This window comes from Myxocyprinus asiaticus, chromosome 27 (assembly GCF_019703515.2).
Source record: "Myxocyprinus asiaticus isolate MX2 ecotype Aquarium Trade chromosome 27, UBuf_Myxa_2, whole genome shotgun sequence".
NCBI classification, from domain to species: Eukaryota; Metazoa; Chordata; class Actinopteri; order Cypriniformes; family Catostomidae; genus Myxocyprinus; species Myxocyprinus asiaticus.
In genome coordinates this window covers 32,926,521-33,070,699 of record NC_059370.1, presented here as the reverse complement: position 1 = coordinate 33,070,699, position 144,179 = coordinate 32,926,521, and the positions used below count along the sequence as shown (strand labels likewise).

The 144,179-nt window shown below is 38.9% G+C and overlaps 3 protein-coding genes and 1 long non-coding RNA gene across 54 annotated transcripts; 3 read left to right on the top strand and 1 right to left on the bottom strand.

The window, feature by feature from the left end:
* The first annotated feature begins 13 nt into the window (after positions 1 to 13).
* LOC127417873 (elongation factor 1-gamma-like) lies at positions 14 to 11,246 on the top strand. Its single transcript, XM_051658111.1, has 10 exons — positions 14 to 79; positions 922 to 1,080; positions 1,169 to 1,232; positions 1,333 to 1,475; positions 1,586 to 1,729; positions 3,274 to 3,403; positions 4,416 to 4,638; positions 9,143 to 9,315; positions 9,496 to 9,620; positions 10,947 to 11,246. Exons 1-10 carry the CDS (start codon positions 68 to 70, stop codon positions 11,103 to 11,105), a joined length of 1,332 nt encoding a protein of 443 aa, XP_051514071.1. The 5' UTR covers positions 14 to 67; the 3' UTR covers positions 11,106 to 11,246.
* A 21,175-nt stretch (positions 11,247 to 32,421) lies between these two features.
* Positions 32,422 to 71,738, top strand: LOC127417665 (neuroblast differentiation-associated protein AHNAK-like). Of its 50 annotated transcripts, none has more exons than XM_051657770.1 (8): positions 32,422 to 32,676; positions 50,358 to 50,419; positions 50,669 to 50,825; positions 51,011 to 51,216; positions 55,894 to 63,232; positions 63,416 to 63,636; positions 63,988 to 64,086; positions 65,842 to 71,738. In XM_051657770.1, exons 3-8 carry the CDS (start codon positions 50,669 to 50,671, stop codon positions 71,554 to 71,556), a joined length of 13,737 nt encoding a protein of 4,578 aa, XP_051513730.1. In that variant the 5' UTR covers positions 32,422 to 32,676; positions 50,358 to 50,419; the 3' UTR covers positions 71,557 to 71,738. The 50 variants fall into 50 exon arrangements, with proteins under 50 accessions (XP_051513730.1, XP_051513721.1, XP_051513757.1 ...); XM_051657761.1 differs by having other exon boundaries at positions 65,491 to 71,738; XM_051657797.1 differs by lacking the exons at positions 63,416 to 63,636; positions 63,988 to 64,086 and adding an exon at positions 64,286 to 64,338 and having other exon boundaries at positions 55,894 to 61,126; positions 64,690 to 71,738.
* On the bottom strand, positions 58,779 to 66,198 carry LOC127417669 (uncharacterized). Its single transcript, XR_007893305.1, has 3 exons — positions 66,115 to 66,198; positions 64,181 to 64,359; positions 58,779 to 58,915 (listed from the first exon to the last, which is right to left on the bottom strand). It is a non-coding gene; the product is annotated as an uncharacterized LOC127417669 (long non-coding RNA).
* Positions 71,739 to 72,813: 1,075 nt separating the features above from the next.
* Positions 72,814 to 130,214, top strand: LOC127417668 (kelch-like protein 4). 2 transcript variants are annotated; one of them, XM_051657803.1, is made up of 11 exons: positions 72,814 to 73,356; positions 90,827 to 90,994; positions 94,059 to 94,195; positions 94,514 to 94,710; positions 101,378 to 101,590; positions 101,756 to 101,942; positions 102,174 to 102,398; positions 105,286 to 105,448; positions 114,737 to 114,949; positions 120,199 to 120,370; positions 129,004 to 130,214. In XM_051657803.1, exons 2-11 carry the CDS (start codon positions 90,852 to 90,854, stop codon positions 129,061 to 129,063), a joined length of 1,710 nt encoding a protein of 569 aa, XP_051513763.1. In that variant the 5' UTR covers positions 72,814 to 73,356; positions 90,827 to 90,851; the 3' UTR covers positions 129,064 to 130,214. The 2 variants fall into 2 exon arrangements, with proteins under 2 accessions (XP_051513763.1, XP_051513762.1); XM_051657802.1 differs by lacking the exon at positions 72,814 to 73,356 and adding an exon at positions 75,994 to 76,796.
* Positions 130,215 to 144,179: the final 13,965 nt, after the last annotated feature.

Below are 144,179 nucleotides of genomic sequence, written 5' to 3'. Positions count from 1 at the left end.
TCTGCGACATAATTGGCCTATACGTCAGTGCTGCGCAGCTTTGTTCCTCCTTTCTCTCGTCCTGAAGATGGCGGCAGGGGTGAGTTAGAAAACCATTACACCCCTTATTTTTGTACATCTCCATCCTCAATCGTGCTTAAATCACTCCAATCCTTATATCTTTAAACCTTCTTGCCATACCGCTATGTTTTACAAGCTCTTTTAAAGTTTTTAAAGTGGTTATTTATTTTGTAAATACTCCCCACACCCCTTTAAAAGGTGGTTGGAGTGCGGAAAGGCTGGAGCACAGCGTAGCGCTCCGTTGTGCCACGTTTCTCAATTCGATTTGCATGGTTATTTCCTTTTCGTTCTTCTTTTTTATTTTTTTTTATCATTTTGCAGATGCCATAATGACATGATAAGCTTAGCTGTACTTTTATTTAATGAAAGTGAAGTGCAGTTGTTGGCCGATAGGTTGATGTGGCAATAAAAGGTGGGACAGAAACATACAGAGTTGGGTAGATGCAGTCATTGGAATTGTCAGTAAGATAAAGTAATAAAATATTCTCCGTTTTGGTTGACTGGCGTAATTTCAAACATTTAGATAACATCAAGAGGATTAAAAAAAAAAAAAGCGTAACAGCACATTGTGCTCCAAATACATACATGTGGTATGGCAACCTCAACCAGCCTTTTGATTCTGCTAAATCTGCCTTTATTGAAATACATTTCCAACGTTGTCAGTCTGTGAGCTTATTTAGTGATTGGAATTCTCTGTCAGCGGTGTCTACCACTGGGAAAGTGCTGTGTATTATACTTTGTGTTAAACGTAACACTACTCCCTATGACTGTGTTAGCACAGAGTTTCTGCTCTGGTGAGAGGAGAAAGGCAAAACAAGCAGCATCAGTTACAGTGACATGAAATGATATCTCTTTCTGCAGACTCTCTACACATACCCAGAGAACTGGAGGGCCTTTAAGGCTCAGATTGCTGCCCAGTACAGTGGGGCTCGACTGAAGATTGCGAGCACCCCCCCTGCCTTCAGCTTTGGGCAGACGAACCGATCCCCTGCTTTCCTGAACAACTTTCCATTGGGCAAGGTCAGATTTATCAAGTTCCATTCTCTGCATATATTCTTTACGTTCTTCATGTAGAATAAAGTCGTAAATGGTGGTCTTGTCTCTTTAGGTTCCTGCTTACCAGGGTGATGATGGCTTCTGTCTGTTTGAGAGCAATGCCATTGCTCACTATTGTAAGCAAGGACTGTTTTGGGTTTATTTTGTTGTGATATTGCTGATGTGTTTGACTTTACATAGAAAGTAATTATTAACACCAGTGTATTCTTCTGACAGTGAGCAATGACGCCCTTCGTGGCAGCACTCCCCAGGCCAGTGCCCAGGTGCTGCAGTGGGTCAGTTTTGCTGACTCTGAGATCGTCCCTCCAGCAAGTGCCTGGGTGTTCCCCACCTTGGGTATCATGCAGTTCAACAAACAGGTTAGTTTAGCACTGTTCATTTAAATATGTCAATTGAATGGTTTTTAATGTATCAATGGGTAGTGCCTCTTCATTGTGTTCTTTAAAACGGTATCGTGTCTTGGATATAGGCAACAGAACAGGCGAAGGAAGAGGTGAAACGAGTCCTTGCTGTCCTGAATCAGCACTTAAACACTCACACTTTCCTGGTTGGGGAGAGGGTCAGTCTGGCTGACATAACTGTTGTCTGCTCTTTGCTCTGGCTGTACAAACAGGTGAGTCTGCACTGTATCTCTTGAAAAGCTGTGCTGTAATCAAGTCAAAGGAAGGCAGACGCATACTACTCTGATTTTCAGGTGTGAGCTTCATTAACATAATCGCCAGCCAGACAAAGGGAGACGAAGCATGCTTTAGTGTCTGCTAGCTGGAGGTATTAATCACTTCTCCATCGGGTCTCCCTGCTGAGTTAATGGTTCAGCAATGGAAAAGCACATCAAAACTGCTAGAAAAAAAATTTCTGTCACTGAGGTGGGGTCTTGTGTTCTCTTCGTCATCAATAAGCTTCTTTCTCTGAAGAACTGACAAGATGTCAAGCTGATCTGAACGTTTCCTCTGCATTCACACTGCGCTACATTTCATCACAAATGCTGATTGAAATCCATAGTGATTCTATCACCAAGCATTTTTCCATGATGAAATGAAATCAAAGTGGACAGTCTGTTTTTATAGAATGCAAGTTCTTTACTCCCTGAAAGCTGTATATGGATGTACTCTACGGCAAGCTTCGAGGGGATAAATACACAATTGCACACTTTCACAAGGTAAAACTACTCCCTGAATCCCATCCTAAATAACTTTGGTTTTTTGGGGGGATTCCCCCCCCCCCCGCTTTTCACCCACTTTGGAATGCCCAATTCCCAGTGCGCTTTTAAGTCCTCGTGGTCGCGTAGTGTTTCGCCTCAATCCGGGTGGCGGAGGATGAATCCCAGTTGTCTCCACATCTGAGACCATCAACCCGCGCATCTTATCACGTGGCTTGAGTAGCGTTGCCACGGAGACATAGCGCGTGTGGAGGCTTCACGCCATCCACCGCGGCATCCGCGCTCAACTCACCACATGCCCCACCGAGAACAAACCACATTATAGTGACCACGAGGAGGTTACCCCATGTGACTCTACCCTCCCTAGCAACCGGGCCAGTTTGGTTGCTTAGGAGACCTGGCTGGAGTCACTCAGCACGCCCTGGGATTCGAACTAGCGAACTCCAGGGGTGGTAGCCAGCGTCTTCCTAAATCACTCTTTTACAATTGTTTATACTCATGCGGTGCTCATGTTATTTCGACAAGCTTCATGTGGCAAAGAATCAGAGAGAAAGAGTTACAGTGAGTTGATATGTCTGTCACCACTCCACCATTTTGTATCAGCACGTATATGTCATACCTCCGCCTGAATAGAGTGAGATCTCAGCAAAACATTTGTCAATTGTGACGCCCTCCCCTGCCAAAATAGTTGTTTGGAGTCTGCTAGTGTGATACTGGCTTTACAGAACCACTCTAATCAGACCTTTAAACCCATGGAATTGAAATATTTTTGTAATTAGAAGGGCTGTTTTAAAATTAATTTGAATGGAAAGGCAGCAGCATTTCAACATGTTAATTACAAGCACCAGTAAATAGTTAAATTGGTTATACATTTCTTTTTTCATTTCCAGTTTTCAGATGCTTGGTGGGTGTTTTATGCAACTTAAGCAAGTTGCTTGTTATCCTTGCCAGCTGAATTTTTGTTATGGTTGTTAAAATCATAATTTTAATATTTTTAGGTTCTTGAGCCTTCTTTCCGTCAGCCGTACCCCAATGTCACGCGATGGTTTGTGACCTGTGTCAACCAACCTCAGTTCAAGACTGTTTTGGGAGAGGTCAAGCTCTGTGAGAAAATGGCCCAGTTTGATGGTAAGAATAATTGCTGTATTTTCACTACTCTACTCTTTAACCAAGCATGGTCAAATTAAGGGGTGTGATGAAACAGAGGCGATACAACCAGAACAGATGTGAACCTCATCCGTATCTGTATATCAATGTTTAGGGAACAAAATCAGCTCTGTGATCTGACTGACAGATCAACATAAAAAGAAGTGGTAAATGTCAGACAAAATATTATTACTTTTTTGGTAAAAATACTGAAAGGGACCTCACAGTAGGGGATTTGGAGGAGCTTTTATTGAAATTGAGACAAGTAATTGGAATTTTAGGCAAATATTTGACAGAGGGAACCTGGTTTTTTACGTTCCAGAAAAGATATGTTTGGTTGAGAAACCAATTCTAAATCTAAATGCCTTATTTGAAAAACTGAGGCTGTTCTTGTTAACTTGGTAAACCTTAAAAACAGATAGTTAAATTGCCTGTGCAAAGTGTGTTTTTGGATTGCTTTTATGGCCTCAGGGACTTTTCCTATTGTCTCATTTCAACAATGAGGCTGCCGAAGCCTGTATGGGTCACAAGCGAAATGGACCTGAGCCATTGCATTGTTGTGCATTTCTAAACTGGCACTCATTCATATCCTGGAGTTATTTTAAAGGGTGATGATCCAAACATTAAGATCAGGTGCATAGTAATGGAATCAAGTTCTTTGGGTTAGAGATCGGAGAGCATATAAACAACCTCAATGCCAAAGGCAAAACACAGTAAATATGCCAACAATGGAAGGCAGTATAGTAATGCTCAGATAATATGTCCTATACTTCTGCAAAAAACTGTTCAAAATGTTCAGTTGGAGTGCAGCTCTGAACAGTTCTTGGCATTTGAAAATAATTATAAAATATTAAGAGTTTTACTGGTTCTCAGAATTATTCAGTCTGTTTTTACATTGTGCTAGTGTTTATTTTTGCCATCTAAGCTTTACAGTGAATCTCACTTTCATAAAGTACAAGTCAGTTTGCTTTACCTAAGATTGTCATTTGTCTAGCTAAGAAGTTTTCCGAGATGCAGCCCAAGAAGGAGACTCCTGCCAAAAAGGAGAAGGGAGGTAAGGAAGGAGGCAAGCAGCAGCAACCGCAGCAGCAGGAGAAAAAAGAAAAGAAAAAGGAAGAAAAGAAAGCCACCCCTGCTGAAGAGGAGATGGACGAATGTGAGGCTGCATTGGCGGCTGAGCCAAAAGCCAAGGACCCATTTGCTAACCTTCCAAAGAGGTACTTAAAGCACCTCCACTAATGTGATCGGCCGATACAGATCTGATTGCTGATATTTATTTTTAAAGTGCCCCCTGCCACACGTGTACAAGTTGGATGCCCCACACTGTAAATTGACATACAATTTACATTGTAAAATGCTAATATTTATTTGAATTGAAAACTGTCATGACTAGTTCTGTTCTCACTATCCAAAGATCACTGTGACATACTGGAAACCAGTCAACACCATGAGAGCGTAACACACAGTATAATTATATATATTAGGGATGTGCGCTACGACTAATTTGACTGTCGTTTAAATGGAAGTTTTGTAACCGATTAGTCTAAAGAGAAACCAACCTTCAAAAAAACAGTAAAATAAAAATATTTTTATGCGACCCATTTAAAATACTTAATCTATTCCAAATCCAATGCTAAATTCTACTGAAAAGGGGCATTTATCCGTGACGCGCTCACCTTGAATTATGATCATTGTACATTAAATATAGAACATGACACGCATTCACTGAATCAACATTAGCGAATATTTAACAGACATATTTATTGAAAACAATTGAATGAATAGTGCAGGATCAATGGAACAACCCTAATAGCCTGTTCAAAATGGGTATGACCAAGTTACTTAACATATTAAAACAGTCAGGACATTGTTGAAAATAATTAACAGGTAGGCTAAGCCAAATCTATGAGAGAGAAAAAAATGCGCTTAAAAGTTGCGCCATTGATCTAATATGACAGCTGTTCGGTAAAGAACGTCAACCAATAACAGTTACGATTAAAAAAAAAAAAAAAAAAAAGTAGCCATAGGATAGAAAAAATAGGCCTGTGATGTAGTTTACAATAAACCTAATGTATTCTAAACATGACGTGCACACAGAATAAAATATAGTTTGACATGTTAAGCAGTCGGCACCTTGTTGAATATAGCCTTCTTAATCAGCAGATTAAAAAAATTGCATACCTAGTCTAAAACAGTTATTTTCTAGACTGCTTACTCAAAAGCATACATTTTTTTGATGAGTAAAATTAACACGTCGACATGGTCCGTTGAAAGACGGGACTTGACTCACCTGAGGCAATTATCCTGCACTTGAAAAAGCCTGCTCAGCGGAAAAATAACGTACAAGCATGCACAGATGTAAAGAAGACTCAAATATGAAAACATCCTTAGGGACTTTCAAACATTTGGAAAGCCGTTTCCCACACCACCGAAGTGATTTCATAACTCCTATGCTGAGTTTGCTCTCACTGGAGAGGACATTTTCCTGCGCGCGCCACAAGAGAGAGGGAAGCACGCGTAGCCTGAGGTGAAATTAAACTCTGTATCTGCTCCAGATATCCTTTTTTTTTTATTTTTTTTATTTTTTTTTTATAACATTTGTTTTATTAATTCTATTTAAAATGTGACATTAATATGACTAATTTAAGTGCAGCCTCTGTTAAAAAAAATAAAATATATAAAGCCAAACGTAAATGTGTAAAAATGATCAGTTTAATGGGGGGAAATATTAACCGACTAGTAATTCCAGTGTCGACTAGCAGCATCAGAACCATTTAGTCGACTAGTCTCACACATCCCTTATATATATACACACACACACACACACACACACACACACACACACACACACACACTACAAGCTCCAAAACTGCTGTTTTGAGAAATCATTAGTATCTATGATTTGTTTACCATCTTTGGAGTTTTGTTGCAACACAAATCATGAATTTTTCATGATCAAAGCTGCTGTGCTATTATTGAAGGTTAAAATGTTATTGCTGTTATTAGTGGTATTGTGACAAACAGATATCGCTGTAATTGGGGTTTTCAAAAAGTGAGTCATAAGAGATTGAGGGCTCACATGTTGGAGAGAGTGAGCAGTTTACATGCACACCTGATACTCTAAGTCCCAACAATTAGCCTATTAAGAAAAATCTGACAAAGCAAGGAAACTTTTAACATGAAATTTAAAATAAGTTATTCTCTGCTTTTGGCGTCAAACCGGCAAGAGGCACAACACTTGTGAAAATTGAATAAGCTGGTAAGAATTCCGGGAAAGGTGTTTACATGCAACATGCAAAAATATTAAAGTGTCGATTGTAGGGCTGTCAACTGGGCAGATAAACTAAGTTGGAATTTTCACCTTAAATATTTTCTAAATTTGAATAATAGAATTTTAAAGTCAGCAGATTTTTTTTAAATTGACGTTGTTTCTTTAGTCCACAAGAGGGCGCATTAAATACATAAACCATACAGCACCGTTATATTGCTGCAAATAACATATAAAAAAAAAAATTAAAAGGATTCCATTTTCAACTAATGTGCATTAAATAAAGTTTTAGCCGGTCCATATTTTCAAATGTTAAGTCAAAAGAAAAATGGGGGGGGCGCTTCAATAGACAGTTCACATGGTGTTACACTTAATGATGCCACAGTATACTACCCCTGACTCAAACTTCATAACTGTGAAATACCACATTGTTTTTTATTCATTACAGTGTATGTAGAGTAGCAATATTCCCAGATAGCAGTGGTATTTAGCTGAACTCGGTGGTGAAGTGGCTCAGACTATGAGCCCAGGCAAGGGGCTGTTCAAACAGACGAAACAACAGAATGGAACAGAACACGAGGATCTCGAGACACTTTTCCAAGTTGAACTCCTTTCCTGACAGAGCGTTTAAACAATTTATTGCTTAATATGAGAAATGCTAATTAAGAGCAAGACGCAAAGGCCAAAGACCTCCAACTGTAAGGGGCTGTTCACACCAAACGCTTTTGCAACCATTTGTTTTTGTATGTAAACGCATGCTAGATGAATGTCTTTGTTTCGCTTTGTTTTTGTTCAGTGTCTTGTGCAGGAGCGCTGTTTTTTTAGATGCTGTCTAATTAAAAAAATTTAAACATCTCGAGACACCTGATTTCTGTTAAACTGTATTTGTTGCACTGTATAGCCTTTTTTAGCGCAAGAATGCAAATAGGATATTCAAATTTTAAATTGACAGCCCTAGTCGATTGGTTTGTTCTTGGGCCGTTTATGACCTTACACTGATTAAAAAAAAGCTGTTTAATGCGTTTACATGACCACACACATCGGTTTATTAAGAATAATCAGTGTAGTAAACGTTCACTTAAATGCACTCCTTGACACTAAGATTGTGCACAATTGCATCTCTGTGACTCCACACACTGTCTGACCGTAACTTATACTCAAAATTGTATTCACATATTTCTTTGTTTAATTTGTTTTTACATCCATTTGCAGTATCTTTGTCCTCTCCATCTCTAACTGAACATCAAGTGACTTATTCTTCTGAATTACAACATGTCCGAAAGTGCAAATTTGTGAATGCACAGAATTGCCAATAATTCACCCTCCACTACCTGCACTGTCATGCTTCGAGGGCTGAATAAGTGCTTATTCATTAGAGTAGCAGTATGTGATTTTGTGCCTGTTGCAATTAAAAGAATGGCCCTGAATCCTAGGCATGCACAGATTGCAGAGCACAGATTTTAGACGAAGATCGGCCGCTCGATCTGTGCATCCCTAAATGTTAGCAAGACTACCCGTAAAGAGATGGTGTGGCAGGACGGAGGGTGGGGCCGGGACGTGATGCTGCCGGCTCCGGTCACTTTATCCCTCTCGGGCTTGATCAGCCTGATTAGGGGCCGGGTGTGCAGCATCATGGCTGGTCTCGCCCTCCTCCCTGCCTCATTCCTCCCTCGTTCTTTCAGGCTGGGGACCCCCCGGCATGACGTACATCCTCCCACAATAATACAATACTAATATTTAAAAAGAGACGGAAAGGCCAACACGGAGCGACAGCGGGAGAGAGAGAGAGAGAGAAAAAAAAAAATGTACACGCCGGTTCTCTGATACACCATAGCTTGGTCCTTGGCCACATCTCCACCTTCTAGTGGATGACAGCTGCACCTCCCCTGGCGGATCGGAGGCAGTCCTCCGGCCCCTGGTGGACGGAACGCCTCGTCGCGTTTTAGTGGCCGGTTGGGGTCACCTTCGCCCCTGGCAGTGGCCCTGACCGCTCCAGGCAGTCGGCTAGGAGCCCCTCCCCTCGTGGTCGGCGGCCATTCCTCTGCTTTCAGGCGGCCAGGCTCCTCTGTCCCCCAGCAGATGGCCGCAGCTGCTCCGATTTCAGTGGATGGTAGTGGCGAGGACTCTACTACGGCGCATCCCTCCTCCCTCCCGGGTTTCGGCACCAGTGTAACAAAGTTCAATGGAAAGGAGGCAGCGAGAACCAGCTTAACAATATAAATAATATTTAATGGTTAACTTAAAACAAAAAGACACAAACACATACAGGGCAGCTACCTGTAGTTGTCTCTCTCTTGAACTGCCGCCTTCGGTTGCCTTTATCCCTCTTGGGCTTGATCAGCCTGATTAGGGGCCGGATGTCACCATCACGGCCCGGCCCGCCCTCCGCCCTGCCACAGACGGATTCTGTTCAGAACACTCATCATAGTGTTTCTCTGTCCTCTTACCTCCAGTTCCTTTGTCATGGATGAGTTTAAGAGGAAGTACTCTAACGAGGACACCCTGACCGTGGCATTGCCTTACTTCTGGGAGCACTTTGATCGTGAGGGATTCTCAATCTGGTATGCAGAGTACCGCTTCCCTGAAGAGCTGACCATGGCCTTCATGAGCTGTAATCTTATCACAGGTACGGTCAGGTCATACTGTCATTAGTCTCTTGTTTGAAGTTTCAAAAGTATTAATCATTAAATGCCTGTAATGTTATATTACTTGGTATTCTTGGTTTATTCAGTTTAATGCAACAACTCGCAAGAGTTGAACAGCTCCTAGTTTGTGGCTTCTACAAGTACTCTCATGCTCTTCTCAGGAATGTTCCAGCGACTCGACAAGCTGCGTAAGAATGCATTTGCCAGCGTCATCCTCTTCGGTGCAAACAACGACAGTTCCATCTCTGGTATCTGGGTCTTCAGAGGCCAGGACCTTGCTTTTACTGTGAGTGATTTACATGTTCCCCCAACCTGTTATGTTCCCTGTTGAAAGTGTATTTTATAGTTTGGCTTTGTGTTAAGCACCTTTATGATGGAACACAAATGCCTTCTTGCTTAAGAAGTTTGTTCCCAAACAGGTAAAATTGTATAGTTTGTTGCTGTAATCGGATAGAGATTTTTTTTCTTCCGATCTGTTGCAGAGTGGTTGAGGTTGAAATTAAACATCAATGAAAAAAATAGTGCAGTGAAGTGCATTTCTCCAAAATGTCATCTGCACTTACAGCTTTTTTAATGGCATTTATAGCTTTATCCATGTTTGCTAGGTCATCTATTTTCTGATACTTGCTGTTCTTCATAGTGTTGGTGTGCTCATCAGTTCTATATCCAGCTAGTTAGTTTAAAATAGTCTGATATGGCTTTTGTTTTAAGAACATTGTAAACTGCATTGACTTGTCTAGATTAACCTTTAAAAACCACCAGACAATTAGGTGTTTTCATTTCAAGGCACATGGAAAAGTTACTGTAAACCACAGTTCCTTAATTCATACAGTATATTGGCACCAAGCATTGAATAAAAGGAACATTATCAACATTGAATTTTAGCCAATTCAGACCAGTAACCAAACATCCATTCCATTTCAACACCGCTGTAATGATCAAACTGAAAATAATGATAATGATAAACGGAGGAGGGTTCCAGTACTCAAAAAAAAAAAAAAAAAAAAAAAAGATGTGAATGTCAAAAGTCTGGGACAGGAGTTGTTTCTACTGGTGAATCAGAACCAGCCTATCACAGAGGCATGTCTTCTATACAAACTTGTAACAAGTTTACATCAAGGATTCATCTAGGATGCACCATACACCAAATTTGATTAGTTTCTTTTGATTTGCTTGATGTTGTCCATTCATAAGTAAAATTGCTTTTTCGCTACCCATTTAAATCAGATACCACTGTTTATAAAAACAGTGTCAAAGCAGGTGTGCTATATATATTTTGATACAGGTAGTTGACGATTCTTGATATAAAGTTGACTATGCAAATAGTTTTTGTTTATACTTACCAGCATGGTGTATCAAAATGTGATTTCATTAGCAACACTTGAACGGGTGTGAAATTATTTGGTGTGGTATAACCAACCCGCCCTAAAATTTGAAGTGAAAGAGAATTGGATGGTACCTAATATTCTGACCCAGTATTACCGGTGTGGAGGTCCGTAAATTAAATTAGATTTAGTTTATTTAAATGCGAAAATGTAAATTGTAAATATTTAAATGCACTTTTTTGTCCCTGTAAAAGCTGAAATTGTATGTTTTTCTAATTTCTCCTTAGTTGAGTGAGGATTGGCAGATCGACTATGAGTCATACGCTTGGCGCAAGTTGGACGTGGACAGCGAGGAGTGCAAAACCATGGTGAAGGAATACTTTGCATGGGAGGGTGATTTCAAACATGTAGGCAAACCTTTGAACCAGGGCAAGATTTTCAAGTGAAAACAGATCTGATCCCCAGTATTTATCAACGTCAATCAATGGACATGAAACCTGTTTGAGAATTCCATGTACAAGTTTGTATGCTGTGGTGGAAGGAAGATTTAAGTTGAGAAAAAATAAAATCTTTTTTTCACAATCCCACTTTGGATGTGTTCTTCTGTTTAAAGGGGTTTTTAAAGGACATTTATCAATTAAGTGATGCTCCTAAATGCATCTTGGCCGTTAGTTCTGGAAGGCTAATGGAAGTTTGCGTCAGTGGGGAAAACCCCCTGCAAGTTTTAGGTGTGGCCTGCTTTTAGGTATAGCTGAAAAGAATGGGTTTCAAATTCATTAATATGTTGTAAATTGTTAACAGTTTGTGATGTTCTGGGAAGCTATCGAGCTTTGGATGAGGTAGAAAGTATAAAATTGGCTTTTCATTAGGTGGTGCTGGCTTTAATTTTCCCACAAGTATTTCACCAAAAAAAAAAAAGTATTTGCTCAAGGATATCCTGGGATCTGAGATTGACAAAGCAATAATGATCAATTTGTCCTTAAATCTGGAAATCATTGCAACTCCAGGATCAAAATGGCGGCTCAGCCATTTAATTAAGGGAATGTTTGATTATTTTAACATATGAAAAAATTTCAAATGTCCACCAGGGGGAGGCAAAGGTCACATCTAATGACTGAAGTTTGCTTTAAGATGTGCCCTAATGTCTTTGAAATGAAGCCTATAGGAAGTGTGTTGTTCATAGATTTATACATTTAAACATTTGATGGCTTTTGTGTGTGTGTGTGTGGTGTCTTGAATGTTTACTTTTCAGGCTGTGTATCAGAAACTAACTTCTGACCCACCCTTAAATTTTCCTGCAAACTACTTAATTTTAACTTTTCATTTAAAGGGCACATGCTAGTCATTCCATTTTGTATTGTAGGAAACAATAGTTAGTAAAAATTAGGGTTGCAGTTATGGTCTTGAAACCATATTAAATTTTTTCCCCCCTGTACCCAGTCCTGGACATTTCGTATAAGAAAGGTAAACAATGAATGTCATTTTTGATACGATCCCATTCTGAACTTCTGCTACCCTTTTTTTTTTAAATCTCAATGTGTGAATTGCATCCTGGCCTGTTACAGTTTTCAGTTGCAGCCTGTTGTGCGCATAGAAGTAACAGGCCTGTTTGACTACATAAGTGTCTATTGCCATAAGGCAGGCTTGATGTTACAAAATTGTCAAATTATTTCAAACAAGTTAACTGCTGGTCTTCAAACCACTTGTGCACAATTATGTTTGAAAAGGAATACTAGCATAGTATAGAAAGAAAATATACTATATATGAACTGTGTATATTTTCTATACACTGTACTGCATGCAATTTGTAAAAAGACATTAGGCATTATTCCATGATAATAGTTTTAAACACTGATACTTTGCCAGAAGACCCCATCATCTTGGATGGACATTTTGCATTTTTTATTTACACTTAAATCCAAGTTTGTGTACAAATGTCTTAACATTTGGCAGTCTAGTCAAATATGAGTCAAGAAAGAGATGGTAAAAATGGTGGCAAATATTACCGGTACTTCCCTGTTCTTTCACCATACTGGAAATGTAAGGTCAAATCAGGCACAATATATGGTATATACATATTCCAAGCAGAAAGCTTAGTTGTATACTGCTCATTTTGTAGTAGGTCATCCTGGTATTCTATACAAAGGGAAAGTTTGTATATTGAGCACAGCATACAAATTATGTACTGCAGCAATAATTAGGGTAGTATGCCATTCTGAATTTATCCACTGTCTTCATCTCATAGGCTCTTTGTTCAAGCATGTTTATCTATTCTTAGTTGCACAGTGATATTGTAGGTTGTCTTGAGCAGTGATGGGAACTTATACATGCTCATCTGCTAATGTCCAAGCACACACTTCTGGTTGCACAGATTATGCCAGGCTGTCATGTCGGTTGACACACCTGAGATAAGACTGTGTAAACGGGAAAATAAGAGCCACACCTTGCCTGGGGGTTAACTGGTAACTTTTTCATTTATTTTGTTTCCAAAAATGAATTGATGTAATATGCTTGAATCTGGTTACTAATCCCCTGCATTTCATATATGAAAGAAGAAAAGAAAACGACTGATCATTATGGGAGAACTAAACTGCTGGTTGGGCTTAGAGTTGATGAATGTACAGAAAATACATTCGGGGAGCAATGCTAAAAACAAGAACTGAAGACTCTACAAATGAATGAATGGTATTAAGTAAAACACTTGGCAAATACCCCTACATTGACAGAGTTGTGCAAAAGATGTGATGTCTGTAGTGCTAAAGAGTTACTTTGATCAAATTCCTTGTGAAAAGTTCTATTGCTCAATGGTGAGCACAGGGTGTGGTCTGGGTTTTGACACTCTTTGAAAGGGATCCACTGACACAACCTTATAACTTCTTTGTGTGAGTGTTATCAGGAATTTGTCACACAGCAATAGCTGATCCAACTGCAGAGCATATTGATTTTACTCACGTGATCTCTCAGACAGAAGCTGCTTTTTGGACCCTCACTGGAATTTTCACATGACATGAAGGCTGCCTGATTTGATCAGTCCCTGGATTTTGACAGTCACAGTTACATCTGTCGCTTTGTTTTAAAGTTAAATATGAACAAGTTGAGTTTTTCTGTAATTTTTTTCTTCAGTATGATGATCAGAGAAACTCACTGATCTTAAAGTTAAGTGTATCATTCAATGCACTACTAAAACAAAACAGAATTGCAAAAATTAATGTTACAGATTTTCAGAACACTTCCCCCCATGCCCCAGATAGTCCTGCCACAATCTTACATCATTGGTTTGGCCAGTGTTGCTTAGTCAGGCCAGTTGGGATGCTCACATAAACTAAATGTTTTGATAGTGGCACAGTATTTACAAGTTTCAGGAAAAAAAAAACAAAAAAAAACAAAAAAAAAAAACCTACAAATGGCTTACTTATACTGCCCTGTAAGTTATAATGCAGTAACTTAAATTGTGTCAAATTTAAGTATGCTCAGAGTCAAGGAAAACAATGCAACATTGTCATGCAGTTCTCACCACAGTTTGGATAATTCTGTCATGTCAGGCTTGACAATGTTTAGATGTTTTGTTTAACAATGTTTCATTCTCTCTCTCTCTCTCTCGCGCTCTCTCCTCACCTATTGATATTTTAGATCCCATAACCCAACCCCACTCCTAAACTTTACCACTTATAAACAACAGAAAACATGTAACAGCCAGGTAAATGTAGTCACAATAATTATATTTACATCACACTATAAAATAGAAATTTGTGAATACCTACCCCTATGCCTAAATCTAACCAATAATATAACCATCCAACAAAATAAGACAAACCAGGCAGATGCAAGTACAGTCACAATCATTTATTTCAACAAATGGAAAAAAAAAAAAAAAAGTCACAATGAAAGTAATCCAAATGACTTGTGCTGCATTCGAAGTCCTCTGAAACAGTCACAAGACATGCGAGAACTAATGACACTGTCCATCACTGACATGAAAGCTATCATAATGCTTGTTAAGGTGCCAATTTTTGAGATTGGGATGTAAGTGTTACTGCAGATGGGCACTTCAGAAACTTCAGGCACCCCCTAGCTCCGATGAAGAGACAACCACATGCCCACCCTAAAGATCAAAATGCTCCCCCAAAGATTGCATCTTAGAACAGGACCTGATGCTAGTTGCTGCATAAAGGCCTACATTTAAAACTGTTTCTCACATAAAGACATCACATACCATCTGAAGATACGGAATACAGCGCACAAACAGCATGGATTATTTTTATGATCATTTTTACAATGCTTTTCTCATTTGTTGCGCTGCAACTCTGACATTCTGAAAAGTCCCTTTTTATCCTTTGACAAACACATCAATGAGCAAATAACCAATAACTAAAGCAATTAAGAAATGATGGCAGAACATCAAAAAAAACCTTCACCTCACACTTCACCTTTAATTTTATTCTGTGTTTACAATCAGTAAATTCAGGGTTTTCAATGCGTTAAGAATGAGTAGAGCAAGAAGGTGGGTGAAAATATTACCTGAGTTGGATAAACAGAGTGTGGAGCTGGAATGTTTGCTAGAAAACTTCTTCCTTTGTATTGGTTCAGATTTTGGAGTTTAAAAGGGTCAAACTAAACCAGCTTCAAGAACAATACTTGTTGTAATGCCAACAGCAACACTCTGCTAGCACTGCCAGCTCCCCCTGAAGTTCCCCTGTGCTTCTTAGCTCTCTTGCTGTTTTTCCCACCCCAACTCTTCCCTTAGCTCCCATCACACAACTCCTTCTGGACTGATTTTATTAGGCTACACTAAGTACATGTGACAGAATGTTATAGTGACTAAAAGGCACCCAGGGTCTGTATTGTACATTCAGTTGAGGTCTGTTCCAAGAGAAGAAAAAAGCTTGGTATGGCTCTGTTAGGTGTCTGCTCCTCACATCTGGAAAGGGTGAATGGTGGCAGCGGTCAGGAAAGCAATGCGCTTTAGAGAGATAGATTGAGCATCAAAACAGAATTACGTGGGTTTATAACATACAGTGGGGTCCAAAAGTTTGAGGCCGCTGGTGAAAATCCTTTTATTTAGCATTCTTTGGTAATTTAGTATAGTACTCATTTTAAATTATATTATCAGCATGACAATTTGATTGAAAAATATAACAAATATTATATTATATACACATACATACATACATACACACACACACACACACACACACACACACAGTGGATATAAAAAGTCTACACACCCCTGTTAAAACAGCAGGTTTTTGTGATGTAAAAAATGAAAAAGATAAATCATATCAGACTTTTTGCACATTTAATGTAAAAATTACAACCTATGCAATGTCACTGAAAACCAAAGTGACACATTTCAGAGAGAGAGAGAGAGAAAAACAAAACAGAATACCTTAACTGCATAAGTGTGCACACCCTTTTATAATAGGGTATGTAGCTGTGTTCAGAATCAACCAATCATCAAGCTCATGTGAAACAGTACACACCTGTCTTCACCTGAAGTGACTCTGATTAACTCCAAATAAATCTCAGCTGTTCTTGTAAGATTTTTCTGACATCTTCTTGGTTGTATGCTACTACAAGAGTCATGGACCAAAAAGAGCTTACAAAGCATCAACGGGATCTCATCGTTGAAAGGTATCGCTCAGGTGAGGGCTACAGAAAAATTTCCAAGGCATTAGATTTACCATGGAACACAGTGAAGACAGTCATCAACAAGTGGAGAAAATATGGCACAACAGTGACATTATCAAGAACAGGACGTCCCTCCAAAATTGATTAGATGACAAAGAGAAAACTGGTCAGGGAGGCTATCAAGAGGCCTACAGCAACATTGTAGGAGTTACAGCTCTTTCTGGCAAGTACTGGTTGCTCCTACATGTGACAACTATTTCCTGTATTCTTCATCTGTCTGGGCTATGGGGCAGGGTGGCAAGACGCAAGCCTTTTCTGACGAAAAAACATCCAAGCCTGGCTAAACTTCACAAAAACCTATATCTAGTCTCCCAAAACCATGTGGAAAGATGTGTTATGGTCTGATGAGACCAAGATTGAACTTTTTGCCCAAAATTATGAAAGGTATGTTTGGCGCAAAAACACAGCACATCAGCAAAAGAACACGATACTCGCGGTGAAGCATGGTGGTGGCAGTATCAAGCTTTGGGGCTGCTTCAGCTGGAACTGGGGCTTTAGTGAAGGTGGAGGGAATCGTGAATAGCTCCACGTACCAGTCAATTTTGGCACAGAACGTTCTGGCGTCTGCTTGAAAGCTGAAAATGAAGAGATCTTTCAGCATGACAGTGATCCAAAGCACGCATCCAAATCAACAAAATAATGTCTTCAGCAAAAAAAGATGGCTGTTTTAGAATGGCCCAGCCAGAGCCCAGACCTGAATCCTATAGAAAATCTGTGGGGGGACCTGAAGAGGGCTGTACACAGGAGATGCCCTTGCAGTTTTACAGATCTGGAACATTTCTGCAAAAAAGAGTGGGAAAATATTCCCAAGTCAAGAGGTGCCAAGCTAATAGACTCTTATCCAAACAGACTGAGTGCTGTAATAAAATCAAAGGGTGCTTCAACTAAGTATTAGTTCAGGGATGTGCACACTTATGCAGTTAGAATAACCTTTTTTTTTTTTTTCCTTTCTCTGAACTGTGTCACTTTGGTTTTCAGTGGCATTGCATAGGTTGTAATTTTTACATTAAAGGTGCAAAGATTCTGATATGATTTGTTTAATTTTTTACATCACAAAAACCTGCTGTTTTAACAAGGGGGTGTAAACTTTTTATATCCACTGTATAAACAGTATGTGCAAACATTTTAGGCACATAAGATGTTTCAAAAAACATTTGTCTTAATATGTTTATCTATATCTTCAGCTTTAGTGTTAATAGGAAATATACATTTTAGACTCCTAAACATTCCATTTGCAAATAGAATAGACTACAATAGGATATAATAAAATAGAAAAACAAGGAGCAGTCTGGGACTACATGAAGAGACAGAAGCAATTGAGACAGCCTAAATACATAGAAGAAATGTGGCAATTCTCCAAGAAGCTTGGAACAACCTTTCTGCCAACAACCAAGAAAAACTGTGTCCAGGTGTACTTACGAGAATTGCTGCCGTTTTGAAGGCAAAGGTGGTCACACCAAATATTAATTTAGCTTTTTTTATGTTTACTTGGCTTTGTATGATGTAAACTGATAAATAAAAACTATTTATGGCATTATTTTTGAAGACATTCTCACTATGCAACCTTTATCACAAGCGCTTAAAACTTTTGCACAGTACTGTGTGTGTGTGTGTATGTATATATATTATATAATTTCAGAATTTCATTTAGTATGTTTGCTAAAATGACAGCATGAATTTGAGCTGGCTTGGACTCCTCAATGCATAATGGGATGATCTGATTTATACCAGCATGATCTCAGAATGTTCTAAAGAGCATCTTGTGTGCTTCAATGGAAGCAAGGAAATCCAACCTTTTGTACAAGAGAGTTAATATGGTCAATGTCACAAATTTGCTTATATTTGATTAATGACTTACATATAGTGCAGATTCTTAAATTTGTTCTGCATAGCATTTTTTGTTTGAAATTTTCCAAAGCCCTGAAGCTGTTTATTTACAGGTCTAAATGAAATATACTTTTGGTCCTTACTGCATTTAATATTCGGTAACTTTAGAACATTACATTATATGACATTGCAGGGCTGTGCGCCAAAATGTTACCTTATATAGGACAGGTTTCATGGAAACAATGAGTCAGTAATGAAACCCCAAATTCAGATGAGGAACACAAGAATAGAAACCAAGCTGTGAAAGTATATCTTTTATGAAAGTGGTTTGTTCTATGTTGTGCTGATACGGAATTTTCCCCTGGAGTCAGTCACCATGCTCTTCTGCCAGGAAAAAATAACCACGCTAGTGTGCAGTTAGGCTCAACAGAATCCAGCATAGATTTCTTCACCAATTATACTCTTGCACTTTGATTTTAAACAACACTATCTTGTAAAATGTATATGAGGATGACACTCCATGCGTTTTAACCAAGATTATGATGGTTCTCATTGAATCAGTGAGGACAAGTACTCTGATGCATTTGGTTGCTGATGATGGCCTGCAAATTTCTTCCTGTAGCAGAAGTCCAAGAAAAATTTCTTGCATTCCAGTGCAGAGGTTGAAGGTCAGGGTGCCAAAGGGAAGAATGTGGATGGTGCTGTCAATCACTGGGCACCATCTTAAAAGGTTCATCAATACAGCATCTGTTGATTAAAACTTCTAGCATCCCCTTCTTCGCTTTCAAAAGTTTGAAACTCTACCAGAGCCTACCATGTTTTTTTCATTGTGTTTGCATGAGAAGCTAACTGGATGATTTTCATGCAAAGCATCACAGAAATCAGTGGGGAGAACAAAAACAGACAGCCCCTGCATTATTGGTCATGAGACACCATACATTACTCTGCAGGCTCAGATTACCATTGGGGGAGGTGGAGCAAATACAGTGGTTTCATCCAGAGCTCTACAACAATGCTTAGAAATGTCAGGCAAAAGAAAAATTATGCTATACTCTAGAGACTGTTGTGCGTGAAAATCCCAGGAGATCAGCAGTTACAGAAATAATTAAACCAGCCCATTTGGGACCAACAGTCATGCCACGGTCAAAATCATTGAGATCACATTTTTCCCCCATTCTGATGGTTAATGTGAACATTAACTGAAGCTCCTAACCCATATCTGCATGATTGTATGCATTGCCGCACTACTGGAAGATTAGATAAATCACAAGAAAAACAGGTGTACAGGTGTACCTAATAAAGTGCGCGGTAAGTGTATATTTAATGTGTTAAGTGTAATATGTATAAATCTTAAATACGCTTAAAAATTGCCTAATTTTAAGATTTACACATTTCAGTTTCATAACAAAATTTCCATCTAATTGAATTGAGTAATCTCAAATAAAATTAGATTAGTACTACTTGAATATACAGTATTTCAATTTTATCATTTATTTTTGTTAAAGATTACAAATTTACACCAAATTTCCATCAAATTTAACTAAAGTAATGCGTAAATCCTAAAAATAGGCCATTCTGTTTTAGATTAGTCTTAAATAGTATCTATATAGTAAACCATATAATCTACATAAAAGTCTGATGCAATCTTCTCAATTGTCAGAGCTAGCAATAATGTACAGATTGTTCTGTTTGTAAAAGATTGACTGTCATTCCTGTATTAACTTGTGTTTGAGGTTTTAAACCCACCCTTAAAAGATTGCAGTTGAAACACTTAACTATGGGAGGAATGTAATGATAGGTGGCCTATTGCATCTAAAAACAAGACAAAATGGACATTGAAAGTGAACATAAATACCGCTGCCTTTTTCTTTACTGTGGGTCCGAAGTAAAGGAATGAACTCTGTACTTCAATAATTTTTATCATCTGTCTAAAATAACAAAATCATGTCTGAATGTATGTAGCTGATTGATTGTATGTCTGTAAATCCATTAAGTACACTGTACTAAGAGTCTAATAAAATCTTATTGTAGATTTATTACATCTCACAATATTGACTATCATATCCTTCACTGTATTTGTTTAGTTCAAATATCAGAACTGTATGAAGAAGTTCTAGTTTAAGCTGCTCTAAAAAGCACTAATGTACCATTTTAACCAGTGTATTTTTGGCAGAGTGGCATGATTGGAGATGTGAATGGTCTTAGTGAAGTGAAACAAAATAGATTTAAATGCTAAACCAGCATCTGAGTTACAGATGCCTTAAGGCACATTTTGCAGAAATAAGTGTAACACTGCTGTCAAAACTCAGTCTCCGTATACGCACATCACTTTGACATTGCTTACTGCACATTAACTGGATATGTTACTACTTTTCAAAGAACATTTTGACATTCCATATTCACACACACGAGATCGCTGTGGAAACATCACTGCTATAACCTTCCCCCTAGCTTATTATGATGCCATGGCAGCCATCCCAGAATAGTCCTTTTCAGTTTGTCCCTCCCTCATGTTTATGACTCACAACCTGCAGGGGAAACCACAATTCAGCCTGTATCTCATGATGTTCCTTCCCTACATTTTAACTAGAATATTAGAACTGGATCTCGAAATGGGGAACTCCATGAAAATAAAAAAAATATGGCTATGAAGACCACAGGGATCAAATACATTTAATGGGGTAGGGATGGGCCAAGATTTTCCATTTACAAGAGTTTCTTGTATCACACACACAAAAAAAAAAAAGTTATACAAATCAGTAAATAAAACAAATAATAATAAAAAAAAAGAATACATTTTAGGTGTAGGATCTGTCATTTCCCTCCCTTTTTAACCCATGAGATAAATTATGTGGCAAAAATCTCTGTACTCACACAATACTCATGCACTGAGTGTACTCGTGTACATACTCCCGTGTTCTATACTGAGGAGGAAAACCAGATGTGCCAACTGTTATAATTATTGCTGTCAGAGGTAACCCACATACACAGGTAGCCCATGCCCTTGTTCCATGCAAATAGCCCTCCCCCAAAAGACAGGATGAAGATATTGAAAGAGTGAAAACCTTGTCTTTGTTTTGTGGGTTTCAGTCGATACAATAACCTAGATGTTTGTTACGCTTGAGTGGTGTTAGAGAACACCTGCTACTAATGTGTGGATTTAATCTATATTTTCTAAATAAATAGGCACACCTATCTGTTGGGTGATATAATTATGTATAAAATACATTATATGTAGTTGGATATACTTTAATCAAATTGAATTTTCTGCCCATTTTTTTTACATGTGAATGTCCCAATATTATCTTGAATTGGACATGGTTTTATGTCACTGCATTTTTTTTTTAATAATATCAAGATGACACGAAGTAATCCAGAAGCATTTTGTTTTCAAAAAGGTCTGCCTCTAACTGGCCAAATTGCTAAATTTACAAAAGCGGTTGGTTTGAACCTCACAAAAATCCTTGTAACCGAGGATACCTAGAACTGATATAGTTGCAGTAACAACCAAGTACACTATTTGTAGGTTTATTTCCCATGGCGTAGAAAGTACACATTCCAGCTTTACCAGTAAACTGATTTGTTGTGAAAAAAAGTAGCTGTTAGTTGTGGCTCTCTCTTAACTACACTGCTTAAACATTACTTGTGTTGTTGAACAGGACAAAAATTAGATTTGTGCCAATTGTGTGTCTGTAGTGAGCAGCACCAATGGAATCTTTCAAGTTTAACATAGACAGTAAAAGAGTATACAGACTCCCTGCAGTAAAACTAGCTGTTCTCAGATTTACATGTAAAAATAACTAGTACACATTTTAGAGCACTTTGTTCCCTGCTGTTTTGTTTAAACTTCAGATGAAGTGGCTCCTCTTATCCTACGAGGTTGATCCCAGGACACACCAAATTAATTCATACTCCTCTGCCCCTCCTTGTTCTTTTCCCTTCTGTAACTTCTTGCTATAGCGCTGTGTGCATGGTAGCCATGTGGGATGACTCAGCCTGACTCGCCAAAATTCACTGGTGTTATTCGCACCAGTTCATACAGGCATAAACACCTGTGAGCCACTCACAAGGAAACACCCGTTCCCACATATCCTAATATTGAACTGGTAAGGTATTTTTCACTACCACTCCAACATCACTGGATTCAATTTATACAGATTAAAAGCATGGGATCTTGTTTAGATTACAGTGACTAATCTCTCAAATATGCATTTGTATCAAAGTAGAGCGTTGTTGCATTTGATATGGCCATTTCATGTCTCTTTTCCCCACATGGTTTCAGAACTCTGCAGATAAGCATGAGTGTTTTGTTCCTTGACATTCTTTGCTTGTTTGTAATCCACAACATCTATTGCATTGGGGAGACAAAACTCCTACACCAAGAAAGCAACAAATGAGAACATTGGAACATGTGTACACTGTTCCAATTGTTTCCCCGAGTAGGAAAGGTTTTATGTACCAAATACTTCTTGAATATTTGCAAAGCAATGCATTTACTCAAAGTAACTTGCCACTCCCTATGTCTCTTTACAAGGCAGACCGTACAACTCCTTTTTCGTTTGGAGAATTTGTTTTCTGCTTACCATTACACAGCCCTGAAAATGGGTGTGACATGTGGATTTGCTCACCAAGCAACTCAGGGTTCTCACTCTCTCTCTACCTGCCCTTCTTTTGTTGTTCGGTCTATCGGTTTGCCTCACACCCACACACCCTAGAACCATGTACACACACACCTACATTATTTACCTGCATTTTTGGGCAGGTAAATTAAAGGCAGGTTAAAACAAAGCAAAAAGGAGACAGTGTTAAAAACAGCGGGGAGGAAAATGTGAGGCGCTTCAGGGAAAGGCAGTGTTGACAGGGATGAATGATTGATCTAGTTGCTGCAGGGAAAAACCTACAGCTATAGAAGTTCAGTACCTGCAGTACATAGACAGGAAGAATCTAAAATGTGTAAATGTCGATGGAGATTCCCAGTAGCGTTCCAGTTCTTTCAGATAGCTCATCAGCAATGTAAATCTTATCAAAATTCAATTTTTGCTTCAGGTTACGTTTTACTTTTTATTTAACTTTTCCTCTTAGGCTTACTTTTCTCACACACACACGACATTTAAATTTAGCATTTGAGTAACTCAAGGGAAAGACTACCATCATATTTACAATTTTTGTAAATATGTTGAAAGAACACAATGGACACAAAATGTCCAATGTCAAGGGCAATTGTGGAATTGCCTTCAGTACACTAATTTAATACAGTTTTTCCCCCCATTACATTTTAAGGGTAACAATTTAAGTAAAAAGCTGAACTGACAAAACGCAAAATTTGTTATGTTCCTCTTTTGCTTTAATGATGGCATGTATCAGAGCTGGTATGGACTCCACAAGTTTGTAGAAAACCTGATAATCCAGATTATCCCAGCATGATTTGTGTACTTCCCAAGTGTAACGAATGAGGCTGGTATCCATTCAGCCGACTGCCAGAGTCGTTGAACCGTTTCTTCTACGTTTACTTCCTGTTAGCACTATATAAATAACCATGCCTTACTATAGATACTTTGTGAAGTATTACCAGTCATTTCACTGCCTTAGAGCGTTTTTCCATTGCCTGTTTCATTGCCATCTTGTCATGACCATTGTGCCCGTTTTACCAGACTACTGATTGTTGGATTACCGTTTTTGCTTTGTTTGCCTGGTTGGACGGATTACTTGTCACGGTTTACTTTGCCTGCCTCATCAACTACGTCTCTGCCTTGTGTTTTGGATTTGTTTGCCACATTTATTAGAATCCAAATGCAGGAAGTTTATCAGAATACTTCGCCACCAATGAATCCAGCGGACGTTTCTCAGTTCCAGGATGCCTTCGCTTACCAGAGTGAACTCAAGGGTTACCAAGAGCAACCTAAGAGCTACAAATGAGAGCCTCACCCATTACATCCGCTCGCTTCCATCCACTCAAGCTACACCGGTAAGATTCACTCTGATAAGTTTGATGGCTCAGAGAAATGCAAGGGATTTCTACATCAATGTAGAATATATTTCAGTCATTCAGCCAGGATTCAAAAGAATTGTGCATTTATGACGACATTTCTTACCAGAAAAGCTTTAGACTGGGCCTCTGCTGTTTGGGAGAATGATATGCAACTACAAACATCATTCGATTACTTTGCTTCACAGATCCATGAAGTGTTTGAATATCCAGAGGGAGGCAAGGATGTATATGTTCAGCTGCTTCATTTACGCCAGGGTTCACGTTCTGCAGCCGATTATGCCATACACTTCAGGAAAGAATTAGGATTAGCAGCTCAAAGTGGATGGAACGATATCACTCAAGACTGTTTTCAGAGAGGGACTGAACCACAATCTGCAGGCCAAACTCACATGCAAGGGTGAGGATTCCATTCTCTCAGAATTCATTTCGTTGGCTGTAAAGATTTACGCAGTAAATTGTCATTCACCACACTCAAAGATTAGCCCCAAGTCACAACCATCAGTCCATAGTCAAGTCCAGGCATGCCCCGAAGCCCCTGAAACTATGCAGATGAAGCTGAAGAAAGTGATCGTCGTCATAATGAGGGACTGTGTTACTACTGTGGTGAAAGGGGTCATCAAAATTATGCATGCCTTAAAAGGCAAGAGATATCAAAGCTCAAGAGCAAAAGTGAGTACCAAGAATATTTCATCCCCCATACACCAGTTTTTCTCTTCCCATCAAACTCTTTTGATAACTTCAAGTGTGTTTCAGCATTAGTCAACGGTCTTGTGCATGAACTCCATATCCCAACAGTACCTTGTATACCCACCATTAACATCACTGCTGTGGATAATGTACCCATTGGCACAGGCATCACTCACCAAACCGTTCCAGTGACACTATAAATTGGATTGAGATTATTTCACACAGAAACACTTATCAACTCACTCAAGCATACTCTCATCCTAGGTCATCCATGGCTGGCTGTCCACGATCCCATCATCTCCTGGAACGGGGGTTAGCTAACACAATGGTCAGATTACTGCATTTCAAATTGTCTTCATGTCACAGTATCCATGCCATTTTTAACCACTAGCATCAAAAGTACAGAGGTTAAAGCTCAAACCAAGATTACTCAAGAGTTTTCTGAAGTATTCAGCAAAATCAAGGCAACTCAACTACCCCCTCATCGTTCATGGGACTGCGCTATTGAGTGACTGCCCCACATGGCACCGCCCAGGAGCAAAGCCTACCCATTGTCAAGACCTGAAACCATGGCCATGGAAACCTACAATTGAGGAGGCTCTAGCTTCAGGTTTCATTCAGGCTGCTGCTTCATTGAGAAGATGGAGGGCTCCGTCCATGTATTGATTTCCGAGGTCTGAACACAGTAACCGTCAAATACAGGTATCCACTCCCTCTTGTTCCATCTGCTCTAGAACAACTAAGTGAAGCACGCATCTATACTAAGCTTGATTTGAGAAGTGCTTACAATCTCATCCGTATTAGAGACGAGTGGAAAACCGCATTCATCACCACTATGGGGCACTAATAGTACCAGGTCATGCCCTATGGTCTTGCCAACGCACCAGCTGTGTTCCAATCATTTATCAATGATATTTTCTCAAGTGCGTCATAGCCTACATCGACACTCATTTACTCCCAAGATAAAGCCCAACATATCAAAGATGTCAAGATGGTCCTCTCACACCTTTAGAAACACCAACTCTATGTGAAAGCAGAGAAATGGGAGTTCCATACTACCCATATAACATTCTTGGGATATATCAGTCATAAAGGTGTCGAGATGGATGATTCCAAGATCCAGGCAGAGACATTCACAGAATGGCCAAGACCCAATACAGTTAAGGAATTACAAAGTTTTCTGGGCTTTGTGAACTTTTACAGAAGGTTTGTCCGCAACTACAATTTCATCTCTGCCCCTTTAACTTCACTGCTCAAAGGCAAACCATCCAAATTAACATGGAGTGACTCTTCTCAAAAGTCCTTCGAAGCCCTCAAGACAAGTTTCATGACTGCCCCCATTCTCAAGCATCCCGATCCTAACCAACCTTTTGTAATGGAAGTTGATGCATCAGACTGTGGCATCAGGGCTGTCCTCTCAACGCCACAGTAACCCTGGAAAACTTTATCCATGCGCTCTCACGTAAACTGAGCTCTGCTGAAAGGAACTATGATGTTGGAAACAAAGAATTACTCTCCATGAAGGCTGCGTTAGAAGAGTAGCGCCACTGGCTTGAAGGTTCTGTCCATCCGTTTCAAGTAATCACAGACCATAAAAACCTTTAATACATCAAGGGGGCAAAGCGACTCAATCCAAGACAAGCCCGATGGTCACTCTTCACAAGGTTCCAATTCAGTCACCTACCGCCCTGGCAGTAAGAACAGCAAAGCTGATCCTCCTCACATCATACCCCAAAATGAGTCCATATTACCGCCTTCCATCGTCGCACCCATAAGCTGGGACATCATGGAAGAAATTCAAAGAGCACAACAAACAGACCCTGCACCACCAGAATGCCCCCACACAAAACATTATGTACCACGCACTCTACGCCAAAGAACGATCCAATGGATCCATACCTCCCTCAGCACTCGACACCCTGGCATCTAAAGGACTACATCCTTGGTACATAACTCATTCTGGTGGACATCGCTCAATGATGTCACTGCATATGATAAAAGGCATGTCAAGTTTGTGCACACAGTCTAAAACAGAGAACTGCTAGCCAGCCTTCTACAACCACTGCCTATCCCTCAGAGAGCCTGGACCCACCTGTCCATTGACTTCACCGATCTGCCAAACTCCACTGGGTATACCACCGTATTGGTTATCATTGATCGATTCTCAATGTCATGCAGATTAATACCATGAAAGGTCTATCTACTGCTATGGAGACCACAACACTCTTTTTCCACCAAATTTTCAGGATCTATGGCCTGCCAGAAGACATTGTTTCTGAAAGGAAACCCCAGTTCACCTCCATAGTCTGACAGGACTTCTGCAAGCAGCTAGATATCAACGTCAGCCTCACGTCTGGATATCAGCCAAGCAAACGGACAGGTGGAGAGGCTGAACCAAGAGATATGATCCGAGATATCGGCCTACTGCAGTTGTGAGCAATAGAAGTGGAGCGACTTCCTCCCGTGGGTGGAATATGCCCAGAACTCCCACGCTCACTCCTCTTCCAATGTGTGCTAGGCTACCAACCTCCAATGTTTCCTTGTTCAGGTGAACCCTCTACGGTGCCAGCGGTAGATGACTGGATCAGGCGGAGCGAGCGGGAGTAGGACAGCGCGCACATCAGACTGCAGCCGGCCATCCGGGCCCAATGGATCCAAGCTGAGGCGTCACCACCCCAACTATCAGCCTGGTCAGAGGGTCTGGTTATTCACACGGGACCTCAAGCTGCAGCTACGCTGTTCAGAATTATTAGACAGATCAATCCTGTAACATACTGGTTGAAGCTTCCTGCCAACTACCGCATCTCTCCCTCCTTTCATGTGTCCTTGCTGAAACCGGTCCACCCAGCATCTGGCCCTGGAACCACGGATCCTGAGCCTCCTCGAGATCGACGGATCACCCGCTTGCATGGTCAAAGAAATCATGGACTCTCATCGTCGAGGGGGCCAGATGCAGTACCTGGTGGACTGGGAAGGTTATGGACCGGAGGAGAGATCGTGGGTAGCCGCCAATGACATACTGGATCCATACTTGACCCATGACTTCCATCAAGGGCACCCAAATTGTCCTGTACCACGACCAAGGGGATGACCCAGAAATAGAACACCAGGAGTTGTTCGTAGGGGGGGGTTCTGTAACGAATGAGGCTGGTATCCATTCAGCCGACCGCCAGAGGGAGCCCTCTCCCGAATACTAGCCATGAACGGTTTCTACATTTACTTCCTGTTAGCACTGTATAAATGCCTTACCATAGATACTTTGCAACATATTGCCAGTCATTTCACTGCCCTACCGAGCGTTTTTCCATTGCCATGTCATGACCATTGTGCCTGTCTTACTGGATTACCGATTGTTGGATTACTGTTTTTGCTTTGTTTGCCTGGTTGGACTGATTACTTGTCACCGTTTACTTTGCCTGCATCGACTACGTCTCTGCCTTGCGTTTTGGATTTGTTTGCTAAATTTATTAAACTTCCTGCATTTGGATTCTATCGTCGCCTCCATGTCAAGTCCTTCACACCAAGAGTGCTTCTTTTGGAACTAATATGGTCAATATCAAAAATGTGCTTGTGATTAGTTACATATAGAAATAGTGGAGAATCTTAATCTCTTATTCCTTTTGTCATAACACTTCACTGCTTAACATTTTGTCTAAAATAAGGATATAGATGAAGGTATCTAAATTTGTGTTCAACAGAGAAGCAAACAAAGATTACATCTTTTTTTTACTGCAGTTTTTCAAACAGTCCTCTAGATGCAGGGAATCCATCTTCAGTGGTCTGCACTGACTAGCTCATTAATTACCTCAGTGCACGCAGCCGCAAAGATGTTGCCTAATTAAATTTTACCCTTATGTTGTGTTCTGGTTATTTTGAACCAGACAACTTTTTTACATTACTTTTTACCTTATCCAACTGGAATAAAATTCATTGACTTTGTTCACATATGGTATCTGCGAACAAAAAAAGAAAATGGTCCAATTTTTTGTTTTTATATTTCACTTTGTTACACTTGTGATCCCGGTCAAAAATAACCAGCCCTTGGAAATAAATGGATTAGAACACAAAATACAGAAATGTGTTCAGGAGCATCCCAATCCTTTAGATGAGCACATATGTGGATGTAAGTTTACACACAGAGTGCACAAAATGAACACAAAAGGTTAATTAAATACAGAATGAATACATGTTCACAGCATTTATTATTTAAGATCATCAAGTTTATTCTATTTTCATGTTTTAATATCATTTGTGGCTTCTTGCAAGTTTTGCCTATTTTCTTACTAATGGCTTTTAGTCATTAACGGATACCATTAACTATGCCAACTGTATAAAAAAAGGAGCAGCCGTGAACAAACAGGAATAACAACCTGTACATTTCAACTTTAGGACTGCGGTTTAAAAAAAAAAAAAAAGTAGCCATTGTTCTAACTGACTCTCGAGAGCAGAGTTCTGACTCATGTTTATATAGCAATTCTATAAAAACAAAGATTATACAGTATGTAATTGTGACAGCTTGTGTTACTTTGGGATTTAAACCTACTTTGTTGGCTTCAGTTCCTTTTTCCAAACTGGAAACTGAAAAAACAATTAGTATTGTAGTTAATTAATATGGGGCCTTTTTTAACAGGCTTTTGAGTTTTTTTACAAAGACAAATATTCTGGGAATATACATTTAGTTTCTGAAAATTTCTCTTTTTCTGTTAAAAGTTCTATACAAGTCAAAAAATGGTTTCAATTTAAAATGCTCAATACCATGTTGAACACCAATGCCATTAACAAATACTTTACATGCTTTGCAAGCATCTTTATCATATTTCTGCATTTTACACAAGCATTTATTAGCAGTTTGTAAGTTTAGAAAGATGTAATATACAGGTTTTGTGGTTTTGGAAGGAAATTGGTACTTTAATTCACCAAAGTGGCATTTAACTGATCACAAAGTATAGTCAGGACATTACTGATGTAAAAAACAGCACCATCACTATTTGAAAAGTCATTTGATCAAATCTAGACAGGCCCCATTTCCAGCAGCCATCACTCCAACACCTTATCCTTAAGTAATCATGCTAAATTGGTACTAGAAAAATCACTTGCCATTATATCAAACACAGTTGAAAGCTATTTGGTTCGTTAAATGAAGCTTAACATTGTCTTTGTGTTTGTTTTTGAGTTGCCACAGTATGCAATAGACTGGCATGTCTTAAGGTCAATATTAGGCCCAAAATGGCAAAAAAGCAGCTCTCTAGAAACTCGTCAGTCAATAATTGTTTTGAGGAATGAAGGCTATACAATGCTTGAAATTGCCAAAAAAAAAAAAAAAAAAAAAAACCTGAAGATTATACAAAGTTGTACACTACAGTCTTCAAAGACAAATGACAACTGGCTCTAACAAGGACAAAAAGACGTGAAAGGCCAGATGTACAATAAAACAAGAGGATAAGTAGAGTCTCTAGTTTGAGAAATAGATGCCTCACATGTCCTCAGCTGACAGCTTCATTGAATTCTACCCGTTCAACACCAGTTTCATGTACAACAGTAAAGAGGAGACTCAGAGGTGCAGAGGCCTTATGGGAAGAATTACAATGAAAAAGCCACTTTTGAAACAGAAAAGCAAAGAGAAAAGGTTAGTGGGCAAAGAAACACAGACATTGGACAACAGATCACTGGAAAAGAGTGTTATGGATCTTTTACCCCACTGAGCTTTTGTGGGATCAGCTAGACTGTAAGGTGCATGAAAAGTGCCAACAAGACAGCCAACATCTATGGCAAGTGCTACAGGAAGTATGGGGTGAAATGTCACCCGAGTATCTGGACAAACTGACAGCTAGAATGCCAAGGATCTGCAAAGCTCTCAGAAAAATAGTTTAAGAAAAAAAAATTCAAATTGTAATAATTTTTCACGTTATTAATATCCTGACTATACATTGTGATCAGTTGAATGCCACTTCACAAAAGAACCAATTTCTTTCCATAGGAGCAAAATCTGTACATTATTCCAAACTTTTGGCCACCAGTTTATATAATTCAATAATTAAACTGCAGTGATATTTGCTCAATCGACTGGTCACAAAATGAGAATCAAATTCTCCTCAGAGATGCATAGGATTTTCTAGTATGAAAATGGTATGAAAATGATGTAGGCCTAGCTCAAAGGCACTGTCTATGCTTACTGGCACTATGGACACATTATGAAAGATGAAGCAGTTCTTCAAATGACAAATCAAGAAAACCAACACCATTCAAGTTTTAAATCACAATTTTGCAGCATTTGTGCATGGTGCTGTGAAATGACAAGTTAATTTGCAAATTGCTGTTAAATATATTAAGATGGAGCATATCATGCCACACCGCTGGACATGTCAACTTTCCAAAATTGTTAAATGTCAACCATTCACACACACAGTGTTTTCAGTTCACACATAACCGTAAGAACAAGAATAATATACAGCACAACAGACATAATACAATACTTGACAGTATACACAGCAAACACAGGGCATTGAGGGACACCTGTGGCAATTTCTAGAGCCCTTCTACCAAAGAACCCTACAAGGTTAGCAACAAAATGCATAACGCGGCGATCCCATAGACATTCTATGGGCGGTACACTAGCGAGGAGACCAGTGGCCGTACTCTTTGAATGAATGTATATGGAGGAGATGCTTTTGCGAGGAAACAGCTCATCACTTAATGAACTGACCACTGTCCGCTAATCTCAAACAGTTTTTACTAAACAATCCTTTTGGAGTGAACTATGTGTGGAGTTTACTACGATAAAATAGCTGTTTTATAAGATAGGTCACGGACAATTTTGTGACAGGCAGGTGTCAGTTTACGGCTCTCCCCTATTAACTTGTAGCCTATGGTATCTGCTCTGTGTGACTTACTGTCGTGACATGCTAGATGACCTTAAAACAGAGGACTAAACGATCTCTGACGATTTCTTTAAGATTGCACAGGAAAGACGGCTTCCTCTAAAATTGAATCAAAGTGATAAATGACTTAATATATGTTCAGAACATCTATATTATTTAAAATTTAGCAGAGAAATAAAAATAAAGTGTATAAGTGAATAAAGTAGAAGTCAATGCCCATTGGACAAAAACGTCTTTTTGAGCATCTTATTGTTTATTGGATATTAGGCTTACAATCAATGGATTTTTGTCCTACCTGGACGCCTTCGCCTATACGATGATTGGTCGAGCTTTCATTGAATAGGTGAGATACGTGATTGACAGCGTTTGCACTATAAAAGCGTCGTGCTGTCACCGAACGCCGAGTGCTGAGCTTGGTCAGTGAGTGTTGTTTGTCAACTTCACTGTATGATTCAGTAGTTTATTTGGAAAGATGGGATTATATATAGTCTACGAAAGGACATACATCTGTTTCCAATCAACATATTAATATTCTATCACTGTTTCGAACTAGCATGTCGCTCAAACAGTGGGTGGATGGGCTGGGCTAAAATTATGAACGACCACTCCCTGCTACACCGTTAACTCCGCCCACTTCTCAAGTGAAGAACACTACAGCTCAAGCCCAAACGCCCCCATTCTCCATAGCCCAGAGCTACAAAGACGCACCAAACGAGCAGCACGGACGTGAAAAGGTGAGCGAGCAAGCAAGTGACATAAAGTAATAAATAAAAACCATAAAAATAAAAACTCAAGTAAGCTTTCACGCCTCGAGTAAGAGAAAGAGAGAGAAAGTACACGAAAAAGTTTAGAAGTCGTCTAAAAGGTTTGGGAGGAAAACTTTTCTGGGCTGTGTCAGAAAGAAGTGGATCGCGGAGGATGCCTTGGCAAAGGTGTTGAAGTTTGTAGGTAAGTTTGTGTATTTGTTGAGGCTTAATTAGTGTGCTATGCAACTATAATAATGCATAACCATCATTCCAGGCTTGTTAATTTTTTTTCTCCCTCCCCAGAACTTTATTAGAGGTTTGAAATATGTCTTAATAATACGATATATTTGTTTATTTGGTTGTAAGAAAGTCTTATTACATCTGACAAACTTTAAAATACCAGCAGCTATAAGTGCGAACATATTTAGAGTGGGCGTGTATCTGCACAATAATTGTATCTGTTGCGCACATTTCTCCACAACAATACTAAATGTTTGCAGTTGTTCAGATTTCAGTGTTTAGTTTCTTAATCTTGACCTGCTAAAATATGACATTAAAGAAACAGGGTTCGTTTTTGTCATTAAGGTAAATTTCCTGAAACTTTGCATGTCATGCAAAAGATACACCCAATAGTTCAGACCCCCACCCCCTTCACAATGTATGTGTATACCGTGACATTTAGGAGTGCCACACTTGGATTCATCATAACTCTCCCCTTGAAAGGAATATTACCCTGCCCTACCAAATCTGGTCATATCTCAAGATTTTTGGACTATGTCACACGTCAGCACATTCTGCACTGTGGTTGAACTACTGAAAATAATTGTTTTCTGATATTCTGTCCTTATGTGTTTTGAAATTGAGGTTTAATTTGGTTCAGACTTTCTCATTATCCCAAGAAAATGTACGTGTATGTATTTAATTTGGAAATCCTCTCCAAGTTTGGCTTGATTTTCTTAACCTGGAGCTCTGGCCAGGGCGTGGAGAGTAAGATGGTGAAGGGAGGAGGGGGTAATGGAATGTAGTGGTTTTGAAAGACTTACTAATTGAAACCAGGTTTGAAGCACATAGGGGCAAAGTAAGACTTTGCTGTGGAGGTGAAAAATGAGGTGTTTTATTCATGCCGAACTGATGCATGACTTTGGTCATGGAGCCGTTTTGCAATATAACTACTGCAAGTTTACTATATAATTGAGTAATAAAATAAATATATTAAAGGGGAACGTTGCAGGTAAACGCTGAGGTTTGGACATGTGTATGAGATGTTGACATTTAAGAACTTGTTTTGGACTTTACCTGATATAAGGTAGCTTTTATAAATGTGCATGTTCATGAGCAGTGTTTTCAAGAGGAATATTTGGAGCCCATCCCCCTTCTGCTGCCACACCCAAAGCTCTCTTCTGTTTTGTCAGAAGAGATGACTCCATGGCAAACTAAAGAAGTTAGTATTAGTTTCCCAGTACTGTATGAGTACAACTATACAAGGGCAACGTTTTAAAATGAAAATTTTAGTAATATTTAGTGCTGAACTTTACAGTGCCAGAGGTGGTTAAGTTTGACAATGACTGGGGTTGCCTCAAGTTCAGCACTGTCTTGTATTTCAACCTTGGTTTTATCTGAAGGTTGCAAAGTGTTTGGTCGAAAAGAGAGCAGGAAGCATCTTTCTTATCTTGAATTATATAGGATTTGGATGTTTAGTAGCAACAATGTTTAGACTTAGAAATGGGGTCTGTGTATCATTATCTTATGCATCATTGTCCTGGAGGTTTACAGTGCATGCACAACTTTCTTCTGCTCTGTGTTTATGGGTCAAATAAGGTCGTGCTTCTTAGGACTTGCTATTCCAGTGTGAAACGGAAAGAGTCTGGACTTGTGCACACTTCCTCTGTCATTTCCTTAAAGGCTTGTCGTGGATTTCCATCCACACCACGCCAAAAGAGGAGCGACAGGCTTCCTAACTGTGGGTTACATTTGCTGTTTGTTTTCTCACATCTTGATCTTCCTGTTTTCAATTAGTTTAAAAGACTATTGATTGAAAGGGCTAAAATATCTGTGAAATTTCCATTTCGAAATTTTGATTAACTATCACAGATAAGTTGCTGTCGTGGTTGGTTTAAGAGATAATAGCTTATAGCAGTGTTTCCCAACCACTGTGCTGTGAAAGATTGTCAGGTGTGCCGTGGAAAATTATCAAATTCCACAAAATAAACAAATGCATGAAAAAAATAAAAAATAATTCGGGGATCCAAACTCCTCACCTTTCGGAGAAATTTGCCGTTTTGAAACCATAATCAGTCACTTTTGTGATTGTGAAGAGCAATGATTAATGTGCAAAAGTGACTATTTATACACGTTAAGGGTCTTTCACATGACTCGCATCAGCGCTGCAGAATACATTGAAGTTTATGAAGTGATGCCACTTTACAGCAAGGTGTTTTTGCTTCACCAATAATGTCTTTGAGAGTACTAAGCAACAAGAAATATTTAAAAACTGTCCAAATTTGTGAAGAGACATTGAATGTCTCATAATTTCTTTTAATTAAATATTACCTTATCTTTTACGAATATCAGAGACCCCAGTTATTGAACTAATTTAAATTCACCAAGAAAACGTTTAGACCTAAACATAAACGAGTCCTTTTATTACTTTCTGCTATCAAAGCAACTGCAAGCTTTTTTTCTCTCTTCCAAATACATGTTTTCAATGTATTGTGCACACCTCCTGCTTTTTTACGTGGCAAACTCGTAAAATCGCCCCTCTGTGACGCTTTCTGCAACTCGTCATGTGGAGGGCAGTGCGGCGCTTGACGCTGGCGTTGAACGGAGCATTGACGCCTCGACTCAACTCATGTGAAATGTGCTTTACAATGACGAAAGAACATTATTGAAACTCAAAATTATTATTATTATTTGTCTATTATTGTGGTCTTTTCTGATAAAAGCCATGCTCAGCAGTTTAAATAGTCTACTGTAGGAAAATGATACCGTAGATCTGCTTTGTGTTTATAATTCTTATACTGAAGTCAGTAGATTTGTAGCCATGCAAGTTTTAATAAAGGAGAAGGTAAGGACGTTATTGAAACTCACTATTATTGTTGTCTTTTTTTGGATGGAAAAATAATGCTCAGACTGAAGGAAGACTATAGATCTGCTTTGTTCTTTTAATGCTTAAACACTATAAAGTCTCTTGGTAGATTTCGGTCATGAACGACTCAAAATGATTCACTGACTCACTCATAGCACATAAGACTCATTTGTCGCCACCTAGTGACATTTCCAGAAGGGGTCACTGAACTAATCAGTTAATAAAATTGAACAAATTTGTGAAACAGAAGCAAGCCTCACCAAAATACTCTTTATTTTGCTGCTAATTCTGCACAGTTGTAAACTTGAATAAACTTGAATCACTAAAATAGCTGGAATTGGTGCTTTTAGCTTATTCTTTAAAAAACACTATCCCGTATTTTTCGTGGACCAGTGATTGTCTTACCTTTTTCGCCCCTCATGAGTTTGTATCCTTGTAATTTGTTGTGGCATTGCAAGAACAAATCTACAAATTAAAAAAGATGCAAATTTGTTGTTTTCTCATTGCCCATTTAGTGCTCTTGCCACCTGTGACCTCACACAGCGTAGCCTACCTATGTGACTATTTTTTTTTTTTTTTTTGCATAGCCGAATTTCAAACATTACAAGTAAACACGCTACTAAGATGGACAGAAAACATGGACAAGTTCTTGAAAAGGAAAAATATTGATGATGGTTAGCCATTGTGGGATAGTGGTGTGCCGTAGAATGTCTTAGTCGTAAAAAGTGTGCCGTGGCAGAAAATGTTGGGAAACACTGGCTTATAGGATGTTGGGATCATTAAAGAGATTTGAAATACTATGTTTGGGCTGCGACTTTATTGCATTATCTTTGTACACGTCATGTTCAGACGAGAAATACTGGCTTGAAGCTAAAAAATTGGCGAAATATCAAGTCTCTGCCAATATTGCTCTTGAGTCAGAGTCATACATTCATATTAAATAATTTTCTATTTGGGCAGAGTCATGTTGTAAGACATAGTCAGGCATACGCATGTCTTAATAGAAGGGCAGATTCTTAGGTTTTTGGTAAAGGATAGCTAACCGTTGATCGCTTGCATAGTTTTTAGAATTTTTTTTTTTTTTTTAATGAAATGTGAAAATTCAACTTGTTGCATACAAACAGATATGCATTTATTCCAAATTGGTCTGTTTAACTGCATTTGATTTTTAAAATAATGTATTTTTTAATAGTATGTATTATGTTCTGTGAATTGTTTTACACACAAGTTGAAATTAATATTAGGTTCATTGTATTGCAATAATAATTTTGTGCCATGTCATCTATCTACTTCATCTCAACGTCTGCTTGCTAGTATGGCCGCAGTAGAAATAGTTTCTATTTTTATTAATTGGTGGACTGCTGTGATAGACCTTCCAACATTACTAGATTACATCTTTTCTCTGTGTGTGAAATAAAGGATATAGACTGCATTTGATAACAGGATCACATCAGATGTCAGTAGTTATCCTGTTTATAGATTTTAAATTGGCTTCAAGATCTGTTAAGACTGTCCATGGTTTGGGTTTGTTGCTTCAATTATGTATTAGACCTCTTGTCTTCAAAAACAGTTAACTTTTGAAAGTAACAGGTTTTAAATGCAGAAACTGTAATTTAATGGTACAGTACAGTAAGTAATAGGCTAATTAGTGGCCAAGGTGAAACACACATGGGCTGACTTGCATGACGTAACAGAGAAATTATTTCCAGGTAGCCACACCTGTCTGTGCCGCATAACATACTGGGTTACATGTTACATTTAATATTTATGCAATAAAGTAAAATGAACACATACAGTACAATGCAAAAGTGTTTACTGCTAATTATGTATGTAGTTCAAGTGGTCTATGGTTCTTTTGTTAGAGTAGGGTGCCAATATAGTACATTACACGTAGCTGTGCTGTAATCTGAAATTACCAAACAATATTCCATATCAATGAGCAACAGCAAATATACGTAGCAATACATTTTCATGGTTCCCAGAAGTAGATATGTTACATTGTTGCAAAGTTGCATGCATGCCTGTGTTAAAAGGAACTTTTTACCTGACAATTAACCTAAATAGTTATAGAGATCTAATTTTAATGGTACCAATGCTTTTGAAAGTGTGCTTTAAGAGGATTCAATGATCAGCATTTCTTGACGCAGTTAAACATTTGACTATGGCTCGTACTACATCACACTATTCCTGTTATGCAGTGATGCATATCATCTTGTGTGCAGCAGCATGATAATATGGACTGCAAGCATTCGTCTTTGTGCATTTTTACAAAGTTTACATGAGTTTGTTGAAGAGTTTTGAAGCAAATTATTCGGATGTTTTAAACCACATGCCATTTCACTTCTACAGAATGATTGTCAGTGGCATTATAGACCTACCTATAAAATCAACTGATAATGATTGAAATATATTTCAGCCTGTAAGAGAACCACCTTGCCACAACAATCATTACTGTGTTTGATCGCTGACTCATACCCTTTGACTCAGTTTGAAAAGCCGTATTAACGGCATAAATAAACAAGTCAAGATAGACAAAAGAAGTGACTCATTGCAAGTCTCAATAGCTCATAGCTAATACACGCACTCACTTAAATTTTCCTGTAACGTTGAATTCATCAACATGCTATTAGTGCAACTCACTATAGCACCTTTTGAAAGTCTAAGATCATAATGGTTCAAAGGTACTTCCTAAAAATCCTCTTTTTGAATGATTTTAGTTTACACATTGTCTCTTACACATTGTTCCTCTAAATAGAATTTATATTCACAATAAGATGAAAGTGCTCGTCTTTGCCCAGGAGGGTGGTCATATGTGGGTTTTGAATTGAGTCCACATGGAAGTAAATGTGGAACATTGAACCAAATGGTAGTTATCCTGATTTTCCATGAATGCATCAGCTCTTGCTTTTACATCAGAAATTGCCTGCTTCCAGCAAGACAAATATTTGATGAAGAAAAATGACTTAACACATGTCACCTCAAAATTTGTGTCCTGCAATTTTTGTGTTGCTGCATTGTCTAATTGCTTACTGTATGTGCGTGTGCCTCTTATTAAATATTACAACATTTTAATGGAAACATAGTGGCATTAAGGCACTAGCATTGGCTTTTTTTTATAATTAGTGGTCTGGTTATCTGCCCAACAATTCTACGATCATTTATCTAACGGCCTGTGGCTTTGGTGAGCATTTATAAATTAAGATTTATAGTTGGGATACCCCACGTTTGTACTGGAGAACTAAGAATCTTTTTAAACCATGCAAATAATAATTTTTATACCTCTTTTGCTCTGCATTAATCAGTGTCATGAGGGGCTTCTGTTTGACTATGGAAGTGAGCTTCCTGCAGTTAAACAGTAATAATGATCAAATGGTATTGCTCTTTTTAGTGTTAGTCAGTGGAAAGCATGAAAATGAGTACTCTGTTTTTGTACCCAGCTCAGACCCACTTGGTGAGTTGAGTGATTGGGTAGAGAGTAAGACATTGCTTTGGAGTTAGTCATTGCAGGAGAGGCTGGGCTCTCTTCCAGCTGGCCTGACGGCTCTATCAAGGAATGTGTGTGACTGGAGGCCTGGGTGGGGCTCGCGGCTCACTGTTTTATGTGTGCAGACTGTGTGAGAGATGGTGTGCATGTAGTTTCTCTCTTATTGTATGAAGGGCATGTCCTCGACTTCGGATGCAACATTTGCAGACTGTGTTATGCCATAAACTCTGCTCTTTTTTAGATTTGTGGCGTGGTTGCCAAATGTCTTCTGCCAGAAGCAGAATTGTGGTGTCGTTTGACATATCTCAGACCTTTTATCATTGCCGTATTCTGTTCTAGTACCAATATTTCTTATATACAAAGCATATAAAAGTATAATTTATGGTATGAAATTAAGCCATTTTATCCATGCTGTGCATGCGTTTACAGCTCATGCTTTAACATAAAACTACAAAACTTTGTAGTCATCATTATTATTAAGCCTGTTTGTTACCAGCAGTTTTGTTCTGCATGCTCCACCTTTAGTGAGGTGACGGCAAACTTGATACAACTAAGTAGAGGGCTCCTAGATGTCACCCCTGAGTGTACACAGCTGCTCTGCCAAATGTTGTTCTTTGCAAACAGTGTGACAGCCTCGTCCAGACTGGCCTTTATCACAACGAGCCCAAGACTATTTCATTCACAGTTCAGAAATAACTGTCCCTTAATGAAACAACAGTGTAGTGAGAGGTTCTAGCAATGCTTCCAAATAAAAGACAATGAAGTTTGAGCTAGCAGCTAAGAGGAGAAAAAAAAAGACATGGTGTATTCTTTCCTACCAATGCAACACCACGGACCTGTGAGGAGCTCTTCCCCATGGAATAGCAGGTCATTTTCATAACTTATCGTGCACAGGGGTTGCAAACTCCTTATGGCTTTGTAAACGTTTAGAGCAGGTTTATCCGTCCTTTTTTACTGGGACTAAGAGGTACGTTGATTATATGTGTAAAAATACAGCTCTCTTGGGGCAGTGCTAAATGATCACTTTTAATTTTAACAGTTGTTTTTTTGCTGTGTTAAGAGTCAAAAACAGTGGAATAGTACTGGGGAGAAAAAAATATCAGGGCAGGTCCCCACAAGCACCTGTCTGTGCTGATTCCAGTGTAGGTTAAATGAGAAGTCTCTTTTTGATTTACTGCTGTAGGGAGAACCTCTCAATTTCAAATAACCACAGCTATGATCAGACCTCAGTCATGTGCCTTATATAAAATGATTTTATCACAGTTGAACTATCATTTAATTGATCTTTAATTGTTGTTCACAGAAATTTCTCATGCATCTGGTCTTGTCATGCATCATTGCTTCAATGGCCTCAAAGGCATATCTGTGAAACTGACAAACTCCCAACATTTCTGTAGCCCAGGCCGACAGGCTTAAAACAGATATCTCTTTGTGCTCAGCCTCCTCCGTTTCATTTTTTAACAAATGGGCGCATGCAAGTACATCACATGGGAACACTAAATTAGAATGAAAGCCATGGGGCAAATTCTAAGGTCAAAGTTTTACAATTTAAAGTTTTCTTTAAAGCATTTGTAGGTTATTCCTCTAAAGAACATATACACAGAAGCTCTGTGGCGCTTTTGGAAATATCTCTCTGTTTGTTTGAGCATCCCAGTCAGCCGAAAGTTTGGGTCAGGAGTCAGGACTGTCTGTTTCGGCAACCAATTGTTTAAATTCATATTTTTGCAATTCTGTTTGGTGATGCTAGTGGCACAGAAATTACACACTTCCACTTTTATGTACCAGCATTGAGGTAGAATATTATTTATTAATTGGTGAAAAGTCACTTGATATACATCCTATAGCATTTGAACAATGGACACTTATCTAGTTTGCTTAATGAGCACATATTATGCAAATTTACAGGTTCATGATTTTATTTGGGGGGTCTACTAGAATTGGTTTACATGCTTTTGTTAAAAAAAAAAATTTTTTTTCATACTGTACATTTCTGCTAAACCTATTTTCATCCTCTGGCTCAAATGCTCTGATTTAGGTTCTGTCTCTTTAAAGCCCCCTTTGCTCTGACTGGTCAGTTGGCCTTGTCTTTTGTGATTGGTCAACCGCGTAAAGCGTGTGTCGGAAATGTAACGGCCCTTATCATAACTGAGTTTCAGGCTTCCATAACAGCTGTAAACACTATTGTAACTATGGTAACAATGGCGTCGGTTTTTGCCGTACCAGTTTGAGTTTGAGTCCGATAATGAAAGTTTGGAAGAACAAGCTGATCTCGCAAGCGCGACTTGAGCAGAACGTATCACAGTGGTAAGTTTTAATTTTGTAGCTTTCTTACAAGTACACTGTTGATTATTGTGACCCTAACAAAGCTTCAAGTAAAAGACACATAGTGCATCTAAGTTAGTCATCTTTTGCTGGAATGGGTGTAGCTGAGCTTTTTTCATCAGAGCTATGAACAGAGAACAGAGGCTTACTCCCGGTTAGACTTTACCGCCGGTATTAGAGAGTTAGTGAGCAAGTTAGCCGTGGACTACCGTGGATAGGGGCCATAACATTACAGCTTGTAATTATATAATTATATAAGACTCTCGAGATCGACCATTTTGTTGGACAGTTTTAAGTAAATGCCGGCCCACAGCAGAATAGTAAACCCTTACCAAAACAATAACATTACATAGCAAGTAGGGCTGGGTGATAAAACGATATCGATATCGCGATAAAAAAAAATCCACAATATTGATGATAAGCTTTTGAGGAATTTTCAATATTTAGTGCGTGTCACTAAAAACACAAGCAGTTCGGCTTTCTCAGGCTGCGTTTCCACTGGCGTGGAAGAAATCCACTCATAGATGCTCACAACACTACGAAAGAGCTTGCTTTGCACCGCTGTCAATCCTACAATCCACCTTGCGAGCGTGGTGTTTGGCTTTCATTGGAATGAATTGAAAACGCTCTCTCAGCTTCGCTCGCTCGAAACGAAGGGTCAGATTGGATAAACTTGCTAATGTTAGCCTAATAGTTAGCAAGGCAGCTATGTCGGACACCGGATTGATTCCATCTGCACTGCGAGACTTCATGACAATGGTTGCGCCCTCTCATCGTCTCTAGTGGAAAGCGTGACAGAACTACGGTGCTGTGTACACCAGCTCTGATCTTTCTGTGCTTTAGTCTTAAACATTTTACTCCAGCAACGAACACGCATCGTTTATGCCCTGTCCCGCTCCACACGCGTTGCCCCTTTTCCCTACATGTGTGTAGACATGAGGCGCCGCATAAGTTATTAATTTTAGACCATAAAATGTTTCCCTAAATTTAGCTTCATTAATCAGCATGTTAGAACAATCGATTTCTGTTCTAATTTTGTGAAAATTAATCAGATGTCTTCATCTCTGGGATGGATGACAAGGAAAGACAATAAAATTACTAGTTGGTAGCCTAGTCTTTCTCACTTTAATGAAAATATAAAAATGTTCCATTCAGACTTTTTCTAAATTTTCTCTTGGGGGATACCCCTGAACCCCCATACAGCATCATTCCACAGTCACAAGAGCTTTTATACTCCCATACTTGGGTATCTGAATCTAAAGAAATATAAAAATATTTCATTTTTATGTAAAAGTATTCAAACAAATACTGAACTGCTGTCATTATGCTTCAAAATGAACAGATGATCTTTTAACATTCATTTTCAAATGCACTCAATTGATAAACTACAAAAAAAAAAAAAAAATATATATTTTGGTAAAAGATCCCTCAGACCCCACTGCTTTGGCTGTCTCTGGACCCCCAGTGACTATTTTGACTGTTTGGAATTTATTTTTTCTTCTTTTCTTCTGCCAACTTTGCCAAAAAAAAAAAAATTGCAATGTGTAAATGTGAATGTATATCGTGATGAATATCGATATCAAACAATATGAAAAAGAATATCGTGATAAAAATGTTGGTCATATCGCACAGCCCTAATGGCAAGTTAGCTGAGCACTACTGTGGATTGCAGACATTAAAATTACCGTTTGTAAAAATAAATCCATCTCCACATTTGATCACTATTCATGATAGTAAGAACGACATACAATCTGCATAATTCTACACAATTGTAGGTAAAAGTGGGCCCGCAACTGATTAGCAAATCTATTTCAGCACAATTACATTAGCTAGCAGGTTAGCAGAGGCCTACAACCGTGCACTGGTTGTACACCGTTGCTACAACACAAAACTCCACATTTGAACTCTCGGTAGCAGGTAAATCCACAAATAATCAAGCATACTTACAGGTTGTGATCTTGAAGCGCCAGATTGTCCCAAAAAAGTGGGAACTGCATCATCTTTCCATCATGAAAATCCGGCATTGGTTGTGGTTGTACTGCTAAATAAATTTTAACCACTGATTCTTCCAATTCGTCTGACTTTAGAGGTCCAAACATAGAGGTTATGCATTTGCAGTGAAGAAAACGGCGTCTTCGCGACATGGCGACAACACTAACTCAACTCATCCTGGCGGGTGGGTCAAAGTAGCCCTTTGGTGGGCATTATGCAAATGTTTTACATAGTGATGTAGATACTTTACGGAAGAAATGGCTGGACTACAGACAGCCTGTTTCTTGTAGTTCGTGAGCAGTGTTGTCTGTGGGAGAGAATAACTCCCTTTTGTGTGGACTTTGTGCATTGTAACTTTGCAGACCTTTTACATGCACAAACAGCTATATTACACTAAAGGAAAGGTAAAATGCCAAAAAGCATAATAGTATAGTTAGTATATCAAAAATTACTGAGTTGAAATTGAGCAAATATTTGACTGCTTGAAGCATGTTTGCCCTCGTGAATTAGTCATCTAATCCTTTTCATTGAGAAAAATGTGTTGATTCAGTGCCTTTTTCTGTTTTGCATGCTTAAGATAAGGTGGGTAGATAAAGATGCTTGATAGTCCACCTTGTGTGAAGTGAAATATGTGACTCGTGAAGTTTTTAGGTTTAAGGTTTAAGTTGTGGTTTTTGAAAGTATGATTTTGTAACACAGGAAAATCTTGCTTCTTGAAGAATTTAGAGTTGAAGTTTCAGAAGTTTACATACACTTAGGTTGAAGTCATTAACTCATTTTTTAACCATATCACATATTTTATATTAGCAAACAAACACAGTTTGCAAGTGCACATGGGGACAAAGATCTTACTTTTTGGAGAAATGCCCTCTGGTCTGATGAAACAAAAATTGAACTGTTTGGCCATAATGACCATCGTTACATTTGGAGGAAAAAGGGTGAGGCTTGCTAGCCAAAGAACACCATCCCAACCGTGAAGCATGGGGGTGGCAGCATCATGTTGTGGGGGTGCTTTGCTGCTGGAGGGACGGGTGCACTTCACAAAATAGATGGCATCGTGAGGAAGGGAAATTATGTGGATGTATTGAAATTAAAAGCTTTTAATTTCAGCCAGGAAATTAAAGCTTTGTCACAAATCGGTCTTCCAAATGTTCAGTGACCCCAAGCATACCTCCAAAGTTGTGGCAAAATGGCTTAAGGACATCAAAGTCAAGGTATTGGAGTGGCCATCACAAAGCCCTGAACTCAGTCCGCTAGAAAATTTATGGGCAGAACTGAAAAAGCATGTACGAGCAAGGAGGCCTACAAACCTGACTCAGTTACACCTGTTCTGTCTGGAGGAATGGGCCAAAATTCCAGCAACTTATTGTGAGAAGCTTGTGGGAGGCTACCCAAATTAAACAATTTAAAGGCAATGCTACCAAATACTAACAAAATGTATGTAAACTTCTGACCCACTGGAAATGTGTGAAAGAAATAAAAGTTGAAATAAATCATTCTCTCTACTATTATTCTGACATTTCACATTCTTCAAATAAAGTAGAGATCCTAACTAACCTAAGATAGGGAATGTTTTCTACGATTAAATGTCAGGAATTGTGAAAAACTGAGTTTAAATGTATTTGGCTAAGGTGTGTGTAAACTTCTGACTTCAACTGTATTTTCAGTAGCAGGCCACTTGATTTCCACCCTGGGAGCACAGTGTGGATTGGTGGCCATATGAGGTTGAGTTTATTTTGAGGGAGTGATGTTTGTAATTGTATTTGACAATTACAGTGTTCACACTTGCTACTTATTAAAGTGACCTATCATACTTGAGGATTAAACACAAACAAAGCCCTAATTGTGTTTCAGCATAGTGAAAACTAGACTGATAATTATTCATGTTTAAGCTTGTGCTGACATGTAATCTCTTGGCATAGGTTCATCCAAAGAAAAACTCCCTGATTTGTGTTCATATTGTAACTGTTTCAGTCACTGTCGCCCTCTTAGGGCAAAACAGAGAAAAGTAAAAAACCAACAAGGGTGGGGCAGCATTTCTGAAGGAGAAAGGGAAATAAAATTTGCCTTATCCACTGGGTTAAAATACTGAAACCATGTAAACAATGACCAAAACTGTTTTCATTAAGAGCTTTTCATATGAAAATAAGTTTGTTTTTTTAGTTTAATTCATTTACCAATAAATGTATGTTATGTGAAATGAAGATTGAAAACAAGTTTTGTTATTTGACTGATGCATTTGAAACATTGACAAGGATAGATATTACATCTGATTTCAAAGTTTTAAATTAGAAAATGCAAAATAGAAGCACTTTTACAAGTGGACTTTTAAAACTCACTGCATGGATTCATTGTAGGTGCATTTTAAATTAGGTGGATAATAACTAAAGCAGAATGACTTCTTGATGAATAAAATTACAAAAGAAATGACATAAACCCATACATCTTATCCAAGCACAAAATCTGACTTGCTTTTAATGTTAATCGTAAAATCCACTTTGAGGTTACACAACCCTGCCTACAGTGAAAAGTCAGCATTGAGTAACATGACACTCCTAGTCCACCGCATTTGCCTTCTCTCACGGTTGCCAGACCTTGCGTTAAGAGCTGCTGAGTGAGTCCCAATGCCGGAGTCTAGCTTGCCAAGTCAGACTAACTCATAAAGAGCTGCAGAAGTGTGCCAAATCATCACAATAAATGAGGAATATGTGTCGTGATGATTATAAGGCCTAATGAACATGTTTTCTAAGAGGGTGCCAGTGTTTTACCAGCATCTCTATTTATCAGTATAAATAGCCATGGCTATTTCTTTTTTGCTTCTGTTTCATTTGTTGTGCACACTCCGTTGCCCTTCATTGCTAGACCTCACAGCTTGGCCTGCTTCAAGGTAAAGTGTGTAATTTCCGTGCCACTAATGTCACCAAAAGAAATAGCACAAATGTTTTCAAATAGACTTCTAAACACTCCCTCCATCTGCCATTGGTGGGCAAAAGATAGTCCCCATCCCGAACTCAAACAAAAAGAACAGTGTTTTGATAAGTGTAAAAACACTGTGGCACATTCAGTGAAATCGGTCTGTGAATGGCTTACTTACAGTTGTCTCTGCATATTAAGCTGGGATAGGAGAAAGTATTTTAACATCAAAAAATTACACTCACCACTTTTAAAGGTTCTCGTTATAACTCGACAGCTGTGTTCTAGTTCATTGCTGAAGTAGTGGGGTGTTCAAGTAGTGTCTTATGATTGCACAAACACTGGAGGTATTGTGAAGTGTCTTCTTACACTTGGATCATAACAGATCATATGATTCTGAGTAAAAGCCAACTGCTCTAAACAAATACCCTCTGATAATGCTCTGGTTACCAGTGACACTGTTTGTTTTTACCCTTGTGAAAGCCAGAGACACTCAGTTTTCCATTGAAAGGGAATCTGTACTGCACTTGAAGGTGCCTGATTCATTCAGGTCTCTAAAACTTGAAATATCTCTGGTTAAGAGAAAAGTAAAACCTGCTTGTGTAATGAAATTCTATTAGTGCCTTGGGATTTTCAACTGGGGGATGTTTGTGGAATCATCTGTGGAATTATTTTTAATACATGTAAGTAAGGAATTTCTTAAGAATATAAAAATATATTCTATTCAATGCAAAATGCACTTCCAAATGCGATTAATGTGATCTGTAGCTATTTTATATTTCTGGTTGATAGATTGTTAATGTTATAAATGAAGGTATTATACCTGTTATAGTGTTACTGATCACATCTATTGGAGGGGTCCCTGTGTCAGAAAAGGTTAATTACCCCTGGTTTAGTGGCTTGTTTTTTGCCTCTTCTGCACCTATTTTTTTACACTCTCATGGACGTGCAGATCTGCCCCATTCCATTGGAACCATAATCGGAGTTTCCCCCCTTTTTTTTAAATCATGTTTCCCTCTTCTCGTACCCTCCCACTCAGATTATTTGCTCCTTTCAAGGCACACTGCCAGGAATCTGTCAGAGCTGTGAGAACAAGGACTGCCCAAATAGTTCTGCAGATCCTATAGCATTAAAGGGGCTAAAGGATGTGGAACATATATGCAGTGGCGGTAGAGTGTGTAGGGTGTGGCAGCATGTTAAGAGACAACATGTGGCATGCAGGGAGTGAAATAATAAACGATTGCACTGCTTGCGAGGGAGTTGTTGAGTACATAGTACTGTTGGTTCCCCCTTCTCCTTTTGTAAATACCTGATCCAGCCAACAACAATAAGAAGGCTTGGATCGCACAGCTTCCATGGGGTCTCTCATATCCTGTATTTTGCTCACTGTTAAGGGCTTCGAAAGAGTTTGAGGAATAACATATAAATAATCTGATATGTCTCTATGAATGCACAATATTGTGTAGTATGCCGTTATTGCGTGCTTGATACGTGGTAATAATCAAGATTGCAGACCATTGTCAATGCTGTCTTGCCACCTGATATTATAATTTTACTTATGATTCTCTGTGATGTTTTTGTTGCAAAATGTCATTTGAATAATTAATAAATATTTTAAATGACTTTAATCAGGTTTCTCTGCACTTTGTTTAAAGTATACTGTGTATTCACCAAACACTTTTCTCAATACCTTGATCTCAGTGCCAAAATAATACTAAATAGTCAGTACAAATTACCGGTAGATAGAAATTTGTTTTATTTCTTTATCACTGGTTAGGTCTAGGAATAGTAGGGAGTTGCACACCAGCAGTTACAATTCTAATCCTGCCTGAGCGATAGTAATATCCTCTGTTTTGCAGCATTTTATTCACATATTTTGTTTCGAGTCTCTGCATTCTTTCTGCAATCCACTAAGGTCAGGGTCAGGCTTTTTTCAGAAGTGTGTATACTTTCTATTTTGAATCAAGGGATGATTCAAATTACTGAAATGTCTTGCATACAATCCCTTGAAATTCATGATCACATGATACAAAGCTTTTTCCATTTCTGTTGACACATTTTAATTGCTCCAATAGTGGTCATGTTTCACCTGGCCAGAATTTTTGTTCAGGTCTCTTTTGCAATTCAAGAGATTAGTGAATAGTAGAATGAGTATTGGTTATCTTTTTACTTAGGGATAGTTCACCCCAAAAATATAAGATAATTCTCTCATTATTTACTCACTCTTCTGCTGTCTCAGGCTTGCATGGCTCTCGTTTTTTCTATGTTCAATGGGCCCAAGACATTAAAGCAGCATAAAATGAATCCATATGGTTTAATCCATGTCTTCTGAAGCGATACGATCACTTTGGGTGAGAAACGGCCCTAAATTTTAGTCCATATTCATTATAAATCTTGAGAAAAGCTTGTTCACATGCTTGCCGCATGCTCAGAGTACTGCACACGTACCAGACACAGTGTTGCCAGGTTCGCAGTTTTCACGCTCAGATGAGCTATATAAAAAAATACTATTGAAAGTTAAAATGTTTTGGGTCACTTTTAAAATGTACCATAGTTGCCTAAAGATTTATGATCATCACTGGAAATTGGAAATGCAACATCTCATTGATCTATAATGAGTCCAGGATTTAGTACCTGGCAACCACATGCAACGTCAAAGAATCACTGTCTTGAAGCCTGCACTGTGTTTCGATAGACCGGATGCCAAGGTTTACATAAAAAAAAAAAAAAGAAAAAAAAAGGAGTTGCATTTTGGTCTTGTTTCTTACCCAAAACCGATGTATTGCTTCAGAAGACATGGATTAATCAACTCCAATTGTATGGATTAGTTTTATGCTGCCTTTATGTCCGTTCTCTGCGGTCAATAAACAAGTGGCATCGGGTGGTTTTATTGCAACAGGGCACAGAGAGTTTTTTCTAGCTCCTAAATTTTGGCAGGACAATACTGCTGATATTGCTGGCCTTTGTATAACAAATTGCTAATGTTCTTAATTTCTAAGTTTTGGATTAAAGCGTCTGCTAAATTATTAAATATAAATGTCTGCTAAATGACAAAAAATAGAGCAAAAAATTGATTGAAATGTGCTGAGATTGTGGCTTAGCAAGTACCCTTTCCTTTTTCTGTTTTGATTTGCCTGATAATGGTGTATGCTGATATTCTCAATAAATTTGAACCCTACAAACAATGTTATATTTCTCATATCCAACTACTTGTTGCTGTTGTTTCACTGTTGTAGAAATTACATTGTTTATTCTAAAACATTTAACAAAGAACAGTTAGGCATACTCTGGGATACTACATGAAAATACATGATAACATTTATGTGAAGTCAGTGTATCACATTTTACATGTCAGAAATAATGTTTGTTTGGGAGGAGCAGAGTTTATTTTTGTTTGCTTTGTTTACATTAGTAAATTAACTAGAACTTCTCATGGAAACCAGTAAAAAATGCATATAGGTGTTTTCATATCCAAGAGGTCCTGTGTAATTGCAGGATGGATGGTTGTGATGGGGTAATATATCTGTAACAATGAGCTTTCTGTGTTGGAATGGCAGGCCCACGTTTCAGCTAAATAACTCTGAGTTAAGTAATGTTTATCAAACAGAGACCTACCAGCTCTGCAATCTATTGTTTGATATGCATTTGAAGGACTTAAGGACATATCTTTTGGATTATTTTCAATAGAGGGAAAGATGATTGGATGGATATTTTAATAATCCCAGAGGAGACATTTTATGCATCAAAAAAACTCTTCCGTGCAGTTTCATTCCAAATACTGGGGAAAGTATGAGAATAAGATTAGGCTGTTCTTACTTGAACTTGGCTTAAACTATAACTTCACCTTGCAGAATGCATTCCAAGAGGAATTCATTATTGTTCATGTTTACTTTTTGTCAGAGAGGTTATTGCCATCTAGTGGTAGACAGTTTGATCTTCATCTAAAGGCTGATAGGTGTTCAAAAAGATTGAACTTAACTGGTTTGCATTGTATAAACATGTATGCATAGCATCTCATATAAACATTTCTGTAAAAGCTTAATTTGATTTACAGTCACTAATATTCTATTTTCTGTGCATTTCTAAGGAAAGAACGAGAGATGACACGGTGCACAATAGGGGACAAGTAAATAAGAAACACATTTAGAGGTATGCAGAATTGCTTGGTTATAATATAATAATATACAGTTAATATTTGTGTGGATTAGATTTATGCATTGAAAACATTGCAAGTGTTCTGCAATTACCATCTGCTTATTGTAACTCATAATTAAAATGGTCGGAAACATACTGTATACCTACTGTTTGATATTGTATTATAACAGGTATTGTGTATTATGATTCATGCATTAATGAAATCAAATTTATGTTTTTATTTATTTATTTATTTATTTAAAGATGGCTGACGAGCAGGACACAAGGGAAGTGCTTTTCCCACAATGGATGGGCCCTGATAAACATGGGCTAACCATAGAGCAAAAAAATCAAGGACAGATTTTTGTCAAAGAGGTGAAAGAAGAGTTCCCTGCTGCTCATACCGGAAAAGTACATGAAGGTATAAAGGGAAAATAACCCTGTAAATTGCAATGTTATGATCTGAAAATGTTGAAAATATACAGTATATTTTTGTGCCTAGTTTTATTTGTACAGGTATTGAATAATTTTAGATTTTGATAAACTGAAAAAAAAAAAAAGTTCTCAGTCTCTAGTGAAATTTTCATTTACTGCCCTCTGTCACAGGTGACCAAATTGTGGGGGCCACCATTTACTTTGACAACATGAGCTCAGAGGAAACAGCTGAGCTACTGAAGAATTTGAACCGACATAAAGTTGGGTTGAAATTACAAAACAAGCCTGGAGACAAGTCACCTTGCCGCTCTCCAATGGGGACACTGTCATGGGAAGGACGTGGAGGTTTAGGAGGCTCAAGTTCTGACATTCTCCTGGTAAGATGATCTCAGCATTAGTCCTTGTGATATAAAGACCAGGTCCGTCACCATGTGAACCATAAATCTTAATATTGTTTTCATTGTTTTCATTCAGCATCCATACTCGGAGCAAAAATGGTCAAACATAGATTTTAGTGGCAAACAGATATGGAATTTATGGGCTGATTACCAGTTATACACAGATTATGGCCCATAACGAGATCTAATCATTTTACATGTGCATTTGAATCTTTCTTCACTTTTCACTTATAGTGTGGAAAGTAAACACTGTGAATACTTTTGAAAAATTAACCTTGTATGATCACGTAAGAAAGTCTTATGGGCTTGTAGAACATTAGGGTAATTAAATGATGACAGAATTTTTTTTTGGGGGGGGGGGGGGGGTTGTTTAACTATCCCTTAAGGAATAGTTCAGCAAAATATGAAATTTGTGTATGATTTTCTTTCTTCAGCAGAACACAAACAAAGATTTTTAGAAGAATAGCTCTTTAGGTCCATACAATGCAAGTGAATGGTGATTAAACCTTTGTAGCTCCAAAGATCACACAAAGGAAACATAGAAGTAATCCATAAGACCCCTGTGGTTAAATCCATATCTTCAGAAGTGATATAATAGGTGTGTGTGAAAAACAGGTCAAAATTTAAGTCCTTTTTTTTTTTTACTCTAAATCTCAACTTTCTCTTTTATATCTGAAAGTCACATGTGGTGCCTGTTTAGTTTCACATTCACATGTGAAATTGGAAGTTGAAGTGTAGATTTAGAGTAAAAAAAAAGAAGGAAAGAAATATTGTTCTGTTTCTCACACACACCTATTATATTGCTTCTGAAGATATGGATTTAAACACTGGAGTCATATGTTTTACTTTTATGTTTCCTTTGTGATTTTTGGAGCTACAAGTGTCTGATCACCATTCACTTGCATTGTATGGACCTACAGAATTGAGATATTTTTCTAAAATCTTTGTGTTCTACTGAAGAAAGTCAGACACATCTAGGATGTCATGAGGGTAAGTAAATGAGAGAATGTTCATTTTTGGGTGAGCTATCCCTTTAAAGGTAGGAATGCATTGATACAAATTTTTGAAGACTGAAACAAATACAATTATCAAGTCCTAGTCTTAAGCCATCTTTACACTGCAAAGGTGGCACAGAAGCTGCATCTGAAGTGGCATGTACAGTTGAATTCAGAAGATTGCATACACCTTAGTCAAATACATTTAAACTCATTTTTTCACAATTCCTGACATTTAATAATAGAAAACATTCCCTGTCTAAGGTCAGTTAGGATCACTACTTTATTTTAAGAATGTGAAATGTCAGAATAATAGTAGAGAGAATGATTTATTTCAGCTTTTATTTCTCTCATCACATTCCCAGTGGGTCAGAAGTTTACATACACTTTATTAGTATTTGGTAGCATTGCCTTTAAATTCAAATGTTCAGATGTTTTGGGTAGCCTTCCACAAGCTTCTCACAATAAGTTACTGGAATTTTGGCCCATTCCTCCAGACAGAACTGGTGTAACTGATTCAGGCTTGTAGGCCCCCTTGCTCGCACACCTTTTTCATTTCTGCCCAGAAATTATCAGATTGAGCTCAGGGCTTTGTTATGGCCACTCCAATACCTTGACTTTGTCCTTAAGCCATTTTGCCACAGCTTTGGAGGTATGCTTGGGGTCATTGTCCATTTGGAAGACCCATTTGCGACCGAGCTTTAACTTCCTGGCTGATGTCTTGAGATGTTTCTTCAATATATCCACATCATTTTCCTTCCTCATGATGCCATCTATTTTGTGAAGTGCACCAGTTCCTCCTGGAGCAAAGCACCCCCACAGCATGATGCTGCCACCCCCATGCTTCACGTTTGGGATGGTGTTCTTTTGCTTGCAAGCCTCACCCTTTTTCCTCCAAACATAATGATAGTCATTATGTCCAAACAGTTCCATTTTTGTTTCATTAGACCAGTTTTGTTTCATTTCTCCAAAAAGTAAGATCTTCGTCCCCATGTGCACTTGCAAACTGTAGTCTGGCTTTTTTATGGTGGTATTGGAGCAGTGGCTTCTTCCTTGCTAAGCAGCCTTTCAGGTTATGTCGATATAGGACTTGTTTTACTGTGGATATAGATACTTGTCTACCTGTTTCCTCCAGCATCTTCACAAGGTCCTTTGCTGTTGTTCTGGGATTGATTTTGCACTTTTCACACCAAACTACGTTCATCTCTAGGAGACAGAATGTGTCTCCTTCCTGAGCGGTATGATGGCTGCGTGGTCTCATGGTGTTTATACTTGCGTACTATTTTTTTGTACAGATGAACGTGGTACCTTCAGGTGTTTGGAAATTGCTCTCAAGGATGAACCAGATTTGTGGAGTTCAACAATTTTTGGATGATTTCTTTTGATTTTCGCATGATGTCAAGCAAAGAGGCACTGAGTTTGCAGGTAGGCCTTAAAATGCATCCATAGGTACACCTCCAATTGACTCCAATTAGCCAATCAGAAGCTAATTGGCTAATTGCCTAAAGGCTTGACATCATTTTCTGGAATTTTCCGAACTGCTTAAAGGCACAGTTAACTTAGTGTTTGTAAACTTCTGACCCACTGGAATTGTGATTAGTCAATTAAAAGTGAAACAGTCTGTCTGTAAACAATTGTTGGAAAAATTACTCAAGTCATGCACAAAGTAGATGTCCTAAATGACTTGCCAAAACTATGGATTGCTAATATGATATCTGTAGCGTGGTTAAACAAATTAGTTTTATTGACTTCAACCTAAGTGTATGTAAAGTTCTGACTTCAAATGTAAATATCAAGGATATAAATACCAACTGTTTAATGCTGCTAAGAGGTGGCATAAATGCACTGACACTGCAATTACAATTGCTTAAATATTGTTATGAGATTAATATTTTAAATATAAAATTATGAACATAGAAATATGAAATGAATAAAAATATGAAATTATACCTTAAAATATGAAACTAAATTATAAAATCTATGCTCTGTCATTCTCATTTACCCATCCCAGATATGTCTTACTTTCTTCAGCAGAATACAAAGATTTTTAGAAAAATATCTCAACTCTGTAGGTCCATGCAATACAAGTGAATGGTAATCAGACACTTGTAGCTCCAAAAAGCACATAAAGGAAACATAAAAGTAAACCATATGACTCCAGTGTTTAAATCCATATCTTCAGAAGCAATATAATAGGTGTGTATCTCCTTTTTTACTCTAAATCTACACTTTAACTTCCACTTTCACATGTGAAAGTGAAACTAATCAGGCACCACATGTGACTTTCAGATATAAATGTATGCAATTTCTGTGACACTAGTGCCACCGAATGGAATGGCAAAAATAAACAACGTTTTCAAAACAGCTTTCTGAATACTCCCCTCATCAGCTGTTGTTTAAACCATCAAAGTCTCACCCCCAACTTTTTAGTAATTAAAAACGACAATTCATGACCGTTTTACCAGGGTGAAGGTTACTTTTAAATGTCAACATGTATGATAGTTATTCATGCTTTAATGGCGTTACTTTATGCATTTTGTTGTCCACTCACAGAGTGGGCAATGTGGCATTAGTGTTGATTGATTACTCTGGGTTTATGTTGCACTTGACATTGTTCGATGTTTCCTTTATCCTGTGTTGTTTTTGGTCTTACAGACTGTAACTGCTATCACCTCTTCCATGGTCATCTTTATACATAACACATAGGGCTGCGTGTAAATGGGCAATTATTTTGCGCAAAATTGCAATTATGATTGTTAATCACAATTATTTTTTTATTTGAGATTTGTGTATGTGTGTATGTGTGTGTGTGTGTGTGTGTGTGTGTGTGTGTGTATAATATATATAATATAATATAATAAGTGAGTGTTTGTGGGTGTATGTGTATGTGTGGGTGCATTCAGATGTGTGTGTGTGTGTATATATATATATATATATATATATATATATATATATATATATATATATATATAATTTTGTGTTTGCTAGTGGGATGATCTAAGATTAATAGTAGGGAGATAGAGCCAACAGAGCCTTTATTACAAGCCTTTGAAACAAAAAAGGGTCAATATGACTTTCAGTAGCTTTGTGTATAAATACATGAAATTTAAAAAATGACATTGCCAGGTTCAGATCACCTCAGTGGAGGAAGTCATGAAGTTTCAGGCCTAAACCTTAAAGTTAAGTTGATGTAAATCATTGTTAAAAATTCAAAAGGGTCAAATTGACCCATAAGACCAAGGAAGGGTTAAATGATGATACCAAGTACCAGTATTTAATCCCAGGATTGGCCTGATACATGTACTAGTATCTGTGAGTTCCTCTTTAAGATCACGCTTGCACGCTGTGTGTGCATATGCATACTGACACATGATACTGGTTAGGTCTTCTTTGTGCATTGCAGAAAAAAAAAATGGCACAAGCAAATATACAGTACTGCATTATTGGTTAAAATTAATGACTCTAATTCCACTTTTGACATTGGTAATGTAATTTTCCTAGTTTTTGGCTACTGATATAACATGCTTGTTGAGGTCAGTATGGTATTTCCATATTTAACATGTTTTAAATGTTTTAATAATTCCCTCTTGAATACATTTTGCACATGCATGCTATATTATAATTTGGGTCATCTTGTTACCCATTATTTCTCTCCCTATAGAGTGGGGATGATGAAGACTACAAGAGAATATACACAAAGAAAATTAAGCCCAGACTGAAGTCAGAGGATCTTGCTGAGGGTGTTGATGTGCGCACAGAACGCCACAGCAGCACAAGCAGTGATGGTTGCACCATTACAACAATCACTCGCCGAATAACTACCTACACTCTGGACATGCCGGAGGGGACTGGCCAGCAAATTGATTACTCAAGTCCTGAGTTCAAAATTCAGGTCTCGCAGCCTGAGCAGTCGAAGGGGGATTCTGCTCAAATCAGATTACCACATGGCAGCCTTATTAGCAGTGCACATGGAGATATAAAAATGGGGGACATATCTCTTGGAGGACCCTATGTCACTGGCTCCTCTGTAAAGCACTGCAGTACTGGCTCTGTCAAGACAACCAGCGAATTAGATAGTAGTGAGAAAGAAATTAGAATTAATGTGTCAGACACTGGACTATCAGAGAGAAAAGAACAGGGTGTGATAGAACATTCTGGAAGGACCAGAACTGCTACCGGCAGTGGTTGTCTCTCTGGCAAAGTAACCATGGGATTAGACAAAGGAGTGGGGAATACTTCTGTTTCTCCAGTGGAAATAGATGCTAGATTGAAAGATTCAAGTATGATTGGAGGAACTGAGTTTGCTACAGTGCAGGGCCCTGTTTTAGACACTCGTTTTTCAGGTTTTTCAATTAGTGGATGTACAGAGGACAGTAACATATCGGGTATCAGCAGAGAATCTGTTGCGCTTAAGGATGGGTCTGATGATAAAACCAAATTGTCTAAATTTAGCGTAGATGTTCAAGGATCCAATATTAAACACCCTGAAGGTAAAGTTACTCGGGGTTCAGATTTTGCCATCATAGATATGGAAGATAAAGTCAAATTACCAAAGATTGAAGCAAGTGGATCAGTTGTCAACACTCTGGAAAGTGGTAGTGGATTCAAGAGACCTCATGCAATAGTGCCAACAATTGGGATGAAAAAATATACCCTAGAAGAATCTAATCTATCAGTAAATGTTAAAAACAAAAATCTTAAAGGTGTTGGTCAAAGTGGTTTGGATATAACTGGGAATCAGGATGTGTCTGTTCCAAAGATTAAGGTACTCACAGAATCAGAATCAGCATCAGCTGGAATAAAAGGTTCTAATATGGACACAGAAAGCCAGGGGGGTGGAATAGAAATGCCAAAAATAAAACTACCCACATTTGAACTCAGAGGGCAACAAGTTCAGGGTCCTGATATTGCAGTAAATTGTCCCAAAGCTAATGTTGAAATTACCCCACGAGATATGGACATCAAGGGTCCAGAAATTAACATTGGCATTGAACAAGATATTAAAGGCTCAAAATTCAAGGTTCCATCCATCTCTGGTGTTGATGTATCAGTTCCAAAGGTTGAAGCAGGTATTAAAGCAGCAGAAATTGAAAATAAAAGCCTGGACATTGAGGGTCCTGCAGATGGATTCAAGATACCAAAGATCAAAATGCCCTCATTTGGATTCAAAGGTCCAAAGGTTGAGGGTCCTGAAGTTGATTTGAAAATCTCCAAAGCTGATATTGAGATGAAGGCACCAGATATTGATATTAAAGCTCCAGAGCTTGACATAGACAGACCTGAAGGAAAAAACAAGGGCCCCAAATTCAAGATGCCATCAATCTCTGGTCCAAAGATCTCCGTACAAGATGTGGACTTTAATGTGAAAGGGTCAAAACTAAAAGGTGATATTGATGTGTCAGTTCCAAAAGTTGAAGGAGATATTAAAGCACCAAAGGTTGAAATTGAAGGCCCAGACCTTGAGGGTCCTGAGGGTGGTTTTAAGATGCCAAAGATGAAAATTCCTTCATTTGGCTTCAAGGGTCCAAAAGTTGAGGGTCCTGATGTTGACGTGAAAATGCCTAAAGCTGATGTTGATGTGAAGGCACCAGATGTGAATATCAAAGGTCCAGAACTTGACACTGAAGGACCTGAAGGCAAAATCAAGTGCCCCAAATACAAGATGCATTCAATCTCTGGTCCAAAGGTTTCTATGCCAGATGTGGATTTCAACCTGAAAGGTCCTAAACTGAAAGGTGATGTTGATGTGTCAGTTCCAAAAATTGAAGGGGATTTTAAAGCTCCAAAGGTTGATATTGAAGGCCCAGAACTAGAAGGTAATGAGGGTGGTTTTAAGATGCCAAAGATGAAAATGCCCTCTTTTGGCCTAAAGGGTCCAAAAGTTGAGGTTTCTGATATTGACGTGAAACTCCCTAAAGCTGATGTTGATGTGAAAGCACCAGATATGGATATCAAAGGTCCAGAGCTTGACATTGAAGGACCTGAAGGAAAAATCAAGGGCCCCAAATTCAAGATGCCTTCAATCTCTGGTCCAAAGATTTCTATGCCAGATGTGGATTTCAACCTGAAAGGTCCTAAACTGAAAGGTGATGTTGATGTGTCAGTTCCAAAAATTGAAGGGGATTTTAAAGGTCCAAAGGTTGATATTGAAGGCCCAGACCTAGAAGGTCCTGAGGGTGGTTTTAAGATGCCAAAGATGAAAATGCCTTCATTTGGCCTAAAGGGTCCAAAAGTTGAGGTTCCTGATATTGACGTGAAACTCCCTAAAGCTGATGTTGATGTGAAGGCACCAGATGTAGATATCAAAGGTCCAGAGCTTGACATTGAAGGACCTGAAGGCAAAATCAAGGGCCCCAAATTCAAGATGCCTTCAATCTCTGGTCCAAAGATTTCTATGCCAGATGTGGATTTCAACCTGAAAGGTCCTAAACTGAAAGGTGATGTTGATGTTTCAGTTCCAAAAATTGAAGGGGATTTTAAAGATCCAAAGGTTCATATTGAAGGCCCAGACCTAGAAGGTCCTGAGGGTGGTTTTAAGATGCCAAAGATGAAAATGCCCTCTTTTGGCCTAAAGGGTCCAAAAGTTGAGGTTCCTGATATTGACGTGAAACTCCCTAAAGCTGATGTTGATGTGAAGGCACCAGATGTGAATATCAAAGGTCCAGAGCTTGACATTGAAGGACCTGAAGGCAAAATCAAGGGCCCCAAATTCAAGATGCCTTCCTTCTCTGGTCCAAAGATCTCCATGCCAGATGTGGACTTCAATTTGAAAGGCCCGAAACTGAAAGGTGATGTTGATGTGTCAGTTCCAAAAATTGAAGGAGATATTAAAGCTCCAAAGGTTGATATTGAAGGCCCAGACCTAGAAGGTCCTGAGGGTGGTTTTAAGATGCCAAAGATGAAAATGCCCTCTTTTGGCCTAAAGGGTCCAAAAGTTGAGGTTCCTGATATTGACGTGAAACTCCCTAAAGCTGATGTTGATGTGAAGGCACCAGATGTGAATATCAAAGGTCCAGAGCTTGACATTGAAGGACCTGAAGGAAAAATCAAGGGCCCCAAATTCAAGATGCCTTCCTTCTCTGGTCCAAAGATCTCCATGCCAGATGTGGACTTCAATTTGAAAGGCCCGAAACTGAAAGGTGATGTTGATGTGTCAGTTCCAAAAATTGAAGGAGATATTAAAGCTCCAAAGGTTGATATTGAAGGCCCAGACCTAGAAGGTCCTGAGGGTGGTTTTAAGATGCCAAAGATGAAAATGCCCTCTTTTGGCCTAAAGGGTCCAAAAGTTGAGGTTCCTGATATTGACGTGAAACTCCCTAAAGCTGATGTTGATGTGAAGGCACCAGATGTGAATATCAAAGGTCCAGAGCTTGACATTGAAGGACCTGAAGGAAAAATCAAGGGCCCCAAATTCAAGATGCCTTCAATCTCTGGTCCAAAGATCTCCATGCCAGATGTGGACTTCAATTTGAAAGGCCCGAAACTGAAAGGTGATGTTGATGTGTCAGTTCCAAAAATTGAAGGAGATATTAAAGCTCCAAAGGTTGAAATTGAAGGCCCAGACCTTGAGGGTCCTGAGGGTGGTTTTAAGATGCCAAAGATGAAAGTGCCCTCATTTGGCTTCAAGGGTCCAAAAGTTGAGGGTCCTGATGTTGACGTGAAAATGCCTAAAGCTGATGTTGATGTGAAGGCACCAGATGTAGATATCAAAGGTCCAGAGCTTGACATTGAAGGACCTGAAGGAAAAATCAAGGGCCCCAAATTCAAGATGCCTTCAATCTCTGGTCCAAAGATTTCTATGCCAGATGTGGATTTCAACCTGAAAGGTCCTAAACTGAAAGGTGATGTTGATGTTTCAGTTCCAAAAATTGAAGGGGATTTTAAAGGTCCAAAGGTTGATATTGAAGGCCCAGACCTAGAAGGTCCTGAGGGTGGTTTTAAGATGCCAAAGATGAAAATGCCCTCTTTTGGCCTAAAGGGTCCAAAAGTTGAGGTTCCTGATATTGATGTGAAACTCCCTAAAGCTGATGTTGATGTGAAGGCACCAGATGTGAATATCAAAGGTCCAGAGCTTGACATTGAAGGACCTGAAGGAAAAATCAAGGGCCCCAAATTCAAGATGCCTTCCTTCTCTGGTCCAAAGATCTCCATGCCAGATGTGGACTTCAATTTGAAAGGCCCGAAACTGAAAGGTGATGTTGATGTGTCAGTTCCAAAAATTGAAGGAGATATTAAAGCTCCAAAGGTTGATATTGAAGGCCCAGACCTAGAAGGTCCTGAGGGTGGTTTTAAGATGCCAAAGATGAAAATGCCCTCTTTTGGCCTAAAGGGTCCAAAAGTTGAGGTTCCTGATATTGACGTGAAACTCCCTAAAGCTGATGTTGATGTGAAGGCACCAGATGTGAATATCAAAGGTCCAGAGCTTGACATTGAAGGACCTGAAGGAAAAATCAAGGGCCCCAAATTCAAGATGCCTTCAATCTCTGGTCCAAAGATCTCCATGCCAGATGTGGACTTCAATTTGAAAGGCCCGAAACTGAAAGGTGATGTTGATGTGTCAGTTCCAAAAATTGAAGGAGATATTAAAGCTCCAAAGGTTGAAATTGAAGGCCCAGACCTTGAGGGTCCTGAGGGTGGTTTTAAGATGCCAAAGATGAAAGTGCCCTCATTTGGCTTCAAGGGTCCAAAAGTTGAGGGTCCTGATGTTGACGTGAAAATGCCTAAAGCTGATGTTGATGTGAAGGCACCAGATGTAGATATCAAAGGTCCAGAGCTTGACATTGAAGGACCTGAAGGAAAAATCAAGGGCCCCAAATTCAAGATGCCTTCAATCTCTGGTCCAAAGATTTCTATGCCAGATGTGGATTTCAACCTGAAAGGTCCTAAACTGAAAGGTGATGTTGATGTTTCAGTTCCAAAAATTGAAGGGGATTTTAAAGGTCCAAAGGTTGATATTGAAGGCCCAGACCTAGAAGGTCCTGAGGGTGGTTTTAAGATGCCAAAGATGAAAATGCCCTCTTTTGGCCTAAAGGGTCCAAAAGTTGAGGTTCCTGATATTGATGTGAAACTCCCTAAAGCTGATGTTGATGTGAAGGCACCAGATGTGAATATCAAAGGTCCAGAGCTTGACATTGAAGGACCTGAAGGAAAAATCAAGGGCCCCAAATTCAAGATGCCTTCCATCTCTGGTCCAAAGATCTCCATGCCAGATGTGGACTTCAATTTGAAAGGCCCGAAACTGAAAGGTGATGTTGATGTGTCAGTTCCAAAAATTGAAGGAGATATTAAAGCTCCAAAGGTTGAAATTGAAGGCCCAGACCTTGAGGGTCCTGAGGGTGGTTTTAAGATGCCAAAGATGAAAGTGCCCTCATTTGGCTTCAAGGGTCCAAAAGTTGAGGGTCCTGATGTTGACGTGAAAATGCCTAAAGCTGATGTTGATGTGAAGGCACCAGATGTAGATATCAAAGGTCCAGAGCTTGACATTGAAGGACCTGAAGGAAAAATCAAGGGCCCCAAATTCAAGATGCCTTCAATCTCTGGTCCAAAGATTTCTATGCCAGATGTGGATTTCAACCTGAAAGGTCCTAAACTGAAAGGTGATGTTGATGTTTCAGTTCCAAAAATTGAAGGGGATTTTAAAGGTCCAAAGGTTGATATTGAAGGCCCAGACCTAGAAGGTCCTGAGGGTGGTTTTAAGATGCCAAAGATGAAAATGCCCTCTTTTGGCCTAAAGGGTCCAAAAGTTGAGGTTCCTGATATTGATGTGAAACTCCCTAAAGCTGATGTTGATGTGAAGGCACCAGATGTGAATATCAAAGGTCCAGAGCTTGACATTGAAGGACCTGAAGGAAAAATCAAGGGCCCCAAGTTCAAGATGCCTTCCTTCTCTGGTCCAAAGATCTCCATGCCAGATGTGGACTTCAATTTGAAAGGCCCGAAACTGAAAGGTGATGTTGATGTGTCAGTTCCAAAAATTGAAGGAGATATTAAAGCTCCAAAGGTTGAAATTGAAGGCCCAGACCTTGAGGGTCCTGAGGGTGGTTTTAAGATGCCAAAGATGAAAATGCCCTCATTTGGCTTCAAGGGTCCAAAAGTTGAGGGTCCTGATGTTGACGTGAAAATGCCTAAAGCTGATGTTGATGTGAAGGCACCAGATGTAGATATCAAAGGTCCAGAGCTTGACATTGAAGGACCTGAAGGAAAAATCAAGGGCCCCAAATTCAAGATGCCTTCAATCTCTGGTCCAAAGATTTCTATGCCAGATGTGGATTTCAACCTGAAAGGTCCTAAACTGAAAGGTGATGTTGATGTGTCAGTTCCAAAAATTGAAGGGGATTTTAAAGGTCCAAAGGTTGATATTGAAGGCCCAGACCTAGAAGGTCCTGAGGGTGGTTTTAAGATGCCAAAGATGAAAATGCCCTCTTTTGGCCTAAAGGGTCCAAAAGTTGAGGTTCCTGATATTGATGTGAAACTCCCTAAAGCTGATGTTGATGTGAAGGCACCAGATGTGAATATCAAAGGTCCAGAGCTTGACATTGAAGGACCTGAAGGAAAAATCAAGGGCCCCAAGTTCAAGATGCCTTCCTTCTCTGGTCCAAAGATCTCCATGCCAGATGTGGACTTCAATTTGAAAGGCCCGAAACTGAAAGGTGATGTTGATGTGTCAGTTCCAAAAATTGAAGGAGATATTAAAGCTCCAAAGGTTGAAATTGAAGGCCCAGACCTTGAGGGTCCTGAGGGTGGTTTTAAGATGCCAAAGATGAAAATGCCCTCATTTGGCTTCAAGGGTCCAAAAGTTGAGGGTCCTGATGTTGACGTGAAAATGCCTAAAGCTGATGTTGATGTGAAGGCACCAGATGTAGATATCAAAGGTCCAGAGCTTGACTTTGAAGGACCTGAAGGAAAAATTAAGGGCCCCAAATTCAAGATGCCTTCAATCTCTGGTCCAAAGATTTCTATGCCAGATGTGGATTTCAACCTGAAAGGTCCTAAACTGAAAGGTGATGTTGATGTGTCAGTTCCAAAAATTGAAGGGGATTTTAAAGCTCCAAAGATTGATATTGAAGGCCCAGACCTAGAAGGTCCTGAGGGTGGTTTTAAGATGCCAAAGATGAAAATGCCCTCTTTTGGCCTAAAGGGTCCAAAAGTTGAGGTTCCTGATATTGATGTGAAACTCCCTAAAGCTGATGTTGATGTGAAGGCACCAGATGTAGATATCAAAGGTCCAGAGCTTGACATTGAAGGACCTGAAGGCAAAATCAAGGGCCCCAAATTCAAGATGCCTTCCTTCTCTGGTCCAAAGATCTCCATGCCAGATGTGGACTTCAATTTGAAAGGCCCGAAACTGAAAGGTGATGTTGATGTGTCAGTTCCAAAAATTGAAGGAGATATTAAAGCTCCAAAGGTTGAAATTGAAGGCCCAGACCTTGAGGGTCCTGAGGGTGGTTTTAAGATGCCAAAGATGAAAATGCCCTCATTTGGCTTCAAGGGTCCAAAAGTTGAGGGTCCTGATATTGACGTGAAACTCCCTAAAGCTGATGTTGATGTGAAGGCACCAGATGTAGATATCAAAGGTCCAGAGCTTGACATTGAAGGACCTGAAGGCAAAATCAAGGGCCCCAAATTCAAGATGCCTTCAATCTCTGGTCCAAAGATTTCTATGCCAGATGTGGATTTCAACCTGAAAGGTCCTAAACTGAAAGGTGATGTTGATGTTTCAGTTCCAAAAATTGAAGGGGATTTTAAAGGTCCAAAGGTTGATATTGAAGGCCCAGACCTAGAAGGTCCTGAGGGTGGTTTTAAGATGCCAAAGATGAAAATGCCCTCTTTTGGCCTAAAGGGTCCAAAAGTTGAGGTTCCTGATATTGATGTGAAACTCCCTAAAGCTGATGTTGATGTGAAGGCACCAGATGTGAATATCAAAGGTTCAGAGCTTGACATTGAAGGACCTGAAGGAAAAATCAAGGGCCCCAAATTCAAGATGCCTTCCTTCTCTGGTCCAAAGATCTCCATGCCAGATGTGGACTTCAATTTGAAAGGCCCGAAACTGAAAGGTGATGTTGATGTGTCAGTTCCAAAAATTGAAGGAGATATTAAAGCTCCAAAGGTTGAAATTGAAGGCCCAGACCTTGAGGGTCCTGATGGTGGTTTTAAGATGCCAAAGATGAAAATGCCCTCATTTGGCTTCAAGGGTCCAAAAGTTGAGGGTCCTGATGTTGACGTGAAAATGCCTAAAGCTGATGTTGATGCGAAGGCACCAGATGTAGATATCAAAGGTCCAGAGCTTGACATTGAAGGACCTGAAGGCAAAATCAAGGGCCCCAAATTCAAGATGCCTTCAATCTCTGGTCCAAAGATTTCTATGCCAGATGTGGATTTCAACCTGAAAGGTCCTAAACTGAAAGGTGATGTTGATGTGTCAGTTCCAAAAATTGAAGGGGATTTTAAAGCTCCAAAGGTTGATATTGAAGGCCCAGACCTAGAAGGTCCTGAGGGTGGTTTTAAGATGCCAAAGATGAAAATGCCCTCTTTTGGCCTAAAGGGTCCAAAAGTTGAGGTTCCTGATATTGACGTGAAACTCCCTAAAGCTGATGTTGATGTGAAGGCACCAGATGTGAATATCAAAGGTCCAGAGCTTGACATTGAAGGACCTGAAGGAAAAATCAAGGGCCCCAAATTCAAGATGCCTTCCTTCTCTGGTCCAAAGATCTCCATGCCAGATGTGGACTTCAATTTGAAAGGCCCGAAACTGAAAGGTGATGTTGATGTGTCAGTTCCAAAAATTGAAGGGGATATTAAAGCTCCAAAGGTTGAAATTGAAGGCCCAGACTTTGAGGGTCCTGAGGGTGGTTTTAAGATGCCAAAGATGAAAATGCCCTCATTTGGCTTCAAGGGTCCAAAAGTTGAGGGTCCTGATATTGACGTGAAACTCCCTAAAGCTGATGTTGATGTGAAGGCACCAGATGTAGATATCAAAGGTCCAGAGCTTGACATTGAAGGACCTGAAGGAAAAATCAAGGGCCCCAAATTCAAGATGCCTTCAATCTCTGGTCCAAAGATTTCTATGCCAGATGTGGATTTCAACCTGAAAGGTCCTAAACTGAAAGGTGATGTTGATGTGTCAGTTCCAAAAATTGAAGGGGATTTTAAAGCTCCAAAGGTTGATATTGAAAGCCCAGACCTAGAAGGTCCTGAGGGTGGTTTTAAGATGCCAAAGATGAAAATGCCCTCTTTTGGCCTAAAGGGTCCAAAAGTTGAGGTTCCTGATATTGACGTGAAACTCCCTAAAGCTGATGTTGATGTGAAGGCACCAGATGTGAATATCAAAGGTCCAGAGCTTGACATTGAAGGACCTGAAGGAAAAATCAAGGGCCCCAAATTCAAGATGCCTTCAATCTCTGGTCCAAAGATTTCTATGCCAGATGTGGATTTCAACCTGAAAGGTCCTAAACTGAAAGGTGATGTTGATGTGTCAGTTCCAAAAATTGAAGGGGATTTTAAAGCTCCAAAGGTTGATATTGAAGGCCCAGACCTAGAAGGTCCTGAGGGTGGTTTTAAGATGCCAAAGATGAAAATGCCTTCATTTGGCCTAAAGGGTCCAAAAGTTGAGGTTCCTGATATTGACGTGAAACTCCCTAAAGCTGATGTTGATGTGAAGGCACCAGATGTAGATATCAAAGGTCCAGAGCTTGACATTGAAGGACCTGAAGGCAAAATCAAGGGCCCCAAATTCAAGATGCCTTCAATCTCTGGTCCAAAGATTTCTATGCCAGATGTGGATTTCAACCTGAAAGGTCCTAAACTGAAAGGTGATGTTGATGTGTCGGTTCCAAAAATTAAAGGAGATATTAAAGCTCCAAAAGTTGAAATTGAAGGTCCAGACCTTGAGGGTCCTGAGGGTGGTTTTAAGATGCCAAAGATGAAAATGCCCTCATTTGGCTTCAAGGGTCCAAAAGTTGAGGGTCCTGATGATGATTTAAGTCTCCCCAAAGCTGAAATGAAAATTAGTGCACCGGATGTAGATGTCAAAGCTCCAGACCTTGACGTCGAGGGATGTGAAGGAAAAATCAAGGGCCCCAAATTCAAGATGCCATCAATTTCTGGTCCAAAGATTTCAATGCCAGATGTAGACTTTAACCTAAAAGGGCCAAAATTAAAAGGTGATATTGATTTGTCTGTTCCAAATGCTGAAGGAGATATTAAAGCACCAAAGGTTGAAATTGAAGGTCCAGACCTTGAGGGTCCTGAGGGTGGTTTTAAGATGCCAAAGATGAAAATGCCTTCATTTGGCTTCAAAGGTCCAAAAGTTGAGGGTCCTGATGTTGACATAAAAATCCCTGAAACTGGTTTCCAGGTAAAAGCACCAGATGTGGATATTAAGGGCCCAGAGCTTGACATTGATGGTCCTGAGGGAAAAATCAAGGGCCCCAAATTAAAGATGCCATCAGTCTCTGGTCCAAAGATTTCAATGCCAGATGTGGACTTCAACCTGAAAGGGCCGAACTTGAAAAGTGACGTGGATGTATCGGCTCCCAAAGTTGAAGGAGATATTAAAGCACCAAAGGTTGAAATTGAAGGCCTGGACCTTGAGGATCTTGAGGGTGGTTTTAAGATGCCAAAGATCAAAATGCCCTCATTTGGCTTCAAGGGTCCAAAAGTTGAGGGTCCTGATATTGATGCGAAACTCCCCAAAGCTGAAATGAAAATTAGTGCACCGGATGTAGATGTCAAAGCTCCAGACCTTGACATTGAGGGACGTGAAGGAAAAATTAAGGGCCCCAAATTCAAGATTCCTTCAATCTCTGGTCCAAAAGTTTCTATGCCAGATGTGGACATCAACCTTAAAGGACCTAAACTCAAAGGAGACGTTCATCCAGATTTTGAAGGTGTTGATATTGAAGCTTACAAGATAAACGTTGATGGACCAAATGCCGAATTAGATGTTCCGGAAGCAAGTGTGAAAAAATCTAAGTTCAAAATGCCCAAGTTTGGATTTAAAGGGCCAAAGATGGAAGCCCCTGATTTTGATGTCAAACTTCCCAAAGGAAGCTTAAAAGGCAATGTTCAAAGCTCAGATGTTGATGTTTCAGCACCTAATATCAAAGCAAAAGGATCCAAGTTTAAAATGGCATCAGTTGCCGGTCCAAAGGTTCCCTTACCTGATGTGGACCTCAACTTAAAGGGAACAAAAATGAAAAGTCAAGCTGGAGTCAATATGGAGGGCGATATCAATGTACCAAAATTAGAAGTTGAAGGGAAAAGTCCAGAGGGAGGGTTTAAGATGCCAAAATTTAAAATGCCAAAATTTGGATTTAAGTCACCCAAAGGAAATATGCCTAGCATTGATTTAAGTGTACCTGGTAGTGATGTCAGTATAAAATCACCAGACATAGATGTCAGCTCTCCCGATCTTGACATTGAGGGCCCTGAGGATAAAATCAAGGGTCCCAAGTACAAAATGCCTTCCCTATCTGGTCCAAAGATCTCTATGCCAGATGTAGACTTTAACCTAAAAAGCCCCAAATTCAAATGTGATATGGATGTTTCTGGACTGAAGTTTGAAGGGGACATAGAGACTCCAAAAGTTGGCATTGAAGGTCCTGATGTTAATCTCGACGGCCCAGAAGGTGGTTTGAAGATGCCTAAAATCAAAATGCCATCATTAGGACTGAAGGGTCCTAAATTGGAGGGCCCAGACATTGACGTAAACCTGCCGAAAGCTGATGTTGACATCAAAGGACCTGAATTTGATATCAAAACACCTGATCTTGACATTGAGGGACCAGAAGGAAAAATCAAAGGTCCCAAGTTTAAAATGCCTTCCATATCTGGTCCAAAGATCTCTATGCCAGATGTAAACCTAAATCTTAAAGGCTCCAAAGTCAAGGGTGACATGGATGTTTCTGTGCCAAAGATAGAAGGGGACATTAAGGCTCCAAAGGTAGACATTGAAGGTCCTGATATTAATATGGAGGGTCCTGAAGGTGGCTTCAAGATGCCTAAAATCAAAATGCCATCTTTTGGACTCAAAGGTCCTAAAGTGGAGGGCCCAGACTTTGACGTAAACCTGCCGAAAGCTGATGTTGACATCAAAGGACCTGAATTTGATATCAAAACACCTGATCTTGACATTGAGGGACCAGAAGGAAAAATCAAAGGTCCCAAGTTTAAAATGCCTTCCATATCTGGTCCAAAGATCTCTATGCCAGATGTAGACTTTAACCTAAAAAGCCCTAAAATTAAGAGTGATATGGATGTTTCTGGTCCGAATATTGCAGGAGACATTAAGGCTCCAAAAGTCGACATTGAAGGTCCTGAATTTAACATTGAGGGCCCAGAAGCTGGCTTGAAAATGCCCAAAATCAAAATGCCATCTTTTGGACTCAAGGGTCCCAAAGTGGAGGCCCAAGATGTTAACGTAAACCTGCCAAAAGCTGAAGTTGACATCAAAGGACCTGAATTTGACATCAAAACGCCTGATCTTGACACTGAGGGACCAGAAGGAAAAATTAAGGGTCCCAAGTTTAAAATGCCTTCCATATCTGGTCCAAAGATCTCTATGCCAGATGTAGACTTTAACCTGAAAAGCCCTAAAATTAAGAGTGATTTGGATGTTTCTGGTCCGAATATTGCAGGAGACATTAAGGCTCCAAAAGTAGACATTGAAGGTCCTGAATTTAACATTGAGGGTCCTGAAGGCAGTTTGAAGATTCCTAAAATGAAAATGCCATCATTTGGAGTCAAGGGGCATAAGTTGGAGGGCCCAGACATTGATGCTAACCTGCCGAAAACTGATGTTGCAATTAAAGGACCTGAATTTGACATCAGAAAGCCTGGTCTTGATATTGAGGGACCAGAAGGAAAAATCAAGGGTCCCAAGTTCAAAATGCCTTCCATATCTGGTCCAAAGATTTCTATGCCAGATGTAAACCTAAATCTTAAAGGCTCCAAAGTCAAGGGTGATATGGATGTTTCTGTACCAAAGATAGAAGGGGACATTAAAGCTCCAACAGTAGACATTGAGGGTCCTGATGTTAATATAGAGGGTCCTGAAGGTGGCTTCAAGATGCCTAAAATGAAAATGCCATCATTTGGAGTCAAGGGGCATAAGTTGGAAGGCCCAGACATTGACGTAAACCTACCGAAAACTGATGTTGACATCAAAGGACCTGAATTTGATATCAAAACACCTGATCTTGACATTGAGGGACCAGAGGGAAAAATTAAGGGTCCCAAGTTCAAAATGCCTTCCATATCTGGTCCAAAGATCTCTATGCCAGATGTAGACTTTAACCTAAAAAGCCCTAAAATTAAGGGTGATATGGATGTTTCTGGTCCGAAGATTGCAGGAGACATTAAGGCTCCAAAAGTAGACATTGAAGGTCCTGATTTTAACATTGAGGGCCCAGAAGCTGGCTTGAAAATGCCTAAAATCACAATACCATCATTTGGACTCAAGGGTCCCAAGGTGGAGGGCCCAGAAGTTGATGTAAACGTACCTAAAGCTGATGTTGACATCAAAGGAACTAAAATTGACATCAAGACTTCTGATCTTGACATTGAGAGACCAGAGGGCGGTTTAAAACCTGTTAAGTTCCCAAAATTCAAAGGTCCCAGCTTTGGAATAAAGCCTTCAGGTGGCAGTCTTTCAATACCTGAAAAAGATATGGAGGGAACCTTTAATGTCAAAAGCCCTGATGTCAGTACAAGTGGACTAGAAACAAATGTCAAAGTGCAAAAAACGAAAAAATCTAAATTTACTTTTGGAGGAAAGAGCCCAAAAATAGATATTCCTGATGCTAGTGGTAGCTTAGATGGACCTGATGTGAGCATAGACGTAAAAGGAAAGAAGGGTAAATTCAAATTGGCTGAAGTAAAGGGGAAGTCGAAAACTTTTGATGTTGGTATGAAAACCGAAAATGTTAAGTTGGAGACAAATGAACCTGACTTGCAATTGAAGTCAACCAAAGTAAAGAAACATCGTTTTGGAAAGCTATATTTCCCTGATGTGGAATTGGACATCAAATCTCCAAAAGTTAAAGGTAGTTCTTCAGTGTCTGGAACTATTAAATCATCAAATGTTGATTTGCCATCTGCAAGCCTTAAAACTGATACACAAAGAGTTGACATTCAGACCCCAGTTACTAGTTTGGAGAGTCCCGATATCAGAGCAAAAGGGGGGAAAATCAAAATGCCAAAATTCAGCATCTCAGGATCTAAATCAAAAACTCCTGATCTGGAAGTTAGCAGCGCATTGTTAGATACACCAGAAAAGAGTGTCAACTTGAATGCCCCAGATATCAGTGTGGGGGGATCCGGCATTAATGGAAAGGGTAGTACTAAAATTGATGTTGAAGGAAGAACACAGGATGTTGAGTTGACAATGCCATCTGTCCATGGAGGTGCCTTAGATGCTGATTTAAATCTCATTAAAGAAAAGGCTGTAAAAGGGAGCATTGCAATGTCACACTTAAATGTAGTAGGACAACAGGGAGAGATTACAGGTGGGTTAGGAATAAGATCAGATGAATCAGTGTCTGGTGTGATGGAGTATCAAGAAGGTAATGTAACGTTTCCTAAAATCAAAGTACCAAAGTTTGGTGTTGCATTGCCTAAAGTGGAAGGAAGAGAGATGAGAGTAGATGTAGGTTCAGGAGAATTGGCTGCTAGTGGTAAAGCTAGTTCTAAGAGTCTGGAAATGCACAATATAGATGTGAAAAACAGTGCTGGAAAAGTGAAAGTCAAGATGCCAAAGCTGTTTGTCAAATCTAAATCGAAAGGTGGAAGTGAAGCTGATCTTGCTGTTCAAGGAGAAGACACTGATGTTACCACTAAAGGTTGTGCAAAGGTGTCTAAAGAATTGAGTCTTAGTTATGGGGAATTGACAAGTGGCAAGATGGAACTACAGGGAAGCTCTGGATTAAAAGTTTCACCAAAAAGTAAATCTGCCTCCCTTGATTTCTTCAAAAAATCACGTCATCGCTCATCCTCAATGAGTGATGAAGGAGGTTTAGCTTCTCCTGTTTCTACTGAAGGGTACTTACAAGCAGAGGGTGGTAACATTTCAGCAGATGTTGGAGAAACAAAGGTTAAAGCCAAAAAAGGAAAGATGAAATTTGCCACAGTTGGAGGTTTTGGTTCAAAAAGTAAGGGTTCATATGAAGTGACACTTGGAGAGGAAAGTGAGACTAGGATTGCGGGCGCTGGTGGAGTTGTTCAGCCTTCAAAGAAGTCCAGAATGTCATCATCCTCTAGCAGTGATAGTGGTTCAAAAGGTAGTTTTCGATTACCGCAGCTCGAAATTGCAGTTTCACCTAAGAAATAATTATTTGTCACACCAGTATCTATGCACAGTTCATTCAATTAAATTTAAACTTATTTTTTAATTTAGACAGCCATGTGTAAATCTGTCCTGCATTTAAACAGTAGTGCACAGTCATACGGACTTCTGTGTTTAATTTCCCCAAGTGTTCTTTACAGGCATTGGTGTCAATTTTTTTTTTTTTTTTAAATCACAATTTACCTGTAAATAAAATAAATCTATATTGTAATTTTAGTTGTTACTTTTTGTAGATAGAAAAAAATCCAATCCAACAATGTATGTTGTTAAAATTTAATCAAAACAAACAAAAGTCTGCATCTAGCTTTGATGCATTTTCATCTGATGGCTCGTTATATTTTTATACCTTTTGAAAGTTTTTGGGAAACGGTTAAGTGTTTTAAATATTCTAAAAATTGTCTGGACACATTTACACTCAGCAAGACTGTTTTTAGTTCTATTTGAATGGATGTTATGACTTTAAAGCTTCAGTTATATAATCATTGCTGTTATCATATTTACTCATCACAGTTGAATAACTAATTTCAATAGTGATAGACCAGATACCATTAATAAGCACAATTAAGTTTAAGAGCTGTACAAATTGTAAATAAATTGATTTAATTTAGATACATATTGGGACTTTGTGTCCCAAATAATGCCACAGTTCAAATAGTCTATTGTAATGGATTTTACACAGAGATTATAATCTTCTAAAGTATTTATATCTAAAACTGTCTTTTTCAATTGAATGATTAAATGAGAATCTCTTAAAAATGCACAGTCAACACCAGGGAGCAGCTGGCAAAGCTGTGACTTGGTATGATTTAAATGTTATCTAAGGCATTTTTTCTTTCTTTTTTAGTTATGTCTTCCATATCTCTTCCTCTCACTAAATTTCAGTGTATGAAATCTTGTGCTGCAATGTGGTGATCTGACTACAGGAATGCAATGCCAGTAGTTAAAAACATTAATATTTGGAAAAACAAAATGTGCATTGCCATGTAAATAATGGGACATTTAGACTGCAAAGTTTCTGACTTTTTAATGTTTTTTTTTTCTTTTCTTTTTTTTTCTCTTGTGTCAGTTGTAAAACAATTAATAAAGTGTTCAGTTATCAGTACAATTGTGTATTGAATTTAATGTCTTTACATTATAACAGTGTACATTTGCTTAAATACTCAATATAGTTAAACTAACTTAAAATGACAGAACAGTTTCTTCAAACAAAATCAATTTCTTCAAAAAATCAATTTCTATCTTAAATGGCTGAAGACACCTCTTCTGGGAGCACTAACTTTTTTGTTTACTTTTTGTAAACAAAACAATCACACTTCTCTCTTGTACTTGGAAAATTTGGTGTGGTATCACTACATGTATTGTTTTCTCCTTTGCTTGTATATATGCTAAATGGACAAATGTAAATGTTTCTTTTAAACTTTAATTTTAACTTTAATATAACTGAACAAATAGTAATATGATTGCATTTGTTACTTAAGTCAATCTATCATTATCCTTTTTAGCTATCTATGAATGTTTTTAAAGGAGCCAAACACCAAAAAAAAAAAAAAAAAAAAAAACACACACAGGAAACTGGCTTTCCTGTCCTGGCTGTTCATAACAAACCAGTGCTGAGAAAGGAAATGATCAGGAAATTCCTTTGAGGGAGAAAACTGTGGTTAGTGTTGTATGCAAATATTTGTTAGCAGAACTGGGATGAGAAGCGAAAAGAACGGAAGCATACTGTAGCACTTGTTAACAATTTAGAGGAATAAAGACCCATTTTTTTTTTTATTCATTTGAAAGGTAAGACATATACATTTGTCTCTTACTATGGAGTGCTATTGACATTACAGACAATTTAGTGGGTATGTTGGATTTCTTTGCTCTTTAAACACCTTTAATTCTGAGTGATGTTTTATACAGTTTTGTCCATTAATTTGAATTTTCCAAAACTGAATTTCAGTGTGTAGCTTTACAGTATATTCTGGTGAAATTTTTGTATTATTATTTATTTTTAGGAGAGATAAAATTATTTAATAGAAATTAATTGGTTTTGAAATCGTGTTTTACGAATATGCTGAATAAAGTAGGTGTCACCGTCTGATGTAGCATACCAAGGTTTTAAGTAAATGTAAACATTTTGTACAGTGTATGGATAATCTGTCAAATATGGATGAATAGCGCCATTGAGAATTTTTGCTCAGACTCCATGAATCTTAGCCATGAAAAGAAGACACTGTCAGAACACACACTCACAGATTACATTTGTCATTTTCTATAAATGTAGTAATGACTTGTGTTACATAAAAAATCTATAGTAATGCATAGACTACAAAAGGGGGCCAGTGGTGCTTCTTCATCAAATGCTCATCATTGGATGTATGATTAAAATGTTATGAGGTATGCAGGTGAGAAGAATCAGATATCTCTTAGATATCAGATAATAAAATATAAAATTTGGTTTTCCCATTTTATCAAAATAATAGATAAAAATATGTCTCTCTCACTCTGTCTTCCACCCCTGTTTTACAGAAGAACTAAAGATGTATAATGTAATGTAATTAGGACACCTGGGACATCGATTATTGACTTGTAGAGATTTAAAGCAGACTTAAAATTTAAACAGCAACTTAACTGAGCTAAATAATATGAACATAAGTTCAACTATGACTTATAGATGAAAAAAAATAAAATAAACAGGCTGGTATGACCTTTCGATTGGACCTTGTCTGCTTAAAGACTCTCAACTGATGTGTTAGATATAAAGTACTGGGAAAAATGTATGCTTAAAAGACATGCATTTTTCAACATGCACATGCTGATTATCATTTGCAATTGCTTTTCTGTCCATGCTTTTATCATATTGACATATATTTACATTAAAAAATATAGGTAAAATCTAGAATTAGATTTTTATTATATATACCGCAGTGGTTTTATTGTCAGAGAAGGGTAAAGCTGCATTTTTTTTTTTTTTCCATTGTCATAATAATAGATAGTTTTACTCAGACATAGCTGTTTGTTCAAAACCAAGGCAAATGAGATTGGTTAGTGTATCCAAAGGAGATCCACCCATACATATGTGCCCTTTACCCCCTGCTGTTCACTGCTTACATAATGCATCAAGTTACAGGCATTACTAAAATGTGTAGGGTGTCTGTAATTAGACAGTTTCACACAGCCACTGTGAGAGACCAGCACAGCTTGATGACAGGCTTCTCACCAAATATACATACTATACATAGTACTATATATAACGTACTATATATTTCTATGCTAGAACACAGATGCACAAAAATTTTTGGTCTATAAAATATGGGGTGGGGAATTAAGATATATAGTAGGCCATCTAAAGGCTAAAATCTGATATTAGATTCTATTATACATAAAACAAAAGTTCTGAAACAATAAGCAAGATGGATGTCTAAATTAACAGCAAAAATTTCAATTGAAATGATGGGCAAAACATGAGTAATAAATATCTGCCTTGAAGACTTAATGCATATCATTTTAAAACAAGATTGATCTCATCTTTAGAAAATGATAAAAATATTAATTCCCCTGTCAAGGGAATTAAGCAAAGGGAACCAACTCACCATAATGGATAGGCCTACTATAAAAGATGACTGCATCCTTATTTTAAACATGACAATAGAACATTCAACTGAAGTTGCAATGTGATAAAATTGGTTATGCCTTGTATTCACATTGCAAGAAGGAAAGCAGAAGAAGGATCTTCCTCTAACTGGTAGAGCACAGTCATTCTATCTTTTATCATCTGTGCAGTACCAAGCAAAATAGTTTTAATCAATAAAAATTGTAATATGCATTTTATTGATTTTACTTAAACATTGGTTTGTGAGCTAATAAGTGTTCAAAAGGCATGGAATTAAAACACAGCAAATTGCCAACATTCAATTCATCAGTATTTTTCTGTATTTACAACTGAAAGACATATATTGGTTTCTAAATTTACAGCAGTCTCATTGCTGTCGTATGTAAAATAATTCTTAGAACAGTGCCAAACCAGTATCCTCTCTCAAAGAGAGGTCACATTGTTACAGAGACAGACATTTACCTGAGATAAAACCATGAGTGGGGGGCATGAAAAAGAAAGTTGCTTGGCCATCACTAAGGCTTGAGACTGACTGGTGAGAGAATAATTTTTCTGATTGGTTTCCTTCATTGAGTAGCTGAGACTGTCTCACTTGGGATCCCATAAGATGGGGGGACTATGCAGTGCATGTAAGAAGACAAGTCTATGTGCATACGTGAGAGAGAGGGAGAGAGAGAGCTAGAGTGAGGGAAAGAGCATGTGTGCACACATAAAGAAAAGGGGGAGAGTGTGAGCATGAGCACAGATGATGCTGCTCGTGAATGGAGATGTTTCTGGTTTTGGCTTTCCTTTTTGTGCATCAAGAATTCCCTCACTAAGGTTTGACCTCTGCGTCCTGTCACTTTTGTGCCTCACTTCCTCTGGTAAGAGCTGTTCATTATTTGCTGCTGGAGACTGAGCAGGTTACTGTAAGCGATCCTCATTTTGGCTTATTTTCTGTGTGCCGTGTGTGCAGAGAGACACAGAACGACAAAGGGAAGGGAGGAGTGTGGTACAGGCAGAGGATATCATGTGTGTGCTATAACTGAGGACATGGTGTAGACAGAGTTGAAGAAGAGACAGAAGCTGCAGACATCGTTTCTTTATTGGTCAGAACCGTCAACAAAGACAAAAGAGGCAAAGCCTCTGAAGCTGAGACTCAGGTGTTCTGTCTTGATATTCCTTGGATTCCATGTGTCACTGGCATCACGTCGAGGGCGACTAGGATGTCAGTGTCAGGAAAAAAGGAATTTGATGTAAAGCAGATCCTCAGGCTCCGTTGGCGCTGGTTCAGTCATAGCACCCAGACCCCAGGTGGGAATGGGGGCTACATCCAACAGGAAGGTTTTGACCACCGGGGAACGCCAGTTCGGTTAAAGAGTCACTCCCGGGACAGAGGAGGACTCCGCAAGAGCAACAGCCCTGTGCACAGCATTCTGGCTCCGAATCCTGGATCCACACCTGTTTATGTCAGGCCAGGCAATCAATCATGGCACCAGCAGCAAAACATCATCCAGAACCTCCATTCCAGTGAGGAGCTTCCTAAGAGCAATTCACCTTGCAGTGCCAGGAAAGAGGAGGCAAAGAACAGCCATGAGGATCTAAAGATCAATCTAGAGGATCCCTCTGAGGAGGAAGCCACAGAAAGGTAAAAAGCTTTGTGCAGAAATAGAACCTTAGAACAACATGTGTGAAGCACAAGAGGTGCTTGAAGCTGTCAGCTAACATGTTCAGGGTGGAAGTGGCCAAGTTATGCCTGTAGACATGAAAGATACATGAAGTTTTTAAGATGAAAATCAAATTTTTTCACTCCATCTAGTAATGAAAAAAGACATTACTCTGTTGGGAGAGCTGAAAGAGGTGTTATTTAGGCACAGAGTGGATTTACAGTAAGCCCCAGGGAGTGTCTGGATTGTGTACAAGCAAAGTCTTTCTAGCATGTCAGTCCACTGTCGGCCATTTTTGGAATGCTCTCGGGAGGCTATTTCCAGTCATGCAAGTGCAGCTCCTTTCTACTTGAATGGAGAAAGACAAAAAACTCAAAAATGGTTGGTCAAGATTACGATCAAAGAACATATTTCAAATCAGCAATAAAATATGACAATACTGGAATCATAAATTGTGATTCTTTACCCTATATTATGCTAAAAAAAAAAAAAAAAAAAAAATTTCCAGCTTGTATAGCTAATGCGCATGTGTGTTCCAAAGTTTATTGACAGTTAATGTCTGTATCTAAAAGAAAATTGGCTCTATTTTATATTATTTTTTTATTCAGTTTATTATCATTTTTCAATAGTTATTTTAATGTCCATTACAATGGATGTTTGTTTTGAACAGTTGCAACCTCCAGATAATGGACAGGGATTTGTATTTTATTTCAAGAAAACTTTAACTGAAGATTGGCTCTTTTAACTGTATGGCAGGACTTCCTTTCTACATCCGTTGAACATTGGGCATTCAGAGCTCCTTGGTTGAGCATTCCAGTTTCTCCCATTGAATTTAATAGAAGTGGCCCATCTCTGCTAAGTTACATTTTTAACTGTCACTTAATTCAAGCTGATTACACAGGTGAAATTCTCTTAGAATCAACAGTGTTTTATTTTAATTTCCTGTGTTGACTGTACTTATGACGGCTGCTTACACATTGGTTTGGTCCACAGAGAATATAATTTTTCAATCAAATTCACCATAGCAGCTGCCACGACTGCTCAGCTGGGGATAGTTCATTCACATGGCATACGGGTTGTAGAAGCTCAGTTCTCTGAAATATCCCCAGATAAATTATTCATCAAGCAGACATCTAGCAAACACAGAGGAAAACATAGAGGTGTCTGGATCGCAATATAATACATTCTCTAAGCCGTGAGGTGGTTCACAGAGAAATTTCCTTACATTTTAACCGTCTGCATTTTCATAACCTGAAGCAGAAATATTTCATAGCATGTTAATGCATGCATCCTCCGTGTTATAAATGTTACAGAGAGAGCACCATTACATCAGAGACCATTGGCGTAAGGGCTATAAATTTAGGAAGGGCAACAGGATGAATTGTTTTTAGTGGGGATATTTACACATCAGTGCAGCCTAGAGAAAGAGAACATTTAATTTGCTTGACCGGATCGATAGAAATTTATGAGATTATAAAGCCCTGCTTCCACAAATGCTTTCTATGCACATCGTAAGTGCTGCATCTTTAAGAGACCCCCCACCCCCAACCCCCACTGAGTGGCTCTGTCTAGCATAATGTCACTGCAGAGTAAGGCAGGAAGTAAACATTTTCTCAGATAAGGAAGTGCTATGACTGACCCACACTTCAAGATGATATCACAGGAGATAAAAACAGAACTGCCCTCCTCTGTAAGGAAATGTGCCCATACAGAGTGCATCACAAATCAATGTGCTATAAACTTGTACAAACATGTTAAGCAGTTGAGAAATTAAAATAACACAAATGAGACATTTCCTGGCCAACAGTAAGAGTATAGAGCTGTACAATTAATTACATTAATGTGGAACGCATAGCTCAGATAATTTAGTTATCTAATGATTAATCAGATCAGCAAGTTCCCCATATCCCAGTTTTTTCCAAAAGGCAAAAATAATAACTCGCTAAAGGTAGATATAGTAAGTAGGCAGTCAAATGAATTTTATTGCCCTGCATGGCATTAGTCAATGGAGGGGAAAGCTAATTGAAGAGGAGGCGGTAGTGCATTGATAGAGTGATATCAGAAAGCAGAAATGGTGAATACCCTGCTGAAAAGACCTTATACCAGGATACATTCCTTTGCTGGTCCAGGCTGGTTAATGATGATTAGCGCTGGCTTGACCAAAGAAGTCTTGCTGGTCTAAGCTATGTTTGAGGCCTGGGGGACACCAGCATTCAAAATTGGAGTACCTGTACTTTTCCTTTACAAATCATACGAATTATGGATGGTAAAGGTATATTTTATTCCATTAATCAGCACATCATTTAGAAACAAAACCAGCCTATATTTGTCATTGCCATGGGGTAGCGGTTAGGAGTCTGGCTCATGTCAGGCAAAGAAAGGGTCCATATTCACATGTTGCATGTTATTATCAAAAAAGAAAAAATATGTCAATGCTTGAATTATTAATTCAATTTAAACCTATTACTACGAGACCTGCCAAACACATCATGTTTAAAAAGAAACTGCCATCTGAAATGTAAGCTACAGTATATTTACCTGATATACAGTAACACCTTAAGTAGGTTTGATTACCAGCTAGCAGTTGAACATCAAAATCTTCAGAGGAAGCTAAGGCAGTAATGAATAACATATTTTTGTGAAGAAAGTAATCTGGATTCAGCCTAGAAGCTTTATCATTTTGGAAATGGATGAAAACTGCTGAATACTATGTTTATAATGCTCCGTTCGATCACTGTGAGGGTGCACGCATACCTGCTCATCATAAATTATTCAGAGAGACCGATGAAATATTCTTCCTTTTTAATATTATCTTTTCAAACAGAAAGATAGATGAAGAAGAGGCATGTAGATGCTGAAACCACAGAGGTCATGGTGATTTTTTTATGATAAACACTGGAAATCTAGTTCAGTAACTAAAAGCAACCAGTAAGCATCATGTTTGTGGAAAGCATGCTGGCAACCCAAACAGAAAAAAAAAGTGAAAAACTGTTCTCATATTATAAACATTATCATTAGGAGTAAACGAGACTAAATGTAAAACAATTAGGAGAAGCTAAAAACCATTGGCTAACTTATACAATAAAAATGCTTAATGCATTTTCAATGCCATTCGCTTGGAACACATCTGTTGTATATTAATTGCACAGCTGTGCATATTAATTGATGACAAATGAGTAACTGAGATACACTTACTATAAGATACAACAGCGTAAAGTAGCAGTTCTCATGTTTTTACATGATAAGATATTGACAATTTTGATTTCAAAATGTGTATTTTTAAATATCAATTCAGTACTTTCATGCTCTCCACAGCAAATAATTCACGACACCAAACATACTGTTATAGTCATGAGAAACAATGTTTATCCTCACTGAAAGCGAACCCATATATAATATATTCTAGGTCTTTATTTTAACCTAGCACAGTTTTGTTCATGGCATTCGATGATGAGGGGATGTCCATATTGTCATGTGCCTAATTTAGCTAGCATCTACTAAGTGACAGATTAATTTGTGCCAAAGTATTGTTTGATTTTTTGTGTTGCTTTTGGTGTCAGCAACAAAAGCTATGGAAGGATTTTCTTCCCCCTTGTTGATAAGTCTATATATTTTGCTATCCTAACCATGCATTATTATATGGTTAATTAAATTTTATTATTTGGATTTAGCATTGTTTTTCCCTGCTGTCCGTGACACTATCCTTACTGATCTGTGAACTGTTTTTTTGCTCGCAACCCACCAGTTGAGAACCAATGGTTTACAGATTATTATTTATTTGCTGTTTTAGCAGTGAACTGGCAAGACATTGGCAAGCAGCTCGAGCATTTTTTTTCTCAAGTTTTGCAAATATAAATAGGTTTTTAAAGTCAGCCTTTTTACCCTGAAATACCCAATTTTTTTTATGAGATTTCATATTTCTATGAAGATCTTTTCAAAAAGCCAAGCAGAGTGAGAAATATCTGGTGATATAAATTTCCCTGCAGGCATAAAGGGCTTAGGGCAGTGTCTGTGGTCTGTTTTATCATTTCTTCGACTGGTCTGACAAGCTGACACCATGCTGTCTTGCAAAGGTTCACGGACTGTACAACTACAACGTATTGTTCTGTGCACATAAACACAAAGCAATTAAAAATGTTACAATTGGTTAGTGCTTCTAATATGAAAACAGCAGAAAATCATCTATAAAGATCAGCTTTTAAAACACAATTCTGTATACAAGTAGATGAACTTTAAACAGCAGACATAATAACAGTTTTGATAACAACTGATAACCATTGCTAAAGATTTAAATATACAGTAAAGTGTGATTTGAATACATACTTCACAAATGCAGAAGAATTTGATGAAAGGTAGTCAGATGTTGTCAAAGAGACATACTCCCTGGGAGGAATACTTAGTGAAAGTTCAAAACCCTAAGTCATTTTGGAGAAGGTTTTTTGTGATTTCATAGCAACACACAGAGCAGCATTTTGTAGCCTTTTTACTGAACTATCAAATACACATTAAAGTACACATTAGTATCACAACAGTGGATTTTTGCTGTTTGTTTAGTTTACTTAATTAAAATTAACTAAAGCAACACAATTCTAGAAAAAAAAATTACATTTTGATTTAATTGTGTTCTATCTATTTACTTAATCCAATTGAGTTGGGACTACATGAAGACTTTTTGTGGTGTTAATGTAGCATTGATAAAACTGGGTGGGATTTCCATTTCCTAGCATGTTGAAATTAAGGGTTATTTTATGCATTTTTGAGCAAGATGAGCATTGGAGGAGATTGGTTAATGTTTAATTAATTGAATGTCTGAGTGTCTGTTATACTGGTGAAGAATGGTGTTTGTGCTTAGGCTGAGAATGGACTTCCATTTTGAAGTGATACTTGAATTAAGTGCTGCTTTGCTCAGTTGCTATTAAATTGTCAGTGCAACAGTGTCACTGTCCTTGCACGTTCTCACCTGGCATATTCAGATGCTTAATAAAATAAAATAAACTGAACCACATAAGAAAAAATAATTAAATAAACCTAAGTAAATTGAGTTTGACGAATCTAATGAAGTTGAGTTAAAACTACTATAGTGCATTCATTTGACCAAATCCAACTAAATTATGTTGGCTAAATGAAACCAGCTTACAGAAACCAGCTTGGCCAGGCTTGGAGACCAGCAAACCATCTTTCAATGGTTTAAAGTGTGGTTTAAACAGGGTATATGACATTTTAACACATTTTAAAGCTCCTGAGATTTGTCTTTTATTAGAAAGATGGTATGGACAATAAATTCAGTGTATCACCAGCTGAGCAGTCTTTGTATAAAAGACCATCTCTTGCTTTTGATGAAATGCTGTCTATGAGAGAAATTTTTAACCCTGACCCTTTAATAAGGAAACAGCCAAGACTTGAGTCAGCAGCTGTAACATTGAATGATATCTCAATTCCCTCTCAGTTGCCTTGGAAAATAATGATACCATCTTGTCCTAGCCAGAGTAGAGCTTCATTTCATGCAGAGATTTATAGTATCTTCATAAAGCATTGACAGGTCAAAAGACATTGTACAGGTAGAGAACTGAAATGCAGAATGAGAGAGAGAGAGAGAGAGAGAGAGAGAGAGAAACCACTGTTGTACATTAAATGATTGCACAGCTTAACAATTAGTTGGTTAAACGCATCAAAACCACTGAAGATTAAATAGATGGAGCAAGTAAAATATGAAAATAACTAAATGAACAATATTTCAATCAAAAATTGTATTAAGAGCTCCAAGATGTGAAATTGTTGTACAGGCTTTTTTATCAGACTTTGGCTTGAAGATTTATTTTTGTAGATTATTGATTAGTCAGGGTATTAGATTTTATGAGTCCAAATTAAAACATCACACAACAGCCCTGGAAATATCCAAACTTCAAAAGGGCTTTTTTATAAACGCTTTAATAAATGGCAGCTGCAGAATCTTTTTTCAAAGGGTGCCAGCATGTTTGGATAATTAATTAATCTGTGTATGGTTCAAGACTGCAAACTGTTATTTCATTTGGGAAATCTCTATAGACTTTTTTGAATTATTTTCACATACATTTTTTATTTTATTTTATTTTATTTATTTTTTTGCATCCACACGAATATCTATAAGAGACATACACTCTCTTGTCTTAAATTTCGATATAAATTCTATAATCATGGAGGCTATACTCTGTTACTGCAATACATGCAATATATTTGTATGTATTTGTTTTTTGTTTAAAACATACATAATATAAACAATATATTCACCACAGTCAAGACATATTTTTCTGCATTTCTCACAAAAAGAACTCATCTTTTTTTTGCTGTAGTAGAATGCTCTCTGTCTTCTGAAATGCAGCTATTGACATAATTATTGATAAACCAGGATTTGTTGTCATTTGAGGTCAATATGTTAAAGCCAGGCAATAAATGATCTTAACATTGCTGAGTGTTCCACATTCAATCAAATTATAATTTTGGTTGTCAACATGTCTATTAGCCTCAGCATAATAGGGGATACTGGAAAAAAGCACACTTAGCAAACATCTGGCTTCATTTTTATTATCTAGGGGGAGAATCAGAGCAGTTTTACATGTTAGTAACAGATTCATGCATAGTGTATATTTCAACAATTTCACCACCCTGCTTACATTGTAATCACCCAATTTAGCCATAGTATACAGACTCCAATTGTATATAATATTTTGTTAACAATTATATAATTATATAAATGCAAAAAGACATAATATGATGAAAACCCAACTTGTATATCAATTGATCTTTTGATAAATTTTTTCTCACTTGAGACTGGAGCAAAGTGGTACTGTGTCCTCGAATATACATACCATAACTTTGGGGGAATTAATCAATTTCTGACCAGCCAAACCTTTCATTTATTCAATATAGGTTGAAATTATGTTGACAGTTCTACAGTTTTTGTCAAGTGGAATTCATAAATAGCTAGGAAGGCATGTTGAGGCAATAACTTATTTTGATTGGTCCAGCAGTAGCAATTTTTATGCACTCACAGTCACAAAGGGCCAAACTGTTCAATGCCTACACAGCTTTCCTTGTTAAAGAGGTTTCTATGGCTAATAACCCCAAATTTGTCATTGTGCTTAAATTAAAGCTCATTAGAGCTCAAAGCAAACAATAAGAAGCCCATATAGACTCTAGCTAACAGAGTGTTATTTTTTATATTATTTTGGGTGCCTATTTTAAAAATATGATTGCACACAAAGCTAGATTTGCATTTCATTAAGGAAATACCAGTGCTTGCAAGGCAGTAAAAATACTGTTAAAGTTGTTTGTAAAATAATAGATTAAGAAAGACCTCTACATCTGTCATTATGCACTATTTCATATTCATATGCATACTTTGTACATACAGTATATATTTCTTCTTTCTCCTATTTTATTGTGTATTTTATTGTGTTGTAAATTGTGTTTTTAATTGTGTTTTTACTTCTATTTCTACTCCTTATCTACATATACATATAGATATATATATATATATATATATATATATATATATATATTATTTTTTTAAATTTTTTTATTTATCGTACACTGTGGGGAGAAAAGTCGTACCAAGAATTTCACTACATGTTGTACTGTGTATGGTTATGTGTGTGACCAATAAAACTTGAAACTTGAAACTTGAAACTTGAAAGTGAGATTGATAGTTATATGCAATGTAGATGAATAAATAGATGTAAGAAAACATTTCAGTATGAAAATATTACAATCAGGTCATCGCTGTCAGTAAGATGTTGATTAAAGAACATTCTATCAATGTAATCCAGTGGAAGATCTTTTACAATTTTAATCTTTAATTTCTTAAAACAGATATATATAGTTTATTTAAAAATAAATAAATAGCAGAACTAAGGCTCAAATTATCTAAAAAAGTTTGAATGGAGTCTGCTTTTTAAATCGTTTTGGCTTATTTTAATTGCAGAAATGTGTAAAATATAGAATATTTTAGGGAACAGTGTTGTGCTGCTTTGCAAGCACTGTAATAATCAATGCAAATTTCATTTAAAATATTGCTTGTAGAGGGGGGTAATTTTATTGAAATGATTATTAAGGCAATATGTCATTCATTGCCATCAAGAAATGCTCAATCTGTTTATTCATGCCCATTCTGACAAATGGACATATGATAAAAGACCCCAGGAATACAGAGCACTCTGTGAATGCTGATGGTTGGATATTTATCTCTAAACAGACATGTTCTTTGACTTCTGGAACAGAGCAATTGAACTGCATAAAAACAGTTCCTTCAGCACAAATCCTTGGGTTTACATGAATACAAATCCATCTTAAAAATAAGGTAGAGCCCCCACTGTACTCAGTACATCAGATGTATAAGACAGTGGGTGAGAATGCTGAATGAAGCCTCAGTTAAGCTGTTGGGTGATAAAGTTGATTTCTGCTCACGCCTTTGAGGAAACACAGATAGCTGTAATCCTCTTTTAGAGTTTGTTATAATGGAATTGTCTGTTAGACGCGTAAAGCTTTTTATTCTACTTTTCAATCTCGAACTTAAGAATGACAGATACTGTGTGTTGGACAAAACCGGCTGCTTAAAAGATATGCATGGCATGTAAGGACAGAAAATTCACTAAAATTAAACTGCACTATCACAAGCATTGGCCTAATTAAGCATTTATGTGCTGCAATGAAGATGTTTTGAAATTACTCAGTATTTTGTCTATTTTGTCTTATTGTGTTGAAAAGACCATCACTGCTGGTCACCAGCATTTGTTGTTTTGGAATTTGGATGCTGGTCCCCAGCATGAGGTGCTGGTATGCTGGTGTCTCTAGCAGGCTTTTTAAACTAACATACCCTGCAAGCCTCACTTGCTCGGCCGGTTTCATTAGAAAGACCATACTGGTTGACAATGCATTTTTTTTTTTTTTTTTTGCTGGTTGCTAGACCACCACTAAACCAGCATAAACCAGTTTGGACCAGCATGGAAGCTGAAGCTTGTCTTAGCTGGTCTTTTCAGAAGGCTATTGGGATGCTGCTGTGCTTATTCTTTTAATATATACCTGTATATATATATATATATAAATGGCCAGAATGAGATAAGATTCATAATCAGAATTAGACTAAATAAACATTGTTTACACTGACAATGAAAAAAGTACTTCCTGTTCAATAACAAAAGGAAAGCAACTGGCTAAATGTTTATACACATATACAGGGTTAGGAGGGTTACTTTTGAAATGTATTCCACTACATATTACAGAATACATGCTGTAAAATGTAATTTGTAATGTATTCCGTTAGATTACTCAAGGTCAGTAACGTATTCTAAATACTTTGGATTACTTCTTCAGCACTGGTAGATTTTTTTCACTTGTTTTGACTATAAAAACTCTGCCAGTACAGTAAGACAAAATACACTTGTTAAAAATACATTCTCTGAAAAATCTAAATATCTTATGCAGTGTTGTTTCTAAAACAAGATAAATCAAATTGATCTTGTTTTAAGGATTTGTAGATATTTTTACAGGAAAACAATACAAAAATTATTATCAAGAATATGATTTTTGCCTTAATATCAAAGGTCTTACTAGAAATTATGATCGAACGTGAATTTTCTTGATGAAAAAATATGATCGTACCTGGTAACATGTGAATGTAAATGGCTAGAAATAGCATTTTAGCTTAGTGTAATGCTGACAATTTACACAAGGTTTATTTCTATTTCTTCTGCTCCAAACTTACTTCAAACTTACTTCTCTGTCTGCTCGTATGAATGTGGCACATCATAAGAACGTTTCACCACTGTTCAAATGCACTTTGGATCACATCATTTATATGTTTAAATGTTTTCCATCTGAAAGGACAAAATATTAAATGAAACAAATGACAATAAAATGCAAAGTAATCTCTTCAGTAATCAAAATACTTTTTGAATGTAACTGTATTCTAATTACCAATGATTTAAATTGTAACTGTAGTGGAATACAGTTACTTATATTTTGTATTTTAAATACATAATCCCGTTACATGTATTCCGTTATTCCGCAACCCTGCACATATACTATCTGAAGAGGTGTTCACTGTGCATAACTGAATAGCAACCTTCAAAAACTGGGAAAGATGCATTGATTTACTATTCTATGAGGAACAGGATTCTGCCAAATAAAATCACTTAGAGCAGCTTCAGTATGTTTGCAACCAGCCAGCAGCTATTTCTTGAAAGGCCAACCATATACATGCACAGAGTAAACATGGGCAGAGATGCTGAAAAATATTTTAATATAAGATCCTTGAAAAATAATTTAGACCTGACTCCTAGTGAGATTCTGATTGGATCAAAACCACTTCGAGCTTCACTCTGTGAAACAAAATTTTATTTTTATTTTTATTTTTTTACGATTATTGACATGGACTACATTATTAATGAAGCACAAAAAAAAAAAAAAAAAACAATGTCACACCGTTGTCTGTTTTAAACATTTTTGTTAATAGTATTGATCAGTTAAGTAAATATACTGTAAGATATACAGTGCAAGTGCACTTAAACAAATGGCTGCTTTTAAGAAAAAAGAGCCTCAGAGCTGCTATATTTAATATATGCATCTTCTTTTGAGAGAATGGAACTAATGTTTTTAAAATCTGGTGAAGCATTTGATTAGCTCTACACAATATATGTTCTTGAAATAGCATTTGAATCTGTTAGTAGGCTGTTCTGTACGCTCAGGTAACTGTAACAACTGCCCACTTGTGATTGATCTGGTTGAATGGAGTCCCACAGTTCAAGTCCAATAAGTGCTCACAACACTGTATTGATATGGATATTTAATGAGTTGTGTAATGCACCACAACACAACAAATAGATCCATCCTGCAACCAACAGAGATGTGAGTAAATAGTGTTAAAAATATAACAATAGTTTCAACTATTGAGTTGATCATTCCTCCTGGTCTTAGTGCATAATTATACACAGATTTATTAAGCCACAAGTAGTGTTCTGATGTAATTGTATTATCATCAACAACAAAGAGATTAAATCAAAGAAACAAAAGCAACAACGATATACAGATAAAAATGAGTAATAATTAAACATAATAAATGTGTAGCATTTATTCAATAAACTTTGTTATATGTTATAATATACATTTAAAAATGTAGGCAAGTCAGACACTTATTCATGGGTTTAAAAAATGTTTGCATTTACTTGCTATACATCATTTTTCAGGTGCACTGTGGCTTGTAATGACATACCTTACCCTTTATATAAAAAGCCAATTTCACAGGCAGAAAGAAAAATTTTCAGTAAATTTACAGCCTTTCAGGTTCTCTGGTATTGGTAGACATAAAAAGTCCTCTCAGAATTCCTTTGAGCAAAAATAATGTATCTAGGTTTTACTACCCCTTATATGTTGGCTTATTTTTTATTCAGTACAACCAGCGCTGTGCCAAAATGTCAGGGAGATAAATTACCCATCTATTTACCATTAAAAACAACCCAATAATGACCAGAATGAGTCTAAGTCTGGTAGCCTTTGCCATCCACACAACATAAACACTGTTATAAATGTCTAAATGACTTACAGCTGCAAATGCACACCTTTTAAATCACAAGAACATGTTGGCATAATGTAAAGAATCTAATGTAGTTTTAATGTCTTCTTTAACACTTGATTGCCTTGTGTAACATCAGCAGCTATCAGCCTTAAAAACCAATAACCAAAGCACCACACAGAAGCAAAAATGAAACATTTAATGAGTACATAAATTGTTTCTCTAGTGGCTTATTCAACCATTCACTTTTTGTGTGGATTGTAATAACAGAACAGAATAAAAGGAAGCATGCAAACATACAGGATTTAGAATAACCCATGTGTCTGCATGGCCTAAACTCTATGTGAAATATAGGACTATTTTATATGATCCTTCAGCCAGACAGCCTAGATTAGAGCAACCCAGGACCATTTTAAAGGTTTAGAAGGCAACCCCCCTCAGCTTGTAAATATCAGTGTGATCACCTACCACTGACAGCTCAACAGAGAGATAAATAAATGTATTCCATATAAGAGTCACCTTGCTCATCAAACCAACACACGGCAAGCCAGCTCCATATTTACAAATGGGCCAATAGACAATTTTTCACAGGTACATTTCGCTCTGCTTTGCTATAAATAGAGAGTGAATTAAGATGATTTGTGCTGCTGTATTGTCGAAAACTAGCTCCTATAATGCAGTACATCTGCCCTCCAAGTCGAGGACATGGGAGAAATTCTGCTTTATGCGTTTACTCTAAGGACAGAGTCACAGTTCACAAATCCATTGATCCAATGACCACAGGTTTCACTGGGATTTACTCACTAATTAAAACTTTAATGAGATCATACCATTTTAGCAGGTGCTTAATTTTCACTCCCATCTTTGGGCTTTGGGACTGTTGTTAAAAGATAAAGTGGACAATAGAACGTGCTGTTATGAAAATAATTTTTACAGTTCATTCCAGTGCTGTAATTTGATTGGACAAGCAGCATTCAGTGGTGCTAATATACAACTCTGCTACATAATGCATAATTGGTAGTTTTTGAAAATGTCCTTCTCTATGACGTATATTACAGAAAAGTAATCAAAATGTACTGCTCTTCTGTACTTCACTCAGCTAGACTCTTTGAACAGTATTATGGGCTGGTTAAATGCCAGATGATGATTTGTTCCATGGAGGACAGCAAAATAAAGGGTTTAGATTGTTTGCCGTGAGTCAGGAGGATTATTCAGATGCAGCACAATGGCTTATAATCTACCGGTCTGCAGGGAAAGCAGCTCAGAATTTACATTACCAAAGCTTTATGAAGAGACCAGATCCCCATAAAGTCCCAGGCATCTAAATAAATAAAACATTAAAGTTTGTGCAAATGGTAATCTGCCCCTTTGGAAAACTCTGGATTTCAGTCCATTTATATGGAGTTTGGCTCTAATGGTTTCAGTTATAGCTCTGACAAGTGTGAAGGAAGATATGCAGAGAATCACTAATGTCCAACTGGTATGCATGAAAAAAAAAAAAAAAAAAAATAAAATAAAGAATGTTTTATGACTTTTGCACAGTGTAGAATTCATGCATACACAAAACTTCATCAAACAACATGGTGACAGTCAAATAGTCCATTGCTTCTGCATGTCCAAATAATACAAAAAGTGGGTTTGAAAAGTCCACATTCATCCAAACCTGGGATTCAAAATCTAATTTAAACTTGTAAATAAATAGAAACCTAAAAAGAAATGTAAAACAAAGATCATTATAACAAAATGAATGAGAAATATTTAAGATTCTGCAGTATTTCTAGGTCACTAACCAAATAAACGCATATGTGACATTGACTGTTAAATTCTTTGTACGAAAGGTCAGATTTCCATGCTTCCTATGAAGCATACTAGAAGCTCTTTGGAACATTATCAAATCATGCTGGGATAATAGGGATCATCAGGTATTGGACAAATTTGTGAAGTCCATGCCAAATCAAGTGCATAAAAAGCAAGACATTCAAACTACTAAGAAATTCTGAAAATGTAATTTTTTATTTTGTTTATTTAACTTTGCACTCAGTTTTAACATTGATAATATAATTTGTCAAACAAATTCATAAGTCATAAGTGGTCTCTGACTTTACGACTCCACTGTACCTATATAATACACATTTTGAGGCATATGTACACAAATGATGGAAATGTGAAACTATTAAAGTGTTCTCTAAACTCCACAGCTTGAATAGCACATGTATATTACTCAAGGTCCTCCACAATGTAAGCACATTTCTCCAACATGACCCATAGCTCAGTGGAAGTCTGAGGACCCCCTGAATTGAGGGGTCAATCGAGGTGAAAATAAAATGTCACAGGTGGACACAGCAGCTTTTGCAGGTGTTAGTTAAGTTCTCCTTGACACTCATCTGGATCAAATAGCCACATCAAACTGACAGAAGTGCACATTGCTCAGTCCCAACTTAATTCCGGTCTTCCTCTTTCCCACAGGTTGGCTGTGAGCAGTTTCTCTAGGATGAGCTCCAATTGTTCAGATGAGTTTTTCCAGGCCACAAACCATGCGGAACAGACCTTTCGAAAGATGGAGACCTATCTTCAGCACAAGCAGCTGTGTGATGTACTTTTGATAGCAGGAGATCAAAAGATCCCCGCCCACAGGTGAGTCTCCACTGGATCAAATCATCTTACTTTAAAATCTTCTTTCAGTTCTGCAAAAATAGACAGATGAACAGTACAAAATGGAATACTGTTTAAAATTCAGTGCATGCACTTTACAGAATCATTAGATCATCAAAAGAGACGTCTTTATAATATTCCTCATTAAGTTTTGCAGATTGAACTTTTAGCATACTAACTTAATGTTAGAATTAACCCCCAGTGACCCACAGTAGCAAAACTGCAACACGTTTAAACCAATTAAATAATACTCCAATTAAATAATTATTATTTTTCACTAAATATGGGTTAAAACTACATCCACACAACAACATGCAGCTCAGACTACAATTTGAATCGTTCAGCATGCCAAAGTCACACAATATGGTCTCCTGCCGACTAAAACGATTTCTGTTTCAATTCCAACATGTTTAGTTCTATTTGCAAAAGCATCTATATACATATACTATATAGTATCTACTGTATATATATATAGACTAATTTAAGTGTCAGAGGAGTCTAAGTTAAACATGTTCAAGTTTCAGCTGTCTAGTTTACTGGAAAGGCTCTTTTTAAAGGTTGGACCAACTTAATAGCGGGCCTGTAAATATGCATTTTATGTACTTTACTGGGGGTCAGTGATGTGCAATCTGTAGAAGTGTCAGAGGTCTGCTCTGAGATGTACATATAAAAATGTAAGCATACCAGCTTACTGCCATTTTTGCAAAGGTCAAAACAACTGCTGGAGGCCTATGAGTAAACATGCATATTCATGAACTAAACAAGGGTGTCAGTGAGATGTAGGAATACCCTTGGATCATTAAATTTTATTGGGCTGCTCTGACACAAATATAAACATTTCATCCTTCTAGCTTGCTGGTAAGCTGGAGAGGTCAAAAAGCATGTTACTTATATGCATACAGTGCATCCGGAATGTATTCACAGCGCTTCACTTTTTCCACATTTTGTTATGTTACATCCTTATTCCAAAATGGATTAAATTAATTATTTTCCTCAAAATTCTACAAACAATACCCCAAAATGACAACGTGAAAGAAGTTTGTTTGAAATATTTGCAAATTTATTAAAAATAAAAAACGAAAAAAATCACATGTACATAAGGATTCACAGCCTTTGCTCAATACTTTGTTGAAGCACCTTTGGCACCAATTACAGCCTCAAGTCTTTTTGAGTATGATGCTACAAGCTTGGCACACCTATTTTTGGGCAGTTTCTCCCATTCTTCTTTGCAGGACCTCTCAAGCTACATCAGGTTGGATGGGGAGCGTCGGTGCACAGCCATTTTCAGATCTCTCCAGAGATGTTCAATCGGGTTCAAGTCTGGGCTCTGGCTGGGCCACTCAGGGACATTCACAGAGTTGTCCCGTAGCCACTCTTTTGTTATCATGGCTGTGTGCTTAGGGTCATTGTCCTGTTGGAAGATGAACCTTGGCCCCAGTCTGAGGTCCAGAGCGCTCTGGAGCAGGTTTTCATCAAGGATGTCTCTGTACATTGCTGCATTCATCTTTCCCTTGATCCTGACTAGTCTCCCAGTTCCTGCCGCAGAAAAACATCCCCACAGCATGATGCTGCCACCACCATGCTTCACTGTAGGGATGGTATTGGCCAGGTGATGAGCGGTGCCTGGTTTCCTCCAGACATGACGCTTGCCATTCAGGCCAAAGAGTTCAATCTTTGTTTCTCATGGTCTGAGAGTCCTTCAGGTGCCTTTTGGCAAACTCCAGGCGGGCTGTCATGTGCCATTTACAGAGGAGTGGCTTCCGTCTGGCCACTCTACCATATAGGCCTGATTGGTGGAGTGCTGCAGAGATGGTTGTTCTTCTGGAAGTTTCTCCTCTCTCCACAAAGAAATGCTGGAGCTCTGTCAGAGTGACCATCGGGTTCTTGGTCACCTCCCTGACTAAGGCCCTTCTCCACCGATTGCTCAGTTTGGCCGGGCGATCAGCTCTAGGAAGAGTCCTGGTGGTTCCAAACTTCTTCCATTTACAGATGATGGAGGCCACTGTGCTCATTGGGAACTTCAATGTTGCAGAAATTTTTCTGTACCCTTCCCCAGATCTGTGCCTCGATACAATCCTGTCTCGGAGGTCTACAAACAATTCCTTGCACTTCATGGCTTGGTTTGTGCTCTGACATGCACTGTTAACTGTGGGACCTTATATAGACAGGTGTGTGCCTTTCCAAATCATGTCCAATCAACTGAATTTACCACAGGTGGACTCCAATCAAGTTGTAGAAACATCTCAAGGATGATCAGTGGAAACAGGATGCACCTGAGCTCAATTTTGAGTGTCATGGCAAAGACTGTGAATACTTATGTACATGTGATTTTTTTCGTTTTTTGTTTTTAATAAATTTGCAAAGATTTCAAACAAACTTCTTTTACGTTGTCATTATGGGGTATTGTTTGTAGAATTTTGAGGAAAATAATGAATTTAATCCATTTTGGAATAAGGCTGTAACATAACAAAATGTGGAAAAAGTGAAGCGCTGTGAATACTTTCCGGATGCACTGTAATTAGGACTGTGGTGAAATTTTTGCAAAGATGCAATTTTTTCAAAGTTTTCCCAATTTTATACCCACATATTTCAGTGGCTTTCTAAAAACACTTTAAAAAGAAAAGAACAAAAACATAATCAATATCAATGCTTTGGGTCTCTAAGGGTTAAAGCTTTAATTATACCTCTCTGTTAACTTTAAGGATGGATATTCAAATTTCAAAATGTTTCAAAACTGTCCTACATGAAGCAATGTATTTCAAACTATTGAGAGTGTGAACTCTCTCAACCACTGAATGTTTTGATGCTAATCTGCCAGAAAATTCTCCGTAGCCACAGTCTACTGCGCATCCCAGTTCGACACTGAGCTCAATCAACATCAACCCAGAGCTGCATGAAACAACCTGGTGAAAATAGCTAATACTGCGCTGAATTGAATGTTTTTGTAGCGGAGGAATTTTCCACGTACGCAACTCTTAAGAAGTTGTTCAGGTTTACAGTGAAGTATGCAGTTACATATATAAACGATTCGCACAATTATTTGCAGACTTGTCCTGAGTGCAGTGTCAGACTACTTTGCTGCCATGTTCACCAATGATGTGAGGGAGGCGAAACAAGAGGAAATTAAAATGGAGGGTGTTGATCCTGAGGCACTGAGAGCACTAGTTCAATTTGCATATACCGGTAAGAATCTACATTTCACTTGGGGGCCATTTACTTGTGCATTAGTAGTATACAGTGTAATACATAGAGCATTATAATGCCTATGTTCAGTTAACTGTTCGACTATGCAGAATCATTACCAGCAATCATTAGTGCCTTTTAGAATTTTCTGTTCTTTATTTCATTCTTTCTTTGTCACCTAATTATTTAACAATCAACAGTCTACACACTTCAAACATGAAATCAACACACATTGTATTTCTGGAATAATTCTGATGACCCTCTGTTTGTTTATCGAAAGGCTTCTTGCATATTCTATTCTTTTCTCCGAATGCACAGGAGTACTGGAGCTAAAAGAGGAGACAATTGAAAGTCTTTTAGCTGCTGCTTGTCTCCTCCAGCTCTCACAAGTCATTCAAGTTTGCTGCAGTTTTCTGATGAAACAACTGCACCCGTCCAACTGCCTGGGGATCCGTTCGTTTGCTGATGCTCATGGATGCATGGACCTTCTGAACGTTGCTCACAACTACACTATGGTAGGAACTAGCATATAAAGTAGCTCATAAAGCAATAATTAAAAGGACTGTCCGGTTTTCAATTTGTTTGATCCAGGATAAAACTATTTTCCTGCATATTAAAGACCCTATGAAGTCAGTATTGGAGTTCAACATCCCTTCCCCAGTATCACCTGCCTCTGACCAGCAATAGCAAGTAGCAAATCATGGTTCATGGCTGTGAAGTTAACTAAAGGCTATCAATATTTTTTTTTAAAAGGGACATGCTTTCAATATGCCTGCCCCAACTTCCTCTTTCAATAGCAAATACATCAACACAGCAAAGAAATTGGAACTCAGGAAGCCTTTTATTGGGTTTTTAAGAAAAGGAAATCCACACCACGGTTTGTCACCTCATCACTGACACAGAAAATTCCAATTTAATCCAATTCAAATGTACAAGATGTGACATTTTATCTCTCTGCATGTGACCAGGGTGTCCAAATGTCTTTGATGTGTGAGAAATGCAGCAAAAGCAGCTTTGGTTAAACCATGCCAATACATTAAGTATTCTCATGAGCCCAGGATCCACACAGTGCATTTGCTTAATGGGCATTTCTCTGTCCAAGTGCGGAAACAACTTAGGAAGATAGCTGTTATCTCCAAAAGGACATCTGTACAGGCTGTTTACACAGGGCTTTCCAGAGCAGATATGTTAATCTAATCTAAGGAACACAAGCAGGAGAATTTCCTGTTCAATCACTTCGATAATAAACATGCCGCTAACAAAGCTTCCTGCTTTGCTCTCCATAGTGTTCACATTAAAAACTTCAGTAGCACTTTATTTTTCAGTACTGTTCTACATTTACTTACTATATAGTTACAACAACTACAGTAATTACTAGGTACTAACCCTAAACCTAACCCCAAACCTAACCTTAACCCATATTAAGTAATTGTAGTTACTTAATATTGCTCAGTACTTCCCTGGGAAAGTACACAGCAAGTATGCTGAAAGTACTGTAAAATAAAGTGCAACCAAAACATCTATTTTGATAAACTTGTCTCATCATGACATGCTCTCCTTTTATGAAAGCTCACATTTACACTGGTTAGCTATTGATAGTTTTAGCAGCCCTGATGAAAAAAAGCAGCTTAAATTAGCTAAAGCTGGTTTTCTGGTATTAGTTGGTCTCCAAGGGTGTTTAGGCTGGTCTGGTTTGCTGGTTTTAGAGGGAGTTTGGGCACCTGCCACTTGGTCAGGCTGGGAGACCAGCTGGCTGATCAGCTAAACCAGCAGAATGCCAGCTTGGTCGTTGGGAGACCAGCTAGTCCAGCTCAAGACCAGCAATGACCAGTTTTTTTTCCAAGCAGGGAGACTAGAAGTCGATGCATTTTATTTTGAATTTAAAAGGCAGATGTTAAGTCTAAAGTCATAAGCAGCAAAGCCTTAGTAGAAGAAGAAACAAAGAGATAAATGCTAAGGAAAATGACATGTTTCATGAAGACAACACAAACACTGCTTTAGGTCATTTTCTCACCTCATGAATACATTACATTTGGAACAATCCATTATTTTCTCACATCTCCCTTTCCAATTTAATCCATTTAGATCAAATGGAGCCTTTTGCTCACACTAATGTTGCTGCAGGACGTGTTAGTCACTGTTCAGTTTAACACCCTCCCCTGAAATATATGCCCACAAGAGGCTTTTAAATTAAAGTTTGCAGTGAAACAGAATTAATGTATTCAATTAATTGCCAAGGTGCTTGTGATGGTAATTGCGAATAATTAATCTATATCAGTGTCACCAGAAGAAGTAGAGTTTAAAATCTATATTGAGGAGGGGCTTAAAATCATTTAATTATGTGTCTGAGCTAAGCTCCTAGTGCCCAAGCATGGCCTTAGCAGAGACTTTGCTATTTAGATCTGATTAATGATCAATAGGATGTTTACTACCCTTATTTGCACCAGAATCAATGGGGATTACTTCTGATGCACAAAGGAAACGCTGGAAGTGCCATACGTAATGAACAAGCTTGTTAAGAGAGATTTGTAGAACCCTGCAAAACGGTTTTATCAGAGGGCAACTATAAATGTCCTTGTGGATGCGGTGGAGCAGATCATTATATTGCTGAGATGAATTGCAAAGAAGACATATGTGAAATGCCAATTTTTTTTATTCTCCCTAATGCATCTTTACAGTTATGCTCAAAAGTTTGCATACCCTTGGAGAATTGGTAATATATGTACCATTTTTAAAGAAAACATGAGTGAGCAGGCAAAACACATTTCTTTTATTTCTTATGGGATTCATATTCAACTGTAGGTTATAACAGAATGGCACAGTCATAAAACAAAACATGGCAACAAAGAAAAAAATGAAATGACCCCTGTTCAAAAGTCTGCATACCCTTAGTTCTTAATACTGTGTATTGCCCCCTTTAGCATCAATGACAGAGTGCAGTCTTTTGTAATAGTTGTCTATGAGGCCCCAAATTCTTGCAGGTGGTATAGCTGCCCATTCATCTTGGCAAAATGCCTCCAGGTCAAGCAAAGTCTTTGGTCGTCTTGCATGAACTGCACGTTTGAGATCTCCCCAGAGTGGCTCGATGATATTAAGGTCAGGAGACTGTGATGGCCACTCCAGAACCTTCACCTTTTTCTGCTGTAACCACTGGAGGGTCAACTTGGCCTTGTACTTAGGGTCATTGTCGTACTGGAAAGTCCAAGAGTGTACCATGCGCAGCTTTCCTGCAGAAGAATGCAAATTGTCTGCCAGTATTTTCTGACAACAAGCTGCATTCATCTTGCCATCAATTTTCGCAAGATTCCCCATGCCTTTAGAACTGACACACCCCCAAAACACCAGTGAGCCACCACCATGCTTCACAGTGGGGATGGTATTCTTTTCACTATAGACCTTGTTGACACCTCTCCAAACAAAGCTCTATTTTGGTCTTGTCACTCCAAATGACAGTGTGCCAGAAGCTGTGAGGCGTGTCAAGGTGTTATCAGGGATTCTTTTTATGGCATTGGAGCAGTAAAGGCTTCTTTCTGGCAACTCGACTATGCAGCTAATTTTTGTTCAAGTATCATCGTATTGTGCTTCTTGAAACAACCACACCGTCTTTTTCCAGAGCAGCCTGTATTTCTCCTGAGGTTACCTGTGGGATTTTCTTTGTATCCCGAACAGTTCTTCTGGCAGTTGTGGCTGAATTCTTTCTTGGTCTACTTGACCTTGGCTTGGTATCAAGAGATCCCCGAATTTTCCACTTCTTAATAAGTGATTGATCAGTAATGACTGCCATTTTCAAGGCTTTGGATATCTTTAGTATCCTTTTCCATCTTTATAAAGTTCCATTACCTTGTTATGCAAGTAACTATTTATACACAGACACTAACTGCAATTTAAAAAGCCATAGGTGTGGGGAAATTAAACTTTAATTGCCATTTAAACCTGTGTGTGTCACCTTATGTGTCTGTAACAAGGCCAAATATTCAAGGGTATGTAAACTTTTGATCAGGGCCATTTGGGTGATTTCTGTTATCATTATGATTTAAAAAGGAGCCAGACAACTATATGATAATAAATGGCTTCATATAATCACTATCCTTAAATAAAAGACAGTTTTTTTGCATGATAAGTCATATTTTCAAAATCAATGCCAAAATTTCACAATTTCTGCCAGGGTACGCAAACTTTTGAGCACAACTGTATATATATATATATATATATATACGGGGGGATCAACACCGATCAGCCACAACATTAAAACCACCTGCCTTATATTGTGTAGGTCCCCCTCGTGCTGCCAAAACAGCGCCAACCCGCATCTCAGAATAGCATTCTGAGATGATATTCTTCTCACCACAATTGTACAGAGCGGTTATCTGAATTACCATAGACTTTGTCAGTTTGAACCAGTCTGGCCATTCTCTGTTGACCTCTCTTATCAACAAGGCATTTCCATCCACAGAACTGCCCCTCACTGGATGTTTTTTGTTTTTGGCACCATTTGGAGTAAATTCTAGACACTGTTTTTCTTGAAAATCCCAGGAGATCAGCAGTTACAGAAATACTCAAACCAGCCCATCTGGCACCAACAATCATGCCACGGTCCAAATCACTGAGATCACATTTTTTCCCATTCTGATGGTTGATGTGAACATGAACTGAAGCTCCTGACCCGTATCTGCATGATTTTATGCACTGCACTGCTGCCACACGATTGGCTGATTAGATAATCACATGGATGATTGTTGGTGCCAGACGGGCTGGTTAGAGTATTTCTGTAACTGGTGATCTCCTGGGATTTTCACACACAAAAGTCTCTAGAATTTACTCCGAATGTTGCCAAAAACAAAAAACATCCAGTAATGGGCAGTCCTGTGGATGGAAATGCCTTGTTGATGAGAGAGGTCAACAGAGAATGGCCAGACTGGTTCGAACTGACAAAGTCTACGGTAACTCAGATAACCGCTCTGTACAATTGTGGTGAGAAGAATATCATCTCAGAATGCTATTCTGAGATGCGGGTTGGCGCTGTTTTGGCGGCACGTGGGGGATCAACAAAATATTAGGCAGGTGATTTTAATGTTGTGGCTGATCGGTGTATACAGGTGCATCTCAATAAATTAGAATGTCGTGGAAAAGTTCATTTATTTCAGTAATTCAACTCAAATTGTGAAACTCGTGTATTAAATAAATTCAATGCACACAGACTGAAGTAGTTTAAGTCTTTGGTTCTTTTAACTGTGATGATTTTGGCTCACATTTAACAAAAACCCACCAATTCACTATCTCAAAAAATTAGAATATGGTGACATGCCAATCAGCTAATCAACTCAAAACACCTGCAAAGGTTTCCTGAGCCTTCAAAATTGTCTCTCAGTTTGGTTCACTAGGCTACACAATCATGGGGAAGACTGCTGATCTGACAGTTGTCCAGAAGACAATCATTGACACCCTTCACAAGGAGGGTAAGCCACAGACATTCATTGCCAAAGAAGCTGGCTGTTCACAGAGTGCTGTATCCAAGCATGTTAACAGAAAGTTGAGTGGAAGGAAAAAGTGTGGAAGAAAAAGATGCACAACCAACCGAGAGAACCGCAGCCTTATGATTGCCAAGAAAAATCGATCAAGAATTTGGGTGAACTTCACAAGGAATGGACTGAGGCTGGGGTCAAGGCATCAAGAGCCACCACACACAGATGTGTCAAGGAATTTGGCTACAGTTGTCGTATTCCTCTTGTTAAGCCACTCCTGAGCCAGAGACAACATCAGAGGCGTCTTACCTGGGCTAAGGAGAAGAAGAACTGGACTGTTGCCCAGTGGTCCAAAGTCCTCTTTTCAGATGAGAGCAAGTTTTGTATTTCATTTGGAAACCAAGGCCCTAGAGTCTGGAGGAAGGGTCGAGAAGCTCATAGCCCAAGTTGCTTGAAGTCCAGTATTAAGTTTCCACAGTCTGTGATGATTTGGGGTGCAATGTCATCTGCTGGTGTTGGTCCATTATGTTTTTTGAAAACCAAAGTCACTGCACCCGTTTACCAAGAAATTTTGGAGCACTTCATGCTTCCTTCTGCTGACCAGCTTTTTAAAGATGCTGATTTCATTTTCCAGCAGGATTTGGCACCTGCCAACACTGCCAAAAGCACCAAAAGTTGGTTAAATGACCATGGTGTTGGTGTGCTTGACTGGCCAGCAAACTCACCAGACCTGAACCCCATAGAGAATCTATGGGGTATTGTCAAGAGGAAAATAAGAAACAAGAGACCAAAAAATGCAGATGAGCTGAAGGCCACTGTCAAAGAAACCTGGGCTTCCATACCACCTCAGCAGTGCCACAAACTGATCACCTCCATGCCACGCCGAATTGAGGCAGTAATTAAAGCAAAAGGAGCCCCTGCCAAGTATTGAGTACATATACAGTAAATGAACATACTTTCCAGAAGGCCAACAATTCACTAAAAATGTTTTTTTTATTGGTTTTATGATGTATTCTAATTTTTTGAGATAGTGAATTGGTGGGTTTTTGTTAAATGTGAGCCAAAATCATCACAATTAAAAGAACCAAAGACTTAAACTACTTCAGTCTGTGTGCATTGAATTTATTTAATACATGAGTTTCACAATTTGAGTTGAATTACTGAAATAAATGAACTTTTCCATGACATTCTAATTTATTGAGATGCACCTGTATATCTGTTCTAATATGTTGTGTCAATACCATTGCTGAATTGGACAAGGAAGCAAGGAAATGTCACTTAAATAGTTATAGCTATAAAATATATCCAGCAACAAAATAATGGAGAAGAGATGAACCAGTCCTAGAAAAAATAATGGGAAAAACTGTCAACTCAGTTTTGCAGTTGTAGAAATGGAACTCCCACCTTTCAGTTAAAAAAGAGCTAGTTGTGTTTTTGGAAGTGTTTGCTTTCACTGGAATGCGCAAACACAGTAATTAGCATGATTGTATCTAAAAAAAGCTACATTTAAGATACCATTGTTGTCTGACACTTGTATACTTATTGCCTATATGTAGAAAAGCTACCCAGGGGCATTACCAAGATGGCCACAGAGTGAACTGACTTGCCTTTGATATAACTCAAGCTTCGTACCAATATTCCAAACAAATATAAAAACAATATGCCGCTTTACTTGCAGTTTATGCTTTTAGTAAACAGCTATAGTATGTTACTCTTTCAGGAACACTTTCTAGAAGTCATTCAGAATCAGGAATTCCTCTTGCTACCCACAACGGAAATCGTCAAGCTTTTGTCCAGCGATGACATCAATGTTCCAGATGAAGAAACTATTTTTCAAGCACTAATGATGTGGGTTCGCTATGATCTGCAGCACCGACAAAAGGATCTGGGAGTGTTGCTGGCATTTATCCGACTGCCCCTTTTGCCACCACAGGTTTGCCAATGACATGCATACAAGATTCTAGGACCCAGATCATTACTGATCCAATATCTAAATGTCTGCTAACATACAGTACAAGTTAAAGCATATGCTGTTCACTCAACACATGCACTGTTTGGTCCCTTCTTCTGTTGTCAATGCACTTTTTTTTTGCTTTAGCTTCTTGCTGATCTGGAAAACAATAAGATGTTTTCAGAAGACCTGGAATGCCAGAAGCTTCTAATGGAAGCCATGAAGTATCATCTTTTGCCAGAACGCCGCCCCATGCTACAGAGCCCAAGAACCAAACCACGGAAATCCACTGTTGGATCTCTCTATGCTGTAGGGGGGATGGATGCTTCAAAAGGTGCACCAATATTTAATGCTCTCCTGATACTATTCTTATAGTAACATCTCTCGTCGCCACAAATAGAAGTTTCATACTGTTCCTCACTGAAAAAAAAAGAAGGGTTCAGCTGAGTTAAGGTCTTTATCATATTTGATTTTGGCCCTGATAGGACAGTTTGACAGCTATTAGTCTAGCAGTATGCAACTGGCTCTACATGTAACAATAAACTGAGCCTCTGTCTGCTCCTAGGATCCACAACAATAGAGAAATATGACCTTCGCACAAACAGATGGAATCAGGTTGGCATCATGAATGGGCGAAGACTTCAGTTTGGGGTGGCAGTGATCGATAACAAACTCTATGTGGTTGGGGGAAGGGATGGCCTCAAGACCTCGAACATGGTGGAATGCTACAACCCAATGACTAAAGTCTGGTCCACTATGCCTCCAATGTCCACCCACAGACATGGATTAGGTGTGTTCTTTGAATGTTTCAGATGCTTGTTTACACAAGTCTCATTCTTTGAGCAATTTAAGCTTAAGTTACAAGGCCTTATTGCTTTTATAAAATCATAACCACATAATAAAAATGTTATTTTATGTAATAATATTTATTACAATGTTATATTTTTTAAAAGTAAAATCGTCAAATACCATCCTTCTGTTAGAAGATCTAAGGGGTGTCCCAATTTGCACGCTTCTGCACTATTCTATGCCATTTTGCAGTGTAAGTAGTTTGAGTAGTATGCTAACACTGAAAATGCAACAGAAAGAAATGTACTTCGAGTATCCGGATGATGTACTTCTTCAGCCGTCAAAACGGAGTGTGGAATGTAGGACACTTTATGCACTCAGCACTCACGGCTTGCTGTACATAGCGGAAGGGAGTTACCTGGCAGCAATGCTGGTCTGACAAAACAATTATAAATAATGGTGAATTTGGCAACAAGCGAAACTTCGGTGAAGATAGCCCCTTACAAATGTGAGTTGGATACTAATCATCCAACGCTGTGTGAATATGTACATTATTTGAAATATAAGTGTTGAACTGAGTTTGCTAATGCGCTAACACTAATGGCAACACATAATATGCGTTTGAAACCTCACTTCCATCAGCTGTTAAATGGTGAATGCTACTGTAAAGTAAAAAGCTGTTAAATGTCCCATTTGTAAATGTCCCAAATGTCCCAGTATAGTGCATCATTTAGGACACAGCTATAGTCCCTGACAGTAACCAGTAACAGAATGTTGCTATGCAAAAAAAAATAAATTTATAAATAAATAAAAAATCAGCTACGGGTGCTGCGCAGTCATACAAATAGTAGCTTGGTGAAGAGGTCAGAGCTGCACTTTATTGTGAACAAAGCACATTTATTGACCAATCAGCATCTAGGACCAGAACTATCCCTTTTATAATACACAGTAATTAGCATTATAAATCAAAATGAACTTGTTAAAGATAAGATGTGATCACTATTTTCTTAGAATGTGATCTACTTAAAAAAAGTATTATTTATTCCACATGGAATCATCACACAGCACATTCCACATGAACATTGCAAATCTGTTTTTTCACTTGGACAAGCCACTCATTCAAGCCAAATATCTTTACCTCAAAACATATCACCATGGCTAACAACAATACATTGCTAGAGAGAGAGAGAATAAAAGAAGAATTTTCTTGGAATATACTGCAGAACATTTTAGAAAATAAACCTGTACAGGGCTAGTCCTCATAAACAGGGTTGGGAGGGTTACTTTTGAAATGTATTCCACTACAGATTACAGAATACATGCTGTAAAATGTAATTTGTAACATATTTCGTTAGATTACTCAAGATCAGTAACGTATTCTAAATACTTTGGATTACTTCTTCAGCACTGGTAGATTTTTTCACTTGTTTTGACTATAAAATCTCTGCCAGTACAGTAAGACAAAATACACGTTAAAAATACGTTCTCTGAAAAACCTAAATATCTTATGCAGTGTTGTTTCTAAAACAAGATAAATCTAATTGATCTTGCTTTAAGGATTTTTAGATATTTTTACAGGAAAACAATAAAAAAACTATTATCAAGAATACGATTTTTGCCCTAATATCAAAGGTCTTACTAGAAAAAAAAAAAAGAGGAATTTTCTTGATAAAAAAAAATGATCGTGCCTGGTAATGTGCATGTAAAATGGCTAGAAATAGCATTTTAGCTTAGGTTTATTTCTATTTCTTGTGCTCCAAACTTACTTCAAAATTACTTCTCTGTCTGCTCGTATGAATGTAACACATCATAAGAAAGTGTTTCACTGCTGTTCAAATGCACTTTGGATCGCATCATTTATATGCAGAAATGTTTTCCATCTGAAAGGACTAAATATTAAATGAAACAAATGTCAATAAAATGCAAAGTAATCTCTTCATTAATCAAAATACTTTTTGAATGTAACTGTATTCTAATTACCAATGATTTAAATTATAACTGTAGTGGAATACAGTTACTTATATTTTGTATTTTAAATACGTATTCCCGTTACATGTATTCCGTTACTCCCCAAACCTGTTCATAAAGCATGATTACTATAGATGTGTAAAAAAAAAAAGAAAAAAAGATTGTCTTCAATGAGAAATTGAATTTTTGTGTCATAAAACAGAGGGATAACATATTGCTGTGTATCTGTTTCACTATGTGCACAAGAGCCATCTGGACATAATTGAAATTGTGAGCTTCAAACACTAGTGCCACAATAAATAACAATATAAAATAACAGGGTGGTCACATCAAAATCAAAACGATGCTGTGTAAATCAACAAAGACAATCTGAACACAAAAAGTTATATAAAATATATGGCAGGTAATTTAAACTCAGGGAGGGGAAAATGTACTGTACAATAACCCCATAAAACTGACACTCAAAGGTTGCTTATTGAGGTCTACAGAGTGCATTGCAATATCAGAACCAAAATGTCGGTCAGGAGACTATTTATATGTCAAGAGCTAAAAAGTGACAGCCAGAGATTTATAACAGAAACGCAAGGGACCTTTTCTGCAAATGGAGTAGCGAGATGCACTATGAATACGTAATGCTTACCATCTCGACTCAGGGCTCTTGTCCTTAGGGTCTGACCGGAAGAAATTTTTTTAACTCCTGTTATCTGGTCTAAAAGGAAGTCCTTTTGAAATTCATCTAAATTAATTCCATGGTATTGCCATTCAAATTCTGACATTTGCAAATTTCACTGCAACACAAAGATCCAGACAGACACTTGATATTAGATTGTGCCTGTGTATGATGTATAGTGTGTGTCACCAAAAGCACAGCCCAAAGTCTTTTCTCTTTTCTTATTTTATTTATTTGTTGGTTTGAGAAGGAATTGCGGTGCTGGAGGGCCCCATGTATGCAGTGGGAGGCCATGATGGATGGAGCTATCTGAACACAGTAGAAAGGTGGGACCCCCAGGCAAGGCAGTGGAATTATGTGGCCAGTATGTCCACCCCACGCAGTACTGTTGGAGTTACTGCTCTCAATGGAAAGTAAGGACAAACCACCATTATGTTTTTCTTTTATAGGGTTATTGCTGTCGCTACACAATTAAAAAATTTGTGACATCATAGAAAATTATTGTTTACAAAGCAATTATTTAAAAAATAACTAAAATGAACTCAGAATCAAATCAAATTCAGAAAGGGACTACTACACTATATCACCACTGTGGTATTGTAACATGGAATATGTAATATGTACATTGACTGTAAAATGTTTATAGATTGTTACATTTCTTAACATACTGTGAATACGAAAGTATTAATAGTAGAATATGGGTAGTTGATGCATAACATATCCAGCAACTTTTTTAATCAGCATCAAGATTTTATGTTAAAATTTATGTGAATGTATCCATAAAATGTGTTGCATAACTTTTTTAGGTGCTCTTACTTGTCACCATTTGTTTTAGGTTTTTGACTGTGATTCACCTTTTTGCCTTCACATTTTTAAATGATCTTACAGAGTGAGAAATGAATTTAAAAGTGCAAATGTCATTGGTTCTGAATTATGCCATTTTTTTCTCCTTGTGTCACATGCCGGCCATGTTTTATTTCAAAGGAGGATTTTGTTATTTAAAAAGTAACAACTATAACAGCATCTAAACTAATAATTCTTTGTGATATGGGTGGCACCAAATGACAAAAAAATCCTTTAAAAAACACCAGAGAAAAGTGATGTATGCAGGGCCTGAAAGAGTTAAAATGGTTTTATATACAGTATAGTTTGTCACACCGCAAGACATGCCATTTACCAAAAGTATTTAACATCCAAGCTCTATCCAATACACAGTGTAGCCTTGTTAAACTAGACCAGATTTAATAGGTTCTGAGACCAAAGAATGTGTCTCTGGTGTCTTTTATGTTAGAGTCACTTGAGTGTCAGGTGAGCTGCTGTTAATTCTGTCCAAGAAAACAGAGACCATAGTTTTGAATCTAACAGAACACCGACTGATGACTCATGGGGCACTTCTGTAACCAGGTCAAAACAAACCCTTCAAGTTACCTCTAGAGCCCAGTGTCCTACTTCTCAAGTGATTAATTGATCAGTCTTTCCAACAGGACATATCACAGAATATGTTTAGAGATGTTGCATTTTCAATCTCTCAAGGACAGGGGTTGTCAACCTTTTCTGACCCAGGTTCTCCTCTCCCAGACTCTCTGCCAACCCAAGTACTCCCAAATTTAAAAATTCTTGATATTTTCAGTAACACAATATAAAGACTTCAATTAACAAACATTATTAAATTAAGCTAAAATAGTATTTACTTAGGTTTTCAATTAAAAACATTTACATCCTTTGCCATTTCCTGGATTCATCATGCCATTGTATTTTCCAACAGAGAGAAATTTACATTAATTTAATGATGATTTACACTTAGAAAAGGTTTATTTCTAACATAAATTTAAAACACTTTTAAAAATACAGTAAGTAACTTCACAGACCCCCGGATTGAAAACCCTGGCTCTAGGAATCAACACTAATGTCAAATATTTACGTTTAGCAGTTTTAATACTCAATACCCAAAATGTAAGCTTGCACACCTAAATAAAATAGAATTTTTTGACACTTTATTGTTTGCATAATGTCAGACATGGTATTATCCTTTATTTATATTGGCTTAATAATTAACATAACAACAGTATTATTTTTCATTTTTTATTAAGAACCAAACCTCCCTGTACTCCATAAATACAAAGAATGTTCAAAAAATGTTTTAAATCTTCTTACAGTTGTGCATTATTCTGTTCAACACAACACATTACTGATTTACTTATTTTCCACAATAAAATTTTTAAACCAAATAATGTAACTAAAACCTGGTGTAATTTTATATATTTTTTCTGTATTGTGCAAAGTGTACCATCATTTATATTTCTGTCTTTAGCATATTTTGGAAAATAATGATGAAACTTCTTTTTTTTTTTTTATGAATTATTAAGCCTCATATTTTTATACATCAACAGGGCAACTTACTCCACTGATTTTTTTTATTTTTTTTTGTCATTTAAACTACGCAAAGCTTAAAATAATTATAGCAAAAAAATTGAATTGATGCAATGGTTGTTAACGGTCATTTTAATTATATTTCACTTAATTGTGCTTTACTGTAGTTCTTGCACACCCAGTTCCCTATCTGTCACTCACTCGACTTTGTGTCGATGTAGTGACACTAGGGGTCACTCTTGGGAGCCCAAGACTCCTCTGGTCTTTGATAAAAGGCCAATGAAAATTATACGGGTATAAAAGGAGCTTGTATGCAACCACTCATTCAGATTTTCTCTTCAGAGCCAAACGTTCATGCTCATTGAGCTGAATTCTACTGTTCATTCACCTCTGCTGGATCTGACGGCACATTTCAGCGGCTTCTCCCTCCTCTGCACTGGTGCACTGCAGAGAACGCCCCTGGGTACTTCGGCAGAAAACAAGAGAGTATATTTTCTGAAAGAGCTTTTTTCCTCTAAAAGAGTATATATTTCTCTAAAAGAGCGGCACACACGGAACGTCTTTTTAAAGACGCGTCTTTTTAAAGATGCCTTTCCAATTGTGTGTTATTCCTGGTTGCGGTTGTTATCTCTCAACTACAGATGGTCATGATCGCCGTCTTTCATGTCTGGGCGCGACCCACACAGACGCAGCGTTTGTGGATGGTTCATGTTCTCATTGCGAGAACATGACCATGGCAACGTTGTGGTCGCGGCTTGCTTTCGTGAGAAAGCAAGCCACCCGAGCGGCTCCCCACCTCAGTCCTTCTACCTATGGGTATGAGGCCAGCGCGGCTAGCACTGGGGGCGATTTGGGGACCCCAAAGTGATCGTCTCCGCCGGGTATCCCCCCGTGGACCTCCCATTCCCCAGCACGCTCCTCTGCCCCAATCGGGCTTCCAGATGAGTTCGCCGGCTCGTCTTACAGCTCGTCTGGCTTCTTGTTTGGAGCCCGCGAAGATGATGAGCTCTCAAGCGCAGCATCGGAGAGCGGGCTTGTCCAGTCGGAAGCAGAAGCCACAGCTGGGCTTCCCCTTTTGGGGACGACTGCCCAGTTTCAGGCCGATGCCGAAATGACGGACATGCTTTCCCGGGTGGCCGCAAGCGTCGGATTAGAGTGGAACCCTCCACTCTCCCTTGAACCCTTGCGGCTTGATGATTGGTTCCTGGGCTTGCGGCGCCGCTCAAAGCAGCCATGCCCCGCTCCAGTGCCATTCTTCCTGGAAGTGCACGAGGAGCTGATGAAATCGTAGGAGGCACCTTTTACTGCCCGGCCCCGGCCCCGATTCCGCAGTTCCCCCGCTCTCACTACTCTCGATGGCGGGGCGGCCAGGGGCTATACGGCGATTCCCCCGGTGGATAAGGTGCTCGCGGTGCACCTATGCCCGCAGAGCGCCACCACCTGGCGCGGACGCCCTAAGCTCCCGTCCAAGCCCTGTAGGCTCACCTCGTCCATGACAGCTAAAGCCTACAGCGCTGCTGGACAAGCCGCCTCTGCCCTGCACACCATGGCTCTCCTGCAGGTCCACCAAGCCAAAGAACTGCAAGAGGGTAGTTCCACCCCAGATTTGATGCAGGAACTGTGCTCGGCGACTGACCTCGTCTCCGAGCGATGAAGGTCACGGCGTGGTCTCTCGGGCGGACGGTGGCCACACTAGTGGTCCAGGAGCGCCACCTTTGGCTCAACCTGGTCGTGATGGGTGAGGCCGACAAGACACGGTTCCTTGCTGCCCCCATTTCCCAGGCTGGCCTATTCGGCGACACCGTCGAGGACTTTGCCCAGCAGTTCTCGGCGGTGAAGCAGCAGATGGAGGCAATCCGGAATATCCTGCCCCGGCGTGGCTCAAAATCCCACACCCCATCTGCTCGTTGCCAAGGGCGTCCCCCTGCGGTGACTGCACCGGGAAGCAGATGCCACCCGTCTCACAGCTGGAGCCTAAGAACCCATGGAGGTCGTCAAAGCGACCCTGAGATGGGCGACCCAGAGACGAGGGAACCCACTCACCTGGAGCTGGTAAAAAGTCCACCCCATCCCCCGGTGGAGGGCCGGGCGGAAAATCTTTTGTTGCCTTTTTATTTGATTTCGCCGCATGCCCAAGTGGCTGCGGTACCCAACAGTTCAGCAAAAGAGCGGCTTCCTTCCTCCCTGGGTCACGTACCCAGTGTGCATGGTCGTTACCACGACTACCGTCCACGGGTTTTTTATTGTAGGATTGGCGCTCCAGCGGTGGCCTTTTCGCCCCTAAGTGCACAGCTGTGGCACACAGCCGCCCCCGATGTGGCAGTCTCCATGGGTTACGAGGACAGGCCTCTTCCTCCCCTGTCCCAGGCTGTTCCGGGGGTGTCACAAGGAGCCAGGTAAGTGCTTTGATGTCCCTAGGCACAGCACGCCCACGACGTGGTGTGGCACCTCAAGCTCCGCCCCGCCACGAGGCCCCACCTGCAGGTACGTCCGACGATGTTGTCCCCTTGGTCCCCCTTGCGTGGAACTTGGACGCGTGGCTTGCGCTTTCCAATCCGTTGCGATGGCTGATCCGAACCATCCGACTTGGCTACGCGATTCAGTTCGCCAGGCGCCCGCCCAGGTTCAGCGGTATTCACTTCACCTTGGTCAAGAGCGAAAACACTGCTACCTTGTGTGCGGAGATCGCTACCCTCCTACGGAAGGGCGCAATAGAACCTGTCCCTCCAGCAGAGATGAAGAAGGGGTTTTACAGCCCCTACTTCATCGTACCGAAAAAAGGCGGTGGCTTGCGGCCAATCTTGGACATGCGAGTACTGAACCAGGCCTTACACAGATTCCCATTCAAGATGCTGATGCAAAAACGCATTCTGGCGAGCGTCTGGCATCAAGATTGGTTTGTGGCATTAGACCTGAAGGATGCGTCATCTCGATCCTTCCTGGACACAGACCCTTCCTGCGGTTTGCATTCGAGGGTCAGGTGTATCAGTACAAAGTCCTCCCTTTCGGCCTGTCCCTGTCTCCTCGTGTCTTCATGAAGGTCGCAGAGGCTGCCCTTGCACCGTTAAGGGAGGTGAGCATTCACATTCTCAACTATCTCGACAACTGGCTAATCCTAGCTCACTCTCGAGACATGTTGTGCGCACACAGGGACCTGGTGCTCTCACACCTCAGCCGACTAGGGCTTCGGGTCAACTGGGAAAAGAGCAAGCTCCTCCCGGTCCAGAGCATCTCTTTTCTCGGATTGGAGTTGGACTCAGTCTCCTTGACGGTGTGCCTTACGAACGAGCGCGCCTAGTTGGTGCTGGCCTGTTTGAAGGCATTCAAACAGAAAACAGCAGTTCTACTGAAACTTTTTCAGAGGCTCCTGGGGCATATGGCATCCTCAGCGGTGGCCACCCCGCTCGGGTTGATGCATATGAGGCCGCTTCAGCACTTGCTCCAGACTCGAGTCCCAAGATGGGCATGGTGCCACGGGACACGTCACGTGGTCATCATGCCGGTCTGTCACTGTCTTTTCAGCCCTTGGACCGACCTCTTATTTCTACGGGCAGGTGTTCCTCTAGAACTGGTCTCCAGGCGCATCGTGGTCATGACAGACGCCTCCAAAATGGGCTGGGGTGCTGTTTGCAATGGGCACACAGTTGCCGGCCTATAGACGGTTCTGCGACTGCATTGGCACATCAACTGCCTCGAGTTGTTGGCAATTCTGCTCGCCCTGCAAAGGTTCCGGCCATTGATCCAGGGAAAGCACGTGTTAGTTCGGACAGACAACATGGCAATGGTAGCATATGTCAACCGCCGAGGTGGTCTGCGCTCTCATTGTATATCACAACTCGCCCGCTGTCTTCTCCTCTTGAGTCAGCAGCACTTCAAGTCGCTGTGAGCCACTCACATCCCAGGCAACCTCAACACTACAGTGGACACACTGTCACGGTAGGTTACCCTCAGGGGAGAGTGGAGACTCCACCCTCAGGTGGTCCAGCTGATTTGGAGTCGATTCAGACGGGCACAGGTGGACCTGTTCGCCTCCCAAGAATCCTCCCACTGCCTGCTCTGGTACGCCCTCACCGAGGCTCCCCTCGGCATAGATGCGCTGGCACACAGCTGGCCCCCTGGCCTACGCAAATATGCATTTCCCCCAGTGAGCCTACTTGCACAGACCCTGTGCAAGGTCAGGGAGGACGAGGAGCAGTTCGTCCTGGTAGCACCCTACTGGCCCACCCAGACATGGTTCTCAGACCTCACGCTCCTCGTGACAGCTCCCCCCTGGCGAATTCCCCTGAGGAAGGACCTTCTTTCTCAGGGACGGGGCACCCACTGGCACCCACAACCAGACCTCTGGAATCTCCATGTCTGGCCCCTGGATGGGATGCGGAAGACCTAAGCGGTCTACCACCTGCAGTGGTAGACACGATCACTCAGGCTAGGGCCCCCTCTACAAGGCGCCTGTATGCCTTTAAGTGACGCCTGTTCGCTAAGTGGTGTTCTTCTCGATGGGAAAACCCCCAGAGTTGCGTAGTTGGATCAGTGCTTTCTTTCCTGCAGGAGAGGTTGGAAGGGAGGCTGTCCCCTTCCACCTTGAAGGTGTACATTGCCGCCATAGCAGCACACCATGATGCAGTCGACAGTAAGTCCTTAGGCAAGCACGACCTGATCATCAGGTTCCTAAGAGGCGTCAGGAGGCTGAATCCCTCAAGACCGCACCTTGTTCCCTCATGGGACCTCTCTGTAGTTCTTCAGAGTCTACAGAGAGCCCCCTTTGAGCCTTTGCAGTCAGCCGAGCTTAAGGCACTCTCCTTGAAGACTGCCTTCCTGACTGCGCTCACTTCCATCAAGAGGGTAGGAGACCTTGAAGCGTTCTCTGTCAGTGAAATGTGCCTGGAGTTTGGTCCGGATTACTCTCACGTGATCCTGAGACCCCGGCTGGGCTATGTGCCGAAGGTTCCCACCACCCCTTTTAGGGACCAGATGGTGAACCTGCAAGCGCTGCCCCAGGAGGAGGCAGACCCAGCCCTGTCGTTGCTGTGTCCGGTGCGCGCTTTACGCATCTATTTGGATCTCACACAGAGCTTTAGAATCTCTGAGCAGCTCTTTGTCTGCTTTGGTGCACAGCGGAAAGGAAGCACTGTCTCCAAGCAGAGGATCGGCCACTGGCTCATTGACGCCATAACTATGGCATATCACGCCCTGGACATGCCACCCCCATTAGGGCTACGAGCCCATTCTACCAGGGGTGCAGCGGCTTCCTGGGCCCTGGCCAGGGGTGCCTCTCTAACAGACATTTGCAGAGCAGCGGGCTGGGCAACACTCAACACCTTTGCAAGGTTCTACAACCTCCGGGTGGAACCAGTTTCGTCCCAGGTAGTGGCACGCAACACAAGCGGACAAGCCCGGGATAGCCGGCCGGGTGTATCACTTGCACACAGTGCCTTCCACCTCCTTTTGAGCTGAATATGTGCGCCATTAATTCCCAGTAGTGTTCACAAGTTGTTCCCTGGTTGACTTCCTCCGAGCCCTGTGGCAGTCGAGTTTTCAGAGAGATTCGCTGCCGGCCCAGTACACGTGCTAACTAAGAGTCCTGTTCTGGGGTAGGTGCTCCGCATGTGGCGGTTCCCTGTAAGGCTAACCCCATGCGATATATATCTTCCGCTAATTCGTTTCCCTGTTGGCAAACTGTGTCTTCCTTGGGCAGAGCCCCTCTGCCCCAGTCTCCATGTTTGTAGTAACTCCTCCCTCATTGGGCACCTTGAAGACTCTCCACATGGTTGGAAAGACCATGTGACGTATCCTTCCACTTAAATATCCCCCCCCTCTTTGGGCAAGGTGTGGTCTCCGCTGTGTCTTCCCCTTGGGAGGGACACCCCCCGACTAGACCTGGCGGCCCAGTCGGATAATCCCCCTTCTTTTTTAGGCAGTGAAAAAAAGAGAAGGGGAAAAGAGGCCACGACTGGGTTAAGCCTGTCTCTATCTCTTGGGTAGTCGACTTGTCCCCAAAAAGGGCTGTTCAACACTCATAACTATGTTGGGGGAGGTTACGTGTCGACCTATTGTTCTGGCTATGAGGCACACAGTAATCTGCCCACCACACACCGCCAGTTCACGTAACACAGTTCAGCCAATTGTGGCGTTTCGTATAGGGACCCCTAGTGTCACTACATCGACACAATGTCGAGTGAGTGACAGATAGGGAACGTCATGGTTACTTGTGTAACCTCCATTCCCTGATGGAGGGAACGAGACATTGTGTCCCTCCTGCCACAATGCTGAACTACCCGCTGAAATGGCCGGACCTTGTCTCGGCTCCTCAGCATAAAACCTGAATGAGTGGTTGCATACCAGCTCCTTTTATACCCGTATGTCTGGGGGAATGGCATGCAAATACCACTCGCCAATTTTCATTGGCCTTTTATCAAAGACCAGAGGTGTCTCGGGCTCCCAAGAGTGACCCCTGGTGTCACTACATCGACACAACGTCTCGTTCCCTCCATCAGGGAATGGAGGTTACACAAGTAACCATGACGTTTTCTCTTGGCAAACCCAAAGTATTTTTTCTGGCTACGCTACTGGCTAACCAATAGCAAAATTGGAACCAATGGCAATGTAGGAATTGTTTTACTGTTTGAGGTAATGCAGCCTTTCAAAAATCTTGACAATAATTAACAGTAATTTAATGCCATTTAACATTAATATAACTAAGGTTATTGCAATATTAACAAATAGATTTGAAAAAGAAGCGTTACCATAGGGATACATTGAGATGCTCTCAAGGGTGAACTTGACCTTCAACCTCCAGGAGGGGAGCAGTCCTCCACAATCATCTGCAAACTTGTGTTCAGGTCAGGCCAAGGTCCCTTTAGAAAGTTCACTTGCCATCTTGGCAAGCTTTGGAAATACTGAAATCTCTTAAACTGTTGACTAAGCCTACGGCAATAACATATTTCAAATCACAATAAAATCTAATGAAATTGATGGTTTAATGAACTTTGCTTTATTAGCTGAAATCCGGCTATAAAGTTTATTTTTTATGTTGCTTCAGCTAAAATGCATACACATTCTAGAGCAATAAGATGAGCCAATGCCATTACCTTTAAGTGGTCTATCCTCTCCTCCTTATACTGTCTGTACATGGTCTGGCTGGATTATTTTATGGGATGTCCACTTTTCACAATCCAATCAGTTCCTGATGGATAAAATCAAGTCCTGCCCTGAATTTTGTTCTCATTGAATATGCTGTTTCACTCAGAAATATGTCACATTAAGGAAGTACAGTGGGTTTACGAATGTTGTTTAACACTGGCCTTAAGTTAAGCCTATATGTATTTCTACAGATTGTTTGCTGTAGGTGGTCGTGATGGGAGTTCCTGTCTACGATCGATGGAATGTTTTGATCCCCACACCAATAAATGGAGCATGTGTGCACCAATGTCAAAGAGGAGAGGAGGAGTGGGTGTAGCCACATACAACAGTTTCTTGTATGCAGTCGGAGGCCATGATGCACCAGCTTCAAGCCATTGCTCACGCCTCTCTGACTTTGTGGAGAGGTAAGTTACCCATGGCACGGCATTTAGAAAACAAAGGCACCCAACACCAAATTATGTGTAATCATGACAACAGTAACACCTCACAAAAAAACATACTGTGAGGGCAGATAGTTATGAAAGTGGATGCCAAGTACTTTGATTTGTAGATTGTTTTATCAGTTTTGTTTTAGCCTCCGACCAGGCGTAACGGATGGAATAAAAAAGCAGACTGATATTTTATGACACCATTGAGCTCATGTTGTGCATGACAGGCATCAATCCTTTCGACTACAATGTTGACATTTGAGAGAGAGAGAGAGAGAGAGAGAGAGAGAGAGAGAGATAGAGAAACTTACTTTTAAGCAGCTCTTCAGCATGAAACTGTTCTAACTGTGCACTTTTCAGGGTGTGTCACCCGGTGTCAAGTGTCAACACATTCAAAATATATATAGGATATTAAAATCATAAATGTCTGTTTTTCCAGCCTGTTGTATTAGTATTTATTTATCACCCCTCATTTCTTTTAGATACAGTTCCTATAATATTGTTATTTACACAGAGCAAATATACTATTTATCAAATCTAATTTTATTACGTATCATATTTTAATGGGGATATAATTTACTACAGCTGACAGTTACGTGAGCAAACAAGGTTTGAACATCAACCTTAACAAGATCAAATTGAAATTCATGGCTGTTTAACACCTCTGTGTACAAATTTGAAGGCTGTTTATTGGATAAATACAGGTAAAGAGCTTACAACCTACTAGTTAAGTCTTGCCTTAAGAACAGGTGGTGCAACCAAATTAAGCACTGACTTAGTTGCAAACTAACTAGTAGTTACTAAACCCTTAGTGTGAACTTTACGTCTTAATTTACGTGAGAACTTACGCACAGCTGGTGCAACCATACCCTTGTCACTAAGGAATGTGGCTGGAAACTGGTGTCAGACGCCTCCTGCTGGTGATGATCGGAACTATGGCTAACAGCAGCTGAAAAGTAAACTAAGCTTCCAAAAAAATGACTGAACAATTTTGAAAGAAAAATAAATAAATAATCAAAACAAGTAAAAGAGTAGGTCCACAAGGGGTACACCAGTTGGATTGCAAAACAGAAAATCAGAGATAATTTAGCTGACAACATGTGGGCCCATAAAGTATTTAAAACACTTAAAGGAATAGTTCACCCAAAAATGAAAATTCTCTCATCATATACTCACTCTCATGCCATGAAGATGTTTAGAAGAAAATTTCAGCTCTGTAGTTCCACACAATGCAAGTGAATGGGTGCCAAATTTTGAAGCTCCAAAATCCACATAAGGGCAACATAAAATACTCCAGACGACTCCAGTGGTTAAATCCATATATTCTGAAGTGATTTAACCACTGCATTCATAAGGATTATTTTTATGATCTCTTTATGTGGATTTTGGAGCTTCAACATTTTGCACCCATTCACTTCCATTGTGAGGACCTATAGAGCTGAGATATTCTTTTAAAAATCTTACTTTGTGTTCTCCAGAAGAAAAAAAGTCATGAATAAAGTGTTTGTAATTCAGGCTGGCTGTGGAAAGAGTGGTTAACCTCATGTCGTTCAGTGCCATTGTGACCCAGTGAATGGCAGGAAATACTTGCAGTTCCTCTCCACAGTCATAGATCCTCCAAGCATTCAAGGAACATTCACAAAGCTCATGGTTTTGGCACATATTCAACATTCTAAAACATTTATAGGTGCAACAATAGGATTAAAGGGATAGTTCACCCAAAAAATGAAAATTCTTTCGCCATTTACTCACCCTCATGCCATCCCAGATGTGTGACTTTCTTTCTTCTGAAGAACATAAACAAAGATTTTTAGAAGAATATCTCAGCTCTGTAGGTCCTCACAATGCAATTAAATTGTGACCAGAACTCAGAAGGACATAAAGGCAGCATAAAAGTAATCCATACCTCTCCAGTGGTTAAATTCATATCTTCTGAAGCGATATGATAGCTGTGGGTGAGAACAGATCAATATTTAAGTCCTTTTATACTGTACTGTAACACTTTCACTTTAACATTCTAGTCACCAATTGGTTGGGGCTGGTTAATGGTGGAGATTTATAGTAAAAAAGGACTTAAGTATTTTTTTTGTTTCTCATCCACAACTATCATATTGCTTCATTGGATTTAACCACGTGAATCTTATGGATTACTTTAATGCTACCGTTATGTCTTTTTTGGATCTTCTGAGTTCTGGTCACCATCCACTTGCATTGTGAGGACCAACAGAGCTGAGATATTCTTCTAAAAATCTTTGTTTGTGTTCTGTAGAAGAAAGAAATAATACACATTTGATATGGCATGAGGGTGAGTAAATGATGAGAGAATTTTCCTGTTTGGGAAAGCTCTCCCTAAAAGGTAAACAGGTAAACAGTTAAACAGCCATAAAATAGGGGAGATCAGGAGCAATTAAAAATAAATAAATAAATAAATAAATAAATCCTTAATAACTCACTGCCTGTTACAAATTTTAAAGGAATAGTTCACCCAAAAATAAAGATTCTCTCATCATTTACTCACCCTCATGCCATTCCAGATGTGTATGACTTTCTTTTATCTGCTGAATACAAACAAACATTTTTAGCTTTTTCCCCCCCAGCTCTGTAGGTCCATACGATGCAAATGAATTGGTGCCAAAATTTTGAAGCTCCAAAATCCACATAAAGGGAGCATAAAAGTAATCCATATGATTCCAGTGGTTAAATCCATGTCTTCAGACATGATATGATAGGTTTGAGTGAGAAACAGATCAATATTTAAGTCTTTTTTTTTACTATAAATTTTCCTCCCTGCACAGTCAATCTCCACTTCACTTTCACTTTGACATTCTCCTTCTGTTTTGGTTCATAGTCTTCATGCATATTGCACCCTACTGGGCAGGGAGGAGAATTTATGTAAAAATATGACTTAAATATGGATCTGTTTCTCACCCACACCTATCATATCATGTCTGAAGACATGGATTTAACCACTGGAATCATATGGATTACTTTTATGCTCCCTTTATGTGGATTTTGGAGCTTCAAAATTTTGCACCCATTCACTTGCATTGTGAGGACCTACAGAGCTTAAATATTCTTCTAAAAATCTTCATTGGTGTTCTGCAGAAAAAAGAAAGTCAAACACATCTGGGATGCCAGGAGGGTTAGTAAATCATGACAGAATTAAAATTTTTGGTTGAACTATTCCTTTAATAAATTAAAAAATGTATGAATGTCTTTGACATAATATGACCAAAAAAATAAATAAATAAAAATACATAAAAAAAAATAAAAAAAAACAAGATATCAAACCAAGTGCATAATGAAATATAGCGCAAACACACTTTTCAAGCAAAATATTTCACAATAAGAAGTTTGTTAAGTTTCAGATTTCAATCTCGTTGTCAAACTTAGTAGAACATTTTCTACACGTTGCCAGGACACCTGTGTGTACTTAAGGACAACTAAAAAAATAAGAAAACATGCACTAAAACATCCTGATTTCATAGTGAAATCGGAAAGAGTAGGTTGAATTTCTTTACCAAAAATTGGTATATGCTTACCAAAATTTAAAACTGAGTGTCTATTTGCACCCCGGTGTAAATAGCATCTGCCACACAGTGCAGCTATTTGCACCCCAATAGTCAGGTTTAACCACTATAGGTGTGGGGTGTAAAACGGTGTGTAAATGTGAACTGTTGTCTGCATTTTGTCCCACACTTTGTCCTATCCAATTTCCTGTTTCCACTCTTTTTTCCTTTAATAGTACTTAAAATAATAGATAAAAATTAATATAAATGTTGATTTCATTGCATTGATTTGGTCAAGGTGAATGTCGGGGAGTGCAGAGAGGGGTTTAATCCGGAGGCGTGGTCTGTTGATTGCACTTGTTCCCGTGGCTCGGCATCACTTGTGTGTAGATTGCATCACTGCATTACTAACATTGTAGTAACCATGTTTTTTGGCAGAAACCATATTTTAAACGCAATACAAGTTAGTACAGTAATATGGTGGTAATATAGTAACCATGGTTTATTTTGTGGTTATGGTAAATTTAAAAAAAATACCATGGTGAAAGCATTGTTACTATAGTAAAATCAAGGTTATTTTTTCAAAGAGAAGGTTAGGGTTTGGTTTAGGGGTAGAGGTTAATGTAGTGTGTCTGTAGAACTCTAAATAAACACAATAGGCACACTATAGTGATTCCCATACTGTATGTTAGTATTTAAATATGGTTGCAAATAGTATCTGATACTATTTAAACCAGGGTGAAATTAGTATCTACCATTATTTGCACCAGGGTTGGGGTGCAAATAATATCTACCACTATTTGCACTGGGGTGTAAATAGCATATACCATTATTTGCACCAGGGTGCAAATAGCATCTGCCAATTTAAAACACTGCTCCCAGTGGCCAAAGTGGTAAGTGTTTTAGGGCGTTTTTGCATGCAAGAGCTCCATTTACGCTCTGCCGGTTGAGCCATGTGGGAAGGTAAACACACTGAAAACAATGCAAAAATGTCTGGTGGGAAATGTCACGTCACTGAGTCGGCATACTGTAGCCGATCCTAGGGTACTGGAACTTTTGGAAACAGCATGCCGACTTCCTGTGTGCCGACTTACCGTTTTGGCCACTGGGGGCAGTGCTTTAAATTTCGGTAAGCATATGCCGATTTTTGGTAAAGAAAAGTCAACCTACTCTTTCCGATTTCACTGAGAGATCAGGCTGTGCCTAAAATGTCCTTGAGACAACTGAAAAAAAAAAAGAATGGCTGAGAGAAGTGAAGTAAGCTGTAGCATCATTTATTTATTTATCACTTGGTTTGATATTTTGTTGTATAATGCAATAAAATTCATGCATTATTAAGTTTGACTTGAGTATCCAAAAGTGTCCAAATACTTTTTTGGGACACCATATAAACAAGTAAATAATAAATTAAATCAGTAGCTAAATTAAATATGAATTAAAAAGGCATCACAATAAAATTAATGAACAACGGCCATCAGAAAAACTGTAGTAATAAACTGAAACTCAATAATTAGTAGAAAAGCTCTTCATGCTTGCAGCATAATAGATTTCATTATTGGGGCTGATAATCATAGTCATTGCTTTCTAAGGCTTTCACAACCTTAGAAAACAATTAAATAGGAATGTGTCTTATCTATGCAATTATCTCTTGATTGTACTCACTGCTAAGTCTAGGTTAATGTACTGTGTCTCTTATGGTCTGTACTGCATTTACAGGTATGACCCCAAAACAGACACATGGACCACAGTGTCCTCCATTAGCGTCCCCCGGGATGCAGTGGGGGTGTGTCTGCTGGGAGACAGATTATATGCGGTCGGAGGGTATGATGGCCAGACCTACTTAAATAGTGTTGAGTCCTATGATGCACAGAACAATGAATGGACTGAGGTAAGTACATTGTGTCTATGTTCAAATCACACTGCCTTTAATAGAAGAGACCAGGGGCATTTGTAACACACAAAAGTTATTCAAAGTTATATGTTATATTCAACTGATCACAATGTATAGTCAGGACATTAATAACGTGAAAAATTGCTATTACAATTTGAAATTTTTTTCAGAACTTCTTAAACTACTTCAAAGAATTCTCATCAAAAAAATCCTCCATGTGCTGCAATGACAGCTTTGCAGATCCTTGGCATTCTAGCTGTCTGTTTGTCCAGATACTTAGGTGACATTTCACCCCACGCTTCCTGTAGCACTTGCCATAGATGTGGCTGTCTTTTCGGGCACTTCTTACGCACCTTACAGTCTAGCTGATCCCACAAAAGCTCAATGGGGTTAAGATCTATAACACTCTTTTTCAATTATCTGTTGTCCAATGTCTGTGTTTCTTTGCCCACTCTAACCTTTTCTTTTTGTTTTTCTGTTTCAAAAGTGGCTTTTTCTTTGCAATTCTTCCCATAAGGCCTACACCCCTGAGTCTTCTCTTTACTGTTGTACATGAAACTTGTGTTGAGCGAGTAGAATTCAATGAAGCTGTCAGCTGAGGAGATGTGAGGCATCTATTTCTCGAACTACAGACTCCGATGTACTTATCCTCTTGTTTAATTGTACATCTGGCCTTCCACATCTCTTTCTATCTTTGTTATAGCCAGTTTTCCTTTGTCTTTGAAGACTGTAGTGTACACCTTTGTATGAAATCTTCAGTTTTTTTGGCAATTTCAAGCATTTTATAGCCTTCATTCCTCAAAACAATGATTGACTGACAAGTTTCTAGTCAAAGCTGTTTCTTTTTTTTGTTGTTGCCATTTTTGATCTAATATTGACTTTAAGACATGCCAGTCTATTGCATACTGTGGCAACTCATAAACAAACACAAAGACAATGTTAAGCTTCATTTAATGAACCAAATAGCTTTCAACTGTGTCTGATATAATGGAAAGTGATTTTCTAGTACCAAATTAGCAATTTTTCAAATAGTGATGGTGCTGTTTTTTACATCAGTAATGTCCTGACTAGTGTTGTGGAATATTGAAGTCTCTTTCCCTCTCAATAAGAAAACTCTCGAAGTCAGGAGTTCCAGATGTCAAAGGTTAGGCTTTATTGAGCGAAACAACAAAACCTGAGATGCCATCTGTTCATCTGACTCTCTTAGCCAATGGCTGTGTTGCTTTTATTTTCTCATTTTCCACAATTATTTCTCAGTTTCTTTGGCTTCTCTTTAATGGCTTCTCTTTTTTGTGATCAGTTGAAAGCCACTTTGGTAAATTAAAATACCAAAACAGCTAAATCTGTATATTATTCCAAACATTTAGCCGCCGGTGTTTATATATATATATATACCAGGATCTGTTCGAATACTCAGTACTGATTGGCTGAAATGCGTGCGGTTCTAACCATTGAAACATAACATTACAGAGCAAGCAGAGTGAACTATAGCAATTGAAAACATTTACTAACCACTTTTTATCAGCTCAGCTAATATAATGGAATTCAGCTTATTTTTCATGGAGGGTGAGAGATTGAAATCAGGACCTATTAAATGCGTCTTTTACTGTCCAGCAAAGTGATGCAAGACGATTTAAACTATAATGTGTTGTGTATATTATACACAATCCCCGACTCAAATACTGAAGGAGAAGCGCTATTGTTTACAAAAAGCAGGTGAACGCGTTTTTTTTGCAGTGAAGCGCTAATGTGCAGGGATAAATTGCGATTTCATTAATTCTGTCAATCGTGCAGCCTTGATGGATACCATACCGATGTCTCAGAGGTCCAAATCTGCAGGTTCCAGAGTGTGTTTTGTACAGTAACTTTTACCAGTTACAAAATCCATGGCTATGTGCGACCAGGGTCTCAAAGGGACCAGCAGCGGCTGGAGGCTGGGTGTTCACAGGACATTTTGTTAGTCACATAAATGGGGCAAGCTGCAACGACGCGATGTACATCCTGCACTAGTGATGGCCACCAGAATCGTTGTCTAATGAGCATCTGGGTACGAGTTGCCCCAGGATGACAAGCAATGTTAGACAAGTGACCCCACTGTAGGACATGCATCTGGACAGATCGCGGAACAAATTACCAACCCGTTGGGCAAACGGGTTAAAAATTAGTGCGAGTGGAGGTGAGATCCGTCAAAGGTGTGACGAGCTGACTCTAATTTCTAATAAATCTCCTATAAAAGTTAGCGTACCCCAGAAACCTCTGCAAAGCCTTGAAAGAATCTGGGGTTGGCCAATCGGAAACAGACTTTATCTTAGTCGGGTCCATGTGCACTCCCTCGGACGAAACGATGAACCCCAGAAACTGAACTGACTGTACATGAAAAGCAAACTTCTCTGCCTTGACGAAAAGCTGATTCTCTTAACAGTCACTGGAGCACCCGCCTGACGTGCTGCACATGGTCCTGTATATTCTGGGAGAAGATCAGAATATCATCTAAATAAATAAACTCGAATCGATTGACCATGTCTCAAAGCACGCCATTCACAAGCCCCTGGAAGACGGCGGGGGCGTTGACCAATCTAAAAGGCATAACCTAATACTCAAAGTGCCCCCTGTGGGTGTTAAATGCTGTCTTCCACTCATCCCCCTCCCTAATTCGGATAAGGTGATAAGCGTTGCGTAGGTCCAACTTCGTAAAGACGGATACCCCCTGCAGTTGTTCGAAGGCTGAGGACATCAGCGGCAAAGGATAACGATTCTTTACTGTGATGTCATTCAGCCCCCAATAATTTATACAGGGTCTAAGCAAGCCATCCTTCTTCTCCACGAAGAAGAACCTCGCCCCTGCCGGAAAGGAGGAAGGGTGAATGAGACCAGCTGCCAGAGAATCATTGATGTATCTGTTCATGACCTCCCTCTCAGGAACCGATAGCGAATACAGCCGTCCCTGAGGCGGAAAAGTGCCAGGGAGCAATTCGATAGCACAGTCCTACGGGCGATAAGGAGGAAGGGTCATGGCGTGGGACTTGCTGAACACTGCCCTCAGATCAAGGTATGTCAACGGCACTCCGGATAAGTCCGCTGGTTCATCCTGCAACGAAACACAAAACTGAACAGGGGAAACAGCAGAGTTAAGTGCGACAGACAATAAGGACTCCAAGCAAGGACAGTGTTGGTTGACCAATCGATGTGTGGGTTGTGCTTTACCAACCGAGGATGCCCCAACACTACCGGAGCTGATGGAGACTGGATAAGGAGGAAAGACATGATTCCGTATGATTCCCGGAGATGAACGTGACTTGCTTAGAGGAATGAGTGATGACGGACAGTGGTATTCAGCTCAGGGTATGGCCATTGATAGGTTCATCCAGCCGAAACTTGGGAAGTCACCATTTGGATGCTAATTATAGGTCCATAAAGTTACCCTCAGCACCAGAGTCAATCAAAGCAGAAACAGTATGACAGGCCGATCCAAACTGCAGTTGAGCCGAAAGAAGTGTCCGAAGTCCGAAAGATTTATCCAAAGGTGTTGTGCTCACCAGTAACCCCTCTCCTACCGACGAGCGATGTCTTTTAACAGACCTCTTTTAAAGGTGACCCGGGGCAGCACAATACAGACACAGTCCATTAATAAGGCACCACTGTTTCGCTCTACGGGAGATTTGAGTCCTGGCAACTTGCATGGGTTCATGATCGGGTCGAGGTTCTGATGAGTTAGCTGGAGAGGCAGAGTGGGTAGGATGATCAACCACCATAGCAGGTGGAATACAGCTTCGATGGTGACGGCGACGTAGAATGAGGCATTGATCGACTCGAATAGCCAAATCCACCACATCATCAAATCGTGGAGGTAAATCCAATGAATAAATCTCATCCAGAATGTCATCAGAAAGCCCGTGTAGAAAGTGATCTCTCATAGCGTGATCATTCCATTCACAAGAAGCAGCAAGAGTGCAAAACTCGATCGCGTAATCTGCAAACTGTCGATCTCCTTGAGATATCCAGACAAAATTCTCGCCGCCTCCTGACCTTGAGCTGAGCGATCAAACACCCGGCGGAGCGCCGAAATAAATGTCTGATATGAAGCACAGCAGGGATGTCGGTTGTCCCACATAGCAGTGCCCCATTCACCAGCCCTACCAGTGAGGAGTGTAATGAAACAAGCCACTTTCATGGTGTCCGAAGCAAACGTGGGTAGGATAAGGAATGCAGGCTTCAAAACATCCGGATGACACAGGCATCCCGGGCGCTGGTGAGGAAACCTCCCGCAGAGATTCAGGACTCGGAGATGTGCGGAGCTGTTGCACATAGGAGGTGAGAGCAGAAAGCCTGATTTGTGGTGGCAATCTGAACCTGCTGATGTCCCAGCAGAACTCCCTGCTGAGAGAGGGCAGAGCAAAGAGTGGAATGCTCCGCTGGGTCCATGATGTGGCCAGATTGTTCTGTAATGTGTAGGTGCTGGACAGAATGACCCAGGAGCAGAGGTAACCGTTCCAAAATATTTATTAACAATGTCAGTAATGCACCACTGCGCAGAGTAGAGAGTAGTGTGTTTGTCAGTGGAGTGTGTGCATCGTGGAAGTCAAGAGAAACTTGGCAGAGTCCTCCGTAGAAGCTAGGCGATGTGTAGATCCCCGGCACACGGGCATAGACTGGAATTCCTTTGTGGATTACCAGGCTGAACTCAGCAAAGACTGGAAGGCAAACCACAACCCGAACAATGCGGGCAACCAATAGAGTGACAAGACAGGACCAGCTAAACAAGGAGAGCGAGGTTAGTACTCAACTTAGTATAACAATCTGGCAAAGAAACAGAGAAACACGAGGGCATATGTAGGGAGTGAAATCAGGCTGGAACAGGTGTTGCTTGACAAGCTAATCAGTGGCATGATCGGCGCAGCCCTGAGAACAATGAACGTTCCAATGGAAACACCGATCATGCCAGTCGAGTGCGCCTACAAAACACAAGGGAGAGAATGACAAAACAAACCTGCAGGTTTACCAGAACCGTGACAATAAGTGCTTAGTTGTGTTTTAAAAAAATTAATTTTGTAGCCTTAGATATTTAAGAAACAGCTACACATAGGTATTGTTTAATTATGACATGGCTGTATTTCTGCTACTCAGAAATATTAGGTTATATATTCACATTACTACTTTGAATAAGTCACTCATCTGATATAGATTAAAAAAAAATTCTGGATCATCAGAAAAGCTTACCTTTTTAAATCCTTACTCTCTTGGAAAGTTGAAGATGCTAACACTGTCACTAGTATCAACCATTCAAGATTTATCCTGGCTGTGAGGTTGAACGTCAATTGGAACACTAGCTATGAAATAAACATTGTAAGACTACTGATCATTGAAAGGTTTAATCAGTAAAATATTGTATATGATGAACGTTGTCATTAAAGTATTCAGTTCAAGACTGATCAATACAATATCAGCTGATCAATATAGTAAAATGGATGTAACTATTTCAGTAATTATAATGTAGGTTCTAATAATACTTATGCTTTAAACACGTATTATTCCTCCTGACAGCTCAAAGAAACTAGGAATTATAATGCCTTAAAAATAAGATATTTATATTAGAAATACATAACTTAAAGAATATCACATTACATTACGTAGACATTACAGTTAAATTAGATACAAAATGGAGTGCAAAGGTTATGTACCCAACAAAAGCATGAAAAAGAGATGGAAATACAAGAATCTGAACTTTTGAGTGAAATGACTACACAGTACAAAAATGTATTTTAATATATACTATATTATACGATACTATATGAAATGCTAAACAATTCAGTATTATTAAAATATATTAATATTTTGAAGTGTGCTGCATTTGAGATACAGTGGGTTAATATATATATATATATATATATATATATATATATATATATATATATATTTTTTTTTTTTTTTTTTTTTTTTTTTTACTTGTTTTGACTATAAAAACTCTGCCAATACAGAAAGACAAAATAAATGTTTAAATGTTAAAAATACATTCTCTGAAAAACCTTAAAAAGTCTTATGCAGTGTTGTTTCTTTAGGATTTTTAGATATTTTTACAGGAAAACAATACAAAAATTATAATCAAGAATAAGATTTTTGCCCTAATATCAAAGGTCTTACTAGAAAAAAAGAAATTATGATTCAACATGAATTTTCTTGATAAAAAAATATGATTGTACCTGGTAACATGCATGTAAAATGGCTAGAAATAGCTTTCTAGCTTAGCGTAAAGCTGACAGTTTACACAAGGTTTATTTCTATTTCTTCTGCTCCAAACTTACTTCAAACTTACTGTTCTGTCTACTCATATGAATGTAACACATCATTAGAAATTGTTTCACCACTGTTCAAATGCACTTTGGATCGCATAATTTATATGTACAAATGTTTTCCATCTGAAAGGACTAAATATTAAATGAAACAAATGACAAAATGCAAAGTAATCTCTTCAGTAATCAAAATACTTTTTGAATGTAACTGTATTCTAATTACCAATGATTTAAATTGTAACTGTAGTGGAACACAGTAACTTATATTTTGTATTTTAAATACGTAATCTGGTTACATGTATTCCATTACTCCCCAACCCTGCTCCTGGGTAGGGTTGCACCAGCTGTGCGTAAGTTCTCATGTAAGTTAGGACGTAAAGTTCACTCTAAGGGCTTAGTAACTACTAGTTAGTTTGTAAATAAGTCAGCGCTTAATTTGGTTGCACCACCTGTTCTTAAGGCAAGTCTTAACTAGTAGTTCGTAAGCTCTCCGTAAAGTAATGCGTAGTTGCATATTATGACGTTTACCTGTATTTATCCAATAAGCAGCCTTCAAATTTATACACAGAAGTGTTAAAAAGCCGTGAACTTCAATTTGATCTTGTCACAGTTGATGTTCAAACCTCGTTTGCTCATGTAAATGTCAGCTGTAGTAAATTATATCCCCATTAAAATAAGATATGTAATAAAATTAGATTTGATAAATAGTATATTTGCCCTATGTAAATAACAATATTATAGGAACTGTATCTAAAATAAATTAGGGGTGATAAATAAATACTAATACAACAGGCTGGAAAAACAGACATTTATTCATTTTAATATCCTATATATATTTTGAATGTGTTGAAACTTGACACCGGGTGACACACCTTGAAAACTGCACCGTTAGAAAGGTTTCATGCTGAAGAGCCGCTTAAAAGTACGTTTTTTTTTCTCTCTCTCTCGTAAATGTCAACATCACAATGTATGTCGAATTGATTAATGCCTGTCATGCAAAACATGAGCTCATTGATGTCATAAAATATCAGTCTGCTTTTTTATTCCATCTGTTACTCTTGGTTGGAGGCTTCCGTAAATATTTAGTTCATGCGTAGGGTTACATTCTACCTAAATTTAATGGTGCAATGCTCAAATATTTAGTAGTGCATAAATTGTGACTTAGTGCCCATTTATGCCACAACTAGGCTAAATTTGAACTTACGCACAGCTGGTGCAACCGGCCCCTGATCTCCCCTATTTTATGGCTATTTACCTGTTTACATTTTAGGGAGAGTTTTCCCAAAAATGAAAATTCTCTCATCATTTACTCACCCTCATGCCGTACCAGATGCGTATGATTTCTTCTTCTGCAGAACACAAATAAAGATTTTTAGAAGAATATCTCAGCTCTGTTGGTCCATACAATGCAACTAAATGGTGACCAGAACTCAGAAGATCCAAAAAAGACATAATGGCAGCATTAAAGTAATCCATAAGACTCAAGTTGTTAAATCCATATCTTCTGAAGCAATATAATAGTTGTGGGTGAGAAACAACCAATAGGTGACTGAATGTGAAAGTGAAAGTCACTTTCACACTAGAATGTTAAAGTGAAAGTGTTACAGTACAGTAAAAAAGGACTTAAATATTGATCTGTTCTCATCCACACCTATCATATCGCTTCAGAAGATGTGGATTTAACCTCTGGAGAGGTATGGATTACTTTTATGCTGCCTTTATGTCCTTCTGAGTTCTGGTCACAATTTACTTGCATTTTGAGGACTTACAGAGCTGAGATATTCCTCTAAAAATCTTTGTTTATGTTCTTCAGAAGAAAGAAAGTCACACATCTGGGATGGCATGAGGGTGAGTAAATGACAAGAGAATTTTCATTTTTTGGGTGAACTATCCCTTTAATCCTATTGTTAATTCCATGTTGTATGCACAGATGAATGATAAAAATTGCACCTATAAATGTTTTAGAATGTTGAATATGTGCAAAAGCCATGAGCTTTGTGAATGTTCCTTGAATGCTTGGAGGATCTATGACTGTGGAGAGGAACTGCAAGTATTTCCTGCCATTCATCTCTTTTCCACTGGTTCACAATGGCACTAAATGCTATGAGGTTAACCACTCTTTCCACAGCCAGCCTGAATTACAAACACTCTATTCAGGTCTACTTTGCCTCCTGTCTAAGCTTCCAATGGCTCCCTTTTGCTCTGTCTTTCACAACATGACATGATGCATTAGACTATTTCAAAACAGGTACTGCAGACTGAGTGTGACTGGAGCAGTATGGAGGAGGGAATTTGCTCTGGCTGGACATTTGTCATTAACCTCTGTGTCTCATGTTATTCTAGGAGGTTCCTCTAAACATCGGGAGGGCCGGGGCATGTGTAGTGGTTGTGAAACTGCACTGAAGCCTCTGATTCTCTGAGCTGTGCCATTATAGCACTCACAGCAAGGCAAAAAGAGGACTTTGATGTCAACACTTGGAATGCTCTATCAGTAGCAAAATACACATAGTTCATCGAAGTTATTGTCAACATTGGATACAATGAGACAGCTGTGTGCCGTTCATTCTGTTTTAGCTCTGATATCTCACTACTACATACTAGAAAAATGGAAAAATTATATTAAAAGAAAAAGAAGAGAAAAATAATATTTTAACTGTAGTAAAATTTTATGGGACAATTTCACATTTTATACTGAGAAAAAAATAATACTTTTGAAATGTATCCAAATATAAACGTAGTAGAAAGGTTTAGTTTTAATATTTACATCTTGTTAGTCCCAATACACATTTTGACATTATCTTTCAGCTAAATGAAATCAACTGTATTTTAAAGACTACAGCAAACTTGTTTACTTGTGGCATTTTCTGGAAAATTTATTTTGATCTTGTATAAAGCATTTTAAAGGACCACTGTGAACACTTCCAGATGTAAGCTTGCAACAAAACACAGTTTGTTTACTCAAAATGTTTGTGTATGCTCATGCACAGTTCTCATCTGAATACACATTTTGTCTGAGACTAGGTTCAGTACAAAACTACTTTTAAGAAGTAGAAGAAAAACAAATAAAGATAAAAACACCAAAGTAATTAGCATGTGTTTGTAACTAATGACTTTTAATGGTAATAAGGTTTACAGTAGAAAATATATTATATCATATTGATATTTCACCATTATGTAAAGGTTTTGTAATTTTATTGTATATAGTTACTGGTCAAATGTAATTTATGATCATAACATTTTGGCATGATACTTCAGTATGTTTGAATGCCATTCTTGAATATTTTAACCATGATGGCAAAATCAGCCCTGATGTAATTTGAGTTATATAAATGCTTATCTTGCTTTTGTGATGTACTGACATTCCTTTTTTTGACCATGCCATAACAAAAATTATTTATTGTAGAGACTCATCACCTGTCTGACTTAACTGGAATGTAAAATAGCGATTAAGAATAATTTTAGTAGTGACACATTTGTAATAAAGAAATGCTTTCACTTTCATTGTTTTTTATGGCATGCAGAAGAAACTTAGAAATAAAAAAATGTATTCTCTTTTCTGAGTATTTATGTGCTATTTACACTCTAAGTAATCCCTTCTTGTGTGCTGATTCTATTTATTTCAATACTTCAACAAACAAACAAAAAAACTCTAGAACGGTGATCTATACTGATCTCCAGTGGTTGCCTCTTGTACAGCAGGTATGAAAAACCAGAGCTGGGACTTTGTGAGCCAGTAATGCCGTAGTTGTAGTGCCTAGTAGATCTGAACCCCTTGACATATGAAACTAATAACATACTCCATTCTATTCCCATTTGAAACTTTGTGAGAACCAGACCACTGACTCAGGTCACTAAGTATAACAATCACAGTTATTAACATGTCATCGGCAACATGTTATCAATATGTTACCCATTCTAATCACAGTACTGATCTTATTAATTTACATTACTAAACATTATGGATTGGATCAACATATAACAATAACAGCAAGATTAATAGAACAATTAATTAATCTAGTATACAGAGATAGAATCTATATTCTACATGAAATATACAGTATAACTGAATCAATAGGAAATTAAAAGAGGAAATATCACTTCAATCAAATAGGCCCAGAGACTTTAGTTCACCTTGGTGTATTAAGTCTATAAAAAGAACTTGAAGTATTGCAGTGTAACCTTTAAAAAATGTATGTGTTATTTATTGATACTCTAAAATGTCACAAGATGAAAGTCACAAAAAAGGACAGCGCAGTGTCCAAAGCAAGATTGAGTCTGATAAAATGGATAGATTGCAATTATACTCTTTGTTCTCCATCAGAGCAGGAGAAAAACAAAGACTGGACAGGTCAAAGGGAATAAAAATTGATTATAAATGCAATGCAATTGCCGCAGCACATCAGAAAGCAGGTGGGGAAAGAGTGCAAAAGGGCAAAAAGAGTACAGGTGTTGTTTCAATCCCTCCAGATGTTGGAAATAGCAATATCTGATAAGGCATGTGAAATTACCTGACCTACAGTTCATGCCCTCACGGAAAGCTGTCTACTTCATCCAACCTGGAGCTGAGAAATCAATGCCAAGACTTCGGAACGAAAGAAAGAGTATATAAATAAATAAATGCCCACTCACAGTATTTCAATCTTCATCTGCTTTAGTAACAACTTTCTAATAATTAAGGCATTTATTACAGCTTTCAAAAACTGTAAAACAAAACTTTTAATAATAAACTGTCACAAACTGTAAAGCATACTCTCATTTAATCTTTCTTTAAAATAGCAAGCATGCTTTTCTTGTAACTAACATAAAAAGAATTTACGTTCCTGTCAATATCACCTGGACCATCAAATTCCTCATACTGGTGGCAGAGTTTTAATGAGAATTCAATATAAACAAGACAGCCTGACTGTAAAAGTTGCAGCAGACCTTGCATTGATGTGTGGTAAAATAGATTGAACCTTGCCGTTAAATGGACATTTCCTTCTTATTAAATTCTGTCATCATTCACTCACCCTCATGTTGTTCCGAACCCGTACAACTTTCTTTCTTTGGTGGAACACAATAACTGATGTTAGGCAGTATGATAGCCTCAGTCACCATTCACTTTCATTGCATCTGTTATCCATGAAAGTGAACGGTGACTGCCTCCTTTTGTGTTATTCAGAATAAAGTCATACTGGTTTTGAACAAAATGAGGCTGAGTAAATGTTGACAGAATTTAAATTTTTGTGTGAACTATCCCTTTAAGAACATTACTTTACAGTCTTGCTAGCATGCATAAGTGTGTGTTTACAGCAGATGGTGCTGTTGCCCTACTATTCCTAAGTACAAAAACATAATAAATAAATAAATAAAAAAACATCAAAGGCCAGCTCTCTACCCTGCTATGTACAATAAATGTTAACCTGCATCACCTAGGTCAAGGGCAAATAATTGAGATAATAATGCTGCATAATTATTAGGCCAGGCTGATGAAACATGAGGAAATTATATGTAAAAAAAACCTCCACCCCCTGCTACTCACTATGACAAACTACACTATGAGATTAGCAAAAACACTAAAGGAGTCAGAGCTTGGATGCTTTGGTGTTTCTTTTTGGCATCCATAGTCCAAAACACTTGAGAGCTACTATCATGCAGGGATTTGCAGTTTTAAGGTTCCTGAATTAATCACTATAAAATGAAGGACAGCAAACTAATGTTTTGAATACTTCAACACATTTAACCTCGTGCGACCACCGCCTCCTCATGCATACACTTCATTATGTTTTGTATTCACTATTAGTTATGCATCATTTTATTTAACTTAAACAGACTGCTCTTAGTTCAGGACACTCTGGGCTGTCTTTAAAGGGTTAAACTTTCGACACACGAGTCATGTGACAAAGCAACATGGCGTCGATCACAGCGGAGTTTGTCTTTGGGAGAAATGCCAACAAAACAAAATCTGGTAAGAATTGAAACATGTTTGAGTCAGAAGATTCTAGTTTTATCCAATATGCCATTTTGAAAATTTCATTGATTTATCGTGAAACGGCACGCTGTTAAACACAATGACCGTAGACGAGGACTACAGGGCTGTTTTTCCCTTAGAAATTCTATATTCACTGTGCATTATCACATTGAGAATCAATGGGTGCATTCAAAAGATGGAAAATGTTGCATTCAGAGGCTGAATACGGAGTTAGGATGAAAATATGGTGCATTTCAAACTGTTCTGAGACCAGCGCAAACAGACGGCACACTGGAGGTTAAGTCATTCACTAGATAGGGAACAAGGGAGCAAGGGAGTATCCTATAACTTTCCTTTGCAGCTAACTGCATTCACTCCAAACTTCCGGTCAAAAGTTTACTTTTTCCTGGCTGCAGATGATGTCTGCACCACTCAACATGTTTGGAAGATGTGGGACAATGGTAATCAGTACACAGATTTAGAATTTATAATGATAATCTTTATTTTAACATGTTTGGCAGCGATTGGATTATGCTGACCATTACTTTGAATCAGAATAAATTATGCACATTTCTGATAGGTAAAATGCTTCAGCAGTGGCTATAACTAGTTTGTTTGACTGTGCAAAAGAGAACATTGAGAGTTTGTTGCCAAAGTAGAAAAAAATTATTGTAACAGAAAAGTAAAATCAAGTCAAATAATTTTTATTTGTATAGTTTTGTATTTGTGCTTTTCCTAATACTCATTGTTCCAAAGCAGCGTTACAGAAAATCAGCTTTAATGTCTGTAACGTCTTAAAAACATGAATAACCAATTCTCCTGGAAACATCATAAACAATTTGATAAAAAATTACTTTCTATAGTTTGGTATTATTTAAAATTCCACAACTTAGTCCTGCTGTCCCCATATGTGTACATACATTTTTAGGAAAATGTTTTTTTTTTTTGTTTTTTTTTTTGCATATTTTTTAGGGGCTAGTTACAAATCAAAAAGGGAAATGGAAATTGCACACAGCAGTCTTGAAGCACAGCTTGGCAAGACAAGGCGTGGAGCATGGGATCAGGGCAATGTCTGTGGAAGGTGGAGCCATGAAAGACTCGAGGGGCAGAGCTTTGAGAGACTTGAGGGGAGGAGCCTTGAGAGACTTGAGGGGCGGAGCCATGGAAGGCAGAGCTGTGAGAGACTTGAACATCATCACCATGGAACTTGGTGCCCGGAGAGTAGCCGACGACTCGAAGGACCATGGTGGAGCCGGAGGTTCAGAGAACCGAGGTAGCGCCCAAGGCTCGGAGGACCGAGGTGGAGCTGGGGGATCGGAGGACAGAGGTGGAGCCGGTGGAACTGAGGACCAAGGCGGGGCCGTAGGGAAGGAGGTACCCTGTGGAGCCGCAGGCTCAGATCGATGAAGCGTAGCTTTGGGATTGGAGAACTCAGGCGGAGCCAGGTGACCGACTGACCAAGGCGGAGCTGGACGGACAAGGGACCCCGGTGAAGCCGATTGGCCGAAGGACCATGGTGGAGCCGAAGGGACATAGAGCCAAGGTGAAACCGAGGGCCCGGTGAACCAAGGCGGAGTCTAGGGCCCGGAAGGTCCAGGCAAACTCGGAGGGTTGGAAGGCCCCCTTCTGATCCCGAGGAAACATCCATAGGGTGGGAATCAGGGCGGGAACCATCTCCAGGTCCAATAGCTCAGATGTGCCTATGACATGGCGTGGAACAGACTCAGGCGTGGCTGTGACGTGGCATGGAGCAGGCTCAGGTGTGGCTGTGACATGGCATGGAGCAGGCTCAGGCGTGGCTGTGACATGACATGGAGCAGGCTCAGGCATGGCTGTGACATGGCATGAAAAAAAGAAAGCTACTTTATTTTCATATTTGGTCTTATAAAGTATTCAGTTGAAAAACATAAATTCATGCAATACAGAATTCTCTGTATTTAATGTACAAAACTTAAAAAATTGCGGAATAAAAATGAAAAGGAATGGATCTAAAGAAAGGACATAAGATATGGGGCGTACACTTTCCCTTACACATTCATATGAATTTTAACCTAAAATCTAGGGCTGTCACTATCGATTATTTTGGTAATCGAATAATCTATCAATTTTTACATAATAACACATATTACATAACGTTGTGGAGGTGAAGTCACGTTTGGCTAAAATGCATTAATTAGACTTGATAAATAAGTTTTGATTTATTTTACGATTGAATAACCACAAAACAATTGTACAAACAATATCTAAAGCCAACAGACACCCAAAGTAAATCTACACTGTAAAAAGATGTATGTGGCAACTCATAATGTAATAACAAAGCATAATGTAACAACTGCACAGGTAAAATCTAATAAATATTCATAATGTAATAATTTTCTCAAAACTTAATACAATTCTGGATGCATCATGTAATAATGTTTTTTGCATAATGTAATTGGTTATTTTATGGGAAATGTATTACATTGTGAACTCACTGTAACAACTCATAATGTAATCACAGTACATAATGTAATAACAGCACCCAATGTATAAGTGAAATATAATGTTTATAAAATAATACATTTCTCTCAACATAATAACATTATGAGCAATTAAAAAAAAAAAAAAGAAGAAAAAAAAAGTAACAATATTTTATTTAATTTAGTTGCAAAATATAATAGGTTATTACCTTAAGAGAAATTTGTGCATATAAGGCTACACTGGCCTTTTCATTCCATCCAAACAGTTTTGAAGTTAATTGAAATTTGAATTTTGTGTCATTGGAAAATAGTAATCTGTAACACTCAAATATTTTCATAAAAGTGTAATAATTTTGTGATTATGACCTTCTCCATCATTTTGAGTCGCTTTGACCCTGAAACATGTTTTGAGCTAAATGCAATGAATTAAAAAAGAAAGTCTTAGCTTTCTGATTATATAATTATTATGTTTCTAATCATTGTCTAGATTTAATAATTTAAATAGTGACTGTCATAAACATTTTTTTTTTTTACATTTGACATAAGATTTGTTTAAATGTAAGCATTTAAACAGGTCAGTAAAAATATATTTCGTATACAGGGCAATATGGGGGAAGATACCCCCCAGGATAAGATGACGAGATGATGAGTTTTATGTCTATTTGTTAATGGGGGATCTGTGGACACAGTAATGTATTTAGATTTTTTTAGTAAAAATACTGTTTTAATTTTGAAGACAAGGTAAAGTTAGACCCTTGGTGTAAGATGCCCCCCTCAGAATTGGGGCAGAATGTTGTTTCTGGTGTCATTATCCTTTAATTTAATAATTATTATAACTTTTTGTTAAATACTTCCATGCATTAGATGTACATTTCAAACATCTTCTCTTCTCAAAATTTAAAATTATGAAAAGTGGCCATCTTACACCACTACTGGGGCAGGATGGCCCCTATTCATAATTTTTATTTTTGTGCTATGACAACTAAATTAGGAAATGTTTCTATTTATTTCCCTTAATAATATATTGGATGATGCATCATCATCTTGTACATGCTAAACATATATCAATATATGTTACAATTTAAAAGTAAATGAACACTGTTCTTAACCCCATCTTTCCCCTATAATATTCTGCATATATTAATAATGTTTTTTTAATTTTAACAATATGCTCCTCTATAGAGCTAAGGACATTATAGTCCTAACTTTCCTGAGGTATACATAATGTTAGGTAACACAAGCTGTCTTGTAATCTGTGCTCATTTTTTTTTCCTCAAAAATGAAAGCTATACATTGTACACATTATTATGATCTCACTCTATTTTTCATTTATCAGTATGTATACCTTTAGTTATTAAATTGAAACACATTTAATATCCTCTTTTTACTGAAGACTACAAGTGTCTTTGGCTCATGTATAAATACAAACATAAATATAGCTGCAAACAGCAATGATGGGCCCAAGCACAACTGGTCCATTTCCATCCAGTGGCTTTTGGAAAACAATGCAAGGTGGATACATGCATTTGGCATTTGACATTATTCTAAACAATTCTGAAGCAATTTGAGTAAATATAAAATAACTATTTGAAAGTCTATTGTAAGAGCCACACTTCCTGCTGCCAGGTGGTGGCACTATGACTGTGACCCAAAATAGTCTAATCCAAGTGATAAGCCCCCAAGACTAAACATACATCTACATTTTTATCTAAATCACACATTGCACACAGAAGGTATGAGAAACTTCCTGTTTCCCAAATCTGTTTTGCATCTTCAATGTCTTGGCATAATGTTGTCTAAATGTGGTGACAGTCTCATGAATCACCTAGGAGTATTTAAAAGTTCAGAGATTTAAATATTAAAAAAATCCAAAATGGCCGACTTCCTGTTGGGCGGACCTAATGACTATAATTATGATAGTTGTCCGGCTTGATGAGAACTATATATGTACCAATTTTGGTGGCTGTAGGTGAAAATGGGGGTACTACAGAGGCCATCTTACGCACCCATTTTAAAGGGGGTGCTACAGAGCCCCCCCCCCCCCCCCACACCCTTATGCATGAACTTTTGCCCAGACCTAATGGCCAATGACTCTGATGTGTGTAAAATTTCATGACATTTTAGGCATGCCAAGTGCCTCATAAACACCCAAATATAGGAAGAAAGGAATAATAACAATTAATGCATTGCCATGGCAACAGTATTTAATATATCAAATATCCCTTTACACATTTACATCAGCAGTGTCTTGACATTATTCCAAAATGACCAACTTCCTGTTGGGTGGAGCTAATGACTTTGAGTATGAAAGTTGTTCGGCTTGATTAGAACTATATATATATATATCTCAATTATGGTGACTTTAGGTCAAAATGGGGGTGCTTCAGAGCTCCCCTTACATGCCCATTTTCAAGGGGGCACTACAGGGCACCCCCTGCAGGCCCCCCTACCCCCCGCAACTTTGCCCAGCCCTAATGGCCGAGGACTCTGATGTGTGTGCAAATTTTCAAGAATTTTCACGCATTTAAGTACCCCAAAAGTACCGAAAACTTTGAAAAGAAGAAGAAAAATAATAATCCTTAGAAGAACAATAGGGTCTCTGCATTTTCAGTGCTTGGGCCCTAATAATAATAATCCTTAGAAGAACAATAGGGTCTCCGCACTTTTAGTGCTTGGGCCCTAATAATAATAATAATCCTTAGAAGAACAATAGGGTCTCCACACTTTCAGTGTTTGGGCCCTAAATATATAACATATGATTGTTATTATAATTAGTAGTAGTATACTCTATGATAGTATATACCTGATTTACTGATTTACAAATTATTAAATGTTTAAACTCAAAATGATTCATACTTCCTCGTCAAAATGAGATGAGTTTTAATGAAATTACTCACATTATGTTGGAAAACAATCTACAAAGCTCCAAACTATACATCTAAGTTAAATAAACATCAGACTATGGTATTTATCTGGGTACATAGTTTAAGGTGCCTTCTAATTTCATGACAAACCAACCTTAAATCAAGTTGTATGTACACACACGCAAGCTCGTTTTCTGACATTGCTTCACATACGTTCCCGACATTTAGTCTAGCAAACAGCTGTTTAATAAATAATGCTACATTTACCACATTACAATGTGTACTATAGGCTCATACATCCCTAAGCCGCACAAACGTGCCATCCAGGTGCAGCAACTGCTGCGTCTTTCGGGCCGTGCGACTAAACCTCCCACTACATAGCAAACAGCGCAAACGCGCTGTCCAAGTGCCACAATTGCAGCATCTTTTGCTCCCATCGTCTTTCACTTTTCTCTCCCTTTGAAAGCAGTACGGTCCCGTGCTGAGGATCCAGCCTGTTCATATTGAAAATGCACATGCAAGCCCATATCCTGACATTGCTTCACATACATTCCATTCACTTAATCTAGCAAACAATTAAGCCTAAGGCGTCCACCATGCTTACTATGTCTCTCTCAACAAGCATTCGTACAAGCGTGTTTGCAGATGTCTCGCAACACCTAATTGTTGGGAAATTCGAAAACACATCTCCCTAGATGCAGTCAGCACACCATCCGTCCTCAAAAAATATTTCTCCACTCCTACACCTCTGTTTTTTCCACATAACCTATTTTCTGCCTACAGCATAAACCACTCTCACATGAATCACACGCTTTCCATTGAACACTGTACAGTCCCGTGCTTGAGGATTCAGCCCATTCAAATTGGCCACTGGAGTGGATTCCCGTGTGAGGCCGCCTCCACTGGAGAACCCCACCTCAAACCCATTCCCCTCTTCACTTTATTGTTAGCACACTTCATCCATTACAGAGGTCTCAAACCAAACCTCTCTCGAGCCACTCTTTGTCGATGACAAAATCAAACAGTTTCCTGAGTCTGGTTCCAAAACACCTCTAATCCGTTCCGACCAAACCTGGCATCCCAGATCATCCCTTCCATATCGGAGCTGCAACATCAGCAGCCCACAAAGGCCTGCCCAAGCATCAAATACACATACAGGGCTGCTGGTCATCCAACGGATTTCTCAGTTATATCCATTCTAATCATCTCCATATCAGAAATACACAACAAGCCCTCATCAGCTAACCACGAGGCGTTCACGATGAGGGTCAGGGGGATGCTTGCTTATCCTTTTCAATCATCCAGGCTGGCCCCACCATTTAGATGCTGCGGGGGCCCTCTGACCAGTCCAGAAGCCCCCCGTCTCAAATTGCTGGACGGGCCTGCCACAAACACTCAAGGGCCCTCCCATTCAAATCACAGCAGGGGGTTCTCCAGTTCTAAAGTGTGCGAGCTAACTCACGTTTATTTGTATAGTGGGCTCCCCATTCAAAGTGCAATGAGGACTCCCCTGTTAGAACACCATGAGGGCCCCTCCATTGTGCCTGGAGGGGGTGCCAAGGTCGCTTTCAAGTGGCTAGGATTCATGCCTCCGCTCAGGCCGATCCTGCCAGATCAAGGGGGAGGCCCCTGTGATGAGCCGTTGCAGACCCCAACAACACGATCTATTGAAGTGCTCTCCCACCTGAACGCAGTGGGAGCTTTTCACGTTTATCTGTATCGTGGGCTCTCCCGTTCACGGCCCGGGATGACTCCCCCATCAAATGCAGTGAGGGCCCCTCCCGTTCGAACATTAGCGCATAACGATCCCTCCAGTGCACAACTGCTCTCGCAGAGCTCATTTCCCTGCGGCCGATACCGCCACTTTCCCTTCAGTGTTTCAATCTGCATTCACATTCCAATCTCTACCTATCCTACACATCCCAGTTTTCTATCCCCTGACACGGACCCTAGCGCGAGGCTGCCTCAGCATTTTGTCCATTTCCGGTTCATCTTTTGGGGGGATAAGGGGTTTCATATAATTTTACATCTCCTAAATTTCAAGGCTCCGTAGCTAAAGACTGTCCGGTTTACAGGCTTCTTTTGGGGTGTATTTGAGCTCGGGTCAAGTCTTGAGCCTTGAGCCCTTCGCCCAGGACAGCGAGCCACACATGTTTACACTATCCTTAATACAGGATTACAATAACTTGCGAACAACTGAAATGTAGTTTTATTAACAAGGTTCGAGAGGAGCAAGTTCATTTAATCTGACCAATCACACAGCCAGAGTAAGAGTATATAAACTGCTGCTTACCTATATGCGGCATCGAGTGTTTCCGGCATCCCTCCACCTCCCCATCTCCTCCTATCCATTCCATCATTACTAATCCAGTCCGGGAGGGTATTCGACCTGGAGGGGGTGCCAAGAACCAGCCAGAACCGTCAGGCACAGGAACAGTTTTTTCCCTCAGGCTATCCATCTCATGAACTATTAATTGCCCCATTGAGCAATAACTATGTGCAATACACAGTTTAATCTTTCTTATATTTATCCAACACATCCAACCTCTTCTGCCATTTCATTCCTCTGAAAAAAAAAAAAAACAACATTTGCACTGTACAAAACAGATTTGTATTTACACTGTACATAACAGATTGTATTAGATTTGCACTACCCATGTGTATGTGTGTATGTATGTATGTGTGTGTCTGTACGTATGTGTATAATTATTTTTATTTTTTATTTTGTATTATTATCTATGTCTTGCTGCTGTTTTTGTATTGTTTTTGTATTGTTGTACACTGGAAGCTCCTGTCACCAAGACAAATTCCTTGTATGTGTAAGCATACTTGGCAATAAAGCTCATTCTGATTCTGATTCTGATTCAGACTTCGGGTCAAGTCTTGAGCCTCGAGCCCTTCGCCCCAGACAGAGAGCCACACATGTTTACACTGTCCTTAATACAGGATTACATTAACTTGCGAACTACTGAACTATCACTTGCATGTGAAACGGAATACAATATTCACAGTATTCACATGAGATTACATTTTTTTTTCACTCTCGCGTTTAGCTGCAGCAGTTGCGGGCATCGTTGCGCGTTGTGCTACATGCAGATCGCAAAAGCTTGCCGCTTGCCATATACCATGTAAAATGCCCTTAAGCATTTGGACATTCAGTTCCTTACTGAGTAAAAACGTAATCATTTTACATGTGGAGATAGCCATTTCTCCCTCAGGTAAGCCAAAATTTTTATTGCGTCTATGGGGAGCGAGATGTGCAGCTGTGACTCACGTTGAGCTTTGACTGACAGCATACAGACCTGCAGTTTTATTCAGTAAATAAAGTTCTCTTGATTCCCACATTGAGTTTTACCTGTAATAATGGCCATAAACAATCAAATATTTATCAGAAGTGGGGCATTGCTATCTATTTTTTAAACAATCATCTCAAAATCTTATTTACATGAGGAGAAAGATTGCATTACATTCAATTGATAATTAATTTACACTGAACTCAAACAATAATTTGCTGAAAATAACCTTCTTAGATCGACTGGATTCAGTCAGATTTATTGAACAGAATGTGTTTGTGCATCCGTAACTGAGTGTGTAGCTTTAATCAAATCCAACGGACATCATTTTCATAACATTATTTTATGTTGCTTCTTAAAAGCCTATATTGCAAAACGTTTGTGTAGATAAGTAGGTTTAGACTGCATTCCAATATGTTTTTTGCTGAGATCAACGTGTCCCACGTGGCGATGAATGGCTCAACTTCTGTCACTCATCTGGACACGCAGCACCGCAGTTGCAAGCATGCAGATGAGCTTACCGTGTGTGTGTGCCGGCGGGTAAACTGGATGTCATCTTTTCAAGTGCTGTTGCATTGTTGAAGTGATGTTTTTTAGGTCCTGCATTGTTTTTCAAATCTAAAGTGAAGCGCTGTCACACAGCTTTTTGCACCCTCGTCCGTGGACTGCATCACTTCCTCCTTATTTTCGATTTGTGGATTCAGCAATTTTGTAATCGAGGAATTTTTTTAATCGAGTAATCAAATTAAATCGAGTAATCGTGACAGCCCTACTAAAATCTGAATATTTCAGAATATTTATCATTATGCGTCAACTACCCCTTTACACAATACTTTTAATGATTGTATGGAAGTTGAGGGAAAGGTCTGAGAAAGATACACCGTAGTCTTGCTAAGAGATAAATAAAACTTATAGTATTGGACAAGCAAATGCATTTTTTTCAGCATGCAAAATAAATAAATAAAAAACCTTTAAAATACTTTAAAAATGTTGTTTGTTACTCTTCAACAAATAGAACACTTTGAAGTTTGTTTACATGCAAGAAACGCAAGACATACTGTAGAACAAACAATCCAACAAAAAGGCAACAATACAGTATATATGATATGATATAAAAACTGTATATCTGACAAAAGATAATGATAGTACTTGCTGTCAAAAATGTCAGAAGTGATTTGGGAAGAGTGGGAAGAGGCAGAGAATGAAGATTTGCTAAGCCGTCTCATTTGAAAATGTCTTAATTGCTATTCATACACAGTCTCAAAGGTACAGTATTTTCGGCAGTGCCAGAAAATGACATGCCGCATAAGAGGGAACTGCAAGCTTGCGATGCTCGTCAGATGTTTCAAGCCTGAAATAGGAGGTACTGTAGCAATTTTCTCTCAGAGGCTGAGATGATGCACTGATTGTAATTTATTTTCACAAGATATGATGGGAGGAATGAGCAGATAAACAGGCTTTAGAGAAGAAGAATTGAACCCATCCACTGCTTGCATGAACTGGCTTTGTGCCATCTTTGAAATGTTGCATGTTAGACCCGTCCACTGACTTCAGATTATATAGACCCCATCTTTTCATTGTCAAAATTTACATTTTTGTTCATCTTCCTCAAAAGCAGGCTTCTGTTGTCAGGTAGACTGCTGCCAACTCGCTTGAGAGCCTAGGTTCAGCGTTTGTGGATTTTTCACTAGAATGAATGCAGTTAGACTGCTTTGTGGGTGTAAATTGTCCCTAAGCATGAACTACGACACAGTGCAATCAATCAATTTAATGGGCTTCAAATTAAAGGGGAGACATTCTGTTATTCAGCAACCATATACACTATTACAAACACAGGAGAACTTCTACAAATATGAATGCCATTTTCCTAGACGAGATCAAAACTGAACTTTTATTAGAGTTATGACTGACAAGCACATCAAATGCACCTGCATTATTTGCCAAGCATTTCTACTCATCCACAAAATCTGAACTAGGGATGAATGGGAGCACAGAAATAATCAAACGTCAGTGAAGAGTGAAAAAAATATGCCAACTTTCTTAACAAAGCAATGTTTTCATCTGAAGTGAAATATTAGACAGTCTTTCAATATCCTTTTAGGAATGAAAGAGATGGAAAAAAAAATCACATTGAAAGTGATACATTGGAAACAATGAACTCGAAAGACAATAAAAGCCTTTCCAACATAAGTTTTGTGTGAATTAATAATAGGCTGCAATTAAATTGGAAATGCTCCCCAGGCTGGAGTCATGAAACAGATATTATTAATTAAACAGCCTTCTAAATTGATAAATTTTTGGTGTCTTACTCCAGTTTTAGAAACAGCGACAAGCTATGCACTGGATAATGTCTCATGTTTTCAGAGCAGCTAAAGGTTTAAATAACCTGAAAAAGGGATAAGCTAACAATTTCTATTTACGCCGTAAGGTCAAGGTATGAGGTAAGAGCAAACCTAAAACACTATTTAATTAAGTTTACAACTTCCGCTTAAAACACATTCAATAGGCTTTCATGAAGAGAAATACAACATTTCTGTCTAGCACACTGAAGGTTAAGCGATGCCAGAGTTACACATTAAATAAATATTATATTTTACATTATCGAATCAGTTGATGGATCACAAATAATATCCTCTGAGCAGATTTTGTGCTCTGTAGAGCTGCAAAAAGTGGAGAGAGCTTAATCACCAAATGTATAAGCATTCTTCTGAGACCTCTTTGTTAGCTGATTTTGTTGGTGAAGATGAACTACCCATGACAATTAGAGTTCTAGGCAGGGGTGGACTGGGAAGAGAAATCGGCCCAGGATTTTACATAGAAACTCGCTGTCCTTTTCTGCATATTGCTGCCCCCTTCGGCATAACGCGGCGCCGTTTTGTGGCCCGTTCTGCATAACGCGGTGGCTCATTTCATCTTATCGCGGCCCATTTGGCCCGTTTCACGGCCGGCCCGG

Coding starts and splice junctions, on each gene's coding strand:
- LOC127417873 (XM_051658111.1), top strand. Junction 3,404..4,415: donor GAAAATGGCCCAGTTTGATG/GTAAGAATAATT, acceptor TCATTTGTCTAG/CTAAGAAGTTTTCCGAGATG. Junction 9,316..9,495: donor GAGCTGTAATCTTATCACAG/GTACGGTCAGGT, acceptor TGCTCTTCTCAG/GAATGTTCCAGCGACTCGAC.
- LOC127417665 (XM_051657748.1), top strand. CDS start 50,669: ATGGCTGACGAGCAGGACACAAGGGAAGTGCTTTTCCCACAATGGATG. Junction 50,826..51,010: donor TACCGGAAAAGTACATGAAG/GTATAAAGGGAA, acceptor CCTCTGTCACAG/GTGACCAAATTGTGGGGGCC. Junction 64,157..64,507: donor ACCAGATGTGAATATCAAAG/GTTCAGAGCTTG, acceptor TAGATATCAAAG/GTCCAGAGCTTGACATTGAA.
- LOC127417668 (XM_051657802.1), top strand. CDS start 76,375: ATGTCAGTGTCAGGAAAAAAGGAATTTGATGTAAAGCAGATCCTCAGG. Junction 105,449..114,736: donor GTTACTGCTCTCAATGGAAA/GTAAGGACAAAC, acceptor GTATTTCTACAG/ATTGTTTGCTGTAGGTGGTC. Junction 114,950..120,198: donor CTCTCTGACTTTGTGGAGAG/GTAAGTTACCCA, acceptor CTGCATTTACAG/GTATGACCCCAAAACAGACA.